Here is a 144,179-nt window from a genome sequence, read left to right as displayed (position 1 = left end):
CTTCTCGCCTTAGATAATTGCAGAAACATACTGCAGTGGCTACCACAGACGTAAGCAGGGGAAAAATTGGACTGCCATGTCTCTAAAGGACTTGAATCCGAAGAGTCATCTTTGCCACACTCAGTAAGAACAATGTACCATCAGGAACAAGAAGCTCATGCATAAGATGGACCAAAAAAGTACTAAATGTTTTCTAGATTTGCACCTGTGATTTGAAATGATGCAGAATTTGAAGCAGATTCCAATAGAAAATAAAAAATAAGGGTTAAAAAAAGAATGTTAGATGAGAAAAATTGTTTGTTTGTACTCATATGTTCAAGTTTCCATTTATAGAATTTGAATATTGTTTATATAAGCCTATTATGTCTATTTGCGTTTCCTGAGCACCAGGTACACGAGGCCACTGATGAGAGTCATGGGGAAGCTGATCCACGCCACAACATAAGAGGAGCCGAATGAGCCTTCCTGAAGGTCATGCTTATGAAAGCTTTTGTTCTCGGCCGTGTAGATGGACACCGCGATCATCACACATAAAGCTGGGAGATGAGAGAAGAGATAAGGAAAAGGATGGAAATCATACACACGGATAGTGGATATAAGTTGCATTAGAACATTAAAAGTTAGATGTGTTTTACATACATGCCAATATCTGGATAATGGCTGTGAAAATGAATCGCTCTCCCTGTTTGATCCTGAAGAGCTGAAGGATGAAGACGAAGAAGCTGACGCAACACAATATAGTGGCAAGGATCATGGTAGCCTGGACTGCCTGCAGATAAGCTGAGGAGAGAGAAGTTAGAAGTTGTAGCATACCCAGACATACATTTACAGAGATATAGGAAGTATACACACTGTCTTACCTGCATTCACAGTGTGACTGTCCTCAATCGATTCGCAAGTGGTGTTACATGCGTACCATAAGTCACTAATAATGTTAATGCCAGGTCTTGATACCACCCACCACGCCTACATCAGGGATAGACACAAGCATTGTTAAAAAAAGTGAAATGATTTATGTTAAAGGAGTATTTATTTTCAGTGTGTACTTACATTGTGAATGGTGGCAACGAAGAGCAGGATGGCTGCAGCCAGATGAAAGAGTATGATGAAAGCTAAGACGATCAACATGACTGCCCTTCCGTCTAACTTCTATCTGCTTTTTGTCACCTGTCGGTCAAACTGGTTAAATACCCTGCAGGCCGTTTCCCCTCGCTGTTTGTTTCTCCCACTGGCTGATTGTCAGTTTTGGTGGAACCACTTCTGTATGTTTATGCTGGCTGTCAGACAGGCGGGGTTGCAGACTGATAGTGAGGAATGGATCAAGGCCGCTCACATGAAAAGAACCTGTTGGAAGCAACATGAGTGTAATAGCTGAGTAAATGAAAAAAAAGAAATGATTTCTTTAATCATCATCATCATGCATGATCGATACCAATATCGATATTTGGTGATGTAAAAATTCAGCTCCTATAGATACACAAAACAGAAACAGATGTCCCAAAAATGTGTTATATGTGGTCGTTGATAAGTCCTAGCTAAGATAATATGACAATGTTGTAGGGCTGCACGATTTGCATAAAATGAGAATCACGATTTCTTTGCATAGAATTGAGATCACGATTTTCTTTTCCAATATAAATATTTATTGCGCTTAACTGCACATCAACTTCGTAACAGTTGAGACTGAACATAAAACAATAAATAAACATAAAAACAACAAATGTCTCACGTTTTGTTGTTGCCGCAAAATGTACTGCTTGAAATTCCGTCTCCACCGTTGCTGGACACTGCGTGTATAGAGCAGGTAGTGCAACAATAGAAACGCACTGTGTAGCGTTTGTCGAGGGTGTTGATCATTTTCCTAAATCCCTCGTTTTGCACAGTGTTGATGGGAGCCATATCTTTGGTCAGGTGATAAGTAATAGCCTCCGTAATTTCTTTGTGCCTGCGGGAGTTCGACGGGTATAGGGAAGCGCTGTATAAGGTTCCCGTTATTGATGTTTGGGTGGTTGACCGGGACGGATTTTCTCCTGTCACTTTCTCGTCATCCCTGACGTGCTCTCCGTTGTTTTTTCCCTGCTAATGTTAGCATCACACGGCACAGCTTCTGTATCACGTGGTATAAGGCTCCGCCCTCGTCATTTGTTGAGCAGGAAGAGTGAGCGCTTGTTTTCATGCAGATTACGTCCCAGATCAAAATGCAATACAATCATTGTCGTCTGTGTTTTGTTTTTGTTTTTTTGTTTTGTTTTTTTAAATCGTTGTCATTTGGAAATGAGATCGCACATAAGTATAAATCGAAATCGCGATTTTCTAACGATTAATTGTGCAGCTCTACAATGTCGTTTAAAAATAATCTTCCTTTATTTTCACAAGTGGTCGATTACTCTCGATTACTAGTCGTCGTTGACTGTCGAGTGCAGAGTTGCAGCGTGGTGGACAAACTAAGCAAGATCAGCACTCATGGTTTGAAGGGCGTTTCTCCTGTGTCATCTTTATTTTTTTCATTTTAATTTATGAGCTAATATGTGCCAACATACATATAATGCCAAATAACTAATATTGGCAATGTCAACACAGTCTTTAACTGTTTATGGTCATTGCACAGTCATACCTTGTACAATAAATGGTAAATGGTAAATGGCCTGTATTTATATAGCGCTTTACTAGTCCCTAAGGACCCCAAAGCGCTTTACATATCCAGTCATCCACCCATTCACGCACACATTCACACACTGGTGATGGCAAGCTACATTGTAGCCACAGCCACCCTGGGGCGCACTGACAGAGGCGAGGCTGCCGGACACTGGCGCCACCGGGCCCTCTGACCACCACCAGTAGGCAACGGGTGAAGTGTCTTGCCCAAGGACACAACGACCGAGACTGTCCAAGCCGGGGCTCGAACCGGCAACCTTCCGATTACAAGGTGAACTCCCAACTCTTGAGCCACGATCGCCCAATAGTACAATGAAACTGGAGTACTGTCCAATATCAGCCTTCAAAGAAAAGCAAGCAGTAATTACAATATCGACAGAATAACATACATACAGAACAAAATATAAATTATGTATAGAAATGAAATGTATAATAATATAGCACTGACAGGATTTTTTTAACTATTTAGAAAATATGTAGATAAAGCATCGCTAAAAACTTCAATTACAATCCGTCTATGTATGTTCTGTTACATTGTGTCCAAATAGCTGTCAAAGAAACAGTCAGAAGCCTCAGAGTCTTCCCTTAAATTAAAGAAAACACACATCTTATGTTTTGTCCAGCAAATCATGTGTACATGTGTGTCAAAGAAAGAGTGGGTGTTTTACACAGTATATATACACACATTTACAATGTGTGGGAGTGTAGTGTATACTTTGCAGTGATTAAAGGCCTTCATTCAGACTTTATGGCAGCGAGGACTCAGCAGTAAACTTTTGGGGGGGGGGGGGGGGGGGGGGGGGGGCGGGTGTGGGTGTGTGTGTGTGTGTGTGTGTGTAAATCTGAGATTAACCAACACAATGATACACAATTATCAGTTACAAATTTGATAAAAAGAATGCCAGTAAATCAAGACGCACTGCCATGGATACATTTCAGTAAAGTTTACATATTTCAAATGAACCAAGGGCACTCAGTGTGCAGGTTCAAATACCAGCCTATTCTACTTCTTCTGCAGTGTGACCTTAGCCTTTGTAGCAGTATGATTCAAACTAAATGTCCAGAAGTGTATGGTTTCACAAATCACTGTTGACAGTCATAACAGGTTGGGTGTATCTGTTAGGATAAGACGTATTTGTGTCTGAACAGGCAGTTATTTGAACAATAAGTTACTGTGTTCTCTTTCTGCAAGGTTGCGCCTGATTTATTTTCTTTTGTTATTTTCATTAGTTTTTATTTGTGTATTCTACAGACAAATTCCTCAGAGTGAATAAAAATGTGGATTCTATTAAAAACAAAAAAACAAAAACAAACTCAAGCATACCCAGAAAACCATGTGTGAGAAAATCCAGGGTTGAGTTTTGCTCAGCATAAAAAAAATGCCTTGTCAGCATCATTCGGTTATTTGGCTGCAAATGCTCACATAACACAGGATTCCAAAATCTACAATTCAACTGTGACATTTTACAGCACAGCTTTAATGGCACTTTATAATATAATGTGTCTGCAAATGTAGGCCTACATTTCTGAAACACATACTGACTAGCATCTGCGTCACACAGTGTCACACATCAAACTCTACCGTGGAGATAACGCACATAAAAGAAAACATATTATTTAGATTTCTGGAAGTGCCTCCCACCTAAGGTTCAGAAGCTTACGAGGCACAGACGCAAGCATATTTAAAAGCATGTGAGTGTACACACACACACACACACACACACACACACACACACACACACACACACACACACACATACACACACACAGCCCCAGCCAGACTGCAGAGGAATTAGTCTTCCCCGCCAAAATGGAGTCACAGTAAAAACAGTCTCTGCCCACCAACAGGAAGCAGGTCACAGTTTTTGTGTGCGAGTATGCGGTTGTGTGATGTGCCAAAGGATAGGTCCTCCCTGTCTGGGTAGGGGGGAAGGGGGCACCAGGTGGTAAATAGTAAAAAGGAAGCGGGAAAATAACAACAGCCATCTAAAAGCACAGGGTTCAGGTTTCCAACAAGTATGCGAACAGCAAGGGCTTTTCAAGCCAAAAGATCATAATGATACTGTTCTGAAAATCAAACTGGAGAAGACAAAGGCTTGGTAAGACTCATTTAAACCGAGACCAGAGGTTGTGAGGAAAAAAAAACTACAAAGAAATGGAAGTGAAAATCCTGTCGCACGTGAGCCTGCAAAATGTTTATTCTCAACATAAACGCTTTGAGGCAATAAAAGCCTGCGATGTCTGTGTTTATATGGTAGTTTGGTGTCGTTGTGTGTTTATATGTGACACCTTATATATAAAGTAGCTACTGTATGCCAACTCTCTCAATATCCACACAAAGTAGTGAATAGCACACATATAACACTTTATAATAAATCTGTTTCTGTAAATCTGATTTTAGTTTTTGATTTTACAGAGAAACGCTAGCACAGTGAAGGAAGCATCGAAAGACATTTGGGAAAAAGGGCGGCCAAAGTTAAAAATAAAAGATAATTTAATTCACTTCCAGTGCAATGCATCTCTTTGAGCCTAATCTGACCTGCAGGGACATTCTTTGGAGTGGAAAATAATCCCCAGACATGCACATGTGGGCACACACAGCTGGATCTTCTACTGTCTGCAGCTGCCTTCTCATCTCAGCAAAGAGAGGAGGAGCACGGGAGGAGGGTGGGATCAGAGAAACAAGGAAGGGAACCCAATTGGAGGGAAATGGAGGGAAGGCAGAAAAACAAAAACATGAGCCTAGAGGCACATACTGAGTACAGTCGTGCAGACTTTGATGTATGCACACATACACAGAATGCAAAATCGCAAACATTTGGGAGCTGAGTTAAATATAAGAAAAACATACGATTCGCATAAGGAAAATGTAGATAATTGAAAGTAAATGAAATAAGTGTCTTTTGTGTTGGTGAGTGCTTGCACTGTAAAGATCTTCATTACTTTGACTGCCAGGCCCCGATTATCATGAGCATGATTAAAGAAAAGAAAACAACACTTACTACAAACATACCCTAACATTAGCCTAATGTGGACCCTGCACTCCCAGCGACCCTAATGGGTTTCCCTCAGCGCTGATAGTAGAGTGTGAATTGTCGTTCCTCTGACATCAGGCAACAGCTGACACACAGACACACACACTATCCACATTCATGTTGCATACATTAGCCATGCTTCTTTGACCTGCTTCACACCAACACGGCACAATTTGTCACACCTTATCTATCATAACAGACAGATTTTATTTGCCTCAACTGTGAGGTGTGCGCCACCAGAACAAGTAATAACAAATCTATTGTAACACCATCTTTGTCGTGGTCATTAACAAATGTAATCTGAACTAAGATGTGATGTTCACAAGCGAAATGTAGCTGCTAAAGGGTAACCTACAGAAGTTGAATTTTTGCTGTTATGTTTTCCCTGTGAGGCTAGTGTTTTTAGAGCTATTCAAAGTGGGTTTACATGGTTTAGGGGCTTTAGTTTTGTGAGACCTTCTCAGCACAAAAAAAATGACCATGGAAAGTCTCTAGTCGGAAAAAAGAACAAAGTGAAGCTTAGCTTTTCTCCACATCAGCAGCAGTATAACTCAGGTCATTTTACAGTAAGTATATTATCCTGTGTTTTGTTTGTACAAGATGTGACAGTTCCCTTTGTGTTTAACTTTAGGAAAGTCTGGCATACGGCTAGGTGTAAGCAGAGAAACACAATGACAGATAACTCCAGTTACCTTCCCTGTCACACAGATACACACACGCTGACAAACACCACAAATGAAGCCATTCCTCCTCTCCACTCAGCCTTATAATAGGAGACTGGGGGGAGACTCAGTCAGTGGAAGAGTGCAAGTGTGTATATGTGTGTGCTCATGTCGACTGATTCCCTTGTCTGGTGGAAAATGCTGACTTTTAATGTCCTTTTTTTCCCTCTTTTCATAAAACACAAAGCCACAGACTTAACTGGGCCTCTGCATCTCACTCCCCCGCCTCTCTCACTGTCCCATTCTCCCTTTCTCTCTACTTATCTCTCTCTCTGTGTCTTTGGCCATGGAAAATTGGATTGAGGAAAAAAAAGAAGAGAGAAGGGATAGAAGACTTCCAGTGGAGCCCTCTGGCCCTCATCTGCCTTTACTCTTGAATACTCCTTTTTGTGTATGCACAAATATTCAAAGAAGCTTAAGCTGACAATTGAGAAACATTTGCTCATGAAAAACTCAATCTCCATGAGAAATTAAGACTCATTTTCAGTGCTTTGGTCATAGACTTGGTCATAATGTTAAATTTATATATCATAAGATTCACTTATAGCAAAGGGGAACCAAATCTTTCTGTGTGTATACGACTTACAGGCCAAGCTTTGGATTACCTTTACACAAAAGGTACACTTTCCCAGGACCGATGGCAGAAATCAAGCATTATGTATCTATAAGAGGTCTTTTTTAGATATGATGCTGCATTCTAGATGCAACTTTACAATTACTACAAGGGGAAACATTTTAGTTCATCCTTAGGGACAGTGTTTGGCTACATTTGTAGACCAAACCCTGTATATTGTGTAGCAAGTCAACAGTACTGTGCTGTTTTAGGGGGATTTAAATGACTCAAAGTCATGCAGCATCTGACTGAATTTGAAGGACACAACAAGGATTGGTGAGACTTTAAATGTCTGTGTTGAGGAGACCCAACCTGGCTTCATCTTTCAGGGACTAGCTTTAATGGGACAACACAACATTAGGCTTCAAATATTCAATAAAAGTGGTACTCTGGACTGACTGTTGCTCTATTCCTTGCCATCCATACTAAAATATTAGGAGAGTGTACAATACAGTCTATGAAATTGCAGATAGACCAGTTACTTCGGTGGTTATTTGTGTTATTTGTCTGTGAATGCATACAAATGACATATTCACATCCCAAATAGACAAAAAGACTCACACAATATCAAGTTTTTCTGAGTACTAGAGAAGGGTAACATGAAGTTACAAAAGAGCCCAAAAAATAAGAAGAATCTGCACACATATACACAACTGTTTTCCTTCTGGCTTCAAATACTTCAACACAGGCATTCTTTCATGTTGGACGCTAACATGGTTTTTAGGTGTGTGTGTGTGTGTGTACGTGCTTTTCTTCCTCATGTGACAGTGCTGAGTAATAACTTCCACATGGAGAGACAGAGGGAGAGAGAGGTTAAGTAACACCTGACAGAGAGATGAAAAGGAGACCTCCACTCACATCTCCATCCCTATTTATTTATATTGTTCATCTTTTTCTGTTCTTCTGTCAGTCACTTCACACTTGTTCCCTAATCGCTTTCATCTGTCAGCGACGCTTAAAATCTCTCCATAAGCCTGCTGTCTAATTCCCCTCCTATCATATGTCACTCATGTCTTTCCGCGTGCCACATTCTGTATGAGGGGAAATGCTTGTGGCTCGCTACCTCGTGTCACAAAACATAAGTGTAAGAGGGAAAATGCTTCAGGAGTTATTCTGCCTGAATTATACATCCAAACCCTCTTGCACTCTAAAACTTGACTCTGATGGGATGAAAACACACCACCTTCAATATGGTGGGATGATGGTATCCATCAAAATGCAGCCACGTTTAGCTTCACTCCTGTATTTAGCAATTTATCCATCCATTTGCTCACTCAGTCTCTTGCTTAACGCACTTGTTCACATGTATATTCCCTGTATGTGATTATTAAGAGATATGGAAACCAGATTTCTACTCAAAATATAGCTTAATGTGGGGCGATCGTGGCTCAAGAGTTGGCAGTTCGTCTTGTAATCGGAAGGTTGCCGGTTCGAGCCCCGGCTCCGACAGTCTCTGTCGTTGTGTCCTTGGACAAGACACTTCACCTGTTGCCTACAGGTGGTGGTCAGAGGGCCCGGTGGCGCCAGTGTCCGGCAGCCTCACCTCTGTCAGTGCGCCCCAGGGTGGCTGTGGCTACAATGTAGCTTGCCATCACCAGTGTGTGAATGGGTGGATGACCGAATGTAGTGTAAAGCGCTTTGGGATCTATAGGGACTAAGTAAAGCGCTATAGAAATACAGGCCATTTAGCATTTACCATATTGTGATTGCAGCATGGTCTATACCACAAGTGGCATTGAGGCTGGAGTAAATAATGCTTTGATGCCTCAGTTCCTATTTTCAGGAGCGTGTTGCAACTTGACAGAGCCCCCTCCCGCCAATTTAACTTTGCCCACGCCATCCAGTGTATCCACATTATTGCAGTTCAACTGTAACCCTCCCATTTCATATGTCCTCATATCTTTCTCTATACTTTTATCTTATTTGTTGCTGGAGCTAAAAAAAAATCTGTAACCACAGAATCCTAAAATAACATAGTCTAATGTTATTTTCTATCCACAAGAGGGCGACAGGCATGAAGAGAAACAGGGATCTACCCCATTGAAAACTTAAAGACAGGGATAAAGGCATTACAGTGTGTGTACTGCATTTAGATGGCACCCCTTAAATATATTATAAGCAACATATATAAAGCATAGTCCCGGAAACCACAACCACAGCAACATAACAGCCTTCTGTGTCATGTTGCAGGAAGCCCGATCTTTAAGTCCCAGAGTTCACAGGCGCATATTTTCAGCGTCCATTGAAAAAAACGAAAGAAAAAACTAAATGTTTATCCTCCTTCCCAAAACACTAAAGTTTCTTTCACTGGACTTAAAAATACGTTTTACTCCCACACACATTATCAAAGTGGCTGACAACGCCCCTTTTATTTCCAATGTCTGAACTTGGAGCTGAGTTACAATCTGTGTAAAAATACCCACAGGGCAAAACACGGCAGTAAGGGACCCTTAAACCCTGCAACAAACAGTAAGAGACGGCCTAATGTCCAAATACGCTTAAACAGACATACCATAAAATATATTTTTTAAGGTTCTGTTTATTTATATATTTTGTTGTTGTTGTTGTTGTTTTAATGTATTAATTCATGTATTTATTTATATTTTTTAGACAGCTGTCTTCTAGAGCAGTAAACACGTTACGCTGCACTTCAAACACATAAAGTTGCTCTGAGTGATGCCACAACTCCCACATAGAAAGTTCTGTTTGGCATTTAAGCGCCAAACTAAACTTAAAATAAAAGTTATCAGGAAAGAAAAGTTCGCTCACCGAATTTGGTCCAAGCACGAAAAACAACTCTTCTGTGGAAGAAACAGCCTCGAACGTGAGAAAACAGCAGCTGTCGTTCTCACTAGTAATCAAAAAAACAAAAAAGTACAAATGCACGTCCGCTAGCCCGGCCGTCGAGAGCGCGCGAGGGAGGGAGACCTGGAGCTGGGTGTGGTTTGGACTCGATGTACTGGGAGGTCTACGTGTGCGCGCGCGCGCGCGTGTCGATGATAGGTGACAGGAATTTGGGGCCCGGCGGGAAAAAGAAAAGAAAAGTATGGTGAAAAAAATAGAAAGTTTATATTTCCTCACATGGCTACAGTCTGAATGAGAAAAAACAAGCGGAAGGAGTCCGAGGACAGGGAGGGAGACAAAAGGAAATTAAAGAGATAAAAGGGGATGAAAAGTGAAGGAAAGGAAGGAATGAAGAAGGAATACTGAAAAGGGGCGAGGAGCGGAAAAACAGTTGACTCTGTTACCTGTGTTTTCTTTAATTTAGATTTTTTAAGTATTCCTTCATTTTAGAGGTCAAAATATTTGACCCAGGACCCCCCCTTGTATTCTTATCCACCTTAAACACTCCTTTTTCATTGTTGTGGTATTTCTGGACTTTACCTCCGAGGCCCAGTGTGGGCAGCGTTTGGATTTTCTGCTCATAAAGTTTGGTTTCCAAGTATAGCACTGCTTTCTTGGCAGGCTGCCACAGCTTGTTATAATTAAAAGTTCTTTCTCTTAGGTTCTGCCACAAATTTAAAACAACTGCTTCTTGGAAGGCCCACAGTTTACATCCACACAAAGAGCAATCATGAAAAGACAAGCACAGAAAATGAGATCTCCCTCTTTAAGCTCTCACAAGTCACTGCTTTGCAATCAGAATCCTGCCCTGTGTCTGTTTGCTGACAAGCACTACCAATCTCTAACACTCCAATATGTCATGCAAAAATACACTATAATGCCCAAAATTTTCACTCACCCATTTAAATCATTGAATTCAGGTGTTCCAATCACTTCCACATTCACAAACATTTTTTTTAAAGAATGGGTTGCTCTCATGAGCTCGGTGAGTTCCAGCGTGGTACTTTCATAGGATGCCACCTGTGCATCATATCTAGTCATGAAACTTTCTCACTACTAAATATTCCACAGTCAGCTATTAGTGGTATTAAAACAAAGTGAAAGTGATTGGGAACAACATGAACTGGTTGGCAATGTAAAATCACAGCGTGAAGTCCACGGATGCTGAGGCTCATAGTGCACAGAGGTCACCAACCTTCTGCCGACTTGGTCGCTACAGACTTCCAAAGTCCATGTGAGTTTGAAATTAGCTCAAGACCGTGTATCAGACACTACTGGACTCTATGGAGACATGTTCTCTGGAGTGATAAATCATGCTTCTCTGCCTGGCAATCTGATGGACGAGTCAGGGTTTTCCAGGACAATGGTACTTGTGTGACTGCATTGTGCCAAGTGTAAAGTTTGATGGAGGGGGATTATGGTGTAGGGTTGTTTTTCAGGAGTTGTACAGTTTGGGGATGGTCCCTTCCTGTTCCAACATGGCTGCACAACAGCACACAAAGCACAGTCCATAAAGACATGGATGAGCAGGTTTGGTTTGGAAGAACGTGACTGGCCTGCATAAAGTCCTGATCTCAACCCAATAAAATATCTTTGGGATGAATTAGAGCAGAGACTGTAACCCAGGCCTTCTCATTCAGCATCAGTGTCTGATCTCACAAATTTGCTTCTGGAAAAATGGTCAGAATTTCCCACAAACACTTCTAAACCTTGGTAACCTGGGCAGCACGGTGGCACGGTGGTTAGCACTGTTGCCGCACAGCAAGAAGGTCCTGAGTTCAATTCCACAATCGGGCTGGTGGAGTTTGCATGTGTGGAGTTTGCATGTTCTCCCCGTGTTTGCGTGGGTTCCCTCCGGGTACTCCGGCTTCCTCCTACTGTCCAAAGACATGCAGCTTGTGGGGATAGGTTAATTGGATAATCCAAATTGCCACTAGGTCTGAATGTTAGTGCGAATGGTTGTTTGTCCCTGTGTGTTGGCTGTGCGACAGACTGGCGACCTGTCCAGGGTGTACGCTGCCTCTCGCCCTATAACAGCTGGGATAGGCTCCAGCGCCCCCTGCGACCCTGAAAAGGATAAGTGGAAGTGAATGGATGGATGGGAACTCTTCTTCCCTGAAAAGTTGAAGCTGTTATAGCTGCAAAGGGTGGGCCGACATCCTATTAAACTCCATGGATTAAGAATGGGATGTCACTCAAGGCAGATGTGCAAATACTTTTGGTAATTTAATGTATTTTTGTATGGTATGCAGTTGATGTAGTTTTAGTTAAGGTTAGCATAGTTCCATTGGTCTGCAACATTCGCCTAATTTAACAGAACAATCTAGTAATTTATGTGTGATGGTGTCTTGCAAAGATGTAGATGAGATAATGAAACATAGAGGCTGTTTGGTAGATATGAGGTTAAAGTCAGAAGCTGAACATCAGAATTAACTATGTCTACTTAAAGGGTGTGGCGATAACAAGACTGCATGAAGAGATCTGGAATATTAAAGATCATGGTGCCATAGTTCTTGTTTATATTGTTGAACAAAGCTTCCTCTTGTTTCCAGTATTCATACCAAGCTATAGGTTGGAGTGCCTTACTCATCTGTCTCAGCCCAGAAGCACAAAATGAGCATCAAGCAAGTTCACAAAAGGGTTCAAAAGTAAATCTATTCACTCATTTTGCTAATCTCAATAGGTCCAATAAATGCAAACACAGAAAGTCTTGAGGAATCATAGGAAGTAATTCAACAATCCTCATTGCTAGTTTTTCTTTTGTGGGGTGAATGAAGCCTTCAGTAATACGGATGCAAAATGAGAATAAACATTAAAAAATTTTTTTTAAATGTGCTGCATAAGAGAACAGTTTGACTTCAGCAGAATGCACCTATTCATAAATGTGCTAACAGGGGTGATGCCATGTGCTGAAGAGGCATGTAAAGGTAAGATGAATAAACAGAAATAATTTCTCACTTTGTTTTACTTACTCCGTTGTTCCCACATAAGTGTTTTCATTTATTTACCACTAAGGGCGTTTATATAATGTCACACCCATCTCTAAAGGCGTATCTGCTGTGGGACTGGGTCTGCAAACAACTCTCCCATCAAGACTTGCCATTTGCAAATAATTGACAGCCTAACTTAAACCTCAACAACTATCAGGAATCCCATCTCTTGTTACCACTTCTTTTACACTCGCCAATCTTACATCGTGAGTTTAGGGCATCTTTGTCTCGCCTGCCTTGCTGGCTGGCGTAACCGCTCTGACAAGGTGGAATTCTTTCCTGTGGTCATAAGGAAGTAGTTGGTAAAGACAAGCACGAGGTAATGAAGAAGGCATTGTCCGAGCTCATTGTGCAGCTCATAATTCCGTGCATTTTCCTGGCAGCCGCAGCTCGTGACTGCTGCCAGTGTGACAATGGCTGCAAATGCAAAAAGAGCTGATGTTAAGCATCACCTTCATAGTGAGGCAGCAGTGTTATGCCAGCCAGACACATGGCATTGGGCTGCTTCGTTCAAGAGCTCCACTGATTTAAAACAATAGAAGGAAATGGAGCTTAGAGGCATAACGCTAATATCCTGGTTAAATAAAGCTTCAAAGCTCATGTCCAGACAGTGTAAGATTTTCATTGAAATGAATGTGTGTTCAGGATGTCCTGGTTAAACTTACACATGGATATAATTAAAACAGACAATTCAAGAGCTTTTTGGAAGAAATTAATTGCTTTGATGTATCTTGATGCCATTATTTGTTATCACAAAGTGGGCAGGGCTGGGCAGGAAAGCTGCCAGGATCGTTTTAGAATAAAGCCTGAGGTCATGTTGCTGTGTGAGAAGAAGGTTATTGTGGGCAAAGAAAACACTGGGCTTCGCTTGTTTTGCAAATAATGTATGCATATTTTTAAAGAATGCACACATAATGTGTTGTGCAGGACGGGGTAGGATGGATGTAATCTGCTGTGCAGCTGATGGTGCCACATTCCAATTAATACAATGGATTATCCCTCATTTGCTGGCATTACTTTTTCTCCTTATTGGATTCCTTTCAGCAAGCGTGTCACCACAGAAACGCGCTTTTTTTTTTTTTAAGCAAAGCATCATGCTACAATTTTAAGAGAGCAACTTAAAAACAATATTCCTGGATGTTTTGGTCATCTTTGTAATTTTTCTGTTTATTTTGTCTGCCTGCTTTGGTTTAAGCCTGGTGAACATTTGTTGTTCATTTCAACATCCCTTGTTGCACAGCAAACACACACATTCGCACGCAGATGCACGCACATCCAAAGCCTGTGCCTGTTTAAACAACAAAGCAGTCCCATCCTCTTTAGCCCCTCAGGTGTCCGACCCCTATACCACTGCTATAATGCATAAACACATCATGCAAACTGGTTTCACCTCTCTGCAAGGTGTTGGGTGTCCATCACACATACGACAAAAATGAGAGACTTACTCATGTTAATACACACACACCCACTTACAAGTATGTCACTATGGACACATATCAGTGGCCTGCTATTGTTGTAGACATATAGGTGGTAACAAAAAGCTAAAACCCATCTCCGCCCAAAACCCTGCAGCAAGGAATGTTACTAAAGCAGAATTAGATTTCCGCTCTCTTACTGCTGCCATGTTTGTACAAAATTGAGATGTGATGTGAAGCTGTTTGGGAAGATTTGCAAATAATTTCAAACTTTAAATAAGAATACCCTCATCCACTAATGGGGTTAAATCTTAACCATCCAAAGAAAGAAGAAAAAAGTATAAAAACAAGATCCAGAAGGTCAAAAGCAGCATCTGTAGTGGTCTGTCTGGGAGCTAGTGGACATGGCATGGTTAGCTTGCACCCCAGTGATAGCATGTGCTGCCATTCAGATAATGTTTTGTTTGTTTATCTCAGCAGGACAATGCCAAACTGTATTTTGCATATATTACAGCAGCGTGGCAGCAATGCTAAACTGGCCTGCTTGTGGTTCAGACCTGGAGCATTATGAAATGAAAAAATATGACAAATGGGGCCCGAGACTGTGAACCACAGCAACTGCTCTTGTTCTCCTCCAGAGGAAGTGACGTAGCAACATAAAAAACATGGGACATCCCAACATTTTTGGAAGTGTAAATTCAATACGAGGACATACGCTCACTGGACACTCTATTAGTTACACCTTGCTAGTACTAGCATGGTGCCTTTGGAACTGACTTAATTTTCTGTGGCATAGATCCAACAAGGCTCTTCAGAGATTTTGGTCCATACTGACATGATGGCATCATGCAGTTGCTGCACATCCATGATGTCAATCTTCTATTACACCACATCCCAAAGGCGCTCTATTGGATTGAGATCTGATGACTGGGGAAGCCATCTGAGTAGTAAACTCATTGTCATGGTCAAAAAACCACTTCAAGATTATGTTAGTCTAGTGTGTGTGCATTACACTGTGGTTATAAAGCGACAGGCGTGACCAGCAACAGCGCTCACATAGGCTATGTTGTTTAAATAATGCTAAAGGGCCCGAAGTCTGCCAAGAAAATAGCCCCCACGCTATTGCACTATCACCACCAGCCTGAACCGGTTTAATGAGGTTGGTTAAGATAAGATGACCTTTATTAGTCCCACAGGTGGGAAATTTGTTTCGTTACAGCAAAAGTGCAAAGGTATGTAGCAGAAATTAGAAAACACTGGAATGCAATAAAATAAAATAAAATACTATATACATTAGAATCAAATAGAATCAAATATACAATAGAATAAAATAGAATACAAATGCTATATACAACTGAGTAAGAAAATACAAAAGTACAACTTTGTCAGAGAAAGAATTGCACATATAGCAGTCTTATTGCTCATGTGTGGGTTTGATCAGCTGCAAAAGTCTTTGTTGTGGAGTCTGACAGCAGTGGGGAGGAAAGACCTGCAAAATCTCTCCGTCCCACACCATGGGTGCCCCAGCCTTCCACTGAAGGAGCTGCTCAGTGCTGTCAGAGTCTCCTGCATGGGGTGGGAGATGTTGTCCAACAGGAATGACAGCTTAGCCGCCATTCTCCTGTCACTGGCCCTTTGGATCAGCCTGTTCAGTCTCTTCCTGTCCCCTGCAGAGATGTTGCCACCCCAGCAGACCACACCGTAAAAGATTGCTGAGGCCACCACAGAGTCATAGGTCTTCAGGAGTGGGCCCTCCACTCCAAATGACCTGAGTCTCCGCAGCAGGTACAGCCTGCTCTGCCCTTTCCTGTAGAGGGCGTCTGAGTTATGAGTCCAGTCCAGTTTGTTGTTCAGATGAACACCAAGGTACCTGTAGCTGTCCACAGCCTCAATGTCCATACCTTGGATGTTCAGTGGTTGCAGTGGAGGATGTTTGTGCCTGCGGAAGTCTACCACCAGCTCCTTGGTTTTACTAGTGTTAATCTGGAGGTAGTTCAGCTGGCACCAGTCCACAAAGTCTTGGGTCAGTCCTCTGTACTCCTTGTCGTCCCCATCAGTGATGAGGCCGACTATTGCAGAGTCATCATAGAACTTCTGCAGGAAGCACTGGGTGGAATTGTGGGAGAAGTCTGCAGTGTAGATGGTGAAGAGGAACGGAGCCAGAACCGTTCCCTGTGAGGCCCCCGTACTGCAGACGACCCTGTCAGACACACAGCCCTGAGTTCTCACATACTGTGGTCGGTCGGTGAGGTAGTCCAGAATCCAGGTAGTGAGGTGATGGTCCACTCCAAAGTTCTCCAGCTTGTCCTTCAGGACCGTGGGAAGAATGGTGTTGAAGGCACTGGAGAAATCAAAGAACATAATTCTCACAGAGAGGGAACGATGTAGGAGGTGGATGACGGCATCATCCGCTCCAATGCCAGGTTGGTAGGCAAACTGAAGTGGGTCCAGTGATGAGCTCACCAGGTGCCGAAGCTGAGCTAGGACCAGCCACTCCAGGGTCTTCATCAGGTGGAATGTCAGAGCCACCGGCCTGTAGCAGTTGAGGTCCTTGGGGCGTGAAGTCTTTGGCGCTGGTACAACACAGGAGGTTTTCCAGAGCTCTTCCCAGCCTCAGGCTCAGGTTGAAGAGGTGCTCCATCACCCCACACAGTTGGTCCACGCAGGACTTGACCACCCTTGAGCTGATGCCATCTGGGCCCGCTGCCTTCTTGGCTTTAATCCTCCTCAGTTCCCTCCTAACCTGGGTGGTTGAGAGAAACAGACTGGAGCCTTGTGTTGAGTGTGCATTGGATGCTGTTGTTGGGGGTGGGGAGGAGTGAGCAGGGTGAGTGGAGGAGGTGTGAAGTGTCTGAGGTGTCAGAGGTGAGACAGCAGTAGTGGGGGTGAGTGAGTCTGCAGCCGATGTTGCAGACTGCCTCATGGCTGAATCAAATCTGTTAAAGAAATGATTCAGTTCAATTGCCCACCTCACATCCCTCCCAGGCAGAGAGTTCTGACCTTTGTGGCCCGAGATGGTTCTGAGGCCTCTCCAGACTTCACCAATGTTGTTTTGTTGAAGCTGGTTCTCCAACTTCTGCCTGTAGCTGTCCTTCCCATTCCTTATCAGTCCTCTCAGCTCTCTCTGCACCCTTTTCAACTCCTCCTTGTCTCTGGATTTGAAGGCCCTCCTCTTCTGCTTAAGGACGGCTTTAATGCCTGGGTTAATCCACGGTTTGTTGTTGGAGAAACACCGCACAGTCCTGGTAGGCACGGTGTTATCCACACAGAAGTTTATATAGTCCGTAATGCATGTTACCAGGCTGTCGATGTCCTCTCCGTGGTCGTCACAGATCACCTCCCACACAGTCGACTCCAAACAATCCTTAAGAGCAATCCGGTCTTCTGTTGTCAGGACTGTCACATCGTGTGGTCTTCAGCTGCTGTAACCCATCTGCTTCAACAGTCAACGTGTTGTGTATTCAGATGATCTTCTGCATACCTTTATGCAACCAGTGGTTGTTTGAGTTACACTTGCCTTCCTGTCCTCTGTAAGCAGCTTGGCCATTCTCCTCTGACCTCTCACATCAACATTGTATGGCACCCAGAGAAATGCAGCTCACTGGATATTTTTTTCTTGTCAGACAACTCTCTGGAAACCTCTGAGATGGCTGGAAAATCCCAGTAGATCAGAAGTTTCTGAAATAGCTTGGCTGGCACTAACAACCATGCCATGTTTAAAGTCAGATAAATCAGCTTTCCTCCCCATTCTTGAACTTCAACAGGTGGTTTAGACTGTGTCTTTATACTTAAATGCACTAAGTTGCTTCCATGTGATTGGTTGATTTGATATTTGTGTTAAAGAGTGGTTGAACAGGTGTGCCAAATACAATGATCTCTGCACGATTAACATAAAATTATATATTTATTTAAATGCATATGGTCATGGGCCAGTTGCCTTGAGAGCAGCCTGCTCACAAAAACTAGCATTTTAACAGTTTCATTTCAGAAACAGACACACCCAGCCCACACTGTGAAGGCCACTGTGAATTATGCACTGTTAGTACTGCTGCTTATGTCCCAACTGCTAAATTTTGCATTTACACTTTATTTTAAACATTGTGAATGATAGCAAAATAGTCTAAACTGTAAGAAACTCAAATACTCCTTTAAAAATTGTTCTTCACTTAACCACAAGTCATGGAAAATTGCCTCCCTGTGCACTCTGTTCTGACCTTCATCATGTTAATACTCATTCAAAGACATTTATGCTGTGTGTGACCATGAAAACTGAAATCCTCCCACTCCCCTCGAATTCGTTTTATTCTGCAGTGCTTCTACCACTAGAAGCACGCCAGACGCACACACGCACACACAGGCACAAAGAAACACGACGATCTCCAGCCAGACAGGAAGCACCCCCACCTCCTCTGTTCCTGTTTCTCATAGTGTGTACAAGAGTGTATGTGTCTGTGTGTCCGCGCTCACTCCTGCTACTTTAGGCAATCAGCAGGAGGCAGAATGAACAAGGCAGGAAAAAACTACACAAAGCCAAGAGATAGAAGATACTGCTGTACAGAAGCAATATTATTAGTGAGGGAGAAAAATATGCAGAAGATTATACATTGAAAAAGAAAGCAGTCAGAAACATGTGATTGTGGAACAATGCTGGCAGTCAGGCTCTTTTCTTCACCTCTCTCTTCCCTCCCTTCCTTTCCTCTGGTAGACGGAGGGAGAGGCTCAGGCAGTGTTGACACTGATGCAGACACATTTAAAATAATTGCATTTGCTTTTAGAATTACACGGCAACACAAACAATCATATTTTTTTTCAGTTTGCTGAAGCTGTGTGTCATCCAGACCTTTCAAACACTGCACGAAGTAACCTCATACCAGAATATTATCCGGGAGTTTCAATTAGGGAGGGCCAAAACTCCTCTAACATACTTGTACAGTGTTTGTCCTGCACAATAAAGAAAGTCACAAATGTATCCAAGTTTCCTGTTTTAGAAGTCAAAGCTCCCTGTTTAAAATGAAAAGAGGAGGACCACTTTGGGGGTTTGCACAATTTCAGAGACATAATGAAAAGTCGCCGTCTTATTCGTGTTAGAATTATCCTTATGCTGCTATCACCAGCCTGTGTTAGATGCCAAGTATAAGCAGGAGAAATAATTCAGCAGCAAAACACCTGTCATTACTTTTCCTGCTATTATTTCCTTTCTCTCACCCCACCCTGGTGAGCTGGTTTAGCTAGGACAATCTGGTTGAAGCCAAAAGACTTCAGACACACAAACAAACACAAACGGACTAACACAAGCTACTTTCCGTTGGATTTGCATCCCTAGATTTCCATTCATTTGCGTGAGCATCTGGCCACAGGAGGCACAGAACTTCAGACACAGAGAGCCTAAAGAAAATACACACAAAACAGAAAATGAAGAAACCGAGAGCAGCGACTGCGTGATTTAGGCAGCAAAAGGTCTGCGGCTTCCTAATGCATAAAAAAACCAGTCAGTCAAAAAGGAAATGACAACTGGAACTGTAGGTCTGATAAGAAGGCCAACATTGAAGATCTGCAGTTAGTCATCATGTTTTATCAGCAATTTCTTTCTAAGCTGATGAACATGGATCACTCACAAAAATATGCATACATGCAAACACACGGTTCCCGGCATTTTCACAATGGGCATGTTCTCTAATCACCTAATTATTAGCAAAACAAATATTTTGAGATCAAGGTGATATTGAAAGCCAGACGCTGTACACTAGTCTGGCAGTGTTCATCCTTTTCACTCTTGCACAAAGAAGCAGATAACAGTACTGCTGGTGGGTTAAGAGCCTTCTACGGCCACACCCACCACACCCAGCTCTCAATCAAGTCCATGCTCTTGGCACAGCAATGTTAAACTACCTGTGCAACCTCTGTAGGATCCAGGCATTTACCTAGAGTCACTACATATTACCAGTAGTGACTCTGACCCTAGCCAAATGCAAAAATGAGTGAAGTAAAAGTCAGAAAGGAAGAGGAGGGAAAAATGTGAGTGGCCTCCACTTGTAAAACCAGTTTTGTGTTGGTGTTTGTCTCATTTTTGCCCCTCTAGTGCACCTGTTGGTAATTTCATTAATAAAAAAAGCAGCTTAAATTGATCAACAACCCCCCTCTGCTATTTAACTGACCAGATCAATATCCCAGAAGTTAAATTGACTTGATGTTATACTCCAAAAGAAAAACTGTCCCTTTAAGAAATCCAGTGAGCTAAGCTCAAAATGTGTGTAAGTTTCATGCTTATAGATACAAAAAATATACAGTTACTTGCTGTACATGACAAAATGCTCTTGTTGGACAAGCTATTTTCATTGTGCTCGACCTTTGTGCCCCTCGACTGTTGGAAAGTGAATTTGTGAGTCCAAAAATAGCAAAACACAAAATTCCTTTTGTGAAACACAAAACTTACCATGCCTGTTAGCATGCGTATTCCCTGATATCAGACTGACAACACAATCTGCAAACGGCAAATATTGCATTTGCCATTTGTACGGTAACAAATGTATATATCATCATGTGTACATGAACGCAGTGAAAATACTCTTATGTCTAACATTGTGTGGCCAGAAATAGGCTGCTGGCCAAACTAATCTTCCTTCCTTCACGTAAACACTATCTCACGCGAGGGCAAACACGCACACGCAACCGGCTTCCCGTCCTTGGAACAAAGATACACCCCCCCCCCCCCTCAGCCTGAACTGTTGCACCCAAGTACAAGAAGACATATAAAGAATCCAGAAAGACCAAGCAAGATAACAATGGTTATCCTGGAGCACCCTGCTCAGACAGAGACAGCTGTACTCGTGTTTTGGCGGCTCAGCTTCCTTTTTTGGGACACGTGCTGTAAAGTAGAAGGCTTAATCTAAGGTAAGGCTAAAAGTAAGTCTCCATAAATCAGGATAATGTGCTTTGACATGGTATTAAATTGTGTGTGCATGTGTGTGTGAGAGAGTGTGTGTCATCCCCCTGCACTGTGGTGAAGGCTGCAGGTCAAAGGTGAGGTATTATTATAGCAGTTCACATTTACACACACAATGATTACACTGTCTGTGTCTTACAAAAGTCCCCAGTTTACTAGCCCCTCTGATTACCCGTGTTTACTTATGAACACGAAGCAGATGCCATGGCAGTGTGGTGATTTTGTTTGGGGGGCACCATTTAATTAGCTTGGTCCTGGGAGCAGGGGGTGCATGTGGTCAGTGGTTTGGGTTGTTAGTGGGTGAAATGGAGGCTGGGGGATGGAAGTATCAATAGTTGATGTCTGGGATTCCTCGTGCTACAGCCCGACCAAAATAACCACAAGAACCATTTGAAATTCTTCTCCCTCTACAAAATGCATGTACATGATGTATAATGCTGTTGCTTCTCTTCGTGTAGGATATTTCCCTTGCATGCAAAATGTGTTTTGTGAAATTGTGTCTTTAGGCACTTTCTTAATAGCAGCCTGTCACAATAACACATCATTTTTTCCCATTTATTTAGCTGAATCTTCAAAAAGTACCAAAGATAACACACCAACAAAGTGATTCCCACAGAACTATCATCTAAAAATTCAGCACAGTGTGTACTGTGCCCTTAGAAAATTTGAGTAAACTGGACGAGTGGAAGACGAAAGAAGGCCTAAAAATTCTGAATGAATAGAGTTTAAAAGTCATGCCGTTAAGAAATAGGATAAAACCCTATAGACGGGATCTCGAAGATGCATCCAGCCCTTCAGTTGTTCTCATCAGAAATGGTCCCAGTGGAAGGGTGGCTTTGAAGAAGCAATCATTAAGCAAGTGAAACAGAGAGAAAAGTCTGAGGTATTCTAAATTACACAAGAACTTGAGCTAAACAAGAGCTGGTGTTACAAAGGGATGTTGTTCCAAAGTTGGAATTTTTGGTTAAAATCATCATCAGTGTGTCGAAGGTTGGTCTGGAGAGAGGTACAACAGTGAGTGTCTACAGCCATCTGTTAAACACAGCAGAGGCTCTGTTATGGTTTCTCAGCCAGTGGTGTTGGGGAGCTTGTCAAAATTGATGGAATTCTGAACACACAAAAGTGCCATTGGATTTTAATCCACCATGCCATACCATATGAAAAGCATCTGGCTGCCAACAGCTTCGTTTGCTGGAGATCAGCATGGCTATGATCCCATGCACATAAATGGAAAACTCCTTCAGTGTGTCATTCAAGCTCAGCCATGGATTGGCCTCCTCAGAGGCTGGACATCAACGTTATTGAAGCAGCGTGGAATCATGTTGACAAAGAACGAAAGGCTGCCAAGATCCAAATGTAAATGTCCTGGAGAACTATACCTAAAGAGTACTTAAAGAAATGACAAGAAAATTGCCATGAGAAAGTTCATGCTGTGCTGAAAAATAAAGACGTCATTAGAAAGCTTGTTGGAATTACACAAATTGTTTTGGGGGTTTTTAATGCTCTGATAAATCAATGCAGCTATTTCTTGTAGAAATGTGGAGTGGGTCAAGAGCCATGGAAGTGTATTTCCAACTATATAAAACTAATTCTTTGCAGCCTCTCATTTGTCAGTGCAAATTAATGAATGGAGACTCCATGCATTCCAGGAGAAGTGTGTAGCTGTCTGCATCCCCGGACCAACAAAGGGAGTTGCCTCTAACAAGGCGTGGCTCTTGCAAATAAAGAGCGCAGTTTTATTTTATTTTATTTTTTGTTATATACTTTTATTTGATTTTGTCACACAGTGAGTGTGACCCAAAGTTAAGCCGCAAGTTGTCTCATCTGTTGACCGGCATATATCAATTCACTGTACGCTATTAATTAAATATGGCTTAGAAGAGTAACATCATTTATTTGCATGCGTTATCCCTTGGGCAACATCCACAGTCATTTATGCCCACACATACACAAAGTAATCCTTATGGTGTCGTGAAGCTGTTTTGCATAGCCTGTATTTAATCCTAATGTGGGAGTGGGTTACTTTGCATTTCCGTTGCATTGACAAAATGACAAACAATCCTTTTTCTGTTAGTGTTGAAGGAACCTTAAAAAAGGCAAAAATGTGTGAGACACTTTTGAGTTTACTAAATTTAAAAGAAACACATCTCTGCCAATGTCCAGAAACAGAAGCCATGTGGGTGCAGTTTAAGACAGTCTCCAAGGGAATGACCTTTCATGTCTATAGCAACTGAGAATATCATATGAGAAGAAGAAAAAGGAGGAGTTCAAACAAACAAAAAAAAAGTGAAGAGGGAAGATCTGAAGCAGGAAGATCATCGAGGTCAAATGAAAACTAAGTAATTCTGTTTCTGGAAGCGTATCTATAGACGCAAGCTCTGCTCTGTCACTCTTATTAATAACACCACAGCTCAGTCAAACAAATCTTTGTTTTACTGATTTACTCTAGGAAAAGAAAAAGTGAAGAGTTCACCCTTCAAAACCTCAAATAAAATCCACAAACACTTTGTTTCCAACTGTGTTTCATTTTCTTCACACTGACTTGTTAACATCATATCCTGGTAACACCCAAATATTTTTTTTTCTAAACAGCTTACTTCCTCTTTCCTCTTCACTTGGGTGACATCTCTGGCCCACCGCATACACACACCCACACACCCACACACCCACACACACACACACACACACACAGAAAACTCCCTCTGCTAGGAAAATTGTGAGTTATGTTAAGACTGGCCGTTTGTGTAAATGTGTGTGTGGTACTGCTCCCAGTGTGATGGCTTGGGTTTTGTGCTGAGTAACTCTGTGACTGTCTGTGTGTCTGTGTGTGTGTGCATGCGTGTGTGTGTGTGTTTGTGTGTGTGTACCACTCGCTGAATAGACAAAATCCGCCTGACTTCATTATGTGGTATCTGGTCGGCTCGTATTGCCTGTGTAATACCGAGATTTGAAGATGGTGTCAACACTGAAAAGCTACCAAAACATAATGCCCCATATACTTAAAATGCCCAGAGGAGCTGCACGTAATGGTGTTTGTTGATGGTTAATGGTACACACACACACACACACACACACCCACACACACACAAAGGGAAGTCCATTTTTTGTCATATCATCTTTCCTCCATTCAAATTATTCACAGAAATTGTTTTATGTTTGCACATCCTATGTTCATAGTTTTAATCCCTTTAAAGGTCCCCACAGCAGATCATCTTTCTCGATCTCATCCTATCCCTGGCATCGTCTTCTATCACACCAACCCTCTGCATGTCTTCACAGTAAGAAAAAAAAGCTATAGATTGTACAGCTAAAAACTGGCAGCAGGGTTGACATCGCCTTGCTGTAAAACACAGCCACCATATTGTAATTGTTTTTAGTTTTTACTGTAATTTTTTACAGGAACATACTTTTTTTTAAATGCTGTAGTGGTGCTGTAAATCTTTACACCATTCTTTGCAGTAATAATGTAATTTTTAAAGTGTGTATATGTCTACTAATACTGTAACTTTATCTTTAGTACAGTGATAGTGTCATTTCTACAGTAAATTATCTTGTGAAACTGCAATATTTGAGAGAATATTTGAGAATAATTGAGCCCAGAGGAAATTATGTAACCATGTAATGTAATTATGTAACTAGTTGACTACACAACTGTCCTATCAGTGTTGTAAAAACAAACAACTTCTTGAAAAATCTAAACTTTTATTTAAAATATAAGTTTTACATTCACAGACATATTATCAGTCTTCTTAATATTTTGTTAAAAACACTGATGTATTTATCACACAATTACACTGTAATTACACAGTGTGGCGCATCGATCACACATTCATAACACATTGAGTCAAACACTACATCCATTAACATCCTCTGACGTCTTCCTCTTTTCCTCTCTCACTGCGCCCCAACATGCCTTCCCACTCTCTTCCTTTTCCTCCATCTTCGGCCGACAGTACAGTTTTCACCTTGCTGGTCAACAACACCTGAGGCAGTTGTTGATGACCCAGGCCCCAACTGTTCCAGTATGGAAATCTCCTTCTTTATGAGCTGCGTTTTTGATCCCTCCAAGACTTTAGGGTAGACGCCCTTCCTGATGCAACTCACCCCATTTATCAGGACTTGTGATTGGCACAAGAAGTACACTGGCACCAGTGAAACCATGATCCTATATTTTGCAAAGATAATGTACAATTATATTTACCATTTAAACAGACTGGCACTATGCACCCCTGCAACATGACAGCTTATTTTATAACTTTTTTTTTTTTTTAATCATGGATATGCTGAGCTTTAAGTGTCTTTTCTATACCATTTTAACACTTAGACCCCTGACATTAAAGGGTGTAAAGGGCAGGGGAGGACTTGTGAAAAGGAAACAGGACGGACATCAAAGCTATTTTAAGTACACTCTAGTTGTAATGCTGTTTTTCTCTTCATACAGTCATTACAGTCACTAGGCTCGTCTTAGTGAAACTGACTTTTGGCATCACGTGTGCTCCACTTATTTTCTGTGCAATTTGCAGTCATCTTTAGCTGTGTTCCTTTCGTCTTAGATGACACAGAAACATGTCTGAGAGGAGATCAACAAGCTGCCACACACGTCAAAGCAGTGCACAAAGCTTATTAATGGTTTGTGTGAATAAGTGTGACAGTTAGCAAAGGGAGGGCCAACACAAAGAAAATATCACATTACAAAGTCTGAACACTGCAAACAGTTGGAGGAGGGGAAGGCGCATACACTGAAAAATCACACAGACACACAGGTTCGAACCTTAGAAATGTGAATGAGTGCTTACTATAACAGTACTAGGTAATGCTATTAGACTACTTTGGCTTTTAACACATTATATCCAAGGACACATGCACATACTGGAGCAAACAACATATCTCTTTTGTTTCGCGGTTACAAAGGCGGACAAATGATACTCTCGCAAACAATCACCTTTTCCTGTGATACCAGAGAGCCAATAAGGCAGCCTTGTTCATAAAGTTTAAACGTGTTTGAACACAAACAGCTGCGAACTGTGAAGACCCACTTAATGTGGTGTGTAATACACGTGAACAATGAGAAGAGGAAAAAGGGTTTATATTTTAAATCTGCAGTTTAAAAGTAAAGATTTCAAAGTAAATGTTTGTGATTTGTCATTTTGGTCTATTTTAAGATGAACACTAGCTGTATTGTTGAGGTTACAGTCACTGAATTCTACAGTCCTCCTGAGTCACTGGACTTCTCAATATATTATTAGTCATGTACCCAAATTTATTGTCATTACAATGAAAACAGTGAGATGGAAATTCCATAAAAAGCAGCTTTAATTGTACAGGATTACGACACGGTTGGTCAGAAATATTTTGACTTCAGTAGTGGCTACTGTTGGCTTTGCTATGTTTGATTTGGCAGATTTTCCTTCCTGGTGCAACCTTAAAGGGATTGGTGTTTCCTTCCAGGATCGATATGGGAAGCTATTACAATACACTATGAATCAGGAGTGGGAAATTCATTTTCTCAAGGGGTCACATGAGAGACACAATAAGTTGAACTGAGTTCTGCTCAATTTTAATTTTCTTAATCTCTTGTTGTTCCGGCCCTCCACAACAGTCCATGATTCTCACATATCCCCTTACGAGAAATTAATTGCACACACCTGCAACTTCAGTTCAAGACTTCTAAACCTGAAAATTTGTACCCCACACCCCCACCCTGCACACGTTGGAGCATAATTAAAACAACAACGCTCCCTGGTGGACACACAAGTTGTTTTAGAACAGTTCATTAGGTTTTTTCTCCGTGTACTGTGTATATTTTCATAGAAATGTGGCATTATCACCACTTTTATAACATTATATTATCTTACATTATAAGATAACGCATTAATTAAAATTTTAACTACATTAGGTCCACCGTTACCACAGCATGTGTCTCTGTTAGCTTCTAGTGATACAATTCCCATCCATGGATAGAAAAAGTCATTATCAAAAGTTATTTTCTTCTGTAACACATCTGTGTGAAAGGCCATCATATCCACATCCTCCTGAGACCCAGTAATTCATTTTTGTGCACTGTAGTACACATTTAGTTTTTGCTTGTATCACTCACACTCTACATGCCACTCTGTTGAGTCCTGATGTTTCTTAGAGAGGTCAACAGCACCTTTAAAATGATGTCACATGTGTGGGGGTGTGGCCTTCCCAACTCTCTTTTTCCTACCTTTCAAAATGGCTGGCATGCCCACAAGCACATTTTATGGAAGAAAGACATGTAAGCATGATATCTACATTTAAGATATTTTTTTAAACTCAGATTTTGATTAATTTTCAAAAATAAACATCTAGTAAGTAATTTGAGGGGGTTTTCAGACCTAACTTTATTTAGTTTCACGGAGAAAATGACTAATTTATTAATGTGTACTCTGGTGCACGTCAGGACTTTGTACTTAAATTTATTTCACTTTTTTCTAAACAACTCTTTGACAGAGGCAGAAAGAATTCTTAACACAATCATTGAGGGAATTTCAGACATAGATCTTTCAGAAGATGAGAGTCATATGAGCCAGATAGGAGAGGGTGAAAACCCAGAGAGAGCCAGACAAAGATTATCAAGATGCAGGGTGTAATGGAGAACGACACAGGGTCAGCTGAAATCTGCCGTCATCCTATCTGGTACAAAACCAGCATGTAGGAGAATCAGGAATTTTTGATTTTGAGTGAAAAAAGTATGGGTAACGTGCAGAAATGATTTCCAGTAAATTGATTTAACTTATAAAGATAGTGTAAATGTGTTGCAAGTGAACTATATCGGATATTGGAGTATCTAAATTTTATTTTGCTAAATAATTTTCCATTATCTTAGGTTTATGCCTTTGTTGGAAGAATGCAGAATTGGAGATGATGGTACCCTAATGACACTTAATGATTGGAGCCCACAGCAGTATTTCCAGCAGTACATTGACAAAAAACTAATTCAGGACTTGTCCTTGTTGACCAACCAGCGTATGGTACAGGATTCAGGGTGTAGTTTAAACACAACACCAGAAGAAATCAATAGCTTTTTAGGAATCTCAGTGTACATTGCATGCCTTGGATATCCGAGAATTAAAATGTACGCAGTTATAGCTGATTCCATGACATGTGGTCATTTCTACAAGATCAGGTCTTCGCTGAAAGTAGTCGATGATCTGCCAGAAAATGAGAAAAAAAAAGGATCTCCTGGGGAAAGTCAGACCACTTCTAAAGAGAGTCCTTTAGGTTGCCTCAATCTGCCCAGGCCAACAAAGGTCTGTATGATGAACAGATCGTTCCATTCACTGGCTGTCTCAATTCACAAGTCCCAAGACCTGCAGTGGTTGCAAATATAATATCGACATGGGAGGGGTTGACCTATCTGATCACATGCTCAGCTTCTACAGAATATCTAGTCGGACCAAAAAGTGGACTGTTCGCACCACACGTTATTTCATTGATTTGGTCATCACCAACTCCTGGCTTCAGTACCAACAAGATAGCGAGGACATGCAACAAGCTCAGAAGAACTCCCAATACCTGGAGTTCAAGCGCCTCTTGGCTGAGGAACTGATAAACAAGGGACAAATATATGAACAAGACCTGAATAATACCAGTGATGAAGAGTTCTCTCTAGAAATCAAGAAAAGGATTGAATTTTGTTAGTTTCACATTCGTGATCAATGAACTCCCCTTGTGCACTGTAGTGCACATGTTGTAAAATTTTAATAAAATTAGTTAAAAACAAAATTGTTTTTGCAATGTGTCTTTTACCAACCCAACACTTGATTTATATGGAAAAATCAAAATACTTTTTTTTCCCTTGGGTCTCACCGAGACCCCTGTTCGCTGAATGAATAAATTGTTAAAATGCTAAAATGTCTTTGTTACAACAAAGAATTACTCAAACAATCACAAATTGTCCTCAAAGTTTATCTCACAGACAAATTGCAGTCGACATTGGTTAATAATCTGAGGCTATCTAACTCTATCCTATTACTGATTAGTGTAATCTAACATCTTTGTGAATAAAATTTAACAAATTAATTTCCTCCTTGATGCAGCTGTGGCATCTTTAAGAGCGATAGGGTTGTCTTCATTGTGTAACGGTGAAACTTTTTACTTCATCAGTATTGTTATCTGCCTGTTGGCAGCGTGGACACCTAAGTTGACTGATATCACAGGTGTATCTACTAAAAATCGCGGATGAGTTTTAACCCTGGTGACCTCAACCTCAAGGTCAAAGTCAGAGATCAGGTTTTCTGAAAGTCTTTTGAATTCGACAGCACACCATAGGATTTTCAGATTGATATCAGAGGTGCCTTCACTAAAAATCTTAGACGAGTTCAAATCTCAGTGACCTTGACCTCAAGGTTTTTTGAAAATCTTGTGACCGGTTACAGAAGTAGTTTTAGAATTTGCAATTGTTATACTATGTCTACAGTGACCTCTAGTGGCCAGTGTCTTGTTGTTGCTTTTCGCGGGATTTGGACAGGATATAAACAGGAAGTAACAGTGATCATAATTAATAATAAATAGTGGAGAATACTGGATAAAATAAGAATATGCTTCTTCCTGCTTCTTTAATGTATCATGTTTTCTTGTTAAAATTTCCTTATGTCCTATCCTTTTCCTTTTTTCCTTTCTTATGTTTTTGTTTTGTTTTAGTTTTTAATCTAGCTGCTTTACGATTGTAACATGCTCGAAATAAAGCCTCACAAGCTGATGTATGTAAGGAAAAATTCCTCAAACCGATCCTGAGTGTTTGTATTCACAAGACCGGTACAAATGATATATCTATTGTTTATGTATGTATGTATGTATGGAGTTATTTATTTATTTCCATATTTATTGCTGTGCTCAGTACTGTATTGAGTACATTGAGTGCTGTTGTCACAGTCCCTCGATAAAACTGTTTAAAACTGTACAAAAAGAATAGAATCGACGTTTCACGTTGCGTATCCGGAACGTTTGGAGGGGAAGACTTTAATTGAAGGACACTTTGCAAACATGGCAGACGTACCAGAAAATGCTCCAGAGCGTAAGCCTTTAAACTTACTTTTCTTCAGTTTTAATACCTCAGTCATGTTGTTCAAGTTGTGTGTGGATGTAGGGAATTTACTTTTAACTGTAAGGTCGCGGTGATTGTTAAACACACGGCGGTTGTTCCTCTCTGTTGGAATTATCAACATTAATAGCTTTGAGTCTGTGTTTGAAAGGACATTAATAAGGATGTTTTAGATAATTTAATTTTCAAGGTGTTGTAATTTAATTTAATGAATTTATTACACGTTGAATTCGGGATATTCGGAAAGTTGAATGTGATGCTTATTTAGATCGATAGATAGATAGCTAGATAGATAGCTTATCAGACATCGTTTGATGTATCACTAAAGTGTTTGTTTGTTTTTATTGCTGTGGGCAAAATGCGCATAATATCCACACAAGGGAATGTGAATAGGTATCGCAGTACGTCTTCCAGTTTTGCTGAGTCATGATGACAGTCTTCTACGCAGTTGTATAATTTATTATGTGAATAAGTTTTAATAAAGTCATTTTAGTAGTCTCTTGGCTGAATGTTATGTTAAGCTGTATATAAATGATTTTAAGGGACCATCGCATGAGAGCAGCTTTTCTTTTTGTATTACACGATCCCTTAGCAAAACTAGATGTAATAAGGTACCCATCAAGAATCTTCTAGAACAGTTCTTTCTGGATATTTGACCACTCTTCTGGGCAGGATTGCTAGAGAGCATTTAAATTTGTTTGACCTGGCTTTTACAGTTTTTCTCAGTTGCTTTGGTGCATTTCTCACAACAGAATTGATCTCTGCAACATTACTAAGGCTCTTCTCAAAACAATTAGTGCAAACTGCAAAACATGGTGGATAACTTGCAAAAGTGAGTCACTTCATCAAAAAGCAAAGTCAGTTGCTCAAAATAAGTAGTCAATGCTTCAAAAGCAAGTCCCTTAATCAAAACAGATAATATATTCATCAAAAGCAAGTACTTATATCAAAGTGTCAGGGCTGTCACAATTACAAGTCATTACACCAGCACCTTTGGTCACAAAATCAAATAGTTTGAACATGTTCTCATTGTGACGGATTTCTTTGTAGGTGCGTCCCAATGACATGTCAAGTCTGGACAGCATGCATGGCATGTTGAAAACCATAAATTGTAAAGGAAAATCAAGACACTTCATATGCACTCTTGATAATATTTAATTGAAACTGTTCACAGCATTGTGCAACTGGGGGAATACAGTAAATCAAACATTTTACAGCAAACACAAACTCACTTAGACAGTAAACCTTACTGCAGTAGTTATGAAACAAAAGAAAACTGAAAAACAGACACTGCTGCATATCAATCATTGCTCTCTAGACGCTCCCGTCTGTCTGCCCATATATTTGCATCAACATCACAGCGAATGTCAGTTCTATCGATGCATCGGGGAAAGTATCTTCTGGAGTGTCAAATCCACCCTCTGCAGGACTCTGCTGTGATGTCATCACAGGGATAGCTCTGTGGAAGGGGCAGGGATAGCTCAGTAGGTAGAGTGGTGGCCCCATGATCGGAAGGTCGGGGGTTCAACTCCACTGAACGGCTACCCTGAGGTACCCCTGAGCAAGGTACCGTCCCTACACACTGCTCCCTGGGCGCTGCATTGGTGGCTGCCCACTGCTTCACTGGGTGAATGGGTTAAATGCAGAGGAACTATTTCCCTATGGGGACTAACACACATTAAAACATTAAACATTATTAAAGCTGCATCCATAGCTGCTAGCAGGGTCATTTGGGTATGTGGATGCCTGTCATATACCTTCCACCTCCAGGAAGAGAAAAACTCCTCAATTGGATTTAGGAATGGAGTGTAAGGAGGAAGAAACTCCATAAGCATCCTGTCGTGTGCTCCATCCTGCAAACCACTGCCTCACTACAGCAGAGTGATGGAAGCTAACATTATCCCAAACCACTACATACATTGTCCGATTGTCACCAGGATCATCCCTTTCATTTTGTGGGATTAGGTCCCTATAAAGAGCGTCCAGAAAAGCCAACAGGTGTTGTGTATTGTATGCACCAATATGAGGAATATGGGTGTGAATGCCATTTTCTGAGATTGCTGCACACATTGTAATATTTCCTCCTCGTTGGCCTGGGACATCAATGGTGGCTCTTTCTCCAATGTGATTGCGTCCACGCCGTCTGCCTTTTGCGAGATTGAATCCCGCTTCGTCAAGATATACAAACGTGTGCAGGTGTTCCCTGGCTTCAATTCCAGGATACGCTATACAAAGGATGAGAATAAAAAAAGTCTGTAATGGTGCATTTGGCACAACAGATTGTACAGTTTGAATTGTAAATAGGATTACAGTAACATGCATAAATGTAAGTCCAGTACATGGCCTAAACTTTTACAGTAAACAGAGGTACATATGCAAACATGTTTTACCTGTACATACTGGTGACGGAGCTCCTTCACTTGATCGCTGTTCCGTTCAAATGGTACTTTGTACAATCGCTTCATGGACATTTCATTCCATCTGAGGACTCTGTCTATGGTGGAAATTGATATTGACTGAATATTTCCGAAGATGGTGTCATCTTCTACGACAGTTCTTTGTATTTCTCTCAGTCTCAAAGCGTTGTTTGCAGCCACCGTTGCACAAATTGTTTCCTCTTGCTGCGGAGTCAAAAGTGGACCTCTTCCGCCTCTTCTAGGTTGTCTGGCAGTCCTTTTTGAGATGCAGATGACAAAACAAAAACATAAATAAGCGCAAACATGCTTACAGTAATTGTTACAGGACTATCATTCAAAACTCCTTTCTTTACAGCATTACTGTATTGTACCACAGCACACTATGCCACACCTGGGCCAAGTCTGCACTTCAGTTACAGTACGTCTATATGTAAAGATCTATGAGGTCATGTCCTAATGCAAGTCTCCTGTATGACTATGAAAGTGCAGAGCAAATTAGTTTGTGCTGAATAACTACATTACAGTATGCTCACCTGTTTTCCCGACGAAATGTCTGAATAATAGAACTTACAGTAGTTCTCCCAACATTTGGCTGCACCCTTCGACCAGACTCGGCCATTGTGAGGCCATGGTTTATCACATGATCCACAAGTGTTGCCCTGATTTAGTCAGGAACGTGTCTATGTGGTTGGTCTCTTCTTACCTGGTTTTGTCCTCGTCCTCCACCGATCCTCACCCCTCTTCCACAAGGCTGACGTTCCATGTTCTGCAGTTTTGTAGATTCAGTATGCACCTCATGCCAATCCTGTCTGTTGGTTTACATTATTTATATATATATATATATATATATATATATATATATATATATATATATATATATATATGATGCACGCCCCTGCGGGCGGTTTATCCTTCAAGCTCGGGTCCTCTACCAGAGGCCTGGGAGCTTGAGGGTCCTGCGCAGTATCTTAGCTGTTCCCAGGACTGCGCTCTTCTGGACAGAGATCTCCGATGTTATTCCCGGGATCTGCTGGAGCCACTCGCCTAGCTTGGGAGTCACCGCACCTAGTGCTCCGATTACCACGGGGACCACCATTACCTTCACCCTCCACATCCTCTCGAGCTTCTCGTGTTCCTTCTTCCTGATGTTGCTGTCATTCGGAACCGCTACATCGATCACTACGGCCGTCTTCTTCTGTTTGTCTACCACCACTATGTCCGGTTGGTTAGCCACCACCATTTTGTCCGTCTGTATCTGGAAGTCCCACAGGATCTTAGCTCGGTCATTCTCCACCACCCTTGGGGGCATCTCCCATTTTGACCTCGGGACTTCCAGGTTATACTCGGCACAGATGTTCCTGTACACTATGCCGGCCACTTGGTTATGGCGTTCCATGTATGCCTTGCCTGCTAGCATCTTGCACCCTGCTGTTATGTGCTGGATTGTCTCTGGGGCATCTTTACACAGCCTGCACCTGGGGTCTTGCCTGGTGCGAGAGATAGAGAGAGATATATATATATATATACATACACACACACACACACACACACACACACACACACACACACACACACACACACACACACACTTGTAGAGTAGGGGTTACTATAACGCGATTCACCTGTGACTGGGTAGAAGAGGCTTTTCATTGGTTGCAAGTAAGAGTAACACACACCTATTTTCATTAGTGTGAGATAAGGTTCACCTGAGAAAAGTAATTTATGGAGATGTTCATGGAAACTCCTTAAAAATAGGGTTTTCAAAATGGGTGTACAAATTGTTTGACAAGATGTTCAACAATTTTGAGTGCACTGACACAAGCAATGAAATGAAGACTATTAGTTGTAAGGACAATGACTATTCAACCGGTACAAGTATAAATAATTGTGACATTCATGATAAAAGCAGGGAGATAGTGATGAATAGCAAGTCAAAAGTGACCATTCTTTAGATATTTGTACTTACTCAACTGCTTCATGTCCAAAGGCATTTGGCAATGAACATGAAGCCGCCACAAGGTTGTGCCAAAACGACTACATGTTGTGAAGGTTGAACTAACTATTGTGCAAAGTTTAATTCTGTTGTGAGAAATGCACCAAAGCAACTGAGGAAAAACTGTAAAGTAGTAATTTTCAGTAGGGTTGAGGTTGGGGCTTCGGGAAGACTTAATATTAGTCTGCTTTATCCATTCCAAAACCAGTTTGTGTGTTTGGCTTAATTTTCCTGTTAGAACATCCAACTGCTACCAGATTAGCTGCTGATGTAAGGTGAAGTTGAAGACTTGGGAGGTAATCCTCCTCCTTCATAATTTTGTCCGCTTCATAAATTTCAGTCAAGTTTGAAGGTGTGGATTTTGGAGCAGGGACTTCTTTCTTAGTTGGCATCCTCACATTAAAACTCGCTTTACTGTGAATACAGGGAGTGCAGAATTATTAGGCAAATGAGTATTTTGTCCACATCATTCTCTTCAGGCATGTTGTCTTACTCCAAGCTGTATAGGCTCGAAAGCCTACTACCAGTTAAGCATATTAGGTGATGTGCATCTCTGTAATGAGAAGGGGTGTGGTCTAATGACATCAACACCCTATATCAGGTGTGCATAATTATTAGGCAACGTCCTTTCCTTTGGCAAAATGGGTCAAAAGAAGGACTTGACAGGCTCTGAAAAGTCAAAAATAGTGAGATATCTTGCAGAGGGATGCAGCAGTCTCAAAATTGCAAAGCTTCTGAAGCGTGATCATCGAACAATCAAGCGTTTCATTCAAAATAGTCAACAGGGTCGCAAGAAGCGTGTGGAAAAACCAAGGCGCAAAATAACTGCCCATGAACTGAGAAAAGTCAAGCGTGCAGCTGCCAAGATGCCACTTGCCACCAGTTTGGCCATATTTCAGAGCTGCAACATCACTGGAGTGCCCAAAAGCACAAGGTGTGCAATACTCAGAGACATAGCCAAGGTAAGAAAGGCTGAAAGACGACCACCACTGAACAAGACACACAAGCTGAAACGTCAAGACTGGGCCAAGAAATATCTCAAGACTGGTTTTTCTAAGGTTTTATGGACTGATGAAATGAGAGTGAGTCTTGATGGGCCAGATGGATGGGCCCGTGGCTGGATTGGTAAAGGGCAGAGAGCTCCAGTCTGACTCAGACGCCAGCAAGGTGGAGGTGGAGTACTGGTTTGGGCTGGTATCATCAAAGATGAGCTTGTGGGGCCTTTTCGGGTTGAGGATGCTACTGCCAGTTTCTGGAAGACACCTTCTTCAAGCAGTGGTACAGGAAGAAGTCTGCATCCTTCAAGAAAAACATGATTTTCATGCAGGACAATGCTCCATCACATGCGTCCAAGTACTCCACAGCGTGGCTGGCAAGAAAGGGTATAAAAGAAGAAAAACTAATGACATGGCCTCCTTGTTCACCTGATCTGAACCCCATTGAGAACCTGTGGTCCATCATCAAATGTGAGATTTACAAGGAGGGAAAACAGTACACCTCTCTGAACAGTGTCTGGGAGGCTGTGGTTGCTGCTGCACGCAATGTTGATGGTGAACAGATCAAAACACTGACAGAATCCATGGATGGCAGGCTTTTGAGTGTCCTTGCAAAGAAAGGTGGCTATATTGGTCGCTGATTTGTTTTTGTTTTGTTTTTGAATGTCAGAAATGTATATTTGTGAATGTGGAGATGTTATATTGGTTTCACTGGTAAAAATAAATAATTGAAATGGGTATATATTTGTTTTTTTGTTAAGTTGCCTAATAATTATGCACAGTAATAGTCACCTGCACACACAGATATCCCCCTAAAATAGCTAAAACTAAAAACAAACTAAAAACTCCTTCCAAAAACATTCAGCTTTGATATTAATGAGTTTTTTGGGTTCATTGAGAACATGGTTGTTGTTCAATAATAGAATTATTCCTCAAAAATACAACTTGCCTAATAATTCTGCACTCCCTGTAGTGATGCTGGTGTTTTAGCAGTTTCCACTTTACGGCAGGCTTGACCCTTAGTGGTTCCTGCATTGTTCCTGAACATCTGAACCAATTTCTCACCTGAATATTAAAGACAGTCAAGCGCCAATCAGACTTTGCAGAGATTCTAGATATTTTGTTCAACCACATTTTATTTTAACGACAACCACTCGAAGCAGATCTAGGATATTTAGGTCTCTTTAAGGTGCTCAGATCTTGATGACTGGATTCTGTTTTATCCTTGTTAGACTGTCCGGGTACAACAAGTGAGCAAGCTGGCAAGTCTGCACCATGCCAGGGCTGTCCCAACCAGAAACTCTGTGCCTCTGGAGCCACAAAAGCCCCTGACCCTGGTAAGACCGTGTGCTATTATCTCATCACTTTAATATTTTGATACATATTTGGGCTTCAGCAGATACATTAGGGGATTAGTTAAGAGCTTAAAACATCTCGTTCCCGTGTGTCTGCAGCTATAGCAGAGATAGGAGAGAAGCTGTCAACAGTCAAACACAAGATCCTCGTGTTGTCTGGAAAAGGAGGTGTGGGGAAGAGCACCTTTAGCGCTCACTTGGCTCACGCTCTGGCAAGTGACACCACAAAGGAGGTAATACAGAATATCAGTAATTGTCATGTTCAAGAATCGAGTTTGAGATGATTTCTACCACCTGAGCTACAGCCACCCACAACGAGTGGTTAATGAGTGGTTATTTTTGTTACTGTTCCCTTCCTGTTAGCTTGGTCGGTCGGTTCTCCTTCTACCTCTGACCTCAACAAGCATTTTCACTCAGAGAACTGCCGCTTGTTTGAAATTCAGCAGGTTGCATTGACTAAATGCTGCCGTGTGATTGGCTATTATATTTACACATTTGCATTAACAAGTGGTGTCCAAAGTAGCTAGTGTGTGTAAATCCTGATGCTCTCATATAAAACATTAAAATACACTGACTACTAGAGGTCACTGCAGACATAGAGTAACAATATATTTGAATTCTGAAAGTAAATTGTGTTACACAAGGAACATGGCTGTGGGTCGTCACTGATTTCTATAATAGGTTTGATTCGGATTCACAGGGTCCCGATTCGATTTGAATCTGGGAAATTTTGCCTCAGACAGTCAGAAATATTTTAATTCTGATCATTTATCAGTATTGACTTTTGTGAGACTTCATCAGAGGTGTGAGCATCACAGCAGATTCCTTTGTGTCAAAGTAACTGGGGATAAAGCACAGAAAAACATGGTGTTCCTGGCCTGGATTTTTATAGCAGATGATTAAATTAATTTAAAAACATTTAAAATATTCTGTAATAGATAATAAGCTGAAAAAAACATGAATCAACATATGAATATTACCTGATGCTGCTGAAGTGAAGCAGAGCAAAGTTACAGAGGTTTTATTAGAGACACAGCTAAACATTTTGCAATTTGGTATAATTTTAAAAAGTTTAAATTTCTTCGGTATTGAACAGAAGAAATTAGGCTTTCTTGTCGCTGACACGCTGTACACAACGGTACACTTTTTGCGTAATAAGCAAGCAAATAATGCAGAAAACGGATATTTGAGATGGGAAACTGTTCTTGAAGTACACTGAGAGAGAGAAAGAGCTGTGCGGGAAGTGTGATTTTTATCGTGGTGGAAGAAAAACAGCAATAGTAAGAAGGATCTTCTTTTGTTGCTGCTTCAGTGAATTTTGGTCTGAGAGAGACAAAACCTGCAACTGTATAATCAGTGAGCTGTGAGCTATCAGCACCGACGGCGTGTCCGTGCTGTCGGGTGAGAAAGCCGACAACTCACTGTGTGGAGCTTTGTGTGGAATCTGTTTACCTGCTCGTATTTGCTGTTTTAGCTTTAACCTGAGATTCTGGCATTTCTGGCAAAATACATTTATATTTAAAAATCAATTCAGGGTTTAAATCAATATCGCTTTATTCAAGCTAAAATTGATTTGAATTGGAAAATCGATCATTGAAACCCAGCGATAACAAGGAACACAGTGCTATCACTCTAAAAGAAGCCACAGCTTAATCAAGGAAGAAATTTATTAGTTCCATTCAAAACAATGATAGATTATATTAACCAGTAGGATGGAGTTAGATGCCTCAGGTTATTAGTCTGTCTCCTGCAGTTTTTCTGTGAGATATCTCTCTTTATACGCCAGTTTCTTGTGTAGCTTTCACAGTTTCAAGTTGAACAGGGCAACAGTGTTTAATTAATGTTAATCAAATTAATGTTTTTATTTGTCTTGCATCAGTTGCAGAGTGAGTGCTACATGTATGTTTACTGTAAGCAGCGAACTTGACACTCGATTGTTGACATGAGCAGGACAGCTCTCAGTCCCAGGCTGATAAAAGAACTTGTGTCAAAATTTTGCTCAGCTGCTGTTTTTCATTTCACTTTTTTCCGATAGTATTATACAATGTTAATCACATAATCACAACCTGTTATTAACAGTGGAATGCAGTGGAATTATTATTATAATTATTAATAACAGAACTGACACCAGCAGCAAGCCAGTAAGCAAACCTTACAGATGCAGCACTCTTTCACACATTAAACCCACCTTATCTCATTGCCTCCATCACTACCTATAATTTACTGCACACATCCCTTGATGTACAAATATTTATTATTATTGGCATTATTACTGACACCTGTCTTGGTGATACGGCTAACACAGGGCTCATTAAAGCATTACCAAGTCATTAAAGTTTTTATTAACTTGCAGCCATAAAAGGCTGATGGGATCATTGCTGGCTTCCTGCCGGACGGCGACATGGACACCCGTGTGCGATAACTCAAGAAGGACGTCAACTAGGATTTTAAAACTGGCACCACAGATGTATCTGCTAGGAGGCTGAGGGGTACCACTGGCCGCCACCAGTAGTTTTATTTGACCTGTACAAACAGGCAGGTGGTGGGATCGCTGTTTTATAGAAAACATTTTCAGCTGTAAATCTGCATCAGTTATCTGAGTTTTTAATTCCATATCTCCTGCTCTATCTCCCGCATGAGATGAAGTGCTGGACAACTTTTCTGATGCCGTTTCTCAAATGAGCTGAGAGAGAAAATCATAAATCATCATAAACTGACTTTGAAATCTATAAGAATTCACTTCATTATTGCAGCAACGAACTAAAATGAAGCAGACAATCCTACATCTCACAACTTATTAACAATATTCAGCATAATTCTGCTTTTTTTTTTTTTTATTCGTATCCACCGATAAACTATTGAACATTTCCACTTTCTAAATCTAACAAATTTCTTCTTTACTCTGGAAGAGTTGAGTTGTTTTTTTCCCCCCACAGTAAAGTTTTTAATATTGGAGGTAATATGTTTGCCTCTTGTCCTAATTTATCTAACAGTATCTCTCATTCTTATCAAATTACTGCCACAAGCTCATTTCCAAAGAGTAGCTTCTTGACCGCCACCGTTTCACTGAAACCATGATGAGCCTTCAATGAACCGTAGATGGATAAAGTGTCCAAAGATAAAACTGTGAAAGACTTCAGGAAGCCTGAAGAACTAAATCTAACAAATTTCTTCTTTGCTCTTAAAGTAAAGTTTCCTCGTTGTTTTCAGAGTAAAGTTTCTAATATCGGCGGTAATATCTTAGCCTCTGATGGCAAAGTGCTCAACAGCACTTTAAATTTAATGAAAGTCAGGCTCCGGTCCTGCATCAGAGGCATCTCAATAGAAATCATTGTATATATTGTTAAGTTTATGTACATTTCTTTAAAAAAAGAAAAAAAAAAGTATCTCATATTGACTATTGCTGTCTCACCCGGAGGTATGTGTGGGAGAATCAGTTTTTTAGACATCTGTCAGGGCATTTTTCTAGAATCTGTCCTCATCTTTCTTCCGTAAGATGTACACCACTGTCTTCTGTTTAAAGTATTCTGTTAATAACACTTTGTTAGTGTCAAACTGGCAATCCAGTCATACCAGAGATGTTGCTTTCCTTAAATCTGCACGGCTTAAAATACTTTGATGAATTTGCAATATCTGTGCAGTTCGCCAGAATTAATGATCAAACCAAAAACCTGCTCGTCAGACCTGAATGTACTTGATGGCATGATTTTCACACTTTTCTCTCTTGTTTAAACACTTTGAAACCTCGGTAGAGAGCTAACTTCAGTATTATAGAATGAAACCAAAGGCACCCGCGGTTGCCTTTGACGGTGCAAAACGTTTCGTCGACACTGTTGTGTTTGTTGGGGAGAAAACTTACATACAGTGCAGCACTTCAGAGTCACACTGCTAGCGATCAAAGATTTATGTAAATTTGACAAGCTGAACGCATTCTGTACTGTAGAGGAGACACGGCATGAGATTGAGTGACAATGGCTACAGCCAATCAGGACACAGAACATAATTCGCTGGGGGGAGAAGCATGCAAAATTGCACAAAGCAAATCTGCGAAACAGCGAGGCTGCGAAAGGTAAAGGGATCGTGTTATAGCGAGGGACCACTGTATTACATAAAGTTGTTTCTTAGGCTGAATATAGGTGAATTTGACATATGAAAACTTAGTGTAGTTTGCGTAAATCATTATTTCTTAGTTGAAAGAAAATCTCATGTTAGACTTAGCAGGAGTTTTTATCTTTGACTGTTACCCATAAACCACTGGAGTACAAAGGTTCATTCACAATGATGTCATCCATAGTAAGGGGATCAACTGGACACTCCCACGCAAAACATTCCACTTCCCAAAGTTTTAGCAGTTCCTCAGAGAAAATGCTGATAAAGCAATGCTTTAGGATGGCTCCTAGTGCTGGGATACAGCCCCATTGTTTTGATGTGCTGCCCAGTCAAGCAGACAGGAAATGCCTTGTGTAGCCTTTCGGGAGACAGTTGCCTTCATTATACTGGACTGCCGACTTTTCATGCTTCCACTTTCTTTTTCCTTTTTTTAGGTTGCCCTGCTTGATGTAGACATCTGTGGTCCATCCATTCCAAGGATCGTGGGTTTAGAGGGAGAGCAAGTAAGTCAGTAGGCAGCTGTCAGAAACGGCTGTTATATCTATTGGTGCAACATTTTAATCATAATCTCACATGGACACAAAGATTGAGCTGTCTTTCTGTCGTCTCCTGTGTAGGTTCACCAGAGTGGCTCTGGATGGTCCCCTGTGGTGAGCTGATTTGAACGATTTATTTATTTATTTATTTATTTGTAATTATTTTCCTTATTTAAGCATAATAAAACAGGGGCCTCTGCGTTGTGTTGCAGTATGTGGAGGACAACCTGGCAGTCATGTCTATTGGCTTCCTGCTAAGTAGTCCCGATGATGCTGTGATCTGGAGAGGACCCAAGAAAAATGGTGCGGTAATGTGATGTGTGTATGTGAGATGCTCATGTTTCCAGATCTCACATAGCAACAACCTGTGTGGTGCTTGTGTCCAATCAGGGATCATTAAGCAGTTTTTAAGGGATGTGGACTGGGGGGAACTGGATTACCTCATCGTAGACACTCCACCCGGCACCTCTGACGAACACCTGTCCATCGTCCAGTACCTAAGCGCCACCCATGTTGATGGAGCCATCATCATCACCACACCACAGGTACAAGTCTCGGCTTTAGTGTGAGCAGGTTTACGTTAGTATATGAAGTGCTCTATGGGAGCTTTTTAAAGTCAATAACCTTTGAAAACGCTGCTGTGGTGCAATCTAGGGTTTTCCCTCTTTGTACACACCTGCTTTTATAAAACATTCTCAGATGTTGTTTGACTGATGAGCAGCCAATCATCCTCATACATGTCCAGTTATGAGCCGCTGGGTTTCATGTTCATGTCTGTTTTCACACATAGGCAGTCATGCTCAATGAAGACACACAAACTCCAGGATGACCACCATGAAAACATTTGTAACCTAATGCTAATCAGATGCTTAAAGTCCCTTCACCCAGCTGAACATGGAAATAACAAAGGCGACGTGGCTAAAACTTCAGCTATCCAGGGCTTAGAGTATGGCGTTACTTTTGTGCCACTATTCTGAGCGCACGTAAAAAAAAAATTGAGCGCAAGTGTTGCATTGCATTTTGAGGAGTAATTCATTGAATTTCAGCAAAATTCATAGCTGCGTGCGAAAATGTATTTCAGTGTTTGCTATTATCCACACACACACACAATAACAGCCCCTCTCGCTCAGTTTTTTGCATTTGCGCTTGCTCGCAATGTGTTGCTTGCGCTCTCAACATTTCTGCCCGTGCGCGTTCAACTCTTTCTGTACACCGTTATATTTGCAGTTTGGGGGAAATTCAGTTCAGTTTTATTTCTATAAATCTCAACGATGTTATTGAAAGAAACCCCAATAATCAAACGACCCCATGTGAGTGAGCACTTGGCGACAACGGGAATGATAAGCTCCTTTTTCACAGGAAGAAACCTCCGACTTTATGAAAAGCTAATTTTTGTTTGAATATGCTGTCAGTTATAGTTCTTAGAAAGACAACCAGACAAGGAAATTCCAGTCATTATATTTCAAGATACCCCCTTAATGCTCGCACACACACCTGCAGCTAAACTTCAGCATCTTTCAGTTAACTCTGAACCGTCTGTGAGCTCATTTGAAACTGAAACTTTAGCAGCCCGACGTTTAGCTGCATAGCTCAAGCTGTGTGTCCTAAAAGCTCTCTAATTCTCACTCAGAGGTTTCAGTGTTATTAAAAACTTACTCAGTTTTAGCTCAGCTATTTTACATTAACAATTGCAGCTTTAAAAAGAATAATCTATAAACATGTATTCAAATACTTATGAAAACTACCTGCTATCAGCCTTAAATTGAAATTTGACCTGCAGATATGTCTGCTTTCAGTCCAACGGACTTCACTTGGTGATTCCCTAAATTCCCCCCAAATGATTTTAACAACCTGAACTTCTGTATACAAGTTGAGTCATTTCAGTCATGTAGTATTGACTCTGAAAACCACAGGTAGGCAACTGGCTTACCACAAAAAAAAACTCAGCTCGTTGCATCTTGCCGTATGCAGCTGCCTTCTGTTATGACTAATGCTGCTGCTGGTTTGTGGAATTGGTGGTGCTCCCCCTTTATGGCTTTACAGTATACTGACATGTTTAGGATGTCCTTGAGACCCCTGCTTTTTCAGCCCACTATGAAACGTAAACACAGATGAAATTTGAATTTTGCACCAGCAAATGCACAAGTCCGTGGATCATCCAGAGTAAGGGCTTTACAGCGAATCCACTCGCACTAATGGTTGTCTTAGAATGCACACGTTAATGCACAAAAATAGTGTTTTAAAAATATGATATGACAGGTTTTAATAGGTTGGATTATATGGGACAAATACATTTTCTGTGCAGGTGCTGTTACTGTTGGCAATAAAGCAATTCCACATGGTCATAATCATGGCGCTATGGCCGAGTGTCAATGAAGATGAATTGCTTTTGAGATGCTTTTAGCATACCACAACCAACAGAGGATGCTGTTCCATCATGAAACCATCGTAAAAAGAAAAGCGAGAGCCCATCGCACAGTAAAATGTTATACAGGTTTTTTACAGGCATGTTTGTAGACAACAAACTGTTAAAGAAATGGCATGCTACAGAGCTGTGCAGAACAAAAATAAATTCAGAGTGTTCTATTGTTGTCTTCCACGGCGTGCTTCCTATAAATTTTTCGTATTTAATAGGAAGTCAACTCGGCACAAAAGCGTTTTGCTTCACCTGCTGACATCACATGCTTTTGTTACCTGGTTTGTAAAGGTGATTTTGGTGTGATAAAGCCACAGACAGGATAGGCACAGGGCAGTGTTTTTGCTGAACGGGCAGCAACATGTCTGCCAGCAGGGCATCATGATATTTACACACAAATACTTGGAGGTTAACCCAATGTTGTCCTGCATGCAGACAGTAAAACGACTGTGATCCAGCAGCCGTACTAGTTCTGTCAGTCATGTTTCCTGCTGATGATTCTTAGTGTGGCGAACATTTAGCGCCATGTCAATAAATGTGGCTTACTCTACATGTGCTCAGTTAAGAAGACCTCACTATAAGCTGTGTCAAAGTTCTTATTGTACTTGGTGAAGTGAAGCACCAATTTCCTGCTTCTTAGATTAAGCTCAGTGCGGTGAAGTCAGAAAGCAACAGACACACTTCCTCATTCCGCCTGATCTCACTAACCCACGACCGACCACACACACCCGGTGGGAATTACCAAACAAACAAGCCAGACTAGTGTGTGTGTGTGTGTGTGTGTGTGTGTGTGTGCCCCTCCCTGTCCACCGTATGCTCCCCATCTCCACCCACACATACACACAAACTTCAGCCCTCGCTTTTGCCTTTCTCTTTCTGTGGTTCCTGTTTCCACGTCTGTCTAGGAGGTAGCGTTGCAGGACGTGCGAAAGGAGATCCGATTCTGTGAGAAGGTTAAGATGCCGATCATCGGGGTGGTGGAGAACATGAGCGGCTTTGCCTGCCCTAAATGCAAGGTCACTCTCACACACACACCTGTGCAAAACACAGATAAGCTAAAAATGCACCAGATCCATGTCTCTGTTCATTTTACATCTTTTTTGTCTTTTGTTTTGTTTTTTTGGATAAGATAATTGAGCAAAAACAAGAACCACATTGACAAAAATTTACAAATCTGATCTAATCTGGTGAGAAATGTATACAAGCACTGCGAGCATACGCTTGATTAGTTCTGGTAAGTAAAGAAGTGGAGCACACAGAAAAGAGGAACGAAGCAAAGAGGTCTGAAATATGTGCTCGCATCTGTGCTATTTTAGCTCATTACAAAAAAAACCAGGTTGTGAGGAGGCTTCGTCTGCTATCCTGTGCAGATATACTGCAGATACACTGAACAGGATACAGTGCACTCATTTTCACAACCACAAGCAAGCTCACCTTGCACAAAATCAAATCAACAAAGTTCTGTTTCTCTACATTTTTATGTCTTGTGTTTTTTTCCTTTTAGATGTAATTTCCTGAGGCTCTTACATCCCTTTAAGGGAGGGCCTTATGCCGTTTCCTTTCTATTCAACATCTGACGTTTTATTTTTGGGAGGGGAGATGATATAACAGGACCACAATGTCCTGTCCTATCACTAAACAGTGAAATCACCACACTTTAAAGAAAATGTGGGAGAGTGGGAGATGCCATTTAAGCAACCCTTTTAAATCTGATCTCTCTCTGTGCAGCGTGTTTTAGTTTTCCGGGTTACGGCCTGAGCTTCGAGCTAGAATTCCCAGTGGAAAAATGTCGTGTTTACACAGTTAATCAATCCCAAATTCCTCGTGTGTAGATTAAGAAAGTACCTAGCTGATATATGCATATTTTTTTCTTTAAACTCTTCCTTGTAGAATACGTCACAGATCTTCCCTCCCTCAACCGGGGGAGCTGAGAAAATGTGTGCAGACCTCAAACTACCCCTCTTAGGAAAGGTGCCTCTAGATCCCAGGATAGCACGGAGCTGTGACGAGGGCAGGTCTTTCCTGAGCGAGGTGCCCGATTCCCCCGCTGCGGAAGCCTACCAGAAAATTGTGAAAAGTGAGTTTGTTTTTAGAAAGACACCCACACAAATGAGCATCGTACAATCAGTAACCATAAAAGGCCAAAACAAATCTTGTGTGACTTAAGTGTAGCCGTCAAGGTCAGCTGGACTTGCCTGGAAATCCCCTTCTGACCATCAGCTGGCAATCCTGCAAATAGAATAGAGGTTTTGAGAAGTGGGCGAAGTCACAGGATGCCAAAACTGGTGAATGGGAAGATGGTGTGAAACTGTTGCCAAAACAACAAGAACCAAAAAGAAATCATCTCAGCTCACTTGCAGCAATGTCAACACTATCCCCACCGCTCAGGATGTTACTGTAGAGCTGTCATGTTGTTTTCTCTCAGCTGTAAATGCACACAGTGGTCAGATAGTCAGAGCAGGGATCCAGGAGATGTGCCAAGTATAGAGTTCTGCATTTTATGACTCCCACCCCTTTATTTGCACATCATAAACAAACCCTTTGGCACCTCATACGTCATAGTTTTTCATTTTTCTTAAGAAGGAAGTTAGATGCGCTGTCAGGCATATTCCTCCTTCCAGTGAAGACCCCCGCCGGTTTTGATGACTGGATCATTTAGCTGACGGCTCAATTCCTGATTAAACAATGAAAGAGGAAGCGGTCGCTGTATAAATGGGAAGCAGCCAATCAAAAGAGGAACAGTAGGAGTTGTATCGAAATTCAATTATGCTTAAAGCATGAGATCAAGTTTGTGGAGTCTAATGTGGTTTGCGTAGCAGCTGATTCACTCCTAACTGAAACCATCAGTCGACGCACATTTATTTATCAGCTTCATCAAATCTCCTTTATCATCATCATTCTCTTCTCTCCTCTTTCTCTTTCCCCCCAAAGCCATCCAGGATTACTGCTCCAACAGGGTAACAGAGGAGCAAAGCACAATCTGACCACATCAGATGGCATCCATACAGGAGCAGAACACCGTGGCTGATCACATGACGGCAGACGGGCACCGAATACGAGGCACACGAAGAGCACAAGAGCTCGTACATATCAGAATCGCAGCATTTCTGTTTGACAGTCAGAGAAATCTTATCATTCTTTGTTTTCAGTGATAGATTTCATGCATTGATCAGATGCTGCCGTGCCAGAGCAGTATTTCCTGAAGAACTACTGAGAGTAAATGAAATGAATACATAATAAGAGTCTGTAGAAACTGAAATTACTTCCCATTTCATAAAACAAATAAAGTCATCATCCAAATAAGCACCTGTGCCCGTTTTGAATATGAATGCACTCATTATGGAATGATCTTTATGAGGCTGTCAGGGTTTACAATGATTTACAAATGTGTGTTTCTTTGTTTGTTTTGAAGGAAAGCAATATCACTTTGAGCACTGTAGTTTTAACTACCAGCACATTTGTCGTGGGCTGTTTGCCAGCTGCAGGTTAGACGAACGGTAGTAAAACTGTTAATGGTAGTAAAGGCCCGGCCATGCAAGATGTCAATTTTTGGCGTTTGCATGGGTTTTTTATCAGTTTTGGTGCAATGAATGAAGCTCAGTGGCAAAAAGGAAAAATATGCAGCAGAAAACTCTTTGCCTGTACTGACAATACCGTTTGTAGGATCCATTTTTTTCCTACAGCATCATTAAGCTTGTATTTGCTTAGAGTGAGTCATTTGCTTCAGGTGCTTTTGTGTACATTATGTCAATCCCCTCAGTAGATGAAAAGGAATATAAGAATATTCCACAGTGCCTGAGCTGGTGTGGTAATGTTTGTGTTAAGAGGAGGTCAGCAATTTGTTTTGTTTTTTTTGTTGTGTTTAAACTCTTTATGGCATCAGGTTACTGTGATCAAAGTGCAGATAAAGCTGCCAACAAAGAAAAAAAGTAACTTGGATTTTAGTTCGTCATTAATATCGGTGCTTCTGCATTTCAAATGAGCAGATTGTTTATATTATCCCCTCCAAATACTTCCTGTTTTTGAAGTATAAAGAAGTACAGGTAGGTTCTGAAAACATAATTGAAATTATACCCGAATTTGCTGAAAACAAATTAAAAGCTGGGAAAAAAGTAGTAAAGCACATCGTTGTTATTTTTTAATATGCTGATTTCAAATCATTTTCTTGCATTTCTGAAGAGAGAGTGCAATTTTAACAATATGTGTGCATTACTAATTTACAGATGACGGTGCAGGGGCTGCTTAAAGGTACAGAACAGCTAAACCAAACAGTTTTTTACTTTTTAAAGAAGTACACTTGCAGATTTCTGGAATTATTTTTAAATTGTACATACATTTTCATACCTGTGTGGCAACGCTGGCATCGAACTCCAGGAAAATAAGTTGGGGTTTTTTTTTATTGAAAAATGTTCAAAGTTAAACTTTTGCAATTCAAACCGAGCATCAGAGATCAAAAGTTACATTTAGGGTTAGGTGATTTTTCACATTCTCAGCTGTCATAAATATGTGGTCATTTTACAAATTTTGAACCACTGGATGTATTTGGTGTTTTCATAATTGTGTTAAAATCTTCATGTCTAATTATTGATGTGACCGATGACCAAATGAAAACGGCATCCATTCATTAAACACGCTTCATTTGCGTTGTAGTATTCAAATTATTTCTTTGTTTTTTTGGCTCTTTGAATTGTTTTAGTATCAGTGGTGTGGCATCAGGTTTGCCAGGTGTGTACTGACCAGTCTGGTTGGAAATTTTTGTTTCGCAGTCTGTGTGTGTTTGTGTCCTTATGTGCACTACACTCTCCACACTTGTAGTTCCTCCAATGCTAAGCAGAAAATACATGTGAAACTGTATCTGCATCCTGCAAGCAGACAAAACAATCATAACCACACTCTTATAGCTAATGTCTTTCCCACAGTTATGATACATAAAAGAGTAATATCTTTATTGTAAAGCATACCTGTAAAGCTTCAGCTTTAGCTTGTGAGTAAAGTTAGATTTACTCATTATAAAACACTCCAGGAAATGGTTGGAAAGGTGAGACAAAGCTGGTAAAACTGCTTTTTCTTCCATTATTTGAAAATAAATCATTATCACCAATAAACAATAAGAGCATTTGACTCCCAATTACTTAAAACGACAACAAACTGGCTCCTCAGGTACACAAAGAAGGTGCAGCTCAATTTCTACTAAGCAAATGAGCAATGCTAAACATGGCACTGAGGCATGCGTAGTTTTGCCAAACCGGTTTTAGTCCCTGCCTAAAAACTTCACAGTATGGTGCATAACATTGTATCGGTTAACACAAGGACTGCACCTTCACATTCACAATGTGACCCGCAGAGAAGGCTTTACATTTATGTGGGGGGGGTTCTGTGTGAATTTTGTGTTTGTTCTGTTTATGAGCTTAAGGGGACAAATAGGTAAATGTGCAGCCTTGGTGATTATTTGGTGATTAAGTCCCCAAATCATAACTAAATAGTTTAATAAAATCTATTGCGTGTGATTGAGCTGAAAAACAGCCCACTTGTGCAGAAGAAAGTGTGCAGTGTGGCACTGCCTCTTTCTTAACATGAAAAAGCAGAAAAATGACAGCCATGTAATCGAATTTGGGCAAAATATTAAACCAGCTGTTAAAAAAAAAAAAAAGACGGGTAAATTTGTTTAAAGACAAAATGTGTGATGATGAAAGTTTGAGACTGCCATAATGTCTTCGATCAGATTCCTTTTCTTGTGTAACTTCACTTCCTTATGATACCAATAATAACATTTCTGGCTTTGGGAAATAACACCTCCTACCATTCATGCGACCGCCTCCCGGATAAAATCACAGAGTCCCTTTAAAAATAAAGAACAAACTCAAATAACTCCAATACGCTGCTTCTATTGTTACTCCTCCATGCCCAGGGAGCCGACACTCTTGTCATGGCTCATTTTGAGGAGGTCCTGGACGAAGTCCGCTCGGCTCTGACCTGGGCTTCACCTGCTGAGATCCGAGCTCTGCTGGAGGGTCTGGTGGAGGAGCAGATAATCTCAGAAGCGTACAGCAAGAGCTTGGGTCTGCATCGATTCATTGACGGGCTTGCGCCGGAGCTGCTTTGCGGGGAATCAGGGTTTATACCGGGATCTGATGAGACCGATGGGGAATTTGCTTCTCGAGCATCTAGCACCCACCAGCATCTCAGCCATGGACCACTCATTAAGGTAGGGAAAGGTGGGTCACAGTCTCCCTCCGTTGACTACCACCTGGCGGGATCAGAGTTTGTCCCATCAGTGGATGATCATTACAGCACAAGACTGGAGCCAGAGACTTGCTCACTATATGAGGATCAAGTTATTTCCAGAGATAAACTCATTCAGGAATTGAGGGAGGGGACAGCAATGGACGAACACTACCCCACACAAAGGCTCTACTCTGTCCCCACAGTGTTTGATGGCAGACTTTCATTAAATGATGAAATAACTGAACTGCTGACAAGTGCACCTTCAATGCAGAAGCTGGTAAGTGATAGTGAAAGGGTAAATCAGGGGAATTTGGAGATTGAGGGGGAGTGGTTAGAGCAGATTGAAGAGGCTGCTAGGCGGATAGCTGTACCTCTGTGGCAGCACTGGGACAAAGGAAGGAGGATGTTACAGCCTTTAGTTTATTATAACACAACTGGATGTACAACTAGTGATAACACAGTGACATACAGCGAAGCACAATGTGCTATTTTAGATCTGGAAGAGGAAATGGAGCTTGCAGCCGCTTGCAGGACACTCGATGCGTGCACTGGCAACTTTAACGAAAGCTTCACGCTGGATGCTGAGGACACACCTGAGGAGTTCTATTACCCTTTATATGATGAGTTGGCGACACCTGGAATCTGCATGGATCGCTTTAAAACTTTCGAAGAAGGAGGAAATGCATCACCTGTGGAAGCCTGTGAAGCCACAGACTCAAACAACAACGTCACAGACAATATGGGGGGCCTCCTGGATGCGTGGTGGCCAGGCGAAACTGCAGACGACCTGTGTTGTCTGCCTGAGGACACACAGTGTGGCGCAGGTTCGGCACTTGCACAATTTACCTTTCAACATTTGAGTCCCTCGTTTGCACCACAAGATGCTTCAGTTACAGCGGAAGATGACATGATGGCAGGGGTCACCGAAAATGTTTATGGAACAGCAATCTGGGACATAGATGGAATAACAGGCATAAAGGACACTATGGAGTCACACTGTGGTAAGTTTCATTTAAGCTTCTGTTCAGATGCTTCTAACTTTCACTGGTTTTCCTTCTTTTTCCTTCTATAATTTATCATTTATATGAAATGCCCAGGATTACAGGAACAAAAGCTGCTTTCATTCAGGCATCAGCACAGGGCAGGGACAAATATTTATCCTCTGGTGTTTTCAGTTTGGTCTATTTGGAAACAGAAAGCCTGCTCCAGGCTTTATTCCTGCCAGGACATGAGTTGGTGGTTAAGGTGTGGTTCACTTTCAGTTTCATTTTGACATTCTGATTTTGGATCCAGTTAAAAATAGGATGTGGCGAGCTTCCAAACACATATATCTTTTTTATTTCCAAGGTCCCCCGAGCTGGTTACTCACTCTCTGACAACAGCTGCAAATTTATGACTTCTAGGTGTAAATATGCCATTGTCAAGAAAGCATAGTGCTGTGAAAAGTTGTTGCCCCCCTTTTGATTTCTTTTTGCATATTTAAGCCACTTAAATGTTTCAGATTGTGAAACAAATGTGATAATTAAGATGACCAAAATGCTGTTTTTAAATGATGATCATTTCCTAAGAAATAGAAGTTATCCAAACGTATTGAGGCCCGTGTGAAAAAGTATCCCCATAATCCCCAAGGTTTAGTTTCAATTTCACTGGTTACTGCCAGGCCTGTTGAATCAAGACTCTACTTATATAGAACCTGTCCAATAAACCGAAGGAGGCTAAAGCATCTCAAAAAGCAACACATCATGTCACAATCTGAAGAAATGGTTTGTCAGCCTGGAGAGACAAAGACATTTCTAAGGCTTTGGGACTCCACTGAACCACAGTGAGAGACATTGTCCGCAAATGGAGAAAACGTGGAACAGTAGTGAACCTTCACAGAAACAGACAACCTACCAAATGCTCTTACTCCAAGAGGGCACCAACGACTCATCCGGGAGATCCGGAGGTCCAGAGCAACATCTAAAGAACTGCCACAAAAGCCTTATCTTCTCGAAGAGTGGTGGAATGGACTTGGAGAAAGAATTCGACCACGGCCGATACGTTTTTACCCTTAATCGTTTAAATCATCATTTAAAAATTCATTTGAGTTATCTTTGTCATATTCGTATGCAACAAAAAGCTAAGACATTATGAAGGCGTGAATACTTTTTCACGTGGGCCTGACAAATAGACGACACAAAAAGGTTATTCTTTAGATTTGTTAAGAAGGTGAAGCCGGTCAGACTAGTAACCGGCCATGTTCAGCTTTGCTGTGGTAACCTACTTTCGGTTTGCACACAGTTTGGCAAAGAACGCTTTCTGATAATGTTTAGCCTGGTAGAGGTTACCACCTTGAGTCAGTTACAAGGATGGAGCTTTAGTTTCAGCTTCAGGTTTCTGTGTTATAACTTTGCCCTGTTAAAAGGTAGACGTCATTGCTTAGTTCTGTTACTGCTGCAGCTTTAAAATGAATAAAAAGATCAAGTTTTTGTCTACCACACCACACAAATCTGCAATGAAAAGAAAAGGATGTACCTGAGTGTCTTCTTGGCATTTTTTGGCATTTACAATTCTTTATGATAAGAAAGGGGGGACAAAGAGCAAAGGGAGTGGCATGCTCCACATTGGATCCTTGCCTACTGGAATAGCCTTTTGGCATACCTGCTTAACCCACCGAATTACACAGAGGCCCAACTTTAATTCCTCCACCCCCTCGTTTTGTCTTTACCCACATATTTCTTAACCTCAAATGTGTTGTGTGTGTTTATATTACTCATCCTGTGTGAAACAGAAATCTCTCCGAAAGCATCAAACACAAAAAATCAAGTTGGTTAACTTAGTGTAATGATAAGTCTCAAGGAAATAAATGTAGGCCAGTGCGACATTAATTACAGACACATTACTTTCTGTAAAACGAACGCATTGTTTTTTAAAATGCCTTCCCTCTATTATGTAACTGTGTGGATCAAGCTTGATATGAATGGTATGAGCGTGATGTAAACGTGTCTGGCAACAAGGCACAATCTATTTGGTTTATCTGCCTGGCTTCGGCGAGGTGGAGGTGGAGCAGGTACTTTCCACTCCACTGTTGAAAACTACCCATGTTTCCTTGTCAATTCCAAAGGCCTGGCAGTGAACGCTGATGCTGTTTTTCGGTTGTCTTAAGGTGGTCACAGAGCAGAAACTGAACAACACCTCACTGTGATCCCCAAAAGGCAAACTATGAACATACAGTATTTAGCATACTGTTAGCAATGGATAGAAAACAATGTCATAGTTGTAGAATGTAGAAAAGGGATGACTATTAATGATGATAATATTAATAAGAAAATTAAACAGTAAGAGATTAAAGCAAAATGTGATCCATTTTGGAGCTACTGATGCCTGTTGTCCCGTCCAAAATCAAGCTTTAGATTTGAGGTGAAGTGCAGTTATATCTTAAAATCTAAAGACTTCCAATGCAGGAATGAGGGAGAATATAGTTCACCTAACTAAAACAACAAGCTTTAACCTCCTAAGACCCAAACTCTTTCATTGCATGCATTTTTAATTTCTCTTTGCTATTTGGGCTGATTGGGACCTGATGAATGTAAAAACAAATAATTACGTAATTTAAAAAAAACTTACTTGATTTTTGTTTCTGAGAAAAATGACATCCACATATGAGGACATTGGCTTTAAATTTCGATAGAACAGTGGCAGTATAATGTCCTCGTAATTAGATATCAGGCCCTTGTAAAACAAAATGTAGTATTTTGGTCTAGACAACCTAAAATGTGATGTCCACATATGTGGATGCCAGGTCCTAGGAGGTTAATTAAAAGTCCATCAAAACATGTCATGCAGGCTACATGAAGCTAAGTAGCCTGCAAAATAGTTGAGCCCCCTTTTGACGCTCATGTTGCCAGGGGAAAAACAAAAACAAAGGGATATTTGAGGATGTTGTGGCGACTGTAACGCACGGTGACCTGTTTGCTTTACATCACCGTTGTTCCTCATCATAAACCGGTCCCTCGTGGCGCGCCTCTTGAACGTTTTCTTTGCTTCTTCCGTTGTTGTTAAAACAGACCAAAAACAGATGCAGGGTGCACTCTGCACACAGAACCGCCCTTTAACGGTTTGGTGCGTTTGGTACGGCATGTTAGGCAAAGTGAAAGCAAAAGCATTGTGAGCCACAGCAGGTTGCGCACTCTCAGTGTATAGGTCATCTGAGGATATATGCAGCGGCTGATGGAACTTATATGAGACACACAGACTATACATCACATCAGGGCGTTTACAGGACCTGAGCATCACCCAGAGAGACCCGACAGGTAGGAATATCAGCCATGGTGAGCTCCGGTGGGTCTGGGTTTGCGCATTCATGAAAGTGCGCAGGAAAAGAATAATAAGATTTGTCGGGGATTTTCCACACTTTTTTTTCTTTAATTTACAGGGGCCACTTTAGTCATTTTTAAGAAAATTTAGGTTAAAGTTTTAATTGAGCGGCTGCTTCAGCACCTGCATTGATTTTCTGCGTTTGGCTTTGAAAGTTTCAGCCATGACAAGAAGAATCAACTCCATTATGCTTTTGTGTGACCAGATGGAGTCGCACCCACCATCATAGACCCCCACACGTGAAGAGTGCACAAAAATAACAGATCAGACGTTGTCGTAAGTGAAAATAAGTCCAGTTGGGGATTTGCGGGGAATTCCGGGCAACTGAAGTACATTAGCTGTTGAAAATCACTTTCAATGTAACTTTTAAAATATTTTGGTAATAGTTGGCAGCCATTTAGTGTGGGACAAAGAATTTCACGCACTCCGACTCAGGACTAAACAAAAAATTTCTTTCTTTTCTTTTCTTTTCTTTTTAATATTTATTTTTCACTGTTAGTTTTTAAGGTCTTGCTCTTCTAGTTGTGCAGGCAGCATGGTGCTTTGTGTGCTTCAGGTTCCCGAGTTCCTCATTAGAGACATATTTTGTGTGCGATCAGTAACTCAACTGGTTGCACTGTTATTTGTTTGTTTGTTTGTTCAGGGAGGTAATGGGCACATATATACTGCTTTATTTTTAGTGGTTCTCAGAAAAACAATGACAGATTTTAAACAAGGATGTGAGTCGAAAGTCCATAGTCGACTGTAGTCCTCTGTGTCTGGTCTATTAAACAAGGTGTGTGTGTGTGTGTTGTGAACTACCTGGTTACCTGCTCAAATGGCACCACACATGGGCACTGGTTATAGACTGCTAGACAACCACACTGCTCAAGGGCAACTTTATGTGCATGATCTCCTTTAAAACAACTGGAGTGGTTTTTTTTGCATGAAATCCTTTTTGTCTTTTTTAACTGCCTTCCTGCAATTTGGGTGATTTGTAGAATTAGTCAGTGTAGTGTTTTATTGTACAAGTAATGATTCATCAGGGCAAAAAGTTGCTTTTTGGTTTTTCTGGTGTTGTTGGGTTTTTTCTACTGTCCACATCGTGGTTATCCTAAAGGTGTCTTTAGGCTGTAAAAGATCGCAGTAGTCATCTCTGCAAACAGGTTTACCTGAGCTTCCTGCACAAGTAAAATTCCAGCACAGGCGTTTTTTTTACCCCCCCCCCCCCCCCCCCCAGAGTCAAAGTGCATATTTGTAAACACAGTTTGAACAGTTAACCATACAGTGATAAAGTCAAGGTGTTAATGGTTTTCCAGACTGTGGCCGGATACTGTAGTGTATCGTGTACTGACAGGAAATTGATTTACTTCTCCTGCTTTCCTACTTTCTTCTCTTTCAGTAAATCCTCTGTTGTTTTCTCACATTACTATTATTACAACAGGCATTGTGTTTTTAGGGTGTCTCTGTCCAACCCATTATTATTGTGATGGCATTATGTTAGGAATAGCTTGCGGGAATTGCAGCTTTGACAAAAGCATCCCCCTGTACTCGATCTTTAACTACCAACATTTATTCAGCTTATCCTCAACTCCACTCTAACCTACAAATATAATAATAACCAATCAGGATATTTTATTTCTTTCCTATGCGTGTCACCAGATGTCAAGATGCTGGAAGTGGATCCCAATCCCATCGCAGTCCCTTTGGACTTGGCGGATCTGTTGATAGGTTTGCATTGTCACTACTTTGTTTTTCTGCATTGATAATAAAAAGGTGAATTATGTGTTGAGGCAGTGAAAATGCAAACAAACACTTCTAAATAGAAGAAACAGATGGTTATTATCACTCCTTTCTTTCTATTTTTCTATCTGTGAGCAGACATTTTTAACACCAACTATTGAATGAAATGAAGTTTAATCTTAAACAGTTTATATACACTTGTGCTCTACACGATTGTGCTGCATGCAACTTTAATAATTATAAAAACAAGAATTAGGTGCACAAGTTTGAAATTATCTTTGTTTTCCTCAAATCCACACGGGGTCAAAAGTTCACATACAGGCTCAAATACATGCATACTCCACCACTATTAAATAGCTAAATGTCTTTTAGGAAGGTGCACCTCAACCATTAAAACGCTACCAAAAGCTTTTGGCAGTTCTTGCTAATTCTTGCTAGATTTCTGACAGTAATTCTTGGAAGAATTGGTGAATTTTATTTAGTAGTCCAAACACTTTCAGTAGGGTTGAGGTCGGGGGCTTTGGGAGGATCATTGCAGAGACTTAAAGTTAGCCTGCTTTATCATTCCAGAACTGGGTTTCATGTGTTTGGGATCATTGTCTTTCTGTTCAGTTGAAGTGAAGTTGATGAATCCATCCACTTTGGAAAATATACTAGTACCACTGGTAGCTTAACAGTTGAGATAGGGGTGGTCCAACACCCCAAAATATGATTGAATATTTCACTGAAGCAGCTGTTACTGTCAGGAAGGCAGCACAGGACAGTAAAAGCTTAAACAAACAGACTGAAAAACAGCATGTAACACAGGACTAATAATAAATAATAAACAATAAATGAATATTGACTGTCTAATATATCCAATCGATTCCACGAGTAATTAGTAATTAACATATTTAAAAGAGGCAGTGTTGTATAATGAATTCATCAACTTTACATATTTTATATTTTGAAACTGAAATTCTGTTATCTGATGATGGTATTGTTATTTTTTCAGATAATTTGGATGATGATATAAATGAAAAATTGCTGGGTAAGTGGCAGCCAAACATCTATATGTGTTTACTCATGTGTAGTGTACTATATGTAAAAACGCACATAGTAGTTTTCTATTACGTATCTCACATGTATGTGAAGTTTATTATCTAATTATAATTACCTCTGTGCACTTTTTCAGATGTTGATTCCCTCTTTGACTACTTAGAACTCAACGACAGCCGTAAGAACCTCCTTTTGTTACTTTGTACCTGTTGTCACATAGTGCTTAACAGAGCCCACATAACATAATAAGGCTAAACATGTTCTTCATTTGATGTCCTAAAAAAAAGAAAAAACGAACACTTCACTGTTAATTTTGTATCTAAATCCTAGTGTAGATACAGACAGGGGAGGAGAGCTAGAAACATGAGGAAAAAGAGAAGAAAACAAAGAACATGGCAGTGAATCTCTGATGTCAGTCACAGACAATCACTTGGACTCATAAAATAACTGCGTAAAATTAGTTGATATTCAAAGGTTATGATTATTATGATCTTAAGCTATGACTAAGTTTCACACAAATGTCAAATATGATTCTTAATAAGTCATGACTTAATTCATTTAATACAAAAGTTCAAAGTATCAGTGTCATTACTAATCATTATTTGGTCAGATACAGAGAACATGAATCTTTCCTGTAAATTTATTAATTTCATGGTGAGTCTCATGAAGGAAATCTGTCACAAAGACTCGTTCAGCTAAAACTGCTACATTTCCACAATGGATAGTGAAAACAATGGCTCTTTTCTGGCATTTAATTATTTTACTATTACTTTGGTGTAACGTGAATGTAGCAAAAGTTGTAAAATTGAGCAAAATACAATTAAAAGTCCAAAATTTATGACACCCTTCACATTTTCAAAGTCATGCATGATGGGCCGGATCAGAGTCTTTGCCAGGCCAATTCTGCCCACCTGGGCCTTATATTGGACAGCCATAATCTAAACTATAAGCAACAGTAAGGCATAACATTAAAACTGCCACCATTAAATTAGGTAATTCCAGTGTATGTAATGTGTAGGAATCTTACACATTACATAGGTCTGAGTGGTGGAGGCCTACAACCACAACGTGGTAATCTAGTTGTAGAAATGCACCAGTGTTGTTTTGGCCTTCCCGAATAATGAGGAAGGAAGACAAAACACAACAAACGCAGTAGTAAAGAAATGTTTGTGTTTTTTCAGTGTCACAGTCGGAGGTTCACTTCCTCATCTGAACGTTCAGGATGAGGGGCTCATTGAAATTTAGAGTTTCTTAAGTGACGTCAACAAGTAATTCAGTCATTTCAGTCTGTAGTTATAAATTAACCTTTAAGAAAAAAAACATCTAAATGATGACCCAATCACAAAGCAGAGTTAGGCTACTGCTCGAATCTGAAGGCCGGCACTTTGTTGCCATGACCCATTTGGCTTTATTATCCATCATAATGCTTAATATTGCATAAGACAAATCTAGCAATAAGATAAGCGTCTCTTTTGTTGATTATTTTTTCTGTAAGAGTAACTGACCATCAAAGTTACTGTTTTATCTTTTAAATATGAACCTAAAGATTTTTAGCAGAATCTCTTCAAAGGTCTTTGAAGGGGACCACATTACTTTTGCAGCAACAAAACATGTGCACAGGCTGTCATAAATCGTTATAATTGTAATTATGATTATTTATAATTGTCACCTAAACCCTTTCATGTATTAATTTAGTGTTATCCAATATAAGGAGCACAATTAATTATATTTATATAGATTTTTGTATGCAAGTTTTATGCAAGTATTACCTGTAATAGCTTTTACTTATCAGTAAGTAAAAGTAAAATTTCTTAAGTAAACTTTAAATAAGTAAATATTAAAATTTTACATTAGTTGCAACAGTGTTTTCATGCAACTAAAAAAGCTATTTTCATTAACATCGATCATTGTGCAGAGAAGCAGTGGTTACTGGATATGTGAGGTGGTTTGCCAGCATTTCTTAATGGTGCTAACCACCTAGCAGGCTAGACAAACAGAGGCGGATCTAGAAACATTTTCTTAGGGTGGCATGGAAATCAGAAAAATCAAAGCCATTTCTTTACACATTTGCAGGTCTTGCATCAGGTAACATTATGCAACATACTCATATTCAGTGTTACTTGTAGCTAGGCTCAAAGTGTTAATGCTAGCTTTTTTGAATAAACTAGGGTGACACTAAAGGTTTTTTTTAAGGTGGCACATGCCACCTCATGCCACCATAGTAGATTTGCCCCTGTACATAAACAATGGTGACTAGATTGCACAGTCTTCCTAAAATAAATATCTACTACAATATACATTTAAACACCTTTGTCGTTATCTTAGTACACAAACACAAAAATCTCCACCCAGCATATTGTAAATGCACGGCCCATAAAATGTAAACCTCTCACAACATCATCAAATGTGATTAAGCCCACAGACAATGGACCGGACTCTGGTCCAGTCTTTACATTTTGTTTAGTATCCACAAAAGAAATGAAAGCAGCCCATGTACATCCTGGTTGCCCCCAAAACTGGGAGGCTGTGTCAATGTAAATAAAAACAGAATGCCATAATTTAAAAGTCAATCAAATCCTACTGTTTATCTAACTGTCACATGATGCCTTGAAGAGCTACTGATTTTTAATTCAGTAATGAAATGCCATGACAATGACAACACGTTCGAGTAGGGGCATCTGCTAAATGCTACATCGACTTTTTTAGTTACTCATCCATGGACCTTTGATGACCTCCCCACAGCAGCTGAGGTACCCATCGCCAACAGCATTGAGCAGATACAGGAACCCAAAGCAAAAGGCCAATCACGAAGGAGAAAAAGACCGAGAGGTAATGATTGGCTCGTAACTACACAAAGAACAGCATCTACCCTACCAGCATCTTTTTGTTATATAAAACTTAATTTTAGGATTCTAACTTGTCATTTTCACTTTATTGTTTAAAGTCCTGCTTGCATGTTTTTCCCTCTCCAGATTCTCAGCCACAGCCATGCTCGGATGAAAGGCCCAAAGCAAAACAGCCAAAACCATCAGGTGACTAACTCAGAGTCTTCCTCTGATTGTTTAACAAACGATGGAGTTTCCAACCCACATTACATTTGGGACCCAGTGGAATAGACACATTCTTAAGCCTACTATAACTAAACTTATAATGACAATTTATCATTTTTATGGTAGTCATAATACTGTGGTGTTTATAGCACTTGACACTGCACTTTCTTACTTTTCTAATTACGTTGGTATGTTTAAGACTAGTGGAAAAAGTTCAAACACTCAGAGCTTAAAATTCAGCCACTGGTTTCCATTCATATCACTATATTAAGAGATGCTTTGGGTTTTTTGGTTTTTTGCTAATCAAATCTGGAATAATACTATTAATAGAAGATCACATGAAAATGAACTACCATCTGGTACAAAAAGAAAAGGATATGTTTACAAATAAAAGGATGTTCTGAGCATGTTTTGTTGCTGTCATGTTGTAATGTTGGTTCTTCAACTCCTGCAGGTCAACCAAAAACCAAAGAGTCACAGGCTGAGCCAGCTGTTGAGCCAGGTGAGTCATGAAAACTGAAATCGTTTTTGAGGCAACATCTGGAGCTTTAAACTTGAAGCGCTGTAAGTGATGTTGATCTGAAAAAGTGAAACTCTGCAGGATAGCAGTTGAAAGAGGATTACCAGGGTTGCAAGATAGGTTATTAAAGTCAAATATTGCAATTCATATCATATCATATCATATTACAAATATCCCTCGAATAGCTCCATGGTAAAATGCTAGCATGAAAAAGAACCACTTTCAGCACGTGCATGTGAGAGTGACTTTTTACAAAAAAGGTAATTCAGATGAAATTTCAGTGGTTAGACTTTTGGATCACAGGGTGATTGTTCTCCACCGATGTGCATGAACCAGTTAGTTTTTAAAAAAAAAAAAAAAACAGGAACTTGAAGTTGTAAGTCATGAGTTTACGCCGATGAATTAGAAGAAGAACTCGCACCTTACCCACCTCGCTTCACATGAGTTTGGTGCTTTTTATAGTTCCGATTTACCACGCAATGTGATAAAAAAAAAAAAAACCCGAGCATGTATTTTCATTTACATCAGCAGCTGCTGGTCACTGAAGAGATTTAATGGCTCAGCTTAGAAGGAAATACTACACCACAAATAGAAATAGGAGACTCAAATTTAAGTATACATGTCTGTATTTGCAGAGTAATGCACTTTACTTTGGTCCATTTGTCTTTGGCTTAATCTCCCTTTTCATTTGCACTTGCATGATCACCCAACATGATGATAAGAGAAATGACAGAGCAGAGTGAAACCTTTCAAGGTTAGAAGGTTAAAGAAAGTGATGGTTTAGAGCAAATACCGAATCTATCCTCTCCTTACTGAGTTAATCATTTTTGGAGATATTGAATGTAAGATTTATTATTTCATTCTTGGATGGAAATTGTGTGACAGTACATCTGGGATGAAGTGGTGAAGTAATGCAGAGTAGTGTAAGAAATAACTTTCAATAGGAGGTAAATAGTGCAATGCCTTTTCACAAAGTAATCACGTTTCAAAGTAAATACGTAATGCGATTGTCTTTGAGTAACAAGTTCAACAGTGCTCTGCAATGAGGATGTTTGTGACCGTAAATCTTTCGCTGTTTTTTGAAAAACAAACCATTGTTGTCATTTTTCCAACTCCCTTTCTGATAACTCTCAAGGCTGACTAAACCAGTTCCCAGAAACTGATGCCAGCTCTGGTTGTTTTGCAGGCAGTCATCCCGCATCAGGGCCAAGTCCAGCAAAGACTTTACCGATGTCCACCGCCACTCCACCAAGAATTTTTCGCGTTTACCCTTCCCAAACAAGCTCTGCGATTCCCATTCAGTTTATCACTATCTCAGATTCCGCAGGAAATCCAGTCCAGCTTTCTCCTCCTCCTCCGCTCATTAGGTTTCCACTCCCCCGCAGCGCCACTACACCTACATATATATTAGGTGAGTTAAATACCGGCATGCCAAGAGTTAACAGTGTTTCCTGTGTACTGCTATGTCATAGCCCAGCAGAAAGTGACATTTGTGACTCTTCTGGTGTTACGTTTTTATTGACACTGCAGACTAGGGGTGTTGAGCATTATGCAAAGAAAATGAGTTGATGTACAGTTTTAATTACCTTGGCAATCTGACCATAAAGCTTCTTCTGAAAAACTGTAGCTTAGCTACAGCCTTGATTAGCAATCACACCTGTAACACAATCATGTCTATTTACAATGCAAAAAAAGTTCTTTTCAATCAGAATTATTGATTTGCCATTGTTGTTTCTGTCCACTGGTGGTTGTGTTATTCATGTCAGTGACATCTTTAATTATTTAATGTGTACTGATTATTGTGTACACCCTGTACAAGTAGTCCATTGTCTAACTGTTGTTTCTAATATAGTTCCTACTGTGTCACCACCCTCTAAATGCCAATTACCACCACTCTCCCCAGGTAAGTAAAAAAAGGTTAAATCTTTTATCTGGGATGGTTGCGTGTGAGTGTTCATGTGTGCATGCTATTCTCTGCTTCTTGTCTTCTCTGGTGGTGTTGTGCTATTTGTTGTTCCTCATTATGGTTTTGCTTCTGCCTTTTAAGAGACAACATGGAAACTGCTCTCTGTAACATCTGCTTTGTTTGTGTGCCGATGCAGTCATTTCACTCTTTTTTTTTTTTTTTTGTAGTCGATGGCACAGTCGCTCCGGTCCAAATGAGTTCGTCCCCACTGGGTTCTCTGTCAGAAATAGCTAGCAAAGCCATGTCTCCCCCTTGTACCTCACCTGTATCCCCAGGCAATGGTGAGCATCTGTATCTGTCTCAAATCTTCCTCCTTGTGGTTATGAGTTTCTGGCATGTGACAAACTTCATGCTTTGTTCCACTTCAGAAATGTCTCCATGTAAGGAATCACCTCTTCCTCAGTCTCCCAAGGTCCTTGATATTCCACGTAAGTTGCCGCATGGCTTTTAAGGATCTCTTCTTACTTTGTCTACAGTGATCTCATGAATATACAATGGTTTGTGGAGGACCAGCTTGGTACTCAGTCCTGTTTCTTTTTTAGAGAATGTCAAGGACTACATTCAAGAAGCCAAAGCTCACATGAGTCAAACCTACCAGGATATGGAGGCGGGCCTCAGCCTGTCTTCTCATTATGTAGATGTTCAAGTGAGCCAAAGAGAGGTAGTTCGCTCTGGGAAAAATACAAACAAATGCCTGGACAAGGAGCTAGTCATCAAGGGAGACACAGATCGGCAAAAAACCATGCTGGCACTCAGTCAGGTAGGAGCGTCACTTTTACTGAACAGATTATATCACAAAAGAATTTAAAAAAAACCTTGTTAAACTCATTGCCTGCTTATCGTTTTCCACTCAGATCTTTGATGGTTCAAATGGAGAAAAATCCAGACGTTACATTTTGCTGCTTGGCAATGCCGGCATGGGAAAAACCACTCTGATCAAGAAGCTGTGTATTGATTGGTCCAGAAACTGCATCCCTCAGTTTGACTTTGTATTCCTATTGGATGGCAAAAAGCTCAGTGTGACAGAGCCGGTCTACAGTCTTCAGACACTCCTGCTCAACCTCTCCTCCTCCGCCCCATCCTGTGTGGACCCAGAAGCAGTGTATGCTCAAATCCTGGCAGCCCCTAAACGTGTGCTCATCATTTTTGATGGTTTTGATGAATTGCGCAACTATGAAACTCTACTTCAAGCTCAGGAAAAAGACCTAACAGCTTCACTGCAAAAAGACAGCAAGGCAAAGACTTTCACAGTAAGGCAGTTGTATTCTGCCATTCTTCAAAGGGTCCTGCTTCCAGGCTGCACTCTTCTACTCTCCACCCGGCCACGGGGAACTGCCAGCCAGCTGCTCAGGCGTACAGACAGCCTTCTGGAGATGTGTGGGTTTACCCCAGCAAATGTGGAAACATATTTGTCCCAGTACTTCTCTGATCCTGGCCTCAGAGAATCAGCTTTGGAGAGTCTAAAAAGCATGAGCTACCTAAATCTCCTTTGCTGGAACCCCGGACTATGCCGGCTGGTGTGCTTGATTTTAGAGCAGTCTAGAAGTGTGGATGTCCTGCCAAGAACTTTAACTGGGCTCTGTCATCAGGTGCTGTGTTTAAAAATGGATAAAGACGGCAGGAGTACTCCCACACACACCGAAGCTCAAGCACAATCCATAAGAGACACTGAGACACAAATTTCAAATACCTCTCAGGCGAAGAAATGTTCGAAAAATAATCAGGGGAAGTCCAGAACGCAGGCACGCACTTCCTCTCGCACCCAAAGGGCAAAAAAGGCACAAGAACAGGAGGCGCAAGCAGACAAAGTGGATCAGGATCTCAGGAGCAGTGGCGGAGAAGCTGTAACGGAGGACTTTGACTTGTTGTCCCAGCTGAGCTCTTTAGCCTGGGAAGGGGTCAAAGCCAACTCTTCCATCCTTCCCACAGGACGGGACATATCTGGCAAAGTCAAGGCATTTGGTCTGAGAACAGGCCTCTTTCTCTCTCATCAGCTGAGAGCGAGTCCATGCCTCTCAAATAGTACCAAGGAGGAAGGAGAAAATGAGACAGAAGCTGGAGAGACAGAACAGAGGACTGAAAACAGTGAAAGGACCACCAATGATTTAACTGATCACCAAAATGACCAGATCCTCTTATGGGCCAACCCTTTCCTTCAGAGTTACATTGCAGGAGTACATCTGGCTTTGTCAAGGTAGAAATCAACCGTTTACAGATTCATCAAAAGCCAGTAGGGCTAAAATATCATAATATCCACTGTTTATATGCTGTTAGATTAAAAATGAAAGCCTTTCCACTTGCAGTCTATTTTCTCTTTCTCTTTCAGACTTTTAGAATCCCCCAATCTCCCATGACACATTTTCTCTTTCTCCTTCTCCAGGACTTTAACAGACCGGTCCTTTCTCCAGACCCTCCCTTTCCAGTCTGGAGGGAAAGGTCGTCGGCGACCTCAAAGGGAGGAACTTGAGCTCACTCAGCGATTTGCAGTTGGCCTCTTGTTCCACAATAGGACAGAACTGCAGCGATTCCACACGCATACAGAGACAGCCTTTAGAGATATGGTGGCTAACAAGCAGGGGTTGGTAACAAAACACCTGGAAGGGCTTTCTTACGCTGACCTTACTCCCTCCCAAATCTTGGAGGCATGCCACTACGTCTACGAGGCGAGTTTTACTCACAGTGATGGTGGCCGAGAAGCTGGCAGGACTCAGCTGGTGACACACCTAGCAGCAAATCTTCCAGAGTTCCTGACGTTTCATGGAGTTCAACTAAGCCCGCCAGATGTGTTCACTGTTCAGAAAGCACTTGAACAGGGGGGAACTGAAGGCAGACGTTTCTGTTTGGACCTGGAGGACTCTGGCATCCAGATCTGTGGACTTCGAGCTCTGGTTGGCCTCAACAACATCAACACATACAGGTAGTGCTTATATACAGCTCTAAACCCTACCCTGCTACAACTATCCCACAAACTGTGGCTGTCCAGTCATAGTTTACTTATCCTGTTTAAGCCTGTCCAGAGAACTAATTTGTAATCTTTTGTATTTCTTTATGTTTTTATGGCTCAATCCTCAGGATTTAAATGGTTAAAGGATAGTATTGGGAACTTTTTTGTGACTTGATAGTCGCTGATCTTTACCAGCACCAATAGCAGTGTTAAACACAGTGTTGTGGGTCCTCCAGGTCATGCATTGCTGACGCCATCACCCTCTGGGAGCTGCTGGAGCAGAGTGACGAAGAAAGTCTCCTCCAGAGGGCAGTGTCCAAGTTCACAATCCATCCTTTGAAAGCTAAACAGGTGTGTCATATAGAGCACCTGGAAAAGCTGGTGAACATACACATTCACAAGAGGCTATCAGACAGGTAATACACCACACACTTATGCACACACATTCAGATTTACACTGCAACATACTGGTTTGTGAAAACGTGTTATATTCACTTGTAGCTCCAGCGAGTCTCACTCCATCCTGTCTGAGGGAGTGCCAGCAGTTAAAGAGCTACACAAGCTGGAGTTTGAGTAAGTAGCTCAGATGTTTGATATCTGAATTTATTATGGTTGTCACTGTAAAGCTGGTGACGATAATGATGACACTGTTCCCTGTAGACTTGGTCCAGATAATGGTCCTCTGGTTCTTCCGAAGCTGTGGGATCTCCTGCCAGGGCTGCATAACCTACAGCACTTGGAGTAAGTATACAGCGCACTTTTTCTATTTGTATTACGCTTAAAGCATCGCTCTGTGTTTATGAGATGTTTCTAGTAACTGACAGCCTGATTCTCTCACCACCTTTAGCTTAGAGAACAGCAAGATCGGGGACAAAGGAGCAGAGAAGCTGGCCAGTGCTTTAGTCTCACTCCCTTCTTTGGAGATACTTAAGTGAGTATTTGTCATTGGTGGTATAAAGACACAATTAGTTGAGCTCCCATGACACCCCCCAAAATCATCACAGTCTAGCTTTTAACTTAGTTTTGATATGTGTGTTTAGTTGTGTGTGTTTTTTCTGGTTTCCAGTCTATCACAGAACTGCATAGGAGACGAGGGTGTGAAGAAGTTAGCAGCCACACTGAAGGACCTGCCTAATCTGCACTGTTTAAGGTAACATCTGCCTACAGAGGAACCTAAAAGTGGCACTTACTTTTGACCCACATAATTTCACTTCCCTCTTTATCTTGCTATTTTTTCCAGTGTCTACAGCAACATGATTTCTGATGAAGGGGCAGAGAGTTTAGCAGCTGTTCTCCCACACATGGCTTCCCTCACTGACCTTGAGTAAGACTTGACATTTTTATTTGGAACTGATGGCTAAGAATTAGGTTCTTATACATTTCAGTGTAAAAGGTTCTGTTTTAGCAAAGGTCTTCCCGTTTAAAAGACTGACAAATTCCACTTACACAGGCAGGGACTGGGTGTAGATGGGAACTGACCACAAGACAACTCATTTGTTTGACAGTTATTTTTCTACATAGTTTCACTTAGTTAATTTTTTATATACTTGTAAGGTCCTTTTTCGCTTGCTGTTTAGTTATGTTTTCACTCACAGTAACGCACCAGTGACTACTTAAAATTAGGAAGGGGTCTTTAGCTTGTGATGAAAGTGAGTCAGTCTAGCAAGCTTGGATATCAAGGTGCTTCCATAGACTGTACAGATGTATTGCAGTGAGACAAGTTACGAGTTTAGTGCCAAGTAATGTAAAAGTTACACTACAGCACAGCAAACATGACTGAGAGGTGCGGTTCAGTCATTTGAATTAGCTGACATGATGACAGCAGACAGGAGGCCCAGGTTCGCAGGTGATGCTCACCTGTCAGTCAAAGTGGCCACACCCCTAAGAATGTATCAATTTAATATGCTGTGAAAGCTTACTTGCCCCTTCCTGACTTCTTAGTTTTTTGCATATTTATCACACTTAAATAAATATGCAAAAACATATTTTGGTATAAGTCAGAGATAATCTGAGTAAATACAAAATGCAGTTTTTAAATGACAAAGCTGAGTTCAGTTTTACTACCCACGTTCAGGGCTGATTACTGGCAGACTTGTTGAATTACAAAGAACCTGTCTGATGAAGTGAAGCAGGCTAAGAGATCTCAAAAAGCAACATCATCCCACAATATAAAGCAACAATTTAGAAACCAAGTAATATGAAAAAGGTTATAACGTCATTTCTAAGGCTCTTGGACTCCACTGCTTGCTTCTGCTTCTTATCCACAGCTTTAGAAAACTTAGAACAGTGATGAAACTTTCCAAGACCACATGAGTGACTCATCCAAGAGGTCACAAGAACGACATCTAAAGTGCAGGCCTCGCTTCCCTCAGTTAAGGGCAGAGTTCATAATTCATCAAAAAGGAAGACAGTGGGCACAAAAAGCATCCATTGTAGAGCTCTGACTAAAGGCAGATGGATTTGGCTCGCGTTTGCCAAAACACATCTTGATGAGGTTTTGGGAAAATATTCTGCGGACTGACAAGAGAAAAGCTGAACTTTCTGGAAGGTTTGAGTCCCATTACATCTGCGTAAAACTGACAGAGCATTTCATTAAAAGAACATAACATGGTGGTGGTAGTGTGATGGTCTACTTTGCTGCTTCAGCACCTGGAAGACTTGCTGCAATTGATGGAACCATGAATTCGGCTCTCTACCAGATAGACCTGAGGGAGAGTGTCCAACCAGGAGTTCCTGGCCCTAAGTACATGCATCCTTTGGTTTTGCAGTAGGACGATGATCTGAAATACACTAGAAAGTACACCTTCGAATAGCACAAAAAAATAAAAAATAAAGATTTATTAGCAGCCTAGCCAGAAGAGAGAGGGGGCAGCGACAGTCACTGTTCTTTCCTATCACTGGGATTTCTTCTAGCACGGTATCACTCGCGACTTACTCCGGAGGGGGAGAGCTCTCAACTCTGCCCACTGCTTTGCTGTGTCTCACCTGCACTATTGTCTCACCGTGAGCAGCGCTAGGGCGGCGTCCTGCTGCCCTCCTCCGGTGTCCACTCCCTTGTCTCTGTCCTGCCAGGCCCTCTTATTTCCTCTGTGACCTCCCAGGTGTGTCCAATTAGTGATCAGGAGGGGGCTCAAGTCTCTCCGGGACAAGTGAACAAATACATACAATAAAAACATGCAATAAAACCATAAGAATAAAACACTGTACATTATTAAAAGATTGAAACTAATAAAACACAGCAACACATGCAAAATAAAAAACACTCAGTTAAACTTGTCCATTCCACCTCGTGACATATGAATAGTTTTTCCCTAATAAATCAAAATAAATCACTTAAAAACTGCATTTTATATTTATGTGGTATATCTTTGTCTTTGTACGGTGGTCCCAAAGCTGTTTTTATACCAGGTTGCAAAAATGTTTATTTCTGCGATGAAGCATTTTCAAACAGAAGTTCACTGGGAATTCAAGTGAAAAGCAAAGAGCACTTCCACATTTTTTGCTACTTCTGCTTTGGTTTTATTTTTAGCGTTCATGTATTCATATTATAGACAAAACATATTGCGATGTCTGGATTTGCGCTATAGGCTTTTTTCTGTTAAAACACATCTAACTTCTGTCTCACTTTTCTTTGACAGCGTAAAGTTTAACAAACTAACAGATGTCGGCGCACAGAGCTTAGGAGCCAGCCTAAGAAACTGTACAAAAGTTAAGACTTTAAGGTGAGGAGCTCTTTCATGTTACTTCATCACACATCTTTATTTTTTCCAATTTTTTATGGGTTTTTTTTTCTTACCCTGTTTCATCTCATTTCATCATCCCAGGATGTGGAACCAGTGCATCCCCTTCGGTGTGCTTGAGAGACTCATTCAGCAGGACAGCCGCATCCTATTGCACTAAAATGCAATACCTCTCTACAAGCATATGAACTGTTTTCATCATGCATCTCATGATGTATACTTAAATTGCACAATACATTTTCAAACGTGTGTGCTTGCAAGGAAAGGACACAAACAAATTATTATGTGAAACTTGAGATTGCACTACAACTGACGTACTTGCTGCTTGTTCTCTGCTGCTGGTTCTTCATAACATTCCACTATCTGCATTACAAAGTGTGTGTGTGTGTGTGTGTGTGTGTGTGTGTGTGTGTGTGTGTGTGTGTACTGTTTTTCAGTACTTTCAACTTAAAAAAGCACAATTGCACTTTTATAGTCACCCTTTGTTATTAAAGGTGGCTGTTTTTTTTTCTTTTTCTTTATAGTTGTCTGTCCAAGTTTTTGCCATTATCTGCCTTTATTCGTGCATTTGTGGTGCTGTGTGTGTGTGTGTGTGTGTGTGTGTGTGTGTGAGAGAGAGAGAGAGAGAGAGGGGGAGGATAACGGTGTTTTTCTGGCTATAAATTATACAGTACTGATTGTTGGTTACTTTTATAATAATAAAATGCTTTGACACTCACCCTACTACTATTTTTATAGTGTTTTCTTTCCACTGATGCCCCTGTGTTCACTGAATTCAAAGGGGTTTTTGAAAAAAATCCTTCTTTTCACTTCCTTCACTGCATGTTTCTGTTCTCCATTTCGATGCAAACTGACCTTTAAGAACGTCAGTCTCTGCGTGCGCACTCGACGAAGTGATAAAAAACAAAATTACATTTGTGAGATACTTCATTACTAATCTCACACGTGAAGCATGAATTGTTGGTAATGAAAGAACTGGGTCGAGATTGAATCTCAACAAATAGAAAGGGAAAATACTGGATTCACATTATGAATAGACCTGAAAGTAAGCAAATGTCCATCTACAGTTCCTGGCAGTACCGCTTCTCGGAGTCGAATCAAATAACAGGCCGTCATCTGGCAGTTATCACGCAGAGCGTACTCCCACCACGCTTTGCAAATTCTAACAAATCTGAACACTTAGCATTGTTGGGGATTTCCATCATCGAATTGTGGAGACTTCAAAGAATTCCCACAATTTGAAGCCACTGCTGCTGTTCTCTGTTGCACTCACTCCCTCTTGTGGTTAAAAAGCAATATGACATCACGCTGATGCACATGATTATTAATAAAACCCTCACACCTGCAGAAATACACAAGCTGATGGTTTAAAGAAAGAGGCTACAAGCTGGCATTCGCTCAAAGTTTATTAAATACACAATGGAAAATAAAACTCTACAGTTCATTTGAGCATGTGCATGTCTGCAAAGAAGCCGATGCGGTGGGACGACACAAGCACAGGTTGTATGTTTCCCGCGAGATGATGATGATGATGGTGGCCCTGAACAGGGTAGCATGCCTGGGAAACAGCATGGCCACTGACTTTTGTACAAAATTAGGAAATCTGTTACAGCTTCAGATGCTACTGTTTTCATACCAAAACTAAGAAGCACTGTTGTACTGACATTGGTCAATGAAAAGAAAGCCGCCTGCTAACATTGTTTACAGCATGAGACAGCGAGATTACACACTTCCTTAAATATTATCTCCTATTCACAGCCTTACCTCGTATTGATTCTGTTCCTGTTTGATTAAATTCCACATAAACGTATGGAATACACACAGTATTCATACTATATATTTTATTAGTATCCTGAGTTTTAGTGCCCTGTGGTCTAAATACTGTTTCCAAACACATGTTTTCCCTCCAAAAAAACTTAGCTATGGACATCTTGACAAAAACAACTACCAAAATATCACCAAGGCCTTAACCCACATAATAAACGATTTGGTATCAGGTATCAATGATCGGCTTTTTGTTAAACTCTGGTGCCAACTCTCTGAAAAACATTCTTAAATTACTTTGTTTTCATCCATGTTCTTGAATCACAGCAAGACTTTTTATTCCCTTTTTCCCTATTAGTTAATTACACAGTGTGGCTGTGGATTATTATCTCCCTATATTGAGTGCTGACGAGGGAAAATACCAGCACCAGCAATCTCGGTGAAAAGCTGCCTAGCAAAATATAGACAATTTATATTTACTTTCTCCCCATCCACAATTGGCCAAGCTCATGGATGAAATGGTTACCTGTGAACCATTTCATTTGTATAACTATGTAACTGATCCATTGCTTGAATCCAGTTTATTATTGCTGTTGAGAATATACACTTCATAAAAAGCAGCTCTAAATTTGTGACAGCACAAGCAGGAGAACACAAGGAATTAAACAGCTGGCTCAAAATCCTCTGAAGACGGTCAGCATAATGCATCTCGTCTCTCAGTAAATTGTTGTTGTTGTTTTTTTTAAAAAAAAAAAAAAGAATGAAGCCTTTCTTTAGAGGCTCCTTTTCAGACATTTGACAGGTTTGGCCAGCTGTGATCACAGTGGTCACCACTCCGCCTAATTACTGACAAACAAAGGGGTACAGCACTAAAGAAATACCTCTTTCTCGACACTTTAATACTCTGACTTGTGGTGAATGGCGTAGTGACAATATTAAAAAGTTTACGGCACTTTTATGTCCTACATCTTCCCCGCCTCAGTTCAGAGACAGTGTTATGCTTCACCAGTGCTTCCATAATCCTTAGCTGTGCTTCTGAGAGTAAGGGTGATGTTAGTGGACCCAAATCTCCGCGAGGATGTTCTTAAGAGAGAATTGGATTCTGTATTAGAGGATAAAACGGTGACTTAAGTTGTTCTGTGAGTGATTAAGTATTCATCATGCTTATTGGACATTGTTTTCCTGCACTTCACCAGTTCTACTGCCATATGTCACATTGTAGGACATCACACCGTGGCTGATGCGGCAAGTTTCAAACACATTTTGCTTTTAGAGTGAACTTCCAGTTCCTGGATAGATCCACATCCCTGGCAACATTAATTTTTCTTCCAAAGGGAACAGCTGTCTCTCTCCGTTCTCCTGCACCATGCTGTGCTTCCATTTTCGTTGTATCCAAAGCGAGGGTAGCAGAGGCCAGCGCTAACCTCTTGTGGTTGCTTGATATTCTGCTGGGAACACGCCTTCCCAAAGTGCTCTTTCCATCAAACAGTCACGGATCATAAGTCTGCAAGAGATGAATCCTCAACCTACCTGTGGACACAAAAAAAACATTTACCATCATAAAAAGGTAGAGCTTGATTTTTAAATTTGACTTTATAACAGATATACTGGCTATTAAAGTGTGCTGAACATATGGTGCTTACTTATTGACTATTACAATCTGGTGTTTGGAGAACTACACAATCTTTGCCTCTGTACACCACCACAGTGGATTTTAACAATCAAACAATCATGTGCAGACTTTCAGCTTTAAGTCAGGGATTGCACAAAAGTATTTAACAGTTTAGAAACTACAGCTGTTTTTATGCAGTCCTCCGTGTTCAGAGCTTCGATAGTAACTGGATTTTAAATTTTAAATGAAAGAACTGCTTGGATAAATATCTTTTGTCTAGAAGTCTTGAACCCATGGAAATCATCACCAAATGAACACTTGAAGAACTACTTTTCAGCCTATGTAAATGGGTGACTATGTATAAGAAGAGGCTGTAATTCCTAAAAAGTTAATGCAAAAGAAAAACTGACAGTCTGTACTTCAATCACAGTGTCCTGGTGTATGGAATCAAAATTGCAAAACTATGACTGTCTAAATACTTAAACGTTTGACTGCACTTGTGCCATTTGCTTACTTTTTGCCTGATGTGCCTCTCTGAACAAAAAGCTTAAGAAGCATCCACTTTGAGGCATTTTCCCAACAAACTGCTGACCTGGGAGCACCAGCCTGACCTCTTGATCCCAGCAACATCATTATCAAAATCTGATTATTCCGTTTTTTCCTTCCAGGACCGCCTTGTCACTCCAGATATCCCTCAAACACATCCAGCTCCGTGTCCGTGTCATAGGGAACAGAGGCCGGGTCGGACAGCACCCCGAGGTCCACCAGTGCCTGGTCCATATCCTCAGGCAGGAATACTATCCCCACATTCAGGACGATGTACTCCATCAGGAAGGCATAATAGAGGATCAGGACGTTGACAAAGAACAGGCCCAAATAAAACATATATGGGAGATCGTCCAGGAGCGATTCCACCGAATCTAGCTGGGCATAAATTTGGTGTGTCATAGAAAATAAAGAAAGCCACGGATAGGGATTCTTGTGTATGTGTGTGTGTGTGTGTGTGTGGCCTGAAGTTGTTGCTGTCAGCGTTAGAAGTCTGTGTGGGTAGCTGGGATTGGGGCATCCATTTCGGCCCGTCCTGGCCTGCAACGACGATTCAGAGGAAGCCCTCAATGTAGTAGCTTATCTGTACGGTCCAGAAGAAAACGACAGGAAATCATGCGGGCTAAACAACATAAAGTCCATAGCTAATTATAACCAGAGGAACACATTCAAATATCACAGCCAGTTAGCTCGACGCATTCTTGGCATTGACTCCGTGAGTTTGTTGAATTCACGCCATGCCAGCTGGTGGCTAGAGCTAAAAAAAAAATAAAATAAAATAAAAAAGTAGCATAGGAGTCGGTCTAAAAAATGCAAGAAAACTACTGCGGACTTGTTGTTTACACACCCGGACAGAAAGAGACGAACTATTCACAAAACACACGTCGAATTATTTATAGTTTATAATGTCCCGTCTTAACATTTCTGCCAACCGCATCAAAACAGTCCCAACCAGCAACCAACCAAAGCGTCGGCATTTGATTGGCCTTAGAGCTGTCAATCACCAAAACAGTTATGGTCGCGTGCTTTAACCATCATTGATAGCATGGGAAGTCATTGGTTGTAGTTTTTTCTCAGTTCTACTGTAAACCCTCTCGTAGGGAAAAGAACTACAACTCCCTTTGCCCACGCTATTACGTAATGACTCCGCAGTGGCTACCATCACCGCCTATCACCCCCTGTTTGCTAAGCAGCTAGCCGAACGGGAAAGTGGGTGTAATGGATAGATACGAACACTAACACTAGCAAAACAAGGCGCCCGGCAAAATTGCAGTCCCATTAAAACCGCAACCATGTTTGGCCGGTCACGGAGCTGGGTTGGAGGACAGGGAAAAGCGAAAAATATCCACTCCCTGGACCATTTGAAGTGAGTAGTTAGCATGAAATAAGCTAATGTTAGCCTAAGTGGTCGCTGGTTGAAAACGACAGTCGTTTTTTACCAGCGTTATATTTAGCCAAATATTTAGCAGTAGTGAATGTGTGTAAATGCATTTATTCAATCAAATTGTAATAAAGCAAGGATTACTGGATTTTTTTTATTATGTTTTGCGAGGTAAGTAAAATCTGATGTAGTCCTAGCAGACAAAAACCGAATTGACACTATAAATTAAGACGATAAATTAAGTGTTTAAATTAAATTTTAATCTGAATATCATTAATACACGAAGAACTGTATTTACCAATTTTGTAAAGCTTGCATGGAGGCTGAATTAAAAGAGCTCATGCTGGAAAACACTGGCTTTTACCAGAGTACGAAAACATGCATTCGTTTAACCCCAACAGGTGCATGACATTGAGGGGTGATTTCGATCAACCTGAATCAGGACATAAAATCCCGAGCCAGGGCTCTAGTGAGGCTAAATGAGGGAAACCTCTTGTGTGCACAAGTTTCTAGGTTAGTGGTTATTACACTGCACCAGCCCAGTAACAGCGCTACTGCATCTATCAATATTCCTTTGAAACGTTATTAGGTTTATCTAGCAGCTTTCTGCAATGTCACGCGATCAGTGCAATCTTTGTCCTGCTAGGTTTAGATACAGATATGTGAATGTTAATGACTTCAGTCAAATTTAAACAAATGGCTTTTGTCACCTCCTCTTTCACATTTTCACCTTATTTCTGTAACTCTCTCTATCAGGTATATGTACCACGTCTTGACAAAAAACACAACAGTAACAGATCACAACAGGAACCTTCTGGTGGAGACCATCCGCTCGATCACAGAGATCCTCATCTGGGGGGACCAGAATGACAGCTCTGTGTTTGAGTAAGTCCCAGTTCAAGTCTTAGTGTGCGATTCATCACTTTTAAATACAGATATGAAGGTGGTACTCTAATGTGGGAGTTAAAGTGACATCTTACTCTGCTATCAAAGTGATGATTTTAAACATTATCCAGTTTCTATGATGCAAAGTACTGAGGTGTTTACTTCTCTAAAATGAGAACCTAATATTAAACAAAGAATTAGTCTGAGATCATTTTTTTTAAAGGTGAAGTTTGCGGTCTGTAAGTGCAGAAAGTCAGTATATCGCTGCACATAAATTATGATGGTCTAACAGTGTTGAAATATTCTGGAAAGTAAAGTGAGAGTCAGCTGAGATGCATTTGGGTGTAGTGAGTAGAACAACTGCGATAAGAATAAGAATTACAGTACTGTGCAAAAGTCTTTAGCCAACACTCAGAGGTTGTTCAAGTGCACAGTGCTGTAAATTAAGAATACTGTATGAAAATGATAAATAAACACCTAACCATAATATTAGTAAGCAGGGTAATGTCTCTCTCTCTTTTTTTTTTTAAAGACATTGTCCATTTTATGATGGTTGTATGTTATTCAGTCAACTTGAATTAAAAAATTTTTTTTACCTGCTTGTGTCTTATGTCTGTGACCAGTTTCTTCCTGGAGAAGAACATGTTTGCCTTCTTCTTGAACATCCTCCGTCAGAAGTCTGGACGTTACGTGTGTGTCCAGCTCCTCCAGACCCTCAATATACTTTTTGAAAACATTAGCCATGAGACTTCCCTATGTAAGTAGTATTACATCATTTCACTCTCTGACTAATGCTGCTAATAGACTGACATTAGTTTATGTTAGGTAACTATTAATAGAACTGTTAACTCAGGGAAAAATAAAGAAGTCTAAGGGGGTCATTTCCACTTTTGTCTTTTACTCTTTTCCTGTTTTTTGCAACTGCCTACTGCTTACCTTGTAAAAACTGTAAAAGCAGTAAAAAGCACTGACGGTATAAAGTCTGTGAAAACTTTCTTTCATGTGACTATGTTTCTAGCTATTTAGTTTGTGTTGTTAGCTAACAAATCCACAGTTTATCCATACATTAATGTAACTATATGTACTTTAAATGTGTACAGTTAATAATTAAACCGCTAACCATTTCTAATAATATACAACTTTGTATTCACATTTTTAGCAAGCTGTTGTTTTTCACTTAGTTGTTTATCCGTTGTTTTCTGCTAACAATTTAACAGATTTTTATACCATTAATTAAATACTTGAAATTAACATAATCACAGCTAGCTTCTTGAACCCTTTATTCTCTTTTCAACCGTATAAACTTTAATCGTGTTTCCATTTTTTTTACCTTATGTTTTCTAGTACTACAGTTTATGTTCAGTTGTTAACAAACCAAGTCTCTACTTTGTACTTTAACTCTCTGTCTGTTAAGCAGTAAGTGGTTCTTCATTGTTTGGCTAACTGCACTGAAATGGGATAATCCACCTGTTAGCTGCAATATTCAGGTTTATAAAGCACTTTGTAAATGAGCTATGTGTGAAGGAGAATCTGTTTTTCTCAGGTGACAGGTGGTTTACTGGACCAGCAAGCTGGAGTCAAAAACCCAAGTCAATGAGGCCTGTTTTATACAATAAAATAGTCTCTCTTTTCCCAAGCACACCTAAACAGTTTATAACATAACAGGTTACCACATGGTCAAACATAACAAAGTTTCTTACTAACGCAGGAAAAATAGGTTGATGTATGCAATGGACAAAAAAAACTATATTATTTTATTTCATAAAATAGTGCTGATTGCACTTGGCGAACATCTGATTTGCGAGTTGATCACGCGGCTCAGTGCATTCTGTATAAGAGCTTGTCGAGCTGGTGATTGAAACAGACTGTCCTTCACGCTGGTTTCAAGTGCTTTGCAAACCCGAATATTACAGCTAATACATGGCAGTGAGGGGCAGTACAACAGTGATCCCCTTAGACTGATTTTTAAGTTTTAGTCTCCTTATATTCCACTGAGTTATCGGTTCTAACGGTGGTTAGGTAACATAAGCTAATGTAAGTCTGTAACTGGCACAAGATGGCACTAAACAAGTTCTAAAAACTTTAACTTTCAGCACTTATTTCTTAAATCCAACTTCACGGACAGTTTTAAATCTGTTACTGGGGAACCAAAATCTTAGTAGATTATATACTGTCCATTTCACAATGGGTTGTTATAAACATAAACTAAAGTTGGTATTTCAGCAAGGTGTTGCAGTCACCACAAGAGCTTTACCTCACCTTTGCTCCAATAACAGTGAAAGAAAACCTAAGGTAGTGAAATGAATCAGTCCACCTTCAGCTTTTAACACTGTGTCATTTTCTGTAAATGCTGAGCTATTAGATAAATTGCATGACAATCTGGAGGCTTAATAAAAGCCATCTCTTCTCTGTACCCTAAACGTGTCGCCTCCCTTTCTCATTACAGATTATCTCTTATCAAACAACCACGTCAACTCCATTATTGTCCACAAGTTTGACTTCTCGGATGAGGAGATCATGGCTTATTATATCTCCTTCCTTAAGACCCTGTCACTCAAACTTAACAACCACACCGTGCACTTCTTCTATAATGAGGTAAGGCTACGGGGGGGAGAAGGGATGGTGTGAGAGAGGAAAAAGACAGGCTAACAAAACATGAAGAACCTTCTGCTCAGTGTCTGCATATCTTTATGAGAGATACGAGGGAGGGAAGGAAGTGGTGAAACATAAGACACTAAGGATGGAAGCAGTGTGCAATGAAGCAAATTTGTAATATCAGCCAACTGTCTGAAACTGCAAATGATAAAACTGGAATTTTTTTTACCCCTCAGTAAGTAATTTTAAGGAATACATATAATACTTTATCTAATTTACTACACACATGCACTTATTTTAATATGCAATTATATACAAATAGTGCTTGGGGGACAGTTGTGCAAACTTCAGTTCACCTCCTTATTGTTAACTTTGTCATTACATTTTGCCACTTTTCAAACTCTCTTAGCAACCCACTGACAAATCAACTCAAAAGGAATTGTAGTACTGACTTCCTGTTGCCCTGCTGTAGGCATACTTTTCATTGTGTGAACTCTGTTCAGTGAGGGGCAGAGAGTAGCATGCAGCTGCACCAGCAGGCCGAGCAGGCTGTTTCCACATGTGCAGTGTTGTTTTTGTGGTTTAATGAGGAAGCTGTAGACTGCACAGGAAAAAATAAGGCATCTGAGTGGTTATTTTGTGTGTGTATATAATCACAATTACTGCACAACACTTGAACTTGTGGCTGTGTTGATTTTGTTATAAATTCACAATCCTTAGAAATGAAATGCCTTCAATTAAACAAATAAAAACACTTAAAGTAAGTTTCAGTCTGGAACCGTATTTGTCACATGCATTTTCTGCCAGTAAAGCTTATCAGTGTGCTTATCCCAACAGGCAGATTAGCAGCAGAACATAGAAACAGAGCTTCTGCAAATCAGCAGCACATTTTCTCTGTCAAAATACTGCACACAGCAAATAACTGAATTTTTAGAACGTGGCACGGACACATTATTTCTTGGGCTTGTTTCTAAATCTATTTTTCTATATGATACATATTGTGTGTTTGTGTGTCATTTGTTTGCAAATGAGGTTTTAGATTGTTGCCAAGAACTCTGACCACACTATTCATTTGTGATGTTGCTAACCTCTGATGTTTCAGTGATATCTATCGTCTTTCCCTTGGCCTCTTTGTGCTGGGGAAAGTTATTGGTGTACTGTTGATGGTAGCGTTACCCCTGAAGCCAAAACCAGACCTGTTGTGTAGATCTGAGAACATTTATGTCTTTTTAAGTTAACTATTACATTTTTGTTTTAATTTGTGTGTTAACAAATATCTAGTGTTAATAACCAACTTGACACATTGTTGGTCTAAAGTCAAATATATTTTTTTATTCTAAAAATAATTAAAACCTTTTTTAAGCAGTTTATATTATTATATGTTATATAAATATTTTAAATTAATCTATTAGTTTGATTATCATTATTATTCATATTTTGGAGTCTTAGCTATAGTTTATTCTCCTGCAGATGGTGCCGTTTGATAACTGCTCAGCTTTCCTCCTTCTCAGAACTACACAAGTCACATTTTTAAAACTATTGCAAAAAGTTGGTTTGGGTTTGGTGTCAGGCTCAGAACTCCTCATTTGCTGTGATTCTGGGTGACTGTTTAAATGCTTGACTCGCAGCTATGACTGCCTGGAGGTCACAGCAACTGAGGAATGGTCGGGTGGACAATCGGGCACTGGCACAGAGAGAGATAACAGTAGTATCCAGAGTTATCAGGTTGTTGTGCAGAATTGCTAAATGGAGCGTGCTGGTATGTTGAGACGTGTTGAGCTTCTAAAATCTTATTATGGTTAGAAGAAGAAGTCCCTGCTGTTAAGCTCATTATGCTCAGAATTAAGTACATTGGTTTGTTCAAATTTCTTGTTGGAACTGGTATGCCAATACTAGAATTTTATAGTTAAAAGATGAAAACTTGAAAAGTTAATGGCAAAACAAACAACACTGCACAAGATTATTATGAGTTATTATGAGTCTAGCAGTACGTGAGGTGGTCCAGGGGGATATACTACGAGGGACGTTTGACACAGCTGGGCTTTCTTTAGCTTAGCTGGCTTGATTGGTATCACAACGGTGGTTATAAGGTCTCTGTTAAGTTGGGTTCTCTAGTCAAGGCTCTGTGCACGTTCATATAAAAAGGAGCATTCCACAGGTCATGTGACCCTTTCTTCACACGCGAGTGCCACCTCTTCCAATCAGACATCGTCAAAGTAAAGAAAAATAAAAACCTTTCAACGGTGTTGCAAAAGGCCAAGAAATTAATGCTGAAGAAAATCATTAATCTGAAGAGCACACATAGCAATAAAATAACAGTTTAATTTTAATTGTATCACTGAGTGCACTCTCTGCTGTGTTGTTTATTTGTAAGTTGACAGCTGCACATTAGAGCTTTGAAACTTTAAGCTATAATAGTATCCAGTTTAAACGTTACTGTCAGACTGCTTAATAAAGGAGACATAGAAATCGCTTTAGATTGTCAGCGCGTAAAAGTCAAATCCATTAGAATTTGAATGTGTGTACTGTGTTCTAGTAGCTCCAATTCCAGCTGTTACTAAGCAGCAGATTAGAATCAAGGATACTAAGATTTAAAAAATATTTTCCGAACCACCAAATTTATGCAAATTGGTTTTAGTGATTTTCAGCTTAACAGTTTGCATATATGAAACTGCAGCAGACAATCTATAAAAAAGAGTGGTTCTTCCAGCCAGTTTAAAACGAAACTCTACAGTGATTCAGCCAGTGGGAAAGAGAGCCACTTGCATGATACAGAAAGCTCTTGATTTTAGAATCAACATAGCTCACTAACTTACTAATCTAGCTTTGTAGTGGACCCCTCTGAATCTCACAAAACAGTGTTTTGTATTTTTTTTAAGTATTTTCTCATTAAAACAACAGTAATGTTATAAGATTACTGCTCCTGTTAAGTTTTAACCTTCAAAATTCAGCACTCTTGTCTCCTTTAGCAGCCTTCTATCTCTCTCTGTGGTCATTTGCATCCTGAACAAAATGGTGCAGTGCCTTGTCTTGCTCACCAGCGCCCACTCTCTGTCTCCCACACACAGCACACTAATGACTTTGCCCTGTACACCGAGGCCATTAAGTTTTTCAACCACCCTGAAAGCATGGTCCGCATCGCAGTCCGAACCATCACACTCAACGTCTACAAAGGTGAGTGCCGTGAATACGCACGTGCACACGCTGCTTACATCCACACACTCTCACGGGATGCTGGGACCGCCTTTCTCTGTTCTTCCCTCTTCTTGCTGCTGCTTCTGGTGCATGAGCATGACTGACAGGTAACACTGTAACAAATACACACTAAAAAGCAGTCTGGCAAATTTTCTTTCTTTTAATGTTTTGTTGCTTATTTAGGGTCAACATGCAACCCCAGTTGCAAATAATTTGGGACAATGACTAAAATTTTGGTAACACTGAAAGCATTGATTTGCAGATCTCATAAACCAATAATTATATTCTAACGCTAATGGCAGCAACATGTTTCAAAATGTGGGGCATCTGTATCATATCTGTTCAAATTTGGATTCTTCTTTGCGTGATAGAACTTTAACCCACGTTTTTGGATGGCACTGTGAACTGTGCTCACACACAGTGACTTTTGGAAGCATTCCTGAGGCCAGAATTATGCCTGTTTTTAATAGAGCACCGACTGAGAGCCCGGAGATCACGGGCATCGAATTCAGAGTTTTGGCCTTGGCGCTCACACACAAAGATTTCTCCAGATTTTCTGAATCTTCTGATATTAAGTGCTGTAGATCAGCGGTCCCCAACCTTTTTTGCGCCACGGACCGGTTTATGCCCGACAATATTTTCACAGACCGGTCTTTAAGGTGTCGCGGATAAATACAACAAAATAAAACTAGTACCGGTACTGAAAAAAATAAGATTTATTCATAACACACGTGAAAAGACCCAGGAAAACCGAGTTAACGATAAAAACGATAACAAAACAACGCTGAAAACCGATAAAAACCCTGAAAACCATAAATTTCTCACCTAAGCCTCAACTCTCGCGGCCCGGTACCAAACGACTCACAGACCGGTACCGGTCCGAGGCCTGGGGGTTGAGGACCACTGCTGTAGATGGTGAAATATTTAAAGACTAATGTTCCATTGAGGAACATTGAAATTGTTCAAAAATTTATTAACAAGGGTTTTTTTTATTTTGTTTTGCTTTTTTCTTGTGCACATTATTGCATCTGCACATTTTTAATTCTAAACTGTTGCTGATTAACCTAATTAGTTGCAAAATGTTCTTCCAACTGTTTCTTTGTAGCACCAATTACTCTACCAGCTTCTTACCTCCCCCCTCTTCAAACGTTTTTGATATCAGTTCCTGCCATCAAATTAAACATTATTCAGTGCTTTTCATGAGAGTTAAACTTTTCGGTTTTAGTGTTCGGGTTGAATCTGTCTTCTACTGTGAATAAAATAAGATTGGATTTATAAGATTTGCAAATCACTGCATTCTGTTTTTATTTACGTTTTGCTGGATATCTTCCTGGTTATACGCATTAGCCTTTTTAGGAGAATTATTCATTACAAGATTTTGTCCAAGCGATGTTGTTATTTATAACCATGACATGCATTTACTTTTTATAGAATTCTAACTGGATATGATAATATGAATATTAGAACTTTTTATCCACACTTGCAAACTAAAACTATTTATTCTTAACGTTTTTAAGATTCTCGTGTTATTCTTTATAGTCCCTGGAAAGCTAATTGAATGCTTTTACACTTAAGATTTCATTAAAAGTAAACAAGAAACATTTTGATGTAAAAATTTAAATTAGACAAAATAGCAGACTTGTTGTAGTTTTTTTGTTTTTGTTTTTTTGGTTCTAATAAAATTACCTGAGGTTTCAACACACAGGGTTAAAGTTCACAATAAGTCGTGGTAGAATAAACGTTACAATCACCATACTGTAAAGAGACTCTTCACACAGTCCAGCACCATGCACAGTTAGGTGTTGAAATCCCTTCACCTGTAGCTCTGTCATGCGGGGGGCTGCAGGTCTTTCAGAAAGACTACAGAAAGCAGTAGCAGTCTGAACATCGACACCTTTTCAGCAGCTTTTTCAGCAGCAGTGTTTCTCCTTCCTGCCGTCAATGTGCGATCCTTGTGCGTCCAAGCTGTCTGCATTTCATTGCAGGGGAAGCTGGTATTGCCTTGTATGGTTTTGGCTTCTCTGTACATGTCATGCTTATTGTCACCTTAAATGAAACAGCTGCTCAGTGTAAAGGCTTTAAAGTCTCACAAGCTGTTGCTTTGTGTCCGTATCTGTCCGTCTCGTCCCGCATGTACCACTTTGTTCTGTACAACATGGCTTTCTTCCGCCGTCCATAACATCCTGATTCTAACTCCCAAAGGTACAACTTTTTTGAACAATATAAGAACAAAAGTCATTTATAAATCAATGTAGTATTAAAGGGGATGTGTCATTGCTAAACTGACCACGGGCTATGCTTTAATAAGGAATCTTTAAAAGCATCATTTTAATGTAGCAACTCTGACTTCAAGTCTGTGAGATTGTCATGGGACCACCCACAACATCTGAATTTTAGACTGCCTACTACACTTGTGCATAATAATAATTTAATTGTGGAAAACCCTTTGCTGATTTAATAGTTGTAATTAGTTGGATTTTTAGAGTATCACAACACTAAAAATATTGCAGTGAAGGTTACTTCGTATTGATGCTCCTTAATGATTCCTTAGGACATGCCTTGCAACAGATGGCCACCTGAAAAAGGATTTAATTCAGAACCCAAAGCATTTAGTCATTGCGTAGAATCAAGTTTTCTTATTGCGCTGATTTTTCAAGTAATGTAACTGTTCTTTTTGGGGGTGGGGGCTGCTTGTTTCAGTGTCTGCTGTTCACATAATCCTCCGTAAAATCCCAAAACAAGTTTTAAATATGTACATTACATATGCAACTCCTTTTCCAGGTGTGCCCTTGCTATTTTTTAATAAATGTTTGTGAGGTCGTTCCCAGCCTCCACCCCTCCACAGCCGCCCCTTTACTCACATTGAACCTGTGTCTGTTCCCCCCCCCCCCCCCCCCCCCCTCCTTTATCAACAACCACTCTTCCTCTTTTGTCTCTCCCCTCCCTCTTCCTCCTCTTTCTGCGCGTCCCATCTGCCTAACTCCAGTTTCATGTAAGTTGGTTCCATTCATTCAGTCTTTTTCTCAGGGCTCGGTATCCTGTTCAGTTTCTTTACAGTTACTCTTCTTCATGTGTTGAATGATGTCAAGACACCTCAGCTCTATAGTGTTAACTTAGTCTGGGGGTTTTGGGGGGAGCTTTAATGTGAATTGTTACCCTGCCCTGCTTGCTCCTAATGGTGTATTTGTTCTAAATGTATGGAGTATTAGCATAATTCTTTTCAATCATTCTGTATCATCCACTTCATTCATGCAGTAAAAAACAGTCTCATTTTGTTTCTTGGGTTTGTTGTTCCAACGACCTAATTTTCAGCTAAGCCCCACATGTTGGTTTTTATTTTGGTGATGGGCTCAACAGTTTTGATCACTGTGGTTATTTAGTCAGTGTCTCCCTATCCATTGTGTAATTCATGAATTTAATTTGGCTGCTCATGCATTACTTGTCTCAATTTGACCTGTCTGGACTGGAAGTATAATAACCATGTGGTTTTATTTGCATTTTGATTTTCCATGAAAAAGTGTTACTATAATTCGACTGGTGGTGTTTACTACAGGATGTTGCTTTTGTCATTCACCTAAGTCAACACTTAAAGAACATTTACTTCTGTGTTTCTTTTGATTGTCTGTTTTCCCCTGAAAAACCCTTGTATGTTAAAGTTCAAATTAAATTAACAAAAACAAAAAACAAAAAAAAGTCTATTATTGGAGGAGTTCAGTGTAACTGTGCTTGTTAACGTTCTGCAGTTAGACCCATAAGCACCAGAAACCATATTGACTTGACCAGATTTTTTTTAAACAAGTTTTTTTCTCTAAATAAGCAGACCTGCAGAACTTTGATTGCATTGTCAGGTTTTAAAAAAACATTTTCACCTTCCAGTTAACTGTGAACAAATTCACTTTGTTCTGTGTATATTTGCCCCAAATAAAATCTGCGCTCTAACACTGAAAGGCTCGCAATATAATAGAAATAAAAATTATTACAGCAATAGGACAGATAGTTTCTTATTTTCTAGTATTCTTCCCCAAGACATGGCTAAGCCTCAATCTAATCTGACTGCAGGCAGTGCAGTGGTTAAAGACTGACCGATTTATCAATAAAAGTTATTTGATGATCCAGAAGTATCAGCATTTTTAATGACCAATAAATGTAATGTTTAAGTAGTAATGACAGAGGAGAAATACTTTTCAGGCATGCTTTCAGCATTGATGTTGCATAGTTTGGCCACCAGAGGGCACTCTGCACCTGCCTCTTGACAAAACACGTGAACAAATGATCCAAGTAGAATGTTAACAACTTAAATGATTCTTTACTAATAACAGATGTTTAGGAAACTTTTTCTGTTTTGTTTGCCTGGAAGAAATAAAATATCAGCAAATATCAGTGTCAATATTAGCCTTAAAAATATCGGTCAAATTCTAATTGTGGCTAATAATCCTGGAGCTGCCTTTCTCTAAGCAGATGTTAGGAGCAAGCCGAAGAGGTCAGGCCCATCCTTCAAAGCTTTTTTTATCCTTCTTTAAATTTGCAGGCCTCAGTTGAATAGCATAACTTAAAGCAGGAAATCAGACTGTGCACCCATTTGATGAACACTCATTCCACCAATACAGTGGTAATCCCAACATATGTAAACACACCTAATGTGTGAAAACTGCTCTTACCTAAACTGGCCACCTCTCAAGAGGGTGCATCTGGAAAGCTCAGGCCACAAGCTTGGGTTAAACAGAGCAAAAACTGATTGGCAAAGCATTTTATTCTTGACTAATTAACATATAAAATGGAAATTCATCTGGCCTTATTGATAGTGGATTGACAATTTGTGTCCTTATTTTGACCCTTTGGGTATTTTTTTTTAAATAATTACTTTTATTTTATTTTAATATGCTTTTAAATGTGTATAATTATCTGGTTATATTCTGGTATTCCTCGAGGATCACATGTTTTGTGTACACATGAATGAGTCTTTGTATTTGTGGAACTGACCTTGATAATAACTCTCCATGCCTCTACTCTCTCTAGTGGACAACCAGCACATGCTGCACTACATTCGAGATAAGACCGCGGTCCCATATTTCAGTAACTTGGTCTGGTTTATCGGCAGCCACGTCATCGAACTGGACAAGTGTGTACAGACGGATGAAGAGTAAGTGTTTTTCTCACTGTAGCCTCTAGATGTCAGCAGTGTCCTTGTTTGAAGCCTTGATCTGGCTCATGCTTATTATTCTATGTTATATATATTTATTTATTTTCTGTCTGTCTTAGACATAAAAACAGGGGGAAGCTAAGTGACCTGGTAGCAGAGCACCTTGACCACCTCCACTACCTAAACGATATCCTCATCATCAACTGTGAATTCCTTAATGACGTTTTAACCGACCACCTCCTCAACCGTCTCTTTCTGCCACTCTATGTTTACTCTTTGGTCAGTCCTGAGACGGTACGTTACTCTGGAGTGCATTTCTGAATACATCTGGTTAGACTGATGTTCACAGGTTCAAAGTTGAAGTGTGTGTTGTGTTAAAGTGGTTTCCTCCTTTCATTTCACACATGCAGTGTAGTACGGTTCTGTTCCTAAGCTAATTATCAAGTTGAAAAATTAAAAAGTTGAAAAATGTTCAGTTTGCAGTAGTAGTTTTTTTTTCTTAGCTTGATTAATGACTAACCAGTGGTTTTGCTTGATCACCTCAGAAAAGCTATGAGTTAGAAGTTACGGTTAGGTTAGGTATTTGCCAGTTTGTGCAGGTGGTGCTGTGTGGGTGACATAGAGGTTACCACTAGGTTTTGAGTTCAAACCATTCAGGGGCCTTTCCATGTGGAGTTTGCATGGTCTTCTGTGCCTGCATATGATTTGGTAAAATCTTAAATTACATAGAACATAGAAAGTATCCCATATGTGTGGTGTAAAGTGCTTCGATTGGTCAGTAAGCCTTTTAATACTCTCTCCCTCTATCCCAATAACACTATATATCATTATAATGCATTTTCTATAAATTCAGTGAATAGTTATGTAATCACCGTATGAAAAGTACTATTTCTTTTTTTACATTTAAAGTAAATAATCAAAAATGAAATAAATATTTTTTATTTTTTATTTTTTATTCCCATTTATTCTATTTATCCCCTTTGTATATTTTATTTATATTTGTCTCTGTATTTATATATGTGTGTGTGTGTGTGTGTGTGTGTGTGTATATATATATATATATATATATATATATATATATATATATATATATATATATATATATATATATATATATATATATATATATATATATATATATATATATATATATATATATATATATATATATAACAATTCTGTAACTGTAACTTCGGTCGTTGCTGTGCTTTTTGGAAGTCGAATTTCCCAGAGGAACCCACCCGAGGGATTAATAAAGTTCTATCTTATCTTAAATATGGGCCTTATGTGGCATTATCCCGTAGTGCAGGGGTGGGGAACTCCAGGCCTCAAGGGCCGGTGTCCTGCAGGTTTTAGATGTGTCCTTGATCCAACACAGCTAATTTAAATGGATAGATTACCTCCTCAACATGTCTTGAAGTTTTGCAAAGTCCTGGTAAACAACTAATCATCTGATTCAAGTGTGTTGACCCAAGGTGATACCTAAAACCTGCAGGACATCGGCCCTTGAGCCCTGGAGTTCCCCACCCCTTCCAGATTTACACACTAGATGACCACACACAACTTCACTCTTCACTCTGGCTATCATTACTGCTCCTGTATGGTTGTCGGGAAACTTGACTCAAATGCAGAGTGTCCTAGCACACTGTTAAGTTCATTCAGAGACGTGTTGTTCTGTTCTTCCACATATCTTTTGCATAGTATGCTGCATTGCAGACACTCCTAATATAAATGAGGCACCTCGGCTTGTGTGAAGTGTTTTCAGCTGGGCATCGTATACCTGGGGTCGAGTGTTTTGACCAATGCATGAAACCATATATATTTATGAATGCAAGTTGTAATGACTAGTTATCTTGATCTTTATTATATGGTGTGCCACAGAGAAAGCCTATTCTAACATTTAAATGTAAAGTTTAGTTCGAGCACCTGACAGCTAATTTTTGCTTCTCATTCATAAACTCTGCATACTATTTTACACCGTGGTGACTATTGCAAATCGTCATATAAAGCAATGAAAAAATATTGCAACATGTTTTGCAACAGCACAATGTTTCATCATCCAGTGTGTTGTGTCATATCACACAGCCCTAACATATCTATAAAAAAACAAAGGTGAGCTGAAAAGATTATATTCCAGGTGAAAGCGTAATTATTATGAGTTATAAATGCAGATAGTTGAACATTAGACAGTTAAAACACTGTTTAAATCAAATTTTCTTTTGACATGATAAATGTTTGCAATATGGGTCATGACTGTTATATTCGTACTACTAAATGATTATCACACACATTATGTTCTTGTTGTTATTATATATCACCTTAAATCTTCTTGTTTCTTTCTCTCTCTTTAGTCTGAAGAGCGGAAGATCAACCCTCAAGTGTCCCTTTATCTGTTGTCTCAAGTAAGTTACACACACACCTGCCTGCCTGCTGACACTCTTGTGAGTGTAATCTTGCTGTGGCTGCTTAATCCGGTGGTGTATTGTCATACAGTCAAGCTGCTCTTTGTAAAGCCTTTTCTACTAGCTTTATTATGTGAATAATGGAAATAAAACTTTACTTTATGCTGCATTAGTTATTACTTACACCTTATTATTACTTGCTTTAACCAACTTTTACCTCCTGGACTGTCTTAGTTCTGCATGGAATACATTCAACAAAAGTCCTGGAAATATTCCTGAGATTTTGATCCATATTGACATGACAGCATTACAGGTGCTACACATCTATGATATGAATCTCCCGTTCCACCACATTCCAAAGTTGCTCTGCTGGATTGAGATCTTGTGACTGTGGAGGCCTTTTGAGTGCATTGAACTCATAGTTATGGTCAACAAACCTGCTTAAGATTATATGAGCTTTTTGACATGGTGCGTTGTCCTTCTGGACACAGCCATCAGAAGATGGGTGCACTATAGTCATAAAGTATCAGCAAGAATACTCTGGGAGTGTGCACGAAAATTTCTCCCGCACCAGAACTACCAGGAGCCTGAATTGCTGATACAAGGCAGGATGGATTCATGGAGAAACTCATCAGACCAGATGATATTTTTCCAATATTATGTTGTCCAGTTTTGTTGAACCTATGCTCCAAATTGTAGGCTCAGTTTTCTGAGTTTTCAACAAGTGGTTATTTGAGTTACTGTTATCGAAGTTATCGAAGCAGTCTGGCCACGCTCCTATGACCTCTGACATCATCAACAAAGCAGTTTCTCCCAGAGAACTGCTGCTCACTGGATATTTTTGTTTTTAGAGATTATTCTCTGTAAACTCTAAAGATGTTTGTGTGGGAAAATCCCAGCAGATCAGCAGTTTTGGAAATGGTCAGACCAGCCAGTCTGGCGCCAACAGCCACGTTCAGAGTAGCTTAACTCACCCCTTTCCCCTATTTTGATGCTTGGTTTGAATTCCTTGCTCATGTTTACATGAATTCCTGCCAGGTATTTGCATTAACACACACTTAATAAAGTGGCCATTGACTGTAAATCGTGTTAACTAAAGGGAGCCAGTTATATTTGTGTAATTTGCAATGCTTACATGTTGGTGCAGATGATCATGTCTAAATGAATTTTTAACAGTATAATTTATTTTCTAATCAGCTCTAGTGGCCCAGAAACTGATTTTACTTATTTTGTGTTTATGTTCTTGTTTTTCAGGTGTTTCTAATCATCCACTATCAGCCACTGGTCAATGCCCTTGCAGATGTTATTTTCAACGGAGATCTGTCTGTATTCACCACACCGACAGATATTCACAGCACGCAAAAGAGCACGGTAACACACACACACACTTTGACTGTATATGTTAATGTACTGTAAACTGTACTGTACTGTAACAGGTAAAACTGTGAGTGAGTACAGCATACAAACAAGAAATGTGCACACTCACACCTACGAAGCAACCGCATGGACACATACACAACACACACACACAGTTGTGTTCCAGAAGTGTGCGTAGGTGGTTATGAGATCGAAGGGTCATGGTTTTCTCCATGATTCACCCACATCAAGGCAGCAATATGCAAATTACTTGACTTTTCTTTTTCTTCCCTTTCCATTTTTTGAACACTCCTGATTCCTGTCGTGCTCTCGGTCTTCCTGCCACGGCGTTGGATAGCAGCATTCGGTTTCCTTTTACTGCTCCGTGCCCTTTAATTTCCATCTGCATATTCTTGTAATTTCCCTCTTCTTTTCTGCCACCGTTTTAATCTTCCCCTTTCATCACCTAATGTTCCCCATCCAGTTCCCCTCACCTCTCATTTTCTACTCTTGATTCAGTTTCTCTTCCTTCATCGCCCCGCCCCTGCTTCTTACATTTTTTTTTTGACCATCTGCTTTTAAAGCCAGGTGGGTGTGCCGAGGTAGTGAGCGTTTCTGAGAACCCTTGTGGTTATTCTCTGTGCTGAGTGTGTGTGTCTGTGCGTGCGCGCGCAAGAGCTCTCTGGCTGTTGTAAGAAACGGCCTACCTTTTCAGTGAATATAACTAGAGGCGTGATGTCTTCACAGCTTTGGTGTACCACAACAGGAGGCAGCCAGACCCAAATACGTACCTGCCAGATATTCATTCAAGATCACTTTCCCTGTTTATATATTTTTCTCTTAAGTAAAATCAAGTAGATTAACAAATCATATTTGTTGTGTTTATCCATGAGTTACTGTTTTCTTTTTTTACCGGGGGTAATTTATTTATTTTTTCCGTTCCACTAGGCAACACAAATTTGCGTTTGCACATTAATTATTCTTTTTCTGACTGATTGACATTGATAAGATGGATACCGGTGCAGGTTGTGTGATTTACTGGCATTTACCCTGCAGCAGTGTATTTGGCATTTTGTTCTGGTGCATGTAAAAACGCTAATGAGCACATTAGTGCAGCGAACAAGTGTTATGCATGCCACACATTTGTGTGACATCACCATGGTTAATTGAGGAAGTTCTACTAACTATTCCTAAAGATGCCAAGTAGATACTCAGAAGTTGCACTCGTATCTGCTAAATCACATGTACCGTGTTATAGATTGATTTATTGTAGATAAAACAGCAGACATATGAGGTATGGGCTCTGTTTTTGCGCAGGTGGTCAAATGGCACCTCCTGTTCGTCTTTGATGTGGCAGGAAATTAGGTCACATGATGGAACACTGACAGAGCTGGCTCACCTAACCCAGATCTCTTTCCTGGAAGAAGTGTTTTCTCTCTCTTTCTCTCACACTTTTGTAGATGTGTTTACTTGCAAGTGCACCAGTTAGATACATGTTTTTGATATTTGCATGCATGTGGCAGTATTTTTTTTTTTTTTTTGCGTAACGTAAGTTCGTGCAGTTCGTTTACTGTGCAGGAAAATTGGGTTTATCTTTTGACCTGCAAATGGCACCCTACTTTCAAGCGGGTGTGTGTTTGTAGATATGTCGTGCATGCTCCCTGACCTCCAGTAATTTCTCAGCATTGGTTTAGACTGCGAGTGGTTTACCAGAATATAGTCAGCTAGCAGGTGTGACACGCACACACACATACATGCACACACACACACACACACACACACACACACTGATACTGGTTTGTGGTTTGTCTCTGACAAAATACACACTGTGTTTTTAGCAGTAACTACAATGTAATCCTACCAGTAACACACAGTGTATGTGAGTATTTTTAAAGCATGGGAAAAAAAACCTAATAACTAAGGTTTTCTGAATTTTAAATTAAAAAGCGTGAAATAAAATAATAGTGGCAACATGTTTAAGACTTTAATTGTTACAAGAATACCTTTGTGTCATAAGAAATTAATAAAAAAGAAAGAAAAGATGGAGGAGAAAGGGCCAAAGCGAGGGTTTTAAATGATGTATATAAATATGCAGCTTTTTGCTGTGATTCATCCACAATACCTTCACCAGAGGTTGATGGAGAGAAACTGATACTGGGTTTATCCTAGGCACACATTTGAATAAGGAGGATGGTTTCAGACACCTGCTCGTATGTAAGTGCATGTATGTTTTGACGTGGTCACGTGCTCATGTTTGTGTTTGGTGGTTTGTGTTAGCACAAGAACTTCAGTGAAATCAGGCCACCCAGTTTCAGTGTGAGATACAGAGTTTTCTTCCTCTCGGTGTAAGAGCAGGTGAATCTTTTCACGAAATGAAACCAGAGAGAAAGGATTATCTTGGAATTCAGTCCTGTTTCGCATCATCCCTGAAGCCATTAAAGTGTGTGTTTTGTATAGTTTTATAGCCACTACCATCATTATTGTAATTCCTTAATAATCTGATAAATACTTACTAAATTAATTGCTAAATCAGAGGATGAATGAAATATATCAGTTCCTTTTACGATGTTCCGTAGTTCCTGTTTTTGCAATGAGTTGTTGAAATAGTGGTTGCTCATTTGCAAGTGCACGGTTAGCATATGTACAAGTAGTCCCCATGAGCCCCTCTTACTTGATACTGAAATCTTTTTTTATTTGCAAGGGGAGCCAATCAGAGGACCGATGGCTTAAAGGAAAAAGTAAAGGAGCCAAATGGCTTGTTTCAAACAGTGAAGGATTGCACCAAGGTTTGATAAAAGATCAGGAAGGATGCTGTTTCAACTTAATCCTGCTAAGCTTCTCTGGTAGAACATAAAGCTGAAAATACATGGATCAACGTGGATCTCAGAAGATACCTCGTCATCATTTTCTTATAATTTCTAAAAGAGAAAAAGTGCTGATAACAGTAGTTGCTCATTAAATATCAATCAGTTAGTTAATAGATTAATTTGCTAATTATTGGCTTTATACAGTAATCACCCACAAATTTAAGCTGTTTATAAAACCCTAAACCAGCTCTGACCTATAAGGACATGGTGTGCAGAAATGTTAACACGGGTAACACATGTCGACGTTACATCAACATGAATATGAGACGTTGTTTTCCACTCTTAACTGTTTGGTCAGCTGTTTGTTTAACTGTAATCTTACCTGAAGTCATAACTCCGTCAGACTAGACTATTAGTGCTGTATGTAGAAAATGAACTAGAGGATCATCAAGTTTTGAAATGACTGCTTTATGATTACTTGCAGTCTCTGAAACGTCCTGGAGTTTCATATTCATGTGCAGCAGTAAGGAGTTTGTGATTAAAACGTGCAACAGGAAGATTGTCACAATTACACATGTTATACTTACTGTAAGTGACAGCCCTAACAGCACTGCTCAGCATTTTTTTTTATCATTTACGAGTTGTTTCCTGTGGGATTGTGTGCATGTGCATTTTGGTGTCGGTTTGGGGGCTGTATGTGGAAAGTGGGTTTCTCAAAGTTCGAGTATGGCCACACAGAAGGGCCTCAAAGCGCGTGTGTGTTTTTGTGTGTGTGAGAGAGGAACTAGTCCAAAAATGTATGAAGTGGGAAGTGGCTTTTTGATTAACATCAGTGTATGTTTACTGTAAGACTTTGTAATTAGTGTGACAATAAATAGACACAAGTAAAATTATATATAGATGGAATTAAATACGCAATTTCTGCAAATACTTGTGTTCATGTGTTAATTTTTTTTCGGGGGCTTATCGCATTTCCTGTTACCACCTGACAGCTTTCCTTTGTTGTTTCTCCTGTTTGGACCACTGCCTATCTTTTGCCCTGCCAAAAAGACTTAAATACATGATATCTAGTTTACATAACTGATTTTAATTGCCCTGCAAGTGGGGCTGTTGGATATAACGATATATATCGGATGACGATATAAAAACATCTATCGTTTCATTTTACGCTATCGTTTGTTTCGTGTTGTCGCAAAATAAACTGTTTACGACAATATTTTTTCATGGTTTTGATGGTCACTGTAGTGGCTATATTAATTTCTTAAACTTCTCTCTTTCTCTTATATTTAATATAACCACACTACGAACGGACAAGCGCCTGTTTTTATGCGTTGTGGTTACCAACAATGACGGTAACAGCATCGCGTGTCCGCTTGTTTATGTTCCACATAAACCTTTCATAGTAAAGCTCAAGATCCTGTTGAGACTTTTCAAAATAAACTGAATCACGTGAAAGAGCAGATTATTTACGGATGAGAATTAAAGAGCTGTCAGGTGCTAAAAAATAAACCTTAGACTCAAACGTTAGAACAGGCTTTTCCCTGCAGCACGCCGTGTAATAAATACTCACAAAGAAAACGGCGGCCGTTACACCTTTTGTCTAAAAATGTATAGTTTCATGCATCGGTTAAAAACACTCGACTCCAGCTACATGATGCGCAGCTGGAAACACTTCCCGCAAGTCGAGCTGCCCGAGATTCACAGAATTTACAGAAAATGTTACATTTTTGTGATTTATATCGTTATCGGGCCGATAGAATTCTTATATCGGGATATGAGATTTTGGTCATATCGCACAGCCCTACCTGCAAGGCTTTCTCTTTGTGCACCTCTGGGCTGCTTTCTGTGCATCTGCTGTTTTAGATGGATGTCCTGTTGTGAACACACGTGTGAGTGTTCACAGTCAAATTTCTGTTTTGCAGAAGTTTGAAGTCTACATACTTGACATGCATATCAGCAGTCATCATTGCTGGGTCTCTAGCTTAGAACCCAGAGAGCAAACAGCAGCTTTGAGCATAGGAGTCAAGAATTTATGAGTCTAAAGATGTTCGGTCAGGTGAGGAGTGCAGTTGGGAACATTTTCAACAGCTCATACGGTTATTCATAGAGTCATACTGCTGACTCGAAGTAATGACTACTGACTACTCTGATATCCTGAAGCATCTGAAAGAAATGACTCAAACTTTGTTACAAGCCATCAAAACATTGTACCCCAATCGCATTGCATTTAAAGTGCAAGAATTTTTAAGCTGCACCAATGGACTCTTCTCTCAACACCAGCGGTGGTCCTCTGATTTGAGCTTGAGTTTCTTTTTCTTTTCCAAAAGGAAACTCTTGAGGCTCTCTGTTTTGAAACAGTGGAGAAGTTCAGGCTTGCATTGCAGATACACATGTGAAACTTGTCAGAACTGGACTTCCACAGGTTGTTTTAAAAATAGCATCAGCACTGAAAACAGCCTAGAGGTGCACAGTGAGACAACCTTAAAAATTTGATCGACCACAAATCAGAACATCAGGAATTCCTTTGGCTTTTTATGGAAAAGTTTTGTATCTGTCTTTTGGATTGCAGCTCGTACATTTGTGATGTTATTTTTAAAACAGTTTTGAAGGTTATGGTTATGTGTTGTTGACTAAAATAATAACTGAGTGATCCACAGGTGATATATTCCTTTTCTCCTCATACCCTGGCCTCTGTCCTGTTTTGCTTCTATCCATCAGGCAAGTGCGGGAGGTATGCGCCGCTTCATCAAGCCTCCGGAGTCTCTGGAGCGCTCACTGGAGCTGTCCCGCCATCGTGGCCGCAAAAGAACACAGAAGAGGCCAAACTACAAGAACCTGGGCGAAGAGGAAGATGATGAAAGGGCTGGGGGCGGAAGCAGCAGTGCAGGAGGAGGACTAGAAGAGGGCTGGGATGATGACAGTGGCAGAGGAGGAGAGAGGGAAAAGGGAAAAGGTACAGAGGGAATAGGAGCAGGTGGGAGTTCTAAGGGAAGCAGAGCGAGTGGGGAGACGGCGGAAGGTGAGTGTGTGTCTCGCTGGACACAGCAGTACAGGACTGTGTTTGTGAGTGTTTCTTCACTGCCATAAATCCAATGTGGTCTCCCATGCACTCTGGTTATCCTCAAGAGAAAAGAGAGAGAACTCTTTAAAGAAAGAACACCTGACATTTTTCACTGGAAATGTGGTGGCTTTGCTGCTTTTCATTTGCAGCTACAAGAAAATGCTGTGTTTAAATTTATATTATACAGCCTCATCATTTTTTTTTCAGGAAATAAAAGATTCCTGGAAAAAGTAACAGGAGTAAAAAACAGGCAACGCTGCACAATCAGAACAGAAGCCGTCTCTTTAGCTTGTTTTAAGATGAGGACTCCCTCTTTTTGCTGCATCCTCTTCTTGGCACCATTTAATTTCCCCATGATCATCATGGCTACCACTGATCTTGTGCTGAGCACAATCCACGTAGCAGTATTGGTTCCCACAGCGATACTCCATCCTGTGCTCCTCATCTCTCCGCCTGTCTCTCACTCCTGCTCTGTGTGTGTGTGTGTGTGTGTGTGTGTGTGTGTGTGTGTGTGTGTGTGTGTGTGTGTGTGTTAAAATGTGACCATTTCACACATCTGAAATGATTCTTTTTTTTTATGCTTTGATTTATACTGAGGCATTAACAGCTTCAACCTTTTTTTTCTTTACTCATTTTTTTAAAAAGCACAAATGTGGTCATGGGCTGCAGGGGAAGATGGTTTCAGAATGACATGAGTACCATTTGGGATGGAACAAAGACGCCTACCACTGTTAACTGATAAAACAAGTGATAAAATTACCAACATTTTAAAGAATACGTTTAAAAATAGATCTGTTTTTCTTCATAATAGATTTAAATATTCCTTTGTCTATTGATGTGTTACTATAAATTACTAATTTTAACCTGCTTGCTCTAAATACTGTGAGGAACACATGTGAGGTTTCCTGGCAGCTTTAGTACGTTTTAAGACCTTCACACTTCAGTTGGTCCATACGTTTTAGAGCCTCTTTGTTCCGTGTCTGTAAGTGTGCTAAATTTGTGATGTGAATGATACTCTGTGAGGTAGGTGGTTCTCCAAATATGTGGAGATTTATGTAAGTAAATACTAAGTATGCATCTCGCGGTGTGTGTATCTGTGCAGAGATAGAAATGGTGGTGATGGAGAAGTGTAAGGTGTCAGAGCTGACAGAGCAGAACATCACTGATGAGGAGAAGACAGCTGCAGCTACTCGCACACACACACAGAGGAGCAGGTACATGCACGCACACACACACACAAACACAAACACACGTGAGCGCAGTGCGATGTAAACCTCATCTAAAAGTCTAAAGAATTGAAAATGGGAAAGACAGAATTGTTAACTGAAGCTATGTTCTCTTTGTTGTCTCTTTCTCGCTCCCTGCAGGCCGTTCTTAGACATGGTGTACAGTGCCCTTGACTGCACCAGTGACGACTACCATGCGCTGTTTGTCCTCTGCCTACTTTACGCTGTCTCACACAGCAAAGGTAAGCAAAAGCTCACTGTTAACATAATCTGTCCACTGGCATAAACCTTTTGACATGTAATAATAAGGCTTTTGTCTCTCTATTTAAGTGAATGAATATCAAGTAACAAAGAAAATTATTGACATCTGTTTGCTTCAAGGGCTGTGTGATTGTTCTCTTTAAAATACATGTAGATTCATTTGTTTGTATACAGCAACTGGTAAATGGACTGGTTCTTATATAGTGCTTTTCTACTCTACCTGAGCACTCAGTGTTACACAGCACTGTGCAAAGGTCTTGGAAATAGGTGCAGTAATTTATTAAAACATGTGAAGGCATACAGTACATGAAGCAAAATGTTTCTGTTGTAACCAGCTTGAGAGTCAGTGTCTGGTATGCCCACTGTTATTCTTCATCGCAGCCTGAACTTTCTCAGGCAACTTTCTTCTGATTTCTTTAAGTAGTCTTTAGGAATACTTCTCCGGGTTTCCTGAAGGACATTCAGAGCTCTTCTTTAGATATTGGCTGCCTTTTGTTTGGTTTTTTGCCAAGGTGATCTCACACTGCTTCAGTAATGTTGACGTCTGGGGAGGCCAATCCATGACTGATAGTGATCCACTGTGTGTATTTCTATCCAGATATGCTTCCACTGCAATGGCAGTGTGTTTGGGATCAATGTTAGGCGGAAAAATCTATACTTTTAGTATTGCATGGTGGATCAAAATCCATAAATTTTGACCAGATTTGCAACACCAGCTGGAAAAATGACACCTCAAACTAAAACTGAGTCTCCACACTGTTTTACATGTGGCTGCAAACCTTTGTATCTCTCTCCTGAAGACCTCTGTAGATACTGACAACAATTTGAACCAGAAATTTAAAATTTGCATTCATCACTCCATCAGACCTGTGGCCACTGATTTCCTGTCCGGTTCTTTTGTAATTTAGCATACTTCAGTCTTTTCAGCATTTTTCCTTAAGAATGGCTTCTAGACAAGTCACCTTTCCACTGAGACTATTTCATATAAGGATTCAGTGAACAGTAGAAGGATTTTTTCCTATTTCATAAAACATGCAGTTTCTTCTCTTGTAGAATAGAATTAAATGCCTTTTCACTATACAGATGTCCCCCACTTCTTTAGTTTCTTCACAGTTTTTAAGAACACACTCCACATTTTTGGTAAACAGGTCTTTAGGAATCAGCGTCTTCATGCAAAAATACTCTTTACTGCCTGTCAAACTGTTATCTTTTCATTCAGCTAAATACATGGGATTAAATGATGTGTTTCTGCAACGGGCTGCTAGTAACGAAGTGCCTAAAGATACAATTTAAAATTGGTTCTTTGCTAGTTTGTCTGTTATTTGTGGACACAGCAGTCGTTTATCTCGTGTGTTAGGTCCCTTTTTTATGATTACACCTCAGTTTTGACTTCATAAATAATTTTAGGTTCTAAGTAATGTCTGTGTCATCCTTCAGCTAAAAAAACCTAAATGTGGTGGAGTGGTGTCGCAGCTGTTTAGGAAGTAAAACTCTACGGCTTACAGTGATTTGCCTTCCATCTGTGCTGCTGATGAACCAATTAAACATATTACATACGTTAGATTCCCAGAATAAAGACGAGTCAAGATGACAGCCTTAATGATCGTGGCTCAGAATTGGCATTTTCTTTTACCGTACTTTGTTTTTCTGTTTAATTTGTTTGTAGGTATCAACCTTGATCTTCTGGAGCGTCTGCAGTTGCCAGTTCCAGACCAGGAGAGGAGTTCTTACAGCGTGGTCCTCGTAGAAAGACTTATTAGAGTTATGAGCCAAGCTGCACTGCCAGGTAACACATACACACTTCCACATTTGGTGTGGTGTTTCATACCTTTAAAAAAGAAAAAAAAAGTACCTTCTTTTTTTTTCTTCTTTTGATGTTCATTTTATTTGCATATTGCTAAGCTGAACATATAGTGTATGCACTGGCACACTGAGCAAAAACATTTGTTACGAGAATTTCTAACCCGGCAAATGCAAATGAGGTAGAAACTTTAGCTGTTAAAGCTCACAAACCATGTATAGCCATTTTGCATGATATGATGCATGTGATGCATTTCTTAGATTTTTGACCTAACAGGAAACAATGTGTTATATTTGATACTTATTTATGCATTTCTCTTACTTGTGTGCAGATGGTAAAGTGCGTCTAGCTACCCTCGAGCTGAGCTGCCTTTTGCTAAAGCAGTCTGTGTTGTCTGGGAGCAACTGTATTATCAAAGACGTTCATCTGGCCTGCCTGGAGGTACAGCACACCCAAGCATGCTCCCGTGACATTTCAACAGTCCTGTTAGCAGACTTTATGACTCTCACAAACTGCTTGAGGGAACATGGGACCTCAGCAGGAAGTGAAATGCTGAAAATTGTGTCATCCATAGGAGTGAAACAAGCCCTTTCCATGTAATTGTGTCACTTCTGTAGAATTCACAGCTGCAAGGCTTCTTGGTTAGAGCCACTTAGTGACTGATGATATTTTTACAGACCTCCCATCTGCCCCCTGTTTAAACACTGACATCCATTTTTTCTGCAGCCCACACGGTTTTACATATCTGGGTTTTGTTTTTTTGTGATCATCCTTCAGGGAAGTTATATTTCCTTTTCTGTCACTTCATGGTAATACTGCCTTTGTTTTTTGCTTTTTTGCACGCACATAAAGTTCTAGGAAGAAATTGCACAGCTGTCAATGAGTTCCTTTTCCTTTTACAAAATTCACAATTTTAAACTGAAACCTTATCTTGGTCATTTTAAAAGCTTTTATTTTTTGCAGCGGGTTTGGTGAAACTAACTGTTTTTTTGGTATCGGTTAAACATCACTTGGGGGGTTTCTGCTTGGAGGATTTCCCACCTCTGACACAGTTTAATAGTAATGAAGACACACTTTTTTTGGGGGGGGGGTCCAGGCTGTTTAAGCTTAAATGGTTATGTTGACGGTTGAAGTGCTTGTTATGAGCATTATTAGCCAAACAAGCAGGCTTTGGACTGCTATAAACTCTCAGTTTCCAAGACTGGCTTTCCTGTTCAATTTGTACAAAAGATTATCCTTTATACGGGCATTTTGGGCATCAGCTCACAGGAGGGGCACAGCAACCCTACCACATGCTGCACATCAAGCCTCCTGTTTGCTTAATTTAGGTCTGACGGCTAATATCACACAGATGGTGATCTGACCATGGCTATAATTCATCCTACCCTAATTCAGGGTCTAAGGGGAGCTGGAGCCTATCCCTGGACAAGTCCCCAGTCTGTTGCAGGGCTAACACATAGAGAGAGACATCCATTCACATTCACACCTACAGTCTATTTAGGATTATTAATAGGGATGGGTATCGTTTAGGTTTTATCCGATACCGGTGCCAAATCGGTACTTTTGAAACAGTGCCGGTGCTCAAACGGTGCTCAAACCGGTGCTTAAAGAATGGAGAACACAAAATTGGTCCAAAAACCTCTCATGTTCAGCTGTTTTTTGTAAAAATATAACAATGTTAGCCTTTTCTGCAGCTGTGGGGCATATATGGTATCACTCTTGGCTGGAAGCAGTGCTTAAACAATGGAAAAAACACAAACTTTATCCAAAAACCTCTCATGTTTAACTGTTTCCCTCTTTTTCTTTGGTCATTTTAGCCTTTTTGGCCAGGGTGAAGGGAGTATCTGCCATCAAACAAGAAGACAGCCGCATGTAGCTATGATGATGTTTGCTAGTTCACCTTACATGCATTAATGTAATAACGTGGTTAGCCTACTCAACGTAAATTACACACGAACAACATTAAGCTACTCACGCAGAGAAGAACGGCTGCTGCTGTATCATCATCCGTCATCATTTCTGCTACACTGGCAGGGCTAGGGGCCAGGACTCTCCTCTTCGGGTTTTTGGGGATGTTGCTAACTCCGGGTCTGATAACAGGCACCACACCCGCAGTAGATGCGCTCGGTGTGAGGTCTCGCAGCAAGCTATCAAATACAGCGCATTTCTTGGCTTTTAAAAAAAAAAGCTATGCGTCGCCAGGTGTTTCATCGGATTCGAGGTGTTACCTCCTTTGACAGTATCACAGTATCACCTTAAAGCACTTGTTGCAGGCTGCTGAGTTTGCATCTTTTGCTGTGAAGTACAGCCAGACTTTTGACCGCTTCGCCTTGGGCATTTTTAATCTGTAGCTCTGCTCTAACTGAACGTACGTACCTGGACCCGCCTACTATCCTCGGAAACGTAAAATGATTGGCTAGAAGTGTATCACAGCTCAGGAAAAAAAAGCACCGAAATAAAGCACCGAAATGTGCGCTGCTTTTCGGTCTGGTTACTACCGTTTATGTCAGAACCGGTACCCATCCCTAATTATTAATTTACCAAACCCTATGCTTGTCTTTAGACTTTGAGAGGAATCCAGAGAGGACTCTTGCAGGAGAGAAACCACACAGAAAGACTTCAGATTAGATTCAAACTTAGGACCTTTTTGCTGTGAGCTGGCAGTGCTAACCGCTGCACCGCCATATGGCTCATATAATCTAAAACTTACATTTTAAACTCATTGGAAGAGCTTATAATCATCCATAATCAACCATTTTACTAACTTTCAGATCATGACTTTCATCACAGCAGCATTTAAAACGCACACAGGCAGTGACGTTACAGTTGCATTACACTTACAGGTTCCTGTGAATGTAATTCACTAGTGGGTTTTTATTAAGTATTGTTGACATGTCTGTCTTTCTCAGGAACAGCAGTCAGTAACACAGTTTTTGCCTTTACAAGTAAAGTAAGTTGCTGGATAAGTGGTGCTCACTGAGGCGATATCTTATCAATGCCCATAGAACAACTTATCTGGAAAATTCCATTGCATATTTGACATTTTGTTATACTGTGTTATTTTCCAGTAATGGCAATAGCAGAATTATTTAGAGGAATTGAGCCATGTTATGGGAAATACACTTATTGGCTTTGAAAGATTTGATATGAGGTCTTTCTGTTACCATCTAGCTGAGAGACAATAAATAGTTAGATGAAGAGGGGGGAAAAGGAAAAAAAAGATTTGCAATTTGTTTTTTAGTGTTTTTGTGCAGATGAAACCACAGATATCTGACACAGATACGGACTTGAGCTTCTAGTAGAGGAAAAACTGCTTTCGGTTGAAGCACAAAATATAATGCAAAACCTTTACAGTTTTATCTCACCCTGTATCCTCCACTATTATCTGTACTGTGCTTTTTGCATGCTACATGTTTATTTGTGAGTCTTTGTATGTGTTTGTGACTCTGTGTGTGTGTGTGTGTGTGTGTGTGTGTGTGTGTGTGTGTGAGAGATACCCGAATGACTGTTCAGACTGTCATGTTTGTGCTTGCAGGGTGCCAGAGAAGAGAGTCTGCATTTACTGCGACAGTTCTACAAGGCGAGTACATAATAACACAGATTCACTCATTCATATGCTAACCTACAAAAATAAGAGCCTTGCTTTTATGTCTCACCTGCCCCCACATTGAATTGTATATCAGCATGAAGAAAGTGTAAAGAACTTGCACAGCGATTAACATTGACATTAGCGTTAAACATTTAAGTGTTTAATGTTGCAAAGAGAGATTTTTGGCACTCGTACAATGTAAAGTTTGTTGTTCTACCAGACAGACAGGGATAATTTACAAGGACTCTAAATAGGAAGTTAAAAAAAAAAAGTCTGGTTTTAAATCAAGTCCTTGAATAGTCTCTGAACTGAAGTTCAATCAGCACCTGCCGGTAAATTCTGGTTTGTCTGACAATGAAACTTTACAAATGAAAGTAAAACCTTCTGGAGATAAGACTTTATTGTAGGTGCATGAGACACTGACAATAACTGGAGCCATTTCTCTGAAGGTACTGTATAGGAGACAAAACTGAAAGTGTTTTCCATACCCTATATGTCATAGTTGCATGCTTAAATAGCCGGTAGCTGGCTTTCTGTTTCATTTTGATAATTTGAATATCAGTTTTGGCATCAGTCATGATTCTGTTATTTGCGACATTTGGGAAAATGTTGAAGAGAAGTGACTGAAAATAATACCAAAAAATGTTTAAATCTGGTGACTAAACAAAGGAAAACTACTCAGAAATGTTTAATGCTGGTTTTTTTGTTCATTTGGAGGTTTTGCCTTCAGAGAAAAAATTTTTATTGGTGCAGTTAAAAGCTCAGAGTGGAAATTTTTATGGTTCTGTGAGTTTGAACAGGGTTTTCTGATGAACCACAAAAAAACAAACCAAAAGAAAAACAATAGTTAAATATTCAGAAACTTTAACATATCCAGTGGACATGGACAAATTTGAAGAGATTAATTTATTTGGACAAGAGGATATTTGATCATCTTTAAAACAGTGCTATATAAAATTTAGTGTATTTAAGCAAAAACTAACGGGGGAAGCCTTTTGTTCAAAGAGCAAAAACATCAGCAGTGCTATAATATTCTTCTGGAGGAAAAATGAGCACACCATTGGCCTTAGAAACTGGAAACTCAGCCCACTTTATTAATGACATAGTCTTTCATTTGAAATGTGATTTAGGTTTTCTCTCATATGGCCTTCCTAACAACAGCTGATCAAGCTTAAACGTGCTGCTGTTGTTTAGCGCGACATCTGCTGGTTTCCTCTTTCTGTCGCAAAGTAGGCGATAAACAAACAAGAGAGAAAAGCGATCAGCCGATCATTGATCAGTTTCATGATTGAAGTAGCAACAGGAGAGGCAGGGGGAGAGAATGAGAGAAGAGGCAGCTGTGCAGCGTAACGACAGAATAACTCCAGCTTTGTGTCTTTTTTTCATTATAGCGAAAGTCCGGGACAAACTGCGTCAACCAAATCTGCAGCTCCATACAGCAATGTTACGACTTAGATTATATCTTATAACTCATAACTCTTATGTTAGCTCCCCTCAGTAGCATACTGTCTGAAATATTCGACGGCTGCAATAATTCTTTAAGTGTTATTTTTTCCTTGGTATTCTAATTTCACCGAAGTTTACTAAACTCAACAAACTTAATATTACTTACCGGGACATTTATTCTGTCCTCATTTTCTTTCACCGAAAAATTGTTTCCTGCAGTGCCGTCTTTCGTGCTTGGCTCTCCTACCTTTGCTAACATGATGCACATAGCGCAGAAGCCGATGCTGCATTCACTTACACTCGGATATCTGAGCTTCACCGTGAAAACATAATCGGACATTTGATATTTGATTGAATTTTATTGTTTTGCCTTTGGGGTGGCACCTGGGGTGGCCAGTCTGGTTGGGGGGGGTGGCCACACGCCACTGTGAGTTAGGTGTTTTATTTATTCTTGAATGATTCATTGGTCCGTGTTAAGTGGTTAATCAAAAAAAGATTCTGAAAATGAGCAGATACTGGCTTTGAAAGACCTTTTAGAAAGTCTGCAGTGCTCCAGGCACATAATATGAGTAAATAAAAACTGACCAGAAAACTGCGCTTGGACACAAAAAGTAAAGAACTAACAGTCAGCTCAAGAGTTTTCCACACTTTCATATGCAATCATAGACACTTGGTAAAAATAGCTGAAGCAATAAAATCAGTTAAGCTGGCAGTATACTGATAATCTATTATCAATATTCCACGGATCACACTACGGTTTTGACTTGAAAATCAATTTTCGGTCCGTTTAAGTCATGTCTGTGTCATCCTTCAGCTAAAAAAGTAACAGAAAATAACACATTTGAGTGTTTTGCTTTCTGCCTGTGCTGCTAATTAACCAAGTTAATGCTAAGTATGTTAAAAGACAATACCTTCAACCTGCACAGGTCTTTGTGTTTTTACCCTTCAGCTGTTAAAGACTGGTAGGCTATTGTTGTCACCCCGCTGGATGGGCCGACGTGGACACCCACTTTTGTGAATGTGATAAATCAAGAATGAGACGACTGATTTTGAAATTGATACCATAGGTGCATCTACTTAAAATCTCAGACAAGTTCGAATCTCAGTGTCCTCAACCTTAAGGTCAAAGTCAGAGGTCAAGTCTTCTGACAATCTTGAAATGCAGTAACTCCAGAAGGATTTTCACATTTATACTATACATGTGTCTACTAAGAGACTGATTGGTAGCACTGGCACCTGCCAGTATTTTTATTTTTTGTGGCAAGCACATGAAGTTTAATTTAATACAATTACTAATTTATATTATATAATATCACATCATATTATATAATACCGTATTTTCCGGACTACAAAGCGCACCTGAATGTTAGCCGCACAAGCTAAAATCAGGGGAAAATCCTGTTTTGTACATACATTAGCCGCACCTGACTAAAGGCCGCAGTGGTTTCAATGTTGACTTATCATATATAAGAGAATATGCACAAAGGGAATTGTCAGGAAAGAGATGGCTGTTTGGAGACACACCCCTTTTATTAATATTTTGAAAAACAAGTTATGGGTACATATTTGCATAACTTTTTAGGTATATGTACAAGTAGCGGTAATTACAAGTACAAAACATGTACTGTGCTTCATAAACGAGTAACAAATGTAGTACATAACAATAACCTACAGCACACCAGAAAAATAGATTCAGACAACCTTTTAGGCTCAGGTGCAGTGACACGGCTTTAACAAGAAGAAAAGTCACCACCATCTTCCTGCGCACTAAAACCACCAAAGTCCTCTTCTCCAGTGTCGGAAACGAACAGGCTCAGGATGGCTTCGTCATCCACTCTCAGCTTCTTTCCTTCGTTGTCACTTTCAAAACAAAAGAAATCCTCGTTGTCAGTGTCAGAGTTGAACACCCTCAGAAGGGCCGTGGCGGTGTCCTCCTCTCCATCATGCAACAGTCCAGCCCTTTGAAATCCGTTGGTGATCCTGGATGTTTTCACACTTTTCCACGCTGTCAGAATCCACCGGTGGAGTTGAGCATAACTTGCTTTTCGCAAGTTTATCGCCGCTCGTCATCCACGACTCCCGCTGAACGCATAGCGCTACTTTGAAGTTTGTTTTTCGCGCTACTTGTACGGCACTATGTTGCCTGGCGGATGGACACGTGACCAACATACCACTCTTGAACCCCGATACTGTGTGTCTGATCACATGCCCTTCCGCCAGGCAACGTAGTGCCGTACAACAGCGGAACAAACAAAACAAATTGTCTTACGATATGACAAAAATCATGGACAATCCTTAGAAAAGCCGCACCTGACTAAAAGCCGCAGGGTTCAAAGCTTGTGCAAAAAGTAGCGGCTTATAGCCCGACAATTACGGTACTTTTATATAATTTAATATAATTGCCATTTAGATCTGACCTTTACTTGATTTCTTTTTGAGAAATTCATCGGTTGTTTGGCTAATGTGTTTTGGATCATTATTCAGCTGAAAGGCCTGCTTCTGTTTGAACATCACTTTCAGATCAATGATCGTAAATCTTAGAGCTTTCTGTATCGATCTAGAAGGTCGGTAGTTGATCTTTCGGCTCCTTCAGTCTGCAGGTCAAAGTGTCTTTGGGCAAGATACTGAACCCAGAGTTGCCCCTGATGTATCCACTGGAGTGTGACTGTGTGAATGTTAGGTTAAAAACACTTGGGCATAGGACAAAAGCCCTGTCTATCCGTGTCTCTGTTTATAGTACATTATGCCAAAAGACCCGCCTTTCAGTTGTTTGACAAATTGTTCTTTTTGGACAGGAAACAGCTTGCTTTCTACAAAGTGAGGTTTTTTTTTTTAGTACATATTAATTTCAGTTTTTAAAATCTCAATTTATTTTGATTATATCACCATTAATATACACTGTTTGAAAGAGAATCAGGTGGTGGTGTGTTTGAACACATCGGAAAAGTCACCAGTTCTTTTCTACGTCTGCCAATTCTGAATGTACTTTATACTGAAGAAGAACACCTTGTTCTTATTAAACTGTCATAGACAAACTGTTCACATAGGCAGGTAATGCAAATGTGTCAAAAGGTAAAGGTGTCAAAAAGAAACCGAAACCATATCAAGTGTCTCAAAAAAGATCCTCGTGAACTCTGTAGACCGTAAACATGTGTCTGTGTCTTGTTTCTTTCTGGCCTGGATATTCTGTTTAATATTACACCTTAATTTTTTTGATGGGAATTGACAGATGAGATGGACTTGTGCCCTGTGCTCCTAATAGCATGTTTATTATGACAGGGCATGCATAAGCTTGTTATATTAGCTTGGGAACAGTACTTTCTGTTTCTTGTGTGCAACAGTAGAAGAATGTCATTACACTGGGAAGTTTACCGTGGACCCAAATAAACCAAGCACAGGATTATATATAAAAGTGTTACTTAACATGTATCTACGGGAAAATGTGCACTTGCATATGCTGTGTTTTTGGTTTTTTTTCACACTCTGCATGCACAGACTTGCACCCACAAAAAAAAAATCCCCAGAAAGCCTTTCACCCAAAATGGTTTTCTTTAATACTGATTGTATTTATTTTCTGCCCCCGTTTTCTCTTGTTTTTAAACGTCTTTTCAATGTCACTGTCAACACAGGGCGAAGAAATCTTTCTGGACATGTTTGAGGACGAATACAGGAGCATGACGGTGGGTTAGCCTTCGTTTAATATTTGCTTTCCTCCCCTCCCTGTTCAAAATGAAACATCAGCCCGACTCTGCAAGCACATTTCTCTTTCTGCTGTTAGGTCTGGGTGTTCTCATACACAATGTCGTCTCTATGTTGCAGAGTAAGCCACTGAATGTGGAGTATCTAATGATGGATGCCTCAATACTGCTGCCACCCACTGGCACTCCTCTGACCGGTATTGACTTTGTAAAGAGACTTCCTTGTGGAGACGTGGAGAAGACACGCAGGGTGCGTCCGCCCACACACACAAGCTCAGTGACGGTGTCCTGGATAAATCTATTGTTGTAGCTCATGCTGGCTGTTCTTGGTACACTTCCAGAAATCTCAGTCCTCCCAAATGAGAAGCAGACAGGCAAAAGAAAATCCACTCACACACCCAAGTTCAGTGGACATACACAGACAATCAGGACTTGTAGTTGAGTTGTTCTTGAAGGGTTGTGGCACATCGAAGCAAACCAGTGAAATAATTTTCACTTAGAAGAATTTTAAAATAGGTTTGGAGGTTTTTTTGTGATCAAAGGTTTGCATCCGTCATCTAAAAAAACTCTTATTAGGATTTTTAGAGGAGCACTGTTAGGTGTTTATTCTTAACCTTTGTTTAAAACTGCCAGTTTTAGACAGAAGGTTTATTGTAGCATGCAATTTCTCTGTATGTGTTTGTGCCTGTTTGTTTATGAGTGGGCTTTCTCATCTCTTCAGGCAATTCGGGTTTTCTTCATGTTGCGGTCCTTATCACTTCAGCTTCAAGGAGAACCCGAGACACAGCTCCCTCTGACCAGACCTGAAGATCTGATCAAGACAGACGATGTCTTAGACCTCAGTAAGACGCACACAGAGACACAAAGGCATACTCAATGTACACCGTGTAATACCAGACCACAAGCTACAGCTGCTGTGCAGATTTATTTCCATGCTTACAACAGGATAAAAGAATAACGACACGAGATTGTCACATTTCTTTTCTCACCCTCTTTCTCTCAGTCACGCTCTTCACCCAGTAGGTAACAGCACAGATGCAACACACTACTGTGGGTAAATGCACATACAAGCACTCGTACCCACAGCAACACAGCGATGAGCTTGAGGAACAATCACAAACACCTGTGCACAGAGGTTTATTTTACACAGAGATAACCTGAACCGTCTTCTCATATTGTGCACAGGTGTGTAGTTGTTACATGCAGACGTAATAGAAACTTACACGTGGTTAACTCTGCTCTGCTGTTGAGGATCGCAAGTATAACTGCAGAGTAATGCGAGCGAGAGTGATGACAGTGTCTCACACGGCAAATGTTCAAACTGTGCAAATCCATACTTGAACATTTCTTGTGTACGTGTTTCTGTATGCATCTGTGGCTCCTTTTTTTTTTTTTTTGCACGGTTTTCCGAGTACAGGTGTCAACCTCATAGCAAACCACTTCTCGATGCAAGTCCGCTTTCTACCAACAACAACATAAGTGTGTGTGCGTGTGCACATGCAGCAGCATTAAAAACATTGCATTTCAAGAAATGGAGTAGTGCAGAATCGATATTCTTTAGCTGGTACAGGTGTTGTATCTAAACAGAATATGAAAACCAAACATCTGAAAACAGTTTGAGAGAGACTAAGCGCACCTTTAGAGAAGTAACAATCAGCACAGTCACAACAGCTCGCAGTATAAACACGTCATGAAATCTTTATGAAGATCAGAGTTATTCCAAAAGAAATACACAGATTTGCTAAACACTAAATCATCAGCATAGCTTCTTAAGCAGCATGTGCAAAAACCATTAATACTTTTAATGTTAGAAAAGGCCAAATGACACAATACTGTTTCTGAGCCAGGACAAAGGCAAATCCATTTCTTATCATTAAACCAATATCAGTTGCATGCAGTTGCCATGCCCTTACAAATTAACACATTCCAGTAAAGACGCGAGACTGAAACTCCCTAAACCATACAGAAAGGATAAAATGAGTCGGTAAAAGCAGACTTTACTACAATCATAGCAGCAAAATTATATAAAGGGCAAGCATAACATAATAAATGTATTTAAAAACTTGATATAAAATTGTATTTGCTTGATTTCTTTCCATCATTTTTATATTTTTATTCATCAATAAGTAGTTTTTTATTTTTATTTTGTTTATGTAGGCATGTGTATCCCCACCTTAGTTCCCCAAACATGAGCATTTCTGCATATCTGCTCTATTATGCAAATTATGGGGCTTTTATTCAGGTTGTCTATCACAGAGTCGGCTTTACTGCTGTCGTTGATTAAGACAATCAAGATGTCTTATTTTTTGTAATGATAATATTCTGATATTGCACAGGCGTGTATTTGGGGGTTTTTTTTACATTGTGTTTCTTAATCGCCTTAAAAAGATAGTACCAATAAAATCGACTTCTTAGAATTACCACAGAAAGCGAGAGGGCTTAATAAATTCCACCGGGGTTGTTACCTTAGTATTGAGTATTGGTGAGCTGCGGCCTTTATAGTTTTATCACTTCATCTGTTGAGTCAGCTGCACTGTCGGTGCTTGGAAACCATGTTGATGTAAACCTGTGGCCTTATGGATGGAACAAACCAGTGTCTCAGCAATTTGTCTTTTTTTTCTCTTTGTTTTTTTTAACTTGCTTTCAGTCAGTGTCACAGTTGTGCTGCAGTTGGCTTATGTTAAGTGATCTCTTTGTCTTGTGATTGTGTGAACAGGCTATAAGTGAAAGATGTCTCTTCACGCCCGTCTTTTGGGAAGCCGGGCTGATGCCTCAAACACACTCGTGACAAATAGATGGCAATACAGCTATTGAAACCAAATGGCTCCCTTTAGCTTTCAAGTCTAATTCAGTGGTTGAAACCACGAATGTTTTGATGATTCCAAATGCCAGTCAAGAGTCTGTAGCAGATTAAGGTAAAGATAGCCTTTAACAGAGTCTTGATCATATCAGGTTTGACTTGATTTCCAGTAGTTTTATGCCTCTTGATTTTCTGTCATATATCTTACCTCTTGTATGGTTTGAAAGATTTTCCTGTGTTTGCTTTGTCTTTAAAGCAAGGTGGTTGACTCAGAACACAACTTCTCAGAGTAATAATGCAGGGTGGAGGGTTTTTCCTGTATACGGGGGATTTAAACCTGCTACCTTCCACCCACAAAATTCTTTTTCTGACCATTAGGCTGCCTCCGCCTCCATTCACAACATTTTTCTTACTAACTCTTAAATTACACAGCATATATGTATTTTAGTATATGTAGTCTCTGGAGGAATAAATCTGTGGTTGCATAGTCACACACGCAGTGGAAGTGTGACATTTTCATTCATGAACATTGCCCAAAATGTAGGGTGTGTGTTTTTGTGTGGGTTGGATCCTTTATGTTTTCTTAATTAGCCCCCCTAAGGGCTGACAAACTTTATTATATTGAACAATGGATAATGGAGGAAAAAAGCTTCCTGATTGGGCCACATTTTTGGTGAATTTCAAAGCACACCCTGTGTTGCAGAGTGGGAGAGTATATAATTGTGCTTTTTTGTGAGGCCACAAATATTCAGTTGCGTGTGCATGGAGTTGTTTTAACCTTGATAAATGTCTGCGCTCTACTATTGCCTTTAGAGTTCACGTGGGCTGTGTTTATATGGAGCTTAATGTTTATTATCCCTGTAAAGGTCCACACAGTAAAAATCCTTATTATCACCTCAGCCATAAGAAATAAGACCAAACCCTTTGAAAGTTAAAGTGAACAATGTTCAGTTGCATTCACAATTCATTTTTCGTGCTTCTCCGGTTTCCAGAAACCAGCGTCGAGTCTAAACTGGTCCTCCACAGAGGACCTTTTTCAGTACAAACTTTTCAAGTTCGCTGGAGAATAGAGCAGGGCGATATGGCCAAAAATATTTATCACGATATATATTTGAAAATTTGCGATAACGATATAACTGACGATATAATTGATGCGAGACAAAATACAACTCCACAACATTACTAGCGCAAAAGGACAACCTTCCATTTATTTTCACTTAAACAAGAAGCTGGTTTTTATGTACATTAAAGCTTTATAAAAATTTAACAGTGCAAATGCAAATTCCTTGCTGAAAGTTTAACCAAAAGGCATTTCCAGTAGAAATGGGCTGACATATCCTGAGCATAACCATGTATAATATCCACTGAAGTTAAAAAGAGGTGCTTTGCAACATTAAACTGCAGTGTGCAGTAAGTGTTTTTCGGACCATAAGGTGCACGGGATTATAAGGCACATTAAGCGAAACAAAGCAGTCAGATAAATCAAACTTTATTAAACTCTTTCTTTTTGCTTCCTCCACTTCTGTACCATTGATTCATTAATGTTGAATTCTCTGGCAGCTGCCCTATTCCCATGTTGTTGCAGTATATTAATGACTAACCTCGTATTGTGGATGGATTATCTCAGTTGTTCTCCTGACTGAAGATTGGTCCTTTTATAGCATCCTGCCATGTGATTGCATTTGTCTCTAACCATGAGGAACCTTCACGTTAACTTTTATAAGTGGAAAAGTGTTAGTGTTCGTCCTCCAGCTTCACCGTTTATGTTATGCTAACATAGCTGTGTCGCTAGCGATCACGTAGCACATCATTATATACCAGCTAGCCGAACTTCAGTAACCCTACAAACGTCACTGCTGTTTAGTTTCCTGTCTTCATTTATGTTGGAAGTGATAGCAGAGCTGTACGTTTGATTTTTTTCAGAAATCTCTCAGTCAAAACATGCAATATCATGCTTAGGTAACTAGCGAAACTAGCGAGCTAACTTCCGCTAGCTTCCTGCTAACTTCTAACTCCGTTAAATGTAATACATTTTGTTTTCATGGATGCCTGGAAGTTAAACTTCATAGTTACACCTGGTAAAGCAGCAGTGCTGATCCTTTTTATTAAAGATGAAAGAATTTAGACAGTTTTTAACTCTCAGTGCAGTGTTCGTTTGACCCGAAGAGGGGGGTTTAGGACCCAGATTACTCCCAGATTTAAGAGCATCTTAGTCCGACAAATACGACAATAACGACGGCCGCTTGCATGTTCTGCAAAAAAAAATGTGCTTTGTCGTGTATCTGACGGACAAACACCAAACCAGTTCCACATCACTGAAGTTGCACCATTTTTACAAACCAATTCTGGTTCATCTGTTTCACTCAACAATCGGCCATGTGCGTATGAAAACAAAGGCACTGCGCATGCGAGTTTTACTTATATTCTATCGCGATATTTCATTTTCCTATCGTTGTCTAACATTATACCGGTATTACCGTGAACAGTATAATATGGCCCAGCCCTACTGGAGAACATGTCATGTAGGTGTTTCGTAACCCTAACCAATGTAGAAAAAAATGAGTAAAACAAATTATTATACGTTTATGTAACTCAGAACTGATGATATATGTTGATATTTATTTGGAAATGTGACCAGCTGTTGCTTGTGGGTAAGACGGCCTGTAACGAAACTGGAGTCACATGTTTTGCATTTTTCTCTTCTCACCTTGGTGAATAGGGGTATTGTTCATGCAGCCTACAGCCAACTGGGAACACTTAAAAGCTGAAGAGAATACTGAAGTTAGGCAGCCATATGCTGTTTGATTTTGTTTAGAGTTTTTTTGGGGGTTTTTTTGGCTGAACATCCAAGTCATATCTTGCTTTTTTGCCCAAGGTGTCTCATTCGAATTACCTCAAAATCTGAATCAGAAAAGTAGAACAAGAACTGCTTTTGTGAAGACCTTTCTTCTTTTGGACTAATAGATCAAAGGTTCAAGTCTTTCATAGAAAAGTCCTTCTCTAACAGTTGTCTGTGTTAATAAAAGTAATTTTAGTCTTATTAAGTTCAGTGATAAATGAATGGAGTTGACTTGTTTTCTTTTAAATGTCCTGCGTGTTTTAAGCCCTTTTGACCAGGCAGGCTTTCCACTATAAATTAGGTAGGCATGGGGGGTGGCACGGTTTTTTCCCCCATTTATTCTGGGGATTGAGTGTGCAGAACTTCCCCTGGTTTCTCTGACCATTTGGTTGTCGGCATCCCTTGTGTTACCATCGAAAATTGATGACTGTATCTCCAGCTGTAGGTACTTTCACTGCTCACTGTTTCAGTAGGAACTGTTGAGTTCTTGGTATTCCCCATTGATCTTTAAATAGGCCGCATGTATGAATGAATGTGCAGCAAAAGCTTGCTGGCCCTGTGTAAGAAGCATATTGCTGTTAAATACCTAAATTTAAAGCCACTAGTTTTCTCAGATATGTGAATCTGAGTTGCTTTATGTTCATAGGATTAGTCATGTTGCACTGTAAAAGTAGATTAGTCAGAATACTTGAGAATTCAAATTAAGGAATAAAAATGAAACATAAATATCATCAAGTGGAAGGGATGTGTGAGAGACTGCAAGAGAAATTCCTCATGGGGGTTGTACGTCAGTCTAATGTTACTGGTTTACATTTAGAGTCAGTCGAGGTGGGTGATAATTAGATCAAAACCAGTGGTGTCACATCAGATCATCAGTTCGGTATTTCGTGTTTACTTTACAGTAGGTTTTGTGGTAAATTGAAATGAAGAACTGGACATGTGGGCTTATTTTGTCTTGATGTATTTTCCAGGCGTGGGAGCAGAGCTTCTTCACTGTCCTTTAAAGCACTCTGTGTGTTTTGACTGTGTGTGTTTGTGTGCGTCAACTCACTGCCACTGTCTGCCCATCAAATCCGAGGTCATTTATAAGCTTTATATATAATGGAATAACACGGTAACAGCTCTCTTCTGGCCATGAAACTGCTTGTCAGTCAGATGTCTGATTTACTTTTGCAAATGGGGTACTGAGTGCAGTGCTAGTTCTAGTTTTAAAGTGCTTTTAATAAAGGGCAGAGGTGCTCCGAAAGTGCTGTACAAGTTACCACAATACAAATGATACTTGTAGGGAAGCCCTCTTCCATACACTGAGTATAAAAAGGGCCATAATTCCTAAACACTTCATGAAATGCTTTTGTTAAACTCCTTAAATTAAAGATGAAAGTCTGGACTTGAATTGCATCTTGATTCATTGATACTTAAGGACCTATACATTATGCAATATGCATTTAATAATACATATAAAATATTATAACTATTGCTATTGCTAAATATTGTACGCTGTCTGACACACTTTCTGGAAACACCTTTTTATTTTTTAAGTGGCCAAACTGTCTTGTTTTAAATGTCCTCCATATTTTAAGACCTTTTCACCCGACAAGCTTTCCAAAAGAAATTAGGTAGGCGTGGGGGGTGGCACAGTTATTTCCCACTACTCTGGGGACTGAACTCTGGTGAATAAACAGTCCCATGCATGTGGTGTGTGGACTACTTGGGGTGTTCACCTCAGTCCCCGAGAGCCTCATTACCTCTTGGAAAAGTTTTCCCATGGTAATCCAACTACTATTGGCTATGACATTACTATGACTGTATTTAAACACTTGGATTACTGACATTAGATCTCACCTGCCTCGATACCTGTCCAACAATTATTGTCATGTGCTTTGCTACTGCGTTGCATTGTGTAATCGTGTCCAGTTGGCATGTCCAGTACTGCAATGTTCTCACTTTTCGTGAGAACATTGAGCGCGTGCTCTACTGAGCATGAAAAAACTTCCTGAACACCTGCGATCAGCTAAAACTTGCTTCATTTTGATCTCAGTCATTTAAATCGAGGGTAGCAAGTTTATTATTTGAAGTGGCTTATCAATAAATCATGTCTGTATCCTCCTCTTAAACTTTTGTTTGATTATATTTCTAGTGGGTAGCTTCCCATGCACATTGCAGAGTAAAGCAGCTGTCCTGGGGCCATAACATACAGGACTGGGTCCTCTCACAGTGTTTGACATTGCATCTACCAAGGTTGTAGTGGAAACAACCTGGACTGGTGGTGACATAGTAAACACATCTATAGTAAACACTAGCGTGGCAGATGTAAATAACTAGACGTCTTTGAACATGGAAACAAGTCTAGTCGAGGTTGCTTTTTGCTTGTGATTTTTATCAAAGTTTAATTTATATCATAACCTATATATGTTTGTCATTTTTTCCTCTTTCTATCCTGCTGTAAGGCCCTCCAGTGCTACACAAATACATTTGACATGAGTCAGTACATGACAAATGTTTGATCTGTCTCTACAGACATGTCATGACATTGACTGGTGTGTGTGAAACGCCTCAGAGCTAACTTGAAACACTTTGGCAGAAGTAAATAGTCCTTTATTTAATAATATACATATTATTAATACGCTGTTTTGGGCTCGAACTCCAAATGCCATATTAAATATGTTGTAAACAGTTTAAAAAATGGATTACAATTTTTATATATGTTTAAAAAAAAAGATCTAAAAAAACATTTAAAAAAACCCCATTGATGTTTATGTTTGTGATCCCTTTTTCAGATAACAGTGACCTGATAGCCTGTATGGTGGTCAGTAAAGATGGGGGACAGGCCCAGAGATTCCTTGCTGTAGATGTGTACCAGATGAGTCTGGTGGAACCAGAAAGCAAACGCCTTGGATGGGGTGTCGTCAAATTTGCCGGCCTCTTGCAAGTAAGAAAAAAAAAGTGTACACGTTTGTTGTTTTGTTTTTTCAGTTGAAATTAAATGTTGATTGAAAACCATGAATTTTTTTCTGCAATATTGTACTCATTACTTACTCACTCTTGTTCATATTGATTTCTCTCTTTTTTGTTCTCCAGTGTAATTCTGCTCTTTTGTTCTCTAGCACAGGATGTTTTGTATTGCTGTCTTGTTGCGTTCTCATTACTCAGGCATTTTCTTTGTATACTCAATTCATTGTGTCCTTTTTACAAGAGACATGTAAAGCTCTTAGTGATGCCTTGAGGGTTTGTGCAGTTGCAGTTCACCTGTTTCAGTGAAAATGCGAATTTTGTTCCGCATACTATTGCCAGCAGGTAACTCTTCAGCAGCCGAAGTGAAAGACTTGTATACGCTTCCTGTCCTCTGAAAATAACCATAATTCCAATTAGAAAGAAACCGTGTCCTAAAGAAAATAGTGGATTTATACTAGTGGCTTTAACTTGTCATGAAATGTTTTGAAGCATTTTAGTAAAATGAGAATGCTAAACTGAATGTACAGTTTGCTTGCAGGCATGAAAGGAACACAGATGACGCAAGCACCAGCATGACTCAGCTTATTCATTACACCTGGAAATTCCCAAGGCTTACGCCCGTATATTATCTGTTGATTGTTTTAGCATGCTGCAGCCTCATGTGCTTTAACAGAAAGCACAGAAAGAGTCAAATACCTGTCTCACCTCTTTTATTTAATTTTTTTCTCCTTTTTAACAGGTAAAAGTGTTACGGTTAATAGTACGCTCTCCATCTTCAAATCCATCAGCACTGGCGTATACCTGAGGGCTGTGTTAGCTCACCTACTATACTTTAGAGATGGCACAATAACACTTTTTAATGTCCGATACTGATTTGGATATCTGCCGATACCGATATGAATCCGATATAGCGCATTTTGTAATCAATAAAACTGTTTTTTATAAATATCTTGCTTCATTTTGTGTAAGTTCATACTCAAGTTTTAAAAAACAAGAGACTTAAGCTATTCTGTTATACCTGTATGCAAAAAAATGCACTCCACCCAAAACATTTTATAGTTCAGCAACATTGATCAATCTAATAAATTTAAACCTACACCATCCTCCCCATTTTGGTATTTTAAAGAGTACTTACCTACCTAACTAATAGGGTTGCCAACTCCCAGCAAAAATATTAGGGAACCACCCCCCCAACCCTTAATCGATGTAATGAACTTTAATTTAATGCAAGTGTAAAACAAATGCACAGAAATCAATTATTTTTCTACAATAATTAGTTTCTCTTTCAGTGTTTATTGACTCTTTGTGAAGTCAGCTTTTGTTGTCCCTCTGGGGACACTAAAATGCAGATCTATTTCACACAATTTGATCCATCTTATCTTGCATTTTTTGTCCTCTTTCAACAGGACATGCAGGTGTCCGGCGTTGAGGACGACAGCAGGGCGTTAAACATTGTCATTCATAAACCCAGCTCCAACCCCCACGCCAAGCCCCTGCCCATTCTGCAGGCCAACTTCATCTTTGCAGACCACATTCGCTGCATCATCGCCAAACAGAGGCTAGCCAAAGGCCGTATCCAGGCCCGGCGGATGAAGATGCAAAGGATTGCCGGTTAGAAAACACAGAGAAAAACCACCTTTTAAATCTTTTGTTTTTACCCAAAATGACCCTTTTCTCGTTAAGCTAGTGGCTTGTTTTCGCTGAGACTGAAAGTCTTCTAGAAAGTGCTGTGAAACTGTTCAGTACAGCAGCTTTTACAAGAAAACACACTTTATTTAAAACAGAAAGTCGCTGCTTTCTGGTGAACATGGTAAAACGGCCAACAGAAACTTAAAAAAACAGAAGTAACCTACGGTGAGAATTTAACAGTGAAAAATTAAATCAGTAATCCAGAACTGAAGCAAACATTAGGAAGGCTTCACAGCCTCAACAAAATGCTAAAATTCAATTTAAGCAAAATTTAAATTGAGACATTTATTTATTTAGTTAGTTAGTTAGTTATTAAAAGACATTTCAATTTACTAAATTTTGTGTTTGGGAAACTTCAGTCCAAGAGAAGTGAAAGTTCATCTCTTTGTTAACTGACGTAGTGTAGGTCATTTCCCTGAATTAGCTTCTGGCTTTCTTCTAAGTTCTAAAAGTGATATATTTCCCCTTTTTTAAAAAGTTGTCAGTCGTATGTCTGTTTTCTTTTTGTGACGCTCTGATGATCTCAGAGTCATTTCTTACATTGCTATAATAAGCCTGCTGTTATGCCAGGATATGTTTGACCATCTTCTGGCTAAAGTGGTGGGTGTTTCCTTTAACACAAAAATTACTAAAAAGTCCTTTGGCAAATAAGGATGGATTTACCCGTCAGTCCCTTGTACTTCCCCCCACTGAAGTCCAGATTCTTTAGAATTACACAAAACTCATAACAATATAAAATCCTGCTAATGCAGCAAAGTTGAGGAGGATGTGATCCTCACCAAAATAGTCAGTGTGGTCACAACAACAGTGTCAGATTGACTCATTGCCGATATAATTGTGCATACAAAAACATTTCTTGCTTAAATAAAATTTACTGTACTGTACAGAAAGCCGTCACTCCTGACTTTGTTTTGCTTCCATGGAGCCAGACTTTCGCTTTTAATTTTACAGACGTCGTGAGCAACAGTTCTCCAGGCTTGCTGAATGTATTTTTTTCTTTTATCCAAACCCTTGGAATACCTGAGTATGGTGTGTAATGTGCCCTTTAAAAAGCCTCATCAGAAATTATGTCAGTGGAAAGATAGTTCCCAAGAAGCCATTCTTAAGGAAGGGAAACTGGGAGAAAAGCCTGAGTTGTGCCTAATTCCACAAGAATTGGACTGAAAGTCAGTGGCAACAGGTCTGATGGAGTGATGAATCCAAATTTGAACAATTGTACCACCATGCAATACCATCTGAAAAGCTTCTGCCTGGCATCAGCTTCATTTTTTCCTTGTATCCTTTATACTGTTTCCATGTATGTTTGCATGTTATGACGTCTTTGCACTGGCTTTGCAAATTATAAAAAGGAGTGGTTCAAGATTCTTGTGCAATACTGTCATTGTATTAAGGACAAGTGGGTATTTTGTGTCCTGGAGTTTGCACTGGATCCTTAACTGTAACATGAACCTGTCCCACAGGTCAGTGCTACACTTTCACTTTTTCTTTCTCTCTTTAGCTTTGCTGGACCTGCCTGTGCAGCCCAGTGCAACAGAGGTGTTGGGTTTCGCTCAGACTGCAAACACTTCAGCCAGTGGCCTGCCTTTCCGGTTCTACGAGCAGTCTAGGCGGGCACCAAATGATCCCACGGCAAATAGATCAGTTTTTGCCTCTGTCGATAAAGTACCAGGTAACACACAGATGCACGTACCGTCTCAGCTTTTATCTCAGACCAGCTGTTTATAGCGTCTGACCCAGTGGTACTATGGTTTTGTTATTGCTTTTATTTCTTTAGTGTTGGGGTGAACATTAGATAAGTGCTTCACTAAAAACATAGATTAGATGCTTTAAATAGAAAAGGGATTCTTCAGAACTGAGCTGAAAAGTCCCTTCATATTACTTGCATTTTAAAAATTCTTGCATTTGTTCATCCTTTACAGGGCGCTCATCGAAATACTTTGACATTTTTATGTTACAATGAAGGTCAATTAAGTTAATATACACTGTTTACATGTTAAATGTACAAGAAAACACATAGAAATGTTTATTTTAACTTCCTTAACTGACATGTCTGCTTGTCACAAATATATCACCCACATCAAAGTACAGTCCTGCCCAGTGACTTAACTTCTTCATGGTTCTTAGTGAGGCTGTAATGTGACACAACTGAAGGTTCAAGAGAAATCAAACCCAGCTGAGATATTTATACTCGTATTCAGAGCGTTAAGATCACTTCAACTCTAAAATTGAGTATGTGTGTACTCTCAAACACAGGATGTTCTATTCTGTAACACAGAAGTTGTTCCCTTGGGTATTGTTGGGATTTCTGCTATAATAAACCTGAATTGAATTGCAGTTCCCTTATTCCATAAAGAAGCCGAGCAGACGGCTTTAAAGAAAAAGTGTCCATTTTGAAGTCTATACTTAGCCCACTTTGAACAAAACATTAACAGTGAAGTGTAGATCTACTGAAAAATACTGAGATCTAAATTGTAAATATAGAACACAAAGTCAATCTTAACTAAATAAATCATACATATTGAATTACTAAATCAACTTTAGCAGACAAGATACCAGTGTAGGCAATGTAAGTGCAATAAAAGGTGTTATAAGCTCATAAAACTAAACATAATGACACTGTTCACTATTCGTGGCTCGGAAATGTCTAAATGTGTTGAATTTCTCATTGTATTATAGTACACAATCCTGTGGCAACATCCAGTTTACTGGGATTTACTTATTGAGCGCTACATTATGATGTGCGATACCTTTTTTTTTTAATACCCAAAGTATGGCTTAGTACATGCATCTGGTGTACATCTAAAAATAGACTTTCCAGTTTTAGTTGAACGTGTCAAACGATCAAATGTGGCGCCACCTTTTTCATTCCAAAATTTCACTCATTTCAAGAAATCCTACACAAACAACACATATCTGAACATTTAGGGCAACTATTCAACCACATAATGTGTGAGTTTCATCAACCCACCACTGTTAGTTTCAGTATTATGACCACAGATGAAAGAGTGGGCAGGGGCGAAAAACCAAATTTCCCAAATTCCAAAAGAACTGTGAAGTCGAAATGCTGTGGGTTACTGCTGATTGGTTAGAAACAATGATGTCACTATCTGTTACATAGCCTGATCTATGCTGATTGGCTTAGAGAAATCCATGTGGTTCTAAAACCTAACAGTGATGTGGCAAGGCCTATTTTGAGATCTTGTGAAGTTCCCTGTATATGGTTCCTCACTCGATAAAGTAGTGAATACTGTTCGTACTGTTGTGCTTTACTTCGGTCGCTCTGTCTGTTCCTGTAATATAATCCCTGTGAGTAAGTCCCACTGGGTACACTAATATAATCCCTTTTCAATGGATTTCCGTGAGTTATATCACTGTACTCACTGTATCTTCAGCTCCTGAATACGACTCTTTTGTCCTCCTTAGCAGGAGAATCTCCTCTGGAGTTACAAGGCACCCAATTAGTAGTTTTATTTTTCCAGAGGGCAACAAGTGGGGTAGATTACGAAGCCTGTTCTTAAATCTTGACACGGTATCATTACCTCAGCTGAAACAGTTTGGAGCTTCAATTAATACGACTGTATGCCCTTACCATGTCAGTCCAGTGTGTGTAGTGTGTAAGCAGGTATAAAGGGCTTGTTTACCAAATCTGTATCTGCCAAATATTAAATATGCTCACAACTGCTGCTTCTGTTGCTGTGTTGTGGTGGTGAATAATGTCCTGAAAGTGTCGCAGTGAAATCATAGTTTCATCGTTTTTTGCAGTGAAATAGTGTAACGAATAGCACTGAACATCCTGAGGTACGACCGCAGGGTTTTTATTCAGGTGCAGGTCTGACTGACCATCAGATTTCACTCAGTTCACCCTCTTATCCAAATGGAGTCTCGTGCAAGATAATGAAGCTTCCCTCCACAGTAACTTCGAGGTCACTGTGACCTTGACTTTATTATTTATTTGTTCACTAAATTCTAATTAGTTCATCCTTGCAAGTAAAAGTTGGTGTCACACTTGAAGAAATTCTCTTCAGATGTTCAAGAGATTCCACATTTAAAAGGAGACAGACAGACATCCAAAAACATATCGGCTTTGGGCACAGGTGTCCCAGTGGGTACGTAAAAGTTATCATGACATCAGTAAATGCTTGGGATACGCTGACCCTTATGCTAATATTTAACAGCCATGGGCTTCTAAGAAACTGAGCGAGGAATATGCAGGTTAAGCAAAATAACATCTGGATGAGCTGGATTCATTGTGGAAATATGTAGCATGCAGATGAAGTTAAAATCAAGCCTTTTCTAAATCAAGAACAGACACTGTTTCTTGGGAAATGTTTGCAAGCTGTGGGATCTGCCCAAGCGTAGAGGTTTCTAAATTTTACCCAAGCTTTTTTACGAGCCACATTAATTAGTTTATTTTGTAGAATATTGGAATAAAAACGCCTCTTTTTATGTGTGTTTGTAGCAGAGAACACTTAAGAGACAGTTTGAGTTGCTAATGGCAAGGGTCTGTCTGTTGCACTCATTCCAGGGTTTGCAGTGGCTCATTGCGTGCCCCAGCACACTCCCTCACCCCTCTCCTCACCCTCACCTCCCTCCAGTGGAAGCGGGAGCACGGGGCGATGCGACTCTGTTACTGCAAGCACGACATCAGCTCAGAGTCCTGCAGGTAACGCTCACACGGACGCACACAAACCACCACAGCTCCTGCAGGCGTAAGCATGAAGACAAACTTATATTACACATGCTCTGAATTTAAATAAAACGTTTAAGTGACAAAGGAACTCAGTCCTTTGCAAATTATTGTAGCACGCCAGTGTGCCGAGCAACTATATTTGTGTTACAATGCATGCGCACACACCTCCTTGACATATGGAGAGTTTTGTAACTATAATACAACTACATACACAAACCTCCAAAACCACAGTAGCTGGCAGTGGTGTTTCACTGTGTCGTATAGATGCCTATGTGTGGTCGACGTGACAATGTAAATGATCATATTGGCTCCCTCCCACATCAGTTAAATAGTTACAACACAGCACTGTTCCCTTGCAGATTCAGTAGATTCCTGCTACATGAAGCAGCTGTTGTTGTGGATTGGTGCCGAATAAATAAAATAAATTAACAGCCATTTTCTTGCTCATGAGTCCACTGTTATGTCTTTCCAAGCAATAGTCAAGCTTGCAAAGCAACGTTGGCATGACAACCTGTGCGTCAGAAAAGAGGTGCTCCAGCATGGCCATTGTCTGAATGTGCAGGGAGACAGTCTTTGAATGGTGAATAAGATAAAAGAGAAAACAGTGAGGCTTATCAGCTGTTTAAGGGACTTTACACAGAAGATTATAAAAAGCTATAATCTGCGTGTCTCTACACAGACATGTCTGATGATATACTGATCATTTTTGGGGTTTAGTAGTTACACAATAACACTGTCATATGTAAGGGCCCATGATTGAACCACCAACTACATGATAAACTGGGAATCATTGAATTGAATACCAAAGCAGGTAAAGGCTGCTCTGATCGGATTCACTGATGGGATTGATAACAGTAGAACAGCGATGCTTGTGATGCAGGAGTTGAATAGATGAAACTGTTTTGTTTTTGTTTTTTTTAAAGACAAATGTGGGTGGAGAAGGAGCAGGCTAGACCAAATGTTTCCAAATCATGCAAACATACTCGTCTAGTTTATTTTATTGCTCTAAAACAGCTTTTCTGTTGTTGTTTACTCTTGTGAAACATACCTCACACTCTTACGATGTAAGTATGCCTACATCGTAGTTTATAGTATACAGTCAGGGCTGGGTTTTTGTTTAAAATCAGATTGTGCAGTGCTTCCATGATGGAGGACATTTAGGCTCTAAGAGGCTTAGAAAATAGTCTTAACCTTGTCAGCGGGGACTGGCAGATTCTTTACAGTGTAAACAGAGCGCTTTGTGTGCCTCAATTTCCAGTTGATGCAAATCCTCAGTGGTCTCAGGTTCCTATTGGCTGGGTATATTTAAAATTTTAAAGGTTTCAGAAACCTTTAGAATTGGAAAATACTGAATTTTGCCAAAATGGAATATGGTACAGTTGTACACATTTAACCAACAAGTGAAAGATCCCTGGTTTGATCCCAGGAGGAAACACAGATTCATTTGGGGTTTTATCAGGAAGGGCACTAGTGTGAAAATCTGCCAACTCTAACGTGCAGAGTTAGCGGTGGTTCTGGCACCCTGTGAATAAGGGAGCACTGAAAGGTTTTTGCCTGTTATGCAAAGACTTCCGATATGAACTTTCTTTAAATTGACCTTGATACACTCACCCAGTGCCTCTGTATTTTTATCTGTTTCCTTTAATTCGAAGCTACTCTTTTTACCCACAGTCCCCTGTGTGGACTGTGCTACAAGCTACATCATTTCCCACCCCAGTGCTAATCCGTAGAAATATCTGCCTCTGAGTTTAGCTCCCTCACTGTCTTCTCTATCACTCTCCTAGATGACGGTATACTTTTGGAGCACACTCCGCCCTCGTCCTCAGGCGGAGAAAGTGAAGGAGGAGGTGGAGAAGTAACATTAGTCTCCTCTGCTCCCTCAACCCCAGCTCCAGCTCCAGCTCTGGCCCCGAGCCTCACCCCAGCCTCCCAGCCCACTATCTCACTCCTTACCGACAACAGCGCAGACACCCTGAGCGTCGAGTCGCTCACCCTGCTGCCGCCTGCCGACCCACCTCGCCTGCACCTGTGCACCGGCCACGTCACAGCGGCTCAGTCCCTACAGAGACCAGATGCCTCTATCGCAGAGGAGGAGGAGGGGGACGACGAGTTGGTTAGGAAAGACGAGGAGGACGGCTCGCCGATAGATGAGACTGAAACAGATGCAACGGTAAAAGAGGAAACCACTGAGACGACCGAGACTGTCACACCCACAGATGAGGTTCCAGAGAGAACAGATGAAATACAAGGTGAAGGCACACCTAAAGAGCTCAATGGGGACCTCGAGCAAGAAAGAGAAGGCGTGACAGCTGCAGAGTCTGATAATGCAGAGTTAGACACTGAAACACCAGACTCACCTGAGCTGGATTAAGGAACATGCAGTACTCGTGCAGTCACCAGTGTGATAGATAATATACCAAGCTCATGATGGAAACTGTAGGTTAGAAAGTGATGTGAATAGTCCAAGAGGCTTTCGGAAGCATCTCAACATTTTGTATTTGCACATGAAGAAAGACTCAAAACAGACACTGGTCAACGAGGGCTCAAAGCACATTTGGCTTTCCGTGCTTTCTAAGCTCGTGTTTTCTCTTCTTTTTCTTCTTTTTTTGGCACATGTGTGTCGAGGCGCGCAACCAGCAACGTTTTTTACTCATTCTGATTGTGTATGAGCTCAAAACACATACCACACCTATTTTTGTGTCATATTTTCACATACCGGGTCACCACATGCATTTCGGTGGTGTTCACGACTATGCTAAACACAGAACACCACTGCAAGTCAGATGGGTTAGCAGTTTCTGTCACCCTGCAACTGCTGCTGGGTTGGGTGGGGTGTGTTTGTAGGTTTTACATATTTTTCCATTTAGTGAGCAGCGCATTTAAAAATTTATCAAGTCATCTCTAGCATAAGCTAGGCGGGAGCAGGTCTCAAATTGTAAATGTTCACCATCTCATCTAATTCATAAAGCTGAATAACCAATCGGTGCCATGACTAACCAAAAGAATTAATGGGAAATCTGATCGGGATCGCTCAAGGGCTGTAAAATAACTGGAATAGTACTGCTCAAGTCTGTTCATTCAGTTATTCATTCACTCTGAGAGTCTGTAGGGACACAGGTTGCTAACTTAGAAGCTATTTATTGTTTATTTTAGAAAAGTAAAAGTTGGTTTGTTGAATTAAACTCACAGGTTAATGTTAGTGATGTTGGATGTTCAAGTCTGCACAAAACAACACTTGGGTTGAATGTATCTGCTGGTTTCCTCCTGACACGCTAACGTGAGCTCATTCTCCATGGATCTGGCTTTGACTAGATGAATGCTTTCACACCTTAATTTGAAAAAGAGGGTTATTTTTAAAAAGAGCTTACTGCCTCCAAAAATTTCTAAAACACAATGTTTGGATTTTTTCGTTATTCTTGTGGCATTACAGATAAATTTTTTCAGGAACAAGTCACAGCTCTCACATGAGTGTCACGGGGGGAAACCCTCACATGCTCCTCTTCTTTTTCCTTTTTCTTTTAATCAGATGAATGAAGCTTTACTACTGCAATAATCTTAAGAGCTAACCAACGAGGGGAGAAATGAATGTAATGGGTAACCTGTCTCTCCAAACAGCAGTGTTTGATCAATTTGAATGAAACTGGTGTGTTTTAACTTGAATTTGTGACTTGATTTGTAAATTATAGGATTAAAGCACACTCTTCAGTCCATCTATTCCCATAATTTCCTGCCATTCTCCTCCTCGCTCACACACCATCTTTTTCTGTGCCATCCTCACGCAGCTGAAGTCTTAATGCTCGGAACATTCTTATTTTTTTAACTGTACAGTCCTCAACAAGTTTCTAAAATGAGAACTTCGGAGCAATACGGTCTCTTATTATTTCCATCTTGCTACTGTAAATAGCAGCCGAATGATAGTGAAGTTCACGGACATGCTGAAGAGGCTTGGCACAGTTTGGAGAGTTGATAAGAGGCTTTGTAGAGAGCATATTTTCATGTTCCCTGCAGCCACTACCAATCTCTACCAGAACATGCAGTCACAAGCTTCCATAAGTCTCTGATTGTAGTGTGTGTGTGTGTGTGTGTGTGTGTGTGTAAGTGAGAGAGAGAGACAAGTTTGTTTGCTCTGTAAATGCTATGAGCTTTTAAACCTGTAATTATTGTTAATGAACTGAAACAGATGACTAAATAAAGAAATGCAATAAATTATTCTACTTAACTACAGTGACACTGCAGTGTGAGCCTTATTATCTCTGCCAAGGAGATTATGTAGCTGACTGACTCACGAGTCAGGGAAAAGGTGGCGGGATGGGCAAGCCACAGGCTGTATATAAAAGATGTGCATTATCCAATGGTTTGTAAAGCCAGAGGTTATGAGAAGCTGGATTTATACTTATCACCTAAAGCTAGCTAGCTTTTTAGGTCAACAGATACTGCAAATTAGGCATAAATGGTGTAAAACAGTACAGAGTACAACCTTTTACAATTAAACACACAGTTGTTGGGATTTTCCCTGCGCCCTCAAGCAGGAGGCCCTGGTTATACTTGAGAAGTCTTATCAGGCCTGGGAGTGCCGGAGAAAGAGGTGTTTTGTTTTTTTTTGTTTGTTTGTTTGTTTTGGGGGGTTTTTGTGTCCCGTTTGGATCTTTAGCCATCAGAATTGTTGTCTTAAGGCCAAGAAAGATGCCAAGCGGATTTATTTTACCAAGTGGATCATCATGGCCTTGCCATATTGGTCCATTTGATTGACCTTTATTATAATTATGAATTTATTTTATTTTCAGTTGCTACAAACGGGACAGACATGACTGGGGGATAGGACAGGGAGAAAGAATGAAAGAAAGAGAGGGAGAGAAAGAAAACCAAAGGGGAGAAGAGACGGTGAGAAGGGGGGAAGAAAGAAAAAGAAAAAAAAAACAAAACAAAACACCTGGATCACCTGTATGGAGAAAAAAAACAGAAGAGAAAGCAAACAACAAAGAGCAACATAATAAAAAATTAAAAAAAGCACCATCACAATAAACTAGCTAGCAGTAGATATCAGTAGATACTAAATAATAAACGATATTGTGCAGCACGCAAGATAGACAGCGCACAATGTGCTTTGAGGCAGCAGCCAAGAAAGCTGTAGTCCGCGTCTATGAATACCCGTGTGTACACCTGTGTGCATACCTGTGTGGATCAGCATGCTTGTATTCCAAAGGTTTCTCCATGTAACGATCTGCTAGGGAGTGTGGGGAGCCACAGCCCCGTCCTCCAGGGTATGAAGCAGGTATGGAGGAGATCAAAACTCCAGACATCCAGAGGCCCCCAGAACACAAGAGACCAAGGAAGACCAACAGAGGGGCAGCCGCGCCACTGTCCCAGTAAGAGCTGAGGAGAGTCCCAGATGAGGGCTCACTCAGCAGCCGCGGAGCAGAAGCCAGGGGGAGTTGCAGTGACGCGACCGCAGTCGGACGGCCAACTCCTCCTAGCCCCCCCGCTCCAACAGGCCGCAGAGAATGGGGGTGAGAGAAGACTCCAAACCTCCCTCTGCCCGCTCATATGTAGTGTTGATGCATGTGTGTTCTAAGGTGCATTTAAAACCCAGGAGGGCATGGAGCTACCTGCCAGAGAGCAGCAGGTAAGCGCATAGTCCCTCCTAGCCCTCAATGTCTACGTGTATTTAAAATTGAGAGGTGGGCAACGACGCCAGGGGTGAGGTGTACACCCTGATGGTAATTTGGACTCCGTGTATCGTGCCCACCCCCAAGATCCTATATGTATGTGTAATGAGAGTGTGAGTAATGTGAATGTCTAAGTTGTGGGATAAAATTGAGGCAGAGGCAGCCAGAAGGGGACAGGGAGGGGGGGGGGGGGGACAGAGGGGGTAGCCTCCCCTGCACCCTGGTGACATACCCCTACTCCAAGGCCCTGCATGTGTGGGTGGTTGTGGTGGAGCGGGAAGAGGGAGGCAGCTGGAGATGGAGAGGGAAGGAAGGGAGGGGCAGGTGACCCCTCCCTGGGGCCAGCGGGGGAGCTTCCCCCAGGGAGGGAAAGAGGTGTTTTATGGAGGAGGATATCTGGAATAACCTGCTTAGCCTTCTGCCACTGCATCCCAATTTCACATAAGCAGAATATGATGATGCTTTAAAAGCAATGAGCACCACAAAGAAAGGTCACCTTCGGGTTGCTAGTCACACAGGCCTAGAGACCTGTCGGCAACAATCCAGCAACCTCCAGTCGCAAGGTAGAAATGTGCATTTCCCACCCAGATGTAAGATGCTGGCAGTCACTCAAAATTGATTACTAAAGCCCCATTCACACAGGCCTACAGACTGGTCAGTCACCCCATGGTAACCAGCAGTTGCTAGGGAAAAGTGTGTATTCCACAACTAGTTGGCAAGTGGTTGCTGGTAGTTGCTAGAATAAAACTGGTTGCATAGAGGTACACACTGTTACAGCAAACATCTGCCTGGGGTTGGTTTGGTCAGTAGCTCCATTTGCCAGTAGCGTGCATGGAAGATGGAAGAGTTGTCTACAAACTACAAGCAGTGAAAATATGAAAAACATAAATGGAGAACTTTCACCTTCAAAGTAAAAGTTGTGCTGAGGTATAAATTTTCCTTTGAAGGCACTTTGAAGATAAACCGTCTTTCCAAACCCACGCATTTAAGTCTCATTAACGCTTAAAGTAATGCATCATAATTAGCACTTTGAAGTACAGGCAGGTACTGACTTCTAACGTTTTAAAGGATTTCTGTGCCACAATATACAGCAGAAAAAAAGTCATCTCTATTAACCTGGTACAACGCCGGTAATGGCGAAACTGCTAGCTCTACTTATCACTTGGAAAACTGCACATTCCAGGAAGTGCATGCACACTGCTAAGAAATGGTTCAGCACATGACCAGATCTTTTTTACACTGTAATTTACAGTATTGTGCAAATGGCACCTCATTTCTTTAAATTTCACATCCCAGGCACCAGACTTGTTTTGTTTTTGTGTGTTTTTTGTTTTTTTTAAAGTGGTCTTGAGTAATACTTCCCTACGTTGTGTCATCCTTGTTCAAGTTTCACTACTGCTCTGAGAGTAAATAGGTAAGTTTTTACAGACAAATCAGCGCCTTCCGTACAAGCTACTGGTGACCACAGTAGTAGTTTGGACAGCACCAGCTTTGGGACAATTGTCACCTGGCGACAACCCGGAACTTCCAGCAACCTTTCACCAACCACTTGCGAGTTACAAATTTTCCCTACCAACTGGTGGTTGGCAGGGAGTCACTGGCAACTCTCTGGGCCTGTGTTTGACGAGGGTTTAGCTGAGGTGACACCTACCTTCCAGCTAGCAGCCAAGTCCGCCCTCACCTGTTACTCAGTGTTGCAACAGGCTTAACTATGTATAATTTTAAGCAATATTAAAATTTAAACAGGCGAGTTTTAAAAGTAAAGGTAGTCACTTTAATAAAAAATCCTCTGCCGACTGGCTGTTTGAGCTGAGCGTTTTAGCATTAGCTTCACTTTTTATATAACATGTTCTTGCTACAAATGTTGAACTGATTAAATGGTGTTTTCTGTGCCATAAGCAATGTAGCACATGAGGTACCTTTGAAATCAATTAATCAGGGCAAGTTCACAGATCCCTTCGTTGGATTTCATGAAAACATGTCTCAGATTATCCTCAGACTTGCTAGCTCTGCAATAGACTGCCAGCATGTCCACTTGGTAGACATGACTCTGATAAGTGGAATAAAGTTGACGCATTGATGGATATTTACAGACTATAAAAAGGCTAGCACTTACACTTCTGTGTGAGTGGTATGAGAGTTCAAGACAAATACATTTTATATCACCAGGCAGTCCATGACCTTGTGTTCAAACCCCCATACAACAAACTTTATATGGTGTGTGGATCAGTCTGTTTTCAGCTTTGACAGATGATCCCTAGACCAAGTCACATTATCATATGGATTTTGGCTTTTAAAAAGTACTTTTCCACTGCACTTAATCGAAACATTGTTTTGAGAAAGCTTAAAAAAAAAAAAGCCTGTCTGGCTTTTGATCACTTTGGGCATCCACTTTACAAAAAAATGCATTTAGCCCAGTCCACTAATGACAATAGTGGACTACTGGCCTTGGTCGAGGTCTGTGCTCTCCGAGTGCCCTTCAGGTTTTACTTGCAGACAGAAAGTGAGAGAGGATGGTGCTCATTTCTTTTGCTTGTGGTTTTCTTTCCCCTCTTCACAGAATCACAGCTCAATACTCTAGCACAGCAGAGGAGGTTCTCCTCTGTGTTTCTGAGAGTGTGGGAAGATTTCCACTGATGTTTGGGTTGCATTTCCTTTCTGCCGCTGACTGAGTTTGGTGTCAAGTAACACACACACACACAAGGAATTCGCAGAATATTTTTAAGGCCGATTTGTCATTTGATTCAATTTTAGTTCAGATGTATTTGGTTTTGAAACATGGCGATTTCTGAGAAATCAGGCCCTCAAAATCTGGTCCTAAAATCTGGGGAGTCATCAGGAGAGAGGTGAAACAACCACCTCGATGTCACTATGAAACTTCAACAGGGATGTCTGTCATTTCTCTAAAAAGAAACATTTTTCGCTCCGCAGTTCTAACAGATATAATGAGGATGTTTCCAAGTATGAGGCTTTTTGACTTGAATGTGCATGTGAGATGTAATCTGCTGGAGCTTATGACGTTACGCTTCGCACCCTTATGTTATGGTCCTGTGGCTGCTGCAGGAACCCTCAGTCATTGTGTGGTCTGTACGTGTCAACTTTTTTTTTGTTTATCGCGGTTCCTCTCTTCAGGGAAGTCTGGTGATGTGTGCGTAAAAGTGAAGAGGTTCCTGGTACTGCAGCAACACTCTGTGTGTGTGTTTTCTCTGTACTAACCGCAGTGACTGCGATGATTGGAGATTAGTCTGTGCACTCATATGTGTTTCATATGTATGAAACAATGATTCTCTTTAAAAGTGCATCGTACTTCACATGCGCCACTTTTAAGATGATGCTGTTCATCAAAGATAACTGGTGCACTTACGCTCTGGTTTTGTTCGTGGTGCACGGTGCAGCTGAACTGAGGTTATCTTTGAGCGTTTGGCAGCTTTAGTAGAAATGGATTAAGTATAACGTGTAGAACAGTTACAATATTTTAAGGAGACTTGTGTGCCACAATGTGCAGCAGACAAAAGTCATTTTTCTTAACTTGGCCCAAAGGCTGGAAACGGGGAACGGCTAGCTCTTAGTATCACCAGGCAAACAGCACAAATTCCAGGAAGTGACTGCACTCCGCTAAGAAATGGTTCAGCGCCTGACTCCCCCCACCCGCACCATGTCTTTTTTACACTGTGATATTTAGTACTGTGCAAAAGTCTTGAGTCACCCCTCATTTCTCTATATTTTGCTTCCAAGGAAACAAGATTTCATGTGATTTTTTTTCTTTTGTTTTATCTGATCAGCAATAACTTATCACAGCAGTTGTTCTTTAGACTTTCTGAAGGTCTTTCAAAGTTTTTTCTTTGGACATTGGCTGCTTTTTCACTCATTTTCAGTGCAGCTCTTGTACCTGATCGTTTTTAGAGGAAAGTCCCAACAATTTCCATGTCTTTAGTTTAATCTGTAAAAAAATTCTAAAGGTGACACAGTTTGATAGACATCAAATAAGAACTTTTCACCAACAATGTGATTCCCAAAGAGTTATTAGGTGAAAACTTGGCCTATCTCAACATGGTGTGCAGTGTGTCCTTAAAATATTTGAGGAAATTGGACAAGTGAAGGACAAAAAAGCATCAAGCCTATCTACAGAAGAGGAACAGTATCCGAAAGTCATGTCATGACAAATCCAATGACAAATTTTTGGTTTAAATCATCACTGATATCAGTTCAAGAGAGAGGGATAACAGTGAGTGTCTACAGCCATCCATAAACGCAAGGGAAGCTCTGTCAAGGTTTAGGCGTACATTTCAGACACTCATGTTGGGGATGTTGTCAAAGCTGATCAATGCTTTACTTTCCATCTTGATTATTTTCCCAAACACACTGTCCATTGAATATATCTGGATAGAAAAACACACAGTGGAACACTATCAGTTATGGACTGGCCTCACCAGAGCGTGGACCTCAACATCATTGGAGCAGTGTGGGATCATCTTGACAGAGAACAGAACAAAAGGAAGCCAACATCCAAGAAAGAGCTTTGAATGGCCTTCAAGAAGCCTGGAGAACTATTCCTGAAGACTACTTAAAGAAAAGACGAAAAAGCTGCCTAAGAGAGATCAGACTATGTTGAAGAATAAAGGCAGTCATGCTAACTCTGTCTTTGCCTTATATATTGCATTTCCATTTATCTTTGCACATGTTTTAATTAATCAAATAGAGAAACGAGTGTAGGCTCAAGACTTTAACACAACACTGTAACATATTAGGAGACCTAGAAGGCAGATTTTGTTACCTTATGATGAGGCTAAGTTAGTTAAGGTGTTGTTCTGGCCAAAGTACCCTATGACCTTTTCTGGTAAACACACTCATGCTAACTACAGGCTGTAAATGGATGACAGTCAGGTATTTCTGATATGATAAATCATGGAATGAAGTCAAAGTGTGCCTCTTTGACGCTTTTCAAGACACGCACAAATTCATTTCAAAACCAAGTGTGTGTGGGTATGTGTGGGTGTCGGGGGGAGGTTGGGGGAGGCCAAAGCATAAACATAAATTGCTATTCTGTGACTCAAGGATCTGAAATTGTTCTGGTAACTGCACAATGTCAAGTTCCTTGTAAGTGTCGGTAATTCAAAATTTTCTCAATGAGTACACAAAGCAGTGAATAATGCGCCATTTAAATCTCTGTGACGTCTCTGCATAATAATACAAAGATAACAAGCACCTCATGCGATTTTCTCTTATATAGAAAGTTTTTAATTCTGAGCTTTATTTTAAGGGGAAAACCTTAAATATACTCTTTTTTTTTTTTTGCCTGTTTCATTTATCTGAGGGCAGGCATGAATAGATGAATCAGAAATTCAGATAATGTCAGGCCTCCTTGGATGAGGGTATCTAGTGATAATGGCCGAAACACCCGATGAATCCAAGGTCCACTACTGACGATGTGTCCCAAACTGGTAAAGTGTCTGGGCTGCCTTTCCTCATAACAGCCATCCCTCAAGATTTTCTCCATTTACAGCAATGCAGGACTGTAATATCTAGTCCTTTTTACTGAATTGGTCACAAAGTGAAGGGGTCGATGGTTTTCTGTCTTTTGCTGGCACATTCTTATGTCCCTCTGTGTTATACTGCATAATCCTACTACTAGTTACGAGGCTCTATGAGGTATCCTTACTATCATGAGTTATTAGTTGCAACCACCCACAATGTAGGTCATAGGTTAAGTATTTAGTAAAATATGCTTAGTGAAGGATAATTAAGCATGGAACTGTCTGTTTGTTCAATACATACGCAGTTGGATCCTTACACGTTTGGACACTTTATTGACATTTTGTCTCAGATGTTCAGCTTTACTTCAAGGGTCTTCGTTTTGTTTTGTATGAACTGCTTAGGAGTTACAGCAATTAACTCCTACACAGAACTCATTTACAAATTGAATTTAATGGAATTTTATTGATCGATAGACTGAATCGCAGTTACAGGTGAGACCTGTTTCCTCGTTGTTCAATGACATATTAAGTGGGTAAAAGACCTGATGTTGATTTCAAGTTCTGAACTTGCATTTGGTATCTTTACATTAGATTGTGAAGATCTTGCGAGAGAAGATACTTTGAATATCAGTACACTCAAGAACATGATGGCCAGATTAGACTTGCCTGCTTAGTTCTTGACACATGAAACCGAGATTTATTTGTGGGGAAAGTCTAGAGTAAGAGAGAAACAACTAATTGAAGATGTGAGTGCTGATGAATTCTGAAGTGTACTCAGATTCAGCTATATGACATCAAGGGAGGATTTAAAATGATCTTAGCACCTTTGTTAAACCCCTATTCATTAAAGCTAAAAGTCTGCACTGCAATCACATCTTGATTGCTTTATTTGGTTAGCTTTGGTTAGTAGGTTGTTTAGGTCACTGTGTTGGTTTACAGTGATATGATATGGATATATAATATAAATTTGTCCTACTACTCTTTCAACTGCTACTGCTACTACTGTACCTGCTATTCTCGTGAAAGTCATATGTCTTGAATCCAACAACGGAATCAGATCAAATGTGATTGTCTAGAGAAAAAATGTAATCTTTTGTGTGTGCGTTCCTCGTCTTTCATGAGAGAAGTCTGGAAATGCTTTAGCTGGGAACTATTTAGTCATTAGCATTGAACATATTTTTCCCACGTATGAAGCAAAAACTAGAAAAACCGCTTCTACCTCCTCCAACCAGTCTGGTTGCAGCTTTCACCAGACTCATGTGATTCATAGAGCAGTGGAACGTAGCTATAGCTAGTGTCAGGATTGGTGTCGTCAATTCAGTGTGAGACCCTTCCTCTTCTGCTCCTTAGTTACTTCTTTGAAAAAATGACCAGAAAGCTGTTTGTACAATGTGGTCATCTGTGAAATGATAAGAAGATTGGTTCAGTGAAGAGCCTCTTCACTTTTGGCAAAGTCAGTTCTGAAGCTTGTTGTGGTTATCTGATGACCAGCACTTCCACAGATCTGCCATCACCACATTGTTCATTGTGAAATATCCCCACTAACAAGAACTGGAAGAAGGAAATGGAAAACAGGAAATGGATGACTAATGATTTTTCAGGGAAATCTGTTTTTTCATCACTTCTCAACAAGAAGTAACAGGAAAGACTCGTCCAAGAAAACTCAAGCAAGCAGCGAGGCTCTCCAGCAGCCTGCCTGGAAGCTAAAAGGGGGCTAATAGCCTCCACCGCAGAAGCAGTCATGTCCTGCGATGATGGGAGGATCTCTTTCATCAGAACCCTCCGATTAAAAGTACAGCAGAATCACAGTTCTGAAAATGGAGCGTCGCATTCATACTGAACGTCATGCAACACCTCCTCTTTTTACGCTTCTCCGCCAGCCTCATTCTGAGCGTCCCTTTCTCTCTCTCTCTCTCCCCTTGGGCATTGATTGTCAATTGATTTCTGTAGAAGCGCGTGCAAGTAAAGGACAGAAAACTCCACGCGGAGGATTCCACAGAAATCAGCTGATAAGCACATAGTTGCAGAACACCTCACTTCACCTTTCACTTCTCAAAATAGTCAGGAATGTCCTTAAAACCAAGACGCTTCAGAGTGAAACTGCGCTACTGTGTGACTCACTCGTCACCAGCCTTCAACTCCCTCCCCACTCCACGAGATACAGCCTGCGCTCAAATGTCAATATCAAATATAATTTTAAGATAAGTCTTTATAAGAATGGATGACTGATAGCGCCTATATAAGCAAAGGCATTACAATCATTATCGTTACTCATAATCCACTCTATGACTTGGTGTGTGTTCCTCTTCCTCAAGCTGAGGTAATTATATCCTCAAACTAGTCAAGTTTACTTGAATCAACTGTGAGTATTATATTCAGTATGACTCATTGTTTTATGTTTGTTTGTGTGTGTGTGTGTGGCTTCAATTGTCTAGACTCAAAAAAAAATTCCCCTAAAGAACACAGAGCTTTATTGGTAAGGTTTGGTTTTCAGCGTTGGAGTTTTGGTTAGCTGTGAGGAAAGGATAGGAGTTTAGGTAAGCTGACAACGTCAGCGCAGAAATGAAATGTGCTCCACACAGTGTGAAACAGTGACACACTGCTCTCACAAATGTCATGAAACTGCTAAATTCAGCCAAATTGTGATGCTCTTAGGCGATAAACCTTTTTTGGAGTCACATGTAGATCACAGTTCCCACACAGTCTGCATTTGCAGTTTTACATGTACAAAAGCAACATCAGTTTACATGAAATCAGACTTTAGGAAGGAAAAGGAAAGGCTTAATCAGCTGGGAAACTGGCACCTGGGGGGCTAACACCTAGCCTGGTTCTTTCAGTAATTAGCAATATGACAGTATACAATTGACACCAACTAATACGGTCACTTGTGAACGTCCTCTATTTTATATCTGTAAATGGAAATGGACTGATTCTTATATACTGCTTTTCTACTCTGCTTCAGCAGTCAAAGCACTTTATACAACATACCTCATTCACCCATTAATACACGCACTTTTTCCACACCTAAGTGCTTTCTATCTGAGAGTCACACACATTCACACTTCGATGAACACATCAGAGACCAACCTGGGCTTCAGTTTCTTCACCAACGATACTTTGGCGTGCAGACTGGAGCCGCCAGTAGCCAACCAGGCCAAACCACCAACCTTCCAGTTAGTAGATCACCTGCTCTACTTCCACCTCACTTTGATTTCTGTAAAAACCAAAGAGTAAACCAGCGGATACCATCATAGCATTCTCTACTACTACATCAGATTTCCTTTAAGCAGTACACATGCCAACAGGAAAAAGCCTTGGAAGGCTGGAAGGTAGGACAAAAGAAGGTAGGCCAAAAGTACTGAGCCATTGTGTCCACGAGAGCTGCTGAGCCATAGGAATCCATGCCCCAAAGGTTGCCGCAGCAATGGCTTACTATTACAACACCACACTCTATTTTAGTGAGCTTTGGGGCTTTCACAAATCTTTGTAAAGGCAAACCACATTTCTAGGTGACTGACTTTATTCACTTGTAGCAAAGGGACAGAAAACATGTGACTCCAAAGATTAAGTGGCACGGCCCAATACTTTAGTCCATTGCCAGGTAGCTGTGAACTGTTCACACTGCGTACACTCACACTTGTAAAGATTCATTGGTGTTTGGCAGTCTGTGAATGTCTTCACAAGCCGGATACTCAACATGTAAACAGGAAAACAAGGACTTTTAAATCCATTCATACTGAGGTCTAAAAAGTCTGGTTGTGGGTTCAGACGGAAGTCCCTTAACTATTGGCTGAGGCCGCTCAGTTAGAGCTGCTCCTACTGCTACTTCTACAGCTTTATTTAAGTATGTGTAAAGTCACAGTTGCATTACTATCATCAGGTATTAGTCACACCCCTTAGTTCATTTTAGGGCAGCGTGGTAGTAACAATGAAGTGTGAATGCTAACTTCCTTTAAAAAAATACGCACACATTCCAGTCATGTGAGTCGCACTCAGCCAGGTGTGCCACCTGCTGTTGCTGCACTGATTATATCAAAAGAAAAGACAAACCCAGCTTTGACTGGAAAGCAAGTCTCTAAGTTAGTGCTTCTGTTGTTTAGTTTGTCTTCACTGTTATCACCTGATTTCTTTTATTACTTCAACTCACTGTGTTCATTAACATACGATTAATGCATTTCCTACCCTACTCAAAGTTTATTTCTCATAACTCGAAGCCTGACCTTGATCTATCATGTATCTGTCTAACCACTAACCCCAAAAATTTCCCACTTCCTCTTGAGAGCATTTTAATCTGTACTGGGTCCAAATTAGATTGAAAAAGCAACACACACACACACACACACACAATTCATTACGTGTCACCTCTCCCCCTGATTCTGGTAAGTGTGTCTGTATCTAAGCGTAACAGTCCATTTACTACCAAAGTAACCCCACCCACCTGTCACTTTGCCCTACCGAGATGAATCACCAAGTGACGGTATACTGTACAATAACCTTCCCCATTTCCTCGTGTCTGTCTGTCTGTCTGTAATGTGAGGGTGTGTGTGTGTGTGTGTGTGTGTGTGTGTGTGTGTGTGTGTGTGTGTGTGTGTGTCCGTCCCTCCTTCTCTCACTTAACTCCCACAAAACTCCCACAAGTCAGTGCGGAATGACAGGAAAAGTTAAAAAGTAAAACATAACTATCGCAGTGAGTTTAAATACTTTATTTAAAATAGAATAATAAGACATGTTAAAAAAATATGTTCAATTCAGTCACGAAACTCTCACATGTGAGCTTTGTGAGGGAGACAGGAGAGCTAAGAGTTACAGTACATGTGTTTGAGGCCTGTCTTCGACACTGACATCCTCCGTTGGGTTTTCAAGAATGAGACAGATGACAGTTCGAGAGTCAGTGCTGATTGACATTCATGTGTGATGTAAACATTCCACATTATTAGAGTATTTAAACCTGCTACAAAAATATATCTCCCTTGTGGCATGGCAACAGTACCCTCCGCCATCCCTCCATGCGTCTAAATGTCCGCTCTCTTAACGTCCTTGGATAATATTTATGTTGGACTACAGTTTCCAGTGGAACGGCGGCATTCACAGGCGAGCCCACCGGTTCTTTCATCTCTAAAATAGCTCTGTTGTGTCTGTAGTTTTCTTTTAATGCAGCACATCCCAACTTTTCATACTTCCTCAAGAGCAACAGGTGCTCTGTCCATGTGAAACTGGGAGTTGAGTCTCTAGAGGTAATATATGTTGAAATGTCAGCCACAAACCCACTCCAGCTGGAGGCTGTCTGCACTCGACTGCTAACGTGTTCTCCCTTTTCGAGCATTTGGGAGCTTTTCAGCTCAAAGGGTTTTCCCTGTAACCATATCACAGCAGTCTCAATCTCCACTGAGTCGCAGACAGGCTTTACCAATCCCTTGCTGTTACTTGGTAAGGGCGACCTTCTTGAAATTATAAATAATACTGTCAACAGTTTGTATGGTAAGCTGGTTACAGTTTGTAAGGGAATTCCAACAGAAAGTCTTGGGCGACATGTGTGAGCGGCAGCTCTGGAACCTGGCTTGCCCCTCCACACAGCTCCAAGATGCGCTTCCTGCACAGCTCCTGCAGCGTCGGTTCCCATTTCCTGTAAGGGACGCTCAAGCTCTTCTTAGGAGAATTGATGTAATGCTCCAAGAGGGCAAAGAGTGTTTGGAAAGACCGCAGGTTGCCCGCTAGTGAGAACTTCTGGCGCTTGTAGTCAATGCGCACGCTGACCGGTCCCGTCTTGGCGTGGTAGGACAGCGTGAAGAAGACGTCTTTCTGACGGCTATCACGGATGAGGAAGCTGCCCAGCGGGGCGTCCCGAAGCATGCGGTGAGCGTCCTCCACTCCCAGGGGACCCCAGTAGAAGCCGCAGCGCTCGAGCTTGGATGCTGTGTCTGTGATGATTCTGCAGTCCTCCTTGCAGGTGAACGTCGGAAAGTGAGTCAGATAGACGGAGGGCGTTCTACGGTGTTGATTGGCTTGACGCTGAAGCTGCTCCACTTCGGTGCGAAGTGTTGAGGAGGAGGAGGAAGACAAGGATGAGGATGATGATGATGACAAGCTTGACAAGCGGGTCTTGTCATGGCCTTCGACCGTGCCGTCGGCTACCATCCTACAGGGGAGAGAGGCCCCAGACCCTCTCCCATCTCTAACCACCACACTGACATCCTGAGAGACAAACAGACAGAAAGGTCATTGACTTTTTCACTCACAACTGAGGCTAGCATCACTTTCACAGCAGCTTTGAAAAAAACCCAGACTTCTCAAAGCACAAAGAGCGCTGGTGTGCGCAGATAGACGAGAAACGCCTTGTAGTTTCCACTGAGCAGTTCAGCTTTGTTATGACTTGGATCTGCGGTTAAGCCGGCATAAAATCGACAGTGATGGTTGCCACAGCCAGACTACTGTACAATCCGTATGCCCCCCCCCCCCCCCCCCCCCTCCACACACACACACACACACACACACACACAAACAAAAGTATTTTACTGCTTCTTCTGTAATGACTTAAGCATCATATAACTAAGAATTCAGATAAAATATTTACACTAAAATGCATTGACTTGATTTCTTTAAAGCATCCTGTTCTTATAAGCTATACATAAAAAATCAACAGTATCCTGTGTGTGATTAATGGTATTTTCCTTCCTTCTTTAACGCGAATGATCTAAAAGGAAAAGAAAAAAAAACTTGCGCCACCAGTGGATGGAAGTTGAGCTAAATTCAAGGAAAGAGTAATGATTAACACTGGTGACGACCTGTGCTGATATCCGGCCGTTTACTCTTAACGATCGCATGTTGAAGCCGTTCAGACGAATACTTGACCGTTCACTTCAGCCAGACTGCGCTCAGAGAAACCTGAGCCTGATCCATGGTTTAACATTTTTCTGAACGCTGTTTTCCCATAAAACAAAAGCAGCTACGATTCTCCATCGCCATTTTCCACCCCCCAAAAGCATCCCAACCAAATATATCATTTTTTTCTTTTTTCTTTTCTTAATATATATATGGAGAGAAATAAAGGCTCACCGTTTTGTTCTGACTGATGTAGCGGTTTAAGGATCCGTATGGTCTGTAATCCCAAAGTGCGAAAGCTGTGATGGCAAAGAGCAGAATTCCTTGCAAATAATCCCTCGGTTGTCAGGATGCAGGGTGCACAGTTGCATTTGGGGTTAACCTTTACACCTTCTGGGCTTGGAGCTCCAGCCGTTAGATTGTGTGTGTGAAGCCTGGTAAACAGTTCACAGGCTTTTTAACAGGCTTTGCTCCGCCTCCGCCTCCTCCTCCTCCTTTCCTAGAAACGAAAGTGAAACTAAGAGAGGACGATCGCTAGCTTACTCTTTCACTTCTTTGAACTGAAATTTCAAGAATTAAAAAAAAAAAAAAAAACCGCAAAGCCACATGACAGCAGGACGTTTACAGAAAGAGGTGGTATATTCGAGTAATGGGAGCAGTTTTTGTTGGTGTTTAGATTGACTTCGTCATTAGGGGTTGTAGTTTTTGTAGTTTTTCTTAATTATATATTTTTTTTGAAAAAAAAAAATTCAAATGATGTAAATTCAGATTTGTTTGCCTAAACATGCATGCCGGTTCATGTTCAGAGATGGCATCAACAATCAGGATCAGTCCTTTTGTTTTGTTTTTCTTTGTAACTTTGCCCCTGCAGGTTGATAAGCATCTCCCTTTCCATCAAATACTAATGGCGAAAGATGACATGTAGCATTCCTGTGTCCTAACATGTCGAAGAAGTGCAAATTTGCACATCTTTTTGCAGAAATAATGTTAAAAAGAAAACATACATGCACATTTAGCAAAACAGGTCTGGGCTTGTAAATTAGTCATGCTTATGCTGCAGATGTAACTCTCTGTTGTTTGTATTTGGCTCTTTTCTGCAGGGTCTTTACATTTGGGGGTAATTCATTGCAGAAATGTGCACAGCATGACATCCTTCCAGTAATTTCACTGTTTTTCTTGCAGAACTTCACTTCCTTGCAGCTAAGGTGAGTAGTTATATGTAGTCATCAGATCTTCAGATAGCTAGTGGTTGTATTAAAGTTAATAATTATCTTTAACTGGAGTCTCGTGGTGGCTTTTTTATGTCTTATCTTGAATATTCAAATCTGATTGTCCAATGAGATTATGTGAGGTGTAGTACTTCTCAGAAAAGGGTACTATGCCTGCCATTTGTTTCACAATAAGTGTGTGAAACAGCAATCGAGTGTGTGCCCGTGTCTGTGTGTGAGTCTTCAAGTGTAACATGGCGTGGAGGCAGCAGCAGCCAGCTGTGGCGCTTCATTCGTGTTTGAATCCTAAAGAAAACCTTGCTTTAGTGTTTTTCTCGAGGTGCATTTCTTCCTGCGTTTCCTGTAACGTGGAGCATGTTTTCAGAGAAATCTGGCAATAAATTTGAATTTCATTTGATGCCCGATTGAACTCAAGAATTCCCAGATTTCTTGTTACCGCGGATAAAGTACTTCATCGATGCTTTATCTGGAATGAGGGCTTCTCGGCTTGGCTTGTATCACAAATGACAAAGTGGTCAGTGAGGTCACTTCTGCTTAGTTTCTAAAGAAGTAGCGTTGCAGCGTGAAGAACAACAAAGAGGGCAAATTTACTTTTCTGCTCGTACAGCTGCGAGCATTCAAGTCTCTCAGTACAGTTTTGCCAGACATAGAGAAATGAAACTATTGGTGGCAGCTGTTGATACTCAGTATCACATTACAGAGAGAGGAACTGGTCCTCAGCAGGTCATTTTTGTCAGGCTGAAAACGAGTAAACTGAAAGTTAAGGAAAAGGCTGGAGATCAGCTGATGTGAATTACTTAAAGGGGCAGGAACATGCACACGGTTAGGCATATGATAGCAGAGGCAGACTGTGTGAGGAGTGTGAGCGTGTTTCTTTTTATAACAGGACAAGTCTGATCAGCCTGGTGCTTGCACGAGCAGAAGTAATAGTTCTAAATATGTCCCAACTCTGTCTGTGAGCTCTTGAGCTTCACATCCATGATAAGCTTTGCATCTTTTGTCTCGTCTCTGTCCCCTCAACTCCAACCTCTTTGTGCCGGGGGTTTCTTCAAGTTAAAGGGGAGTTTTTCCTTTCCACTGTGGCCAATTTCTTGCTCACGGGGCGTTGGTTGTTTGATTGCTGGAGTTTTCCCTGTTTTCTCTGTGTAGGATATTTAAGCGACTGTTGTTGGGATTTGGCGCACACCCCCTCACACAGCATTACCGTGGAAAACTTTAGTGTCCATATGCAAGTTGCTGTAGTAACACATACAAATTTAAACAATTCACAGAACTGAAGAGGATGTTTGAGAAAGGCCAATCATCACTTTACATTTTTAAGAACTGATCTCACGGCTCATTGTGAAACTTCACGGTCTTCTATCAGGGTTGTTGTCTTCTGAGGCAGCAGCACAGCTGACCTTCAAACAGGCTACTGAGTCTTTGTTCGACTGCTGCATTTGATAAATAACTGCTTGGCTCATAAATTGTGCATTTCTTGGTTGCGCTCAGAGAATACCTCACAAGCTTAATCAAACTTTTCGTACGCTTATCTGCATGTTGTAATGCTTCTGGGTCTACTTGTCTCTGCTCTGTGTTGTTAGGCCAGT

At 40.4% G+C, this 144,179-nt stretch overlaps 6 protein-coding genes and 1 pseudogene across 6 annotated transcripts in view; 4 read left to right on the top strand and 3 right to left on the bottom strand.

Moving 5' to 3' along the window:
• Window positions 1-9,873, bottom strand: part of emp2 (epithelial membrane protein 2) — an 11,852-nt gene extending 1,979 nt beyond the window's left edge. Inside the window, exons 1-5 of the mRNA XM_085352228.1 lie at window positions 9,795-9,873; window positions 1,051-1,344; window positions 861-966; window positions 640-780; window positions 1-536 (exon numbers count right to left, since the gene is read on the bottom strand). The exon at window positions 1-536 is cut by the window's left edge and continues 1,979 nt beyond it. Coding sequence (XP_085208354.1) covers window positions 367-536; window positions 640-780; window positions 861-966; window positions 1,051-1,128 — 495 coding nt within the window. The 5' untranslated portion in view covers window positions 1,129-1,344; window positions 9,795-9,873 and the 3' untranslated portion in view covers window positions 1-366. The remainder of the gene's footprint in view (window positions 537-639; window positions 781-860; window positions 967-1,050; window positions 1,345-9,794) is intronic.
• Window positions 9,874-27,433: 17,560 nt separating this feature from the next.
• On the top strand, window positions 27,434-28,882 carry LOC146633425 (uncharacterized; annotated as a pseudogene).
• Window positions 28,883-30,220: 1,338 nt separating this feature from the next.
• On the top strand, window positions 30,221-47,414 carry nubp1 (nucleotide binding protein 1 (MinD homolog, E. coli)). The gene is made up of 10 exons (XM_085351497.1): window positions 30,221-30,257; window positions 36,922-37,026; window positions 37,144-37,277; window positions 41,589-41,657; window positions 41,772-41,804; window positions 41,903-41,993; window positions 42,081-42,235; window positions 45,012-45,122; window positions 45,997-46,183; window positions 47,038-47,414. The coding sequence occupies exons 1-10, from the start codon at window positions 30,227-30,229 to the stop codon at window positions 47,088-47,090; spliced, it is 969 nt and encodes a 322-aa protein (XP_085207623.1). The 5' UTR covers window positions 30,221-30,226; the 3' UTR covers window positions 47,091-47,414.
• Window positions 47,415-50,032: 2,618 nt separating this feature from the next.
• Window positions 50,033-69,827, top strand: ciita (class II, major histocompatibility complex, transactivator). Its single transcript, XM_085352227.1, has 22 exons — window positions 50,033-51,332; window positions 56,329-56,397; window positions 57,404-57,439; window positions 57,584-57,625; window positions 60,154-60,276; window positions 60,420-60,479; window positions 60,952-60,999; window positions 62,204-62,428; window positions 62,870-62,920; window positions 63,151-63,264; window positions 63,352-63,411; window positions 63,526-63,743; window positions 63,838-65,177; window positions 65,364-65,900; window positions 66,164-66,343; window positions 66,429-66,500; window positions 66,588-66,668; window positions 66,775-66,858; window positions 66,994-67,077; window positions 67,168-67,251; window positions 69,566-69,649; window positions 69,752-69,827. Exons 1-22 carry the CDS (start codon window positions 50,033-50,035, stop codon window positions 69,825-69,827), a joined length of 4,968 nt encoding a protein of 1,655 aa, XP_085208353.1.
• Window positions 69,828-71,066: 1,239 nt separating this feature from the next.
• Window positions 71,067-74,551, bottom strand: dexi (Dexi homolog (mouse)). The gene is made up of 2 exons (XM_085352226.1): window positions 73,558-74,551; window positions 71,067-72,961 (listed from the first exon to the last, which is right to left on the bottom strand). Exon 1 carries the CDS (start codon window positions 73,989-73,991, stop codon window positions 73,722-73,724), a length of 270 nt encoding a protein of 89 aa, XP_085208352.1. The 5' UTR covers window positions 73,992-74,551; the 3' UTR covers window positions 71,067-72,961; window positions 73,558-73,721.
• Window positions 74,552-74,755: 204 nt separating this feature from the next.
• clec16a (C-type lectin domain containing 16A) lies at window positions 74,756-127,597 on the top strand. Its single transcript, XM_085351496.1, has 23 exons — window positions 74,756-74,955; window positions 75,727-75,855; window positions 76,479-76,612; window positions 78,302-78,450; window positions 81,519-81,624; window positions 86,662-86,785; window positions 86,905-87,079; window positions 89,137-89,187; window positions 90,442-90,558; window positions 96,069-96,369; window positions 97,514-97,625; window positions 97,779-97,879; window positions 99,565-99,684; window positions 100,031-100,140; window positions 103,235-103,279; window positions 108,364-108,414; window positions 108,554-108,682; window positions 109,154-109,274; window positions 116,849-117,000; window positions 118,430-118,634; window positions 120,211-120,381; window positions 123,238-123,375; window positions 125,187-127,597. Exons 1-23 carry the CDS (start codon window positions 74,882-74,884, stop codon window positions 125,771-125,773), a joined length of 3,402 nt encoding a protein of 1,133 aa, XP_085207622.1. The 5' UTR covers window positions 74,756-74,881; the 3' UTR covers window positions 125,774-127,597.
• Window positions 127,598-139,980: 12,383 nt separating this feature from the next.
• On the bottom strand, window positions 139,981-140,734 carry socs1a (suppressor of cytokine signaling 1a). Its single transcript, XM_085352225.1, has one exon. The coding sequence runs from the start codon at window positions 140,675-140,677 to the stop codon at window positions 140,030-140,032; it is 648 nt and encodes a 215-aa protein (XP_085208351.1). The 5' UTR covers window positions 140,678-140,734; the 3' UTR covers window positions 139,981-140,029.
• Window positions 140,735-144,179: the final 3,445 nt, after the last annotated feature.

Source organism: Diplotaxodon limnothrissa, linkage group LG4, assembly GCF_057381915.1.
Source record: "Diplotaxodon limnothrissa isolate DT_005_m linkage group LG4, D_limnothrissa_male_GT1.1, whole genome shotgun sequence".
In the NCBI taxonomy this organism is placed as follows: domain Eukaryota; kingdom Metazoa; phylum Chordata; class Actinopteri; order Cichliformes; family Cichlidae; genus Diplotaxodon; species Diplotaxodon limnothrissa.
This window is presented reverse-complemented; position numbering and strand designations above follow the sequence as displayed.

Excerpts from the sequence above, each read along its gene's own strand:
- socs1a (XM_085352225.1), bottom strand. The coding sequence starts at position 140,677 with ATGGTAGCCGACGGCACGGTCGAAGGCCATGACAAGACCCGCTTGTCA.
- clec16a (XM_085351496.1), top strand. The coding sequence starts at position 74,882 with ATGTTTGGCCGGTCACGGAGCTGGGTTGGAGGACAGGGAAAAGCGAAA. Across the intron at positions 90,559-96,068 it reads ACAGCACGCAAAAGAGCACG|GCAAGTGCGGGAGGTATGCG; the intron begins GTAACACACACA and ends TCTATCCATCAG. Across the intron at positions 108,415-108,553 it reads ACGAATACAGGAGCATGACG|AGTAAGCCACTGAATGTGGA; the intron begins GTGGGTTAGCCT and ends TCTATGTTGCAG.
- dexi (XM_085352226.1), bottom strand. The coding sequence starts at position 73,991 with ATGACACACCAAATTTATGCCCAGCTAGATTCGGTGGAATCGCTCCTG.
- ciita (XM_085352227.1), top strand. The coding sequence starts at position 50,033 with ATGGCTCATTTTGAGGAGGTCCTGGACGAAGTCCGCTCGGCTCTGACC. Across the intron at positions 57,440-57,583 it reads TATAAATGAAAAATTGCTGG|ATGTTGATTCCCTCTTTGAC; the intron begins GTAAGTGGCAGC and ends GCACTTTTTCAG. Across the intron at positions 62,429-62,869 it reads TACACCTACATATATATTAG|TTCCTACTGTGTCACCACCC; the intron begins GTGAGTTAAATA and ends TTTCTAATATAG.
- nubp1 (XM_085351497.1), top strand. The coding sequence starts at position 30,227 with ATGGCAGACGTACCAGAAAATGCTCCAGAGC. Across the intron at positions 37,027-37,143 it reads CACAAAAGCCCCTGACCCTG|CTATAGCAGAGATAGGAGAG; the intron begins GTAAGACCGTGT and ends GTGTGTCTGCAG. Across the intron at positions 41,658-41,771 it reads TGGGTTTAGAGGGAGAGCAA|GTTCACCAGAGTGGCTCTGG; the intron begins GTAAGTCAGTAG and ends TCTCCTGTGTAG.